The 144179-nt window shown below is 46.6% G+C and overlaps 1 protein-coding gene across 2 annotated transcripts; it reads left to right on the forward strand.

Moving 5' to 3' along the window:
- Positions 1-11082: 11082 nt before the first annotated feature.
- Positions 11083-90629, forward strand: Epas1 (endothelial PAS domain protein 1). 2 transcript variants are annotated; one of them, NM_010137.3, is made up of 16 exons: positions 11083-11527; positions 54335-54525; positions 62412-62563; positions 62976-63060; positions 66577-66695; positions 66803-67008; positions 75574-75680; positions 80899-81046; positions 81626-81840; positions 82799-82989; positions 83724-83834; positions 84711-85216; positions 85909-86035; positions 86205-86319; positions 86529-86702; positions 88170-90629. In NM_010137.3, exons 1-16 carry the CDS (start codon positions 11502-11504, stop codon positions 88319-88321), a joined length of 2625 nt encoding a protein of 874 aa, NP_034267.3. In that variant the 5' UTR covers positions 11083-11501; the 3' UTR covers positions 88322-90629. The 2 variants fall into 2 exon arrangements, with proteins under 2 accessions (NP_034267.3, XP_030105331.1); XM_030249471.1 differs by lacking the exon at positions 11083-11527 and adding an exon at positions 43403-43503 and having other exon boundaries at positions 88170-88828.
- The last annotated feature ends 53550 nt before the right edge of the window (positions 90630-144179 follow it).

Consider the following 144179-nt stretch of genomic DNA (forward strand, 5'->3'; position numbering starts at 1 on the left):
GCTGATTTGCCACTCTAGACCCATGAGGAGACAAAGGAGCTAGACCCATGAGGAGACAAAGGAGCAGTCGGTCAGCAAATATTGAAGGCCGATGTGAGATCCAGCAGGATGAGAGCGATTCAAGAGTGAGACCCAGGCTTGTCTGCCCAAATGGAAGGCAATGATGGCGTACTGGCTAGTTTTGTGTCAACTTGACACAGCTGGGGTTATCACAGAGCTTCAGTTGAGGAAATGCCTACATGAGATTCAGCTGTAAGGCATTTTCTCAATTAGTGATCAAGGGGGGGGGGTAGGTCCCCTTGTGGGTGGGACCATCCCTGGGCTGGTAGTCTTGGGTTCTATAAGAGAGCAGGCTGAGCAAGCCAGTAAGAACATCCCTCCATGGCCTCTGCATCAGCTCTTGCTTCCTAACCTGCTTGAGTTCCAGTCCTGACTTCCTTTGATAATGAACAGCAGTATGGAAGTGTAAGCCGAATAAACCCTTTCCTCCCCAACTTGCTTCTTGGTCATGATGTTTGTGCAGGAATAGAAACCCTGACTGAGACAGATGGTCACAGAGGAAAGGAAGGGCCAAAGACTGAGGGCGGCAGACCCCAGGGCTTCCAGGCACAGAGGGAAGATGGGCAGTACATTTGATTCAGCCACCACCTCCATCCAAAAGGTGGCCTGACCTCTTCCTCTCCTGGCTCCTGATCCCACTGGAGCTTGGCAGAAGTGGAGACCAGGGTCACTGGATATGCTCAACACAGCCAGCCTGTGGGTCAGATCTGTGCAGGTGATTCAGGCTCAAGCCACAAGCCCCCTGGTCCATTTCTTCTCTAGAGCTGGTGCTCAGAGAGTGACTGAGACCGGCTAGGGCCTGGGAGACGACATCTTAGCCAGCAGAAGGGGTTTCTTTCTAGGTGAGGAGAGGTCTTGGCAGCAAAGAGAAAACCACAGGAGGATAGAGTTCGATACTGCACAGCACCCTCTAATGGCGGGGCTGGGGTGACGCTTCCACTGGGGTGACAAAGTGACTAGGAGTCAGACCAGGAGGGAAGGAGAGAGAGATAGCAGAAAAACCAGCTGTTCCTGTCAGGTAAGTCACCGTGTCTGCATCTCTGTCAACCCTACCTTAAAAATATAACCAGAGGCTTACCATGACAGAGCAGAAAGAGGCCCTTCCCAATGCTTACAAAACCCTTAATAAAAAACTGATATTAAATTATCTTTTAAAAATACTAAGTTCGGGGTTTATTTTTCTGAGTCATGGTTTCTTGTATCCCAGGTTGGCCTTGAAACTGCCTAACAGTTTTATGGCTTTGTACTTGGGATCTTCCTGCCTCCACCTCCCTGTGTTGGGATCACAAGTGTGTGCCATCTCCCCAGGGATCACAGGGTGCTGGAGGCTGCACAGAGGCCTCAGGGATTCGAGGCCATCACTCTCCTAACTAACCACACGCTGAGCCCCCCAGCTAAGATTTTATTTTTGTTTATTTATTTGTCTTGGGTTGTTGGTTTGTTTGTTTTCAGGTAAGTCTTTAGCCTGTAGCCCTTGTTGGCCTGAAAAATCACTGTGTAGGCTAGGCTGGACTGGAACTCACACAAAACCATCTGCCACTACCTCCCAAGTGCTGTGATTAAAGGTGTTCACAGCCATGTCTGGTCCACCAGCTAAGTCTTTACATCTATTGAACTAGTGTAACTTTGGTATATGAGACTGACAGGGAGAGAGAGAGAGAGAGAGAGAGAAAGAGACTTCCTCGGTTCCTTCCCAGAGTCCTCTGTCTTCTTCAGACTCTGCCTTTGAAAACTTGTTATGGGAGTTTGATACATGATCCCACCGGGAGACGTGAGCGAAGAAGACCCAGGATTGTCATGAGTTTGAGACCAGCCTACAGGACAGGATAAAGAGTCTGTCTCAGAAAAGCAAATTATGGTGCGAGAAACCTGAGGACAGAGGAGCAACATGCTCACATTTGTGGTATAAAGTGCCGTGGGACTGGTGCTCCGAGTCTGTGATGTTTTCTTTTAGATGAGAAAGCTGGGACTTGGACATGGTTGTGAGAACTTGAGTCTGAAGTGGAGGCAGAGCGCGGGCTCCATGGACTTCTAGGCTAAAGGGGGAAGATGGGTGTGTACGGTGCTTCAGTCACTCAGTGCCTCGGCCTTTCCAGGCTTGAATCTGCCCAGCTGAATCTTGCACTTTCCAGTCTTTCCAGCCCTTACCATTTCCTCCACACTGTACAAGGCGGACTGACTTCCTTTCAGTTCAGCAGGAACAGCGATTTCAGAACAGCAGGGAGAGGGAACTCTTTCTCCCAGCTCTTTCTCTTACACATTTCTCTGGCCAGTCCCTGACTCCACGCCCACCCTAGTGCCACCAGGAGGCCCAGCATGGAGCCCTGTCAGCGGTACTAACCTGGGACTTAGACCACAAAAGCTGGCTGAGAACACAATACCTAGCTAGCTGTCTCTCCCGCCCCAGTTCTTTGTACACAGAAGCCTGATGAGCTCTGCTGTCTCCCATGGGGAAAAAGTCCTGGACAATGCTTCCTTATCTGTGTGATCGGCAAAGTTGTAAATGGTGTGCTTACTTACTGACACCTTTAAACTCAGTAGAAACTTCTGGAGATACAAAAGATATTCACTGGGAAGGAGGAAGAAGGAAAGAGCACAAAGAGGGGAAAGGAGGTGGGGGAAAGAAATTCATAGAGAGGGCAGATCAGGGTGTGTGTACCCCGGGTGTGACGCTTGATAAAAACTTAGCGCATTCCAGGATCCCCTGCTGTCTCTTCTCCCGGCCCTCGCCGTCCACCCCTGCACAGTCTCTTGAGGAGTTGAACTGTGGAGACACTTGGATTTGCCTTTGACCCACTTAACACCCCTAAGACGCCATAGCCAAGTGCCTGAGCTCAGGGCCAGGAGTGCACGCTCGGTGGCAGAAACTGGTGCTGTGCTCAGAGTGCTTGGCCTTCAGAGGGTCTAGAACTCACGAGACCTTCCCTCTGGTGTGAATGCCTAGTGTGTATAACGCCAGGGGAAAGAGAACAGAAATGGGTTTGTAAAACCTGTGCTGAACAAGAAGGATAGACTTTCCTCTTGAAGGTCATAGAGCTGAGTTCCTGGTTAGCTGAGAAAGGAGCCGCAGGCCCGAGGCCAGCCGTACTCTGGCTGCTACATGTCAATCAAAGGAATGCTCACTTAGGTGTCACCACAAAATTATCAGGAACAGATCCAAGTGGGGAAAGCTAAGAGTTTTGTCCAACTCACATTTAGCGTAAGTGTAACTACACATCACTGTCTTTGCTCTGGTAGCCACTGGCCTGAATGTCCTGATCAGCAAAAGCTGGAGATCGGGAAGGGCAATCAATATCAGACTGCCAAAGGTTTGTCTTGCTTCCGGAGGGCTGATCCTTAGCTTTGAATCTGAATGAAAAGACTCAGGGGTCATCCTCTGCCCAGGACGCTCTTCTTCAGCTTCTCTCACTGGGAAACTCCTTGTCACCTGTCAAGGTCCAGCCAACATGTCACCTTTCTGAAGGCTTTGCCTGGCTTCTTTCTCCCTCTCCTATGTCTGATCAGCATGTGCCATCCTGAGCTCTCAGAAAGCAGCCTTTTTAACTGTCTTTTTTTTTTGAGACAGGGTTTCTCTGTGTAGCCCTGGCTGTCCTGGAACTCACTCTGAGACCAGGATGGCCTCGAACTCAAAAATCCGCCTGCCTCTGCCTCCCGAGTGCTGGGATTAAAGGCATGCGCCACTACGCCCAGCTTTAACTCTGTCTTAACACATCTCCTACAACAAACTGTGAGGTTTAGCAGGTACAGTTAGAGGTTGTTCATCTCTCTTAGGTGAGTGTCAGCCTCAGTGATGAGCGTGGGCTGAACACTTAGGGGCGGAGATATAAAGAAGAAAAGAAGAGATAAATTAATTAAGCAAAGATTCACACAAATACAGTCAGCTAGAATAATGAATGCCTCAACAGAATTTGAAGGGAAGATTAGGAATACTGTGTTGTGTCCACACCATCGTTTGATTAGTTTTTAAATGAACTGTGAATTCTTAATAGGTAAAATTAGCTCAAATCATCAATGGATTTTTCCCCAGTGTTTTTATAATTGTGGCTCTCATTATTCTTTAAAGCCTTGATATATGAATGTCACTCTGTAATACATAGATATACAATGAACTCTGAACTGTCTGTCCTGGAGTTAAGTGCTTAGAGTATTGTCTCTAACGTGTTTTTAGGCCAGAAGGAATCTTACCTCCATCAATGACGATCTGAGAAGGAGCCACTTCAATTTGGCCAAAATAGAAATAATAAAGGAGATTCTATAGGATGGAACACAGGGCCCCCAATGGAGGAGCTAGAGAAAGTACCCAAGGAGCTGAAGGGGTCTGCAACCCTATAGGTGGAACAACAATATGAACTAACCAGTACCCCCAGAGCTCATGTCTCTAGCTGCATATGTAGCAGAAGATGGCCTAGTCCACCATCATTGGGAAGAGAGGCCCATTGGTATTGCAAACTTTATATGCCCCAGTACAGGGGAACGCCAGGGCCAAGAAGTGGGAGTGACTGGGTAGGGGAGGAGGGTGTGGGGAGGGTATAGGGGACTTTTGGGATAGCATTTGAAATGTAAATGAAGAAAATATCTAATAAAAAAAGAAATAATAAAGAAGCTAATCTTCTATGCTGTAAACTCAGCAGTTAAAAATCACAGAGCATGCCCTGTTATCTAAAGGCTTTGAGACATCCACGTCTCACTTTTCTCCTATTGGGACAGGACACTGGGCACGTTGGGCTTAGCTGGCCTGGGACACGCAGGGTTCAGATACCAGAACCAGATGGTGTTTCCAAGATGACGCACCTCAGAACCATCATCCTGTCTGCCCTGCCATGGGACAACTCTGTCGGAGCAACCCTGCTTCAGAGCAGCACCTCTCAGCCTTGTAGGGGGTTGAGGGACCCTTTCATAGGGGTCACATATCAGTTATTTACATTGTGATTTATAACAGTAGCAAGCTTGCAGTTATGCAGTAGCAGTGCAGATAACTAAGATTGGGGTTACAGGGACATGAGACACCGTACTGAAGAGCCACAATGTCAGGAAGGCTGAGAACCACTGCCCTAGAGACTTGGATGAGGCCTTTATTGAGGCTGCCTAAGAGCTACACTTCTCCCTCTGTCTGGTTTTATTCCTCTGTTATGTTACTGAAGTCTCACCTAGGGGCGTGTCTTAAGTAAGCCTCCCATGAACTCTCATTTTAGATCAGATTCCAGGTAATTCTACCTGTTCCATTGCTGAGATGCAAGCACCTGGCAGTCACTTTTGGATGTGGATAGAGCCATTTCTTCCTGCACTTTCTGCACCCCCTGCATCCTGGAGTTATAGGGATATCCCTGAGCATTCTATGTGATCTCCCAGAGTCCTAGAGACTGGCCTTAAAGAGAATGGTGAGTGTTCTCCCTTGGTTGGACCATGATGCTGACCACTGCATCCAGGTCACCTCACTGTGAGTTTCCCTTAAGGAAAATCTTGGGCTCCCCGAGGTGGACAGGGGCTAGGGAAAACACAAAACCACTCTCAAAAGCTTTCTTGTATTCTGCATTTTGGAAATGGGGCAGTGGGGACCCATCATTGTTTGAGACCTCTGTTTCAACAGAGATAGAAAGAGATCATTTTAACATCTTGGTATATAGGTCAAGGCTACTCCAGCTGGCTGGGGGGCTGGGGTCATTCTAATCCCTACCCTGCACCATTCTTGGTCATCAAGGCTCAGGGCTGGGATATAGTTGGGCCCAGTGTCATCATTTTTAGTGACAAGGCAGGGCTAGCACTTCTTCCCTAGTGGCCACCTCTGATGTCACACACACCAGGCTGGCCTTTTCTGGGTCCTAGCGGGGGTACGCGGCTGGGATTCCAGATTTGTCTGCTTTTCATTCTCTCTCCACCTACTCCCCACCACCAAATTCTTATATAGCTATTGTTCAAGGACTCGGAGCATGATTCTCAACTTTCATATTTAAGAAAATCTAAGGAGTACATTCATTATTGTTCTACTTTGCTCTCTATTGACACACACACACACACACACACACAAAGCACCATGATCAAAAGCAACTTGGGGAGGAAAGGGTTAATTTGGATTAGACATTAGGCAGCCCACAGACCTTCACTGTGGAAAGTCAAAGCAAGAGTTCAATCAGGGCAGGAACCTGGAGGCAGGCAGTGGAGCAGAGACCATGCTGGAGTGCTGTCTACATGCTTGCTCTCCATAGATTACTCATCTCACTGTTTTACACTAGGACCACTTGCTCAGGGATGACACTGCCCACAGTGGGCTGGGCCCTTCCATATTATTAATTAAGAAAATGCCCCTACAGACTTGCCTAAAGGGGACTCCAGTGGATTTTCTCAATAGAGCTTCCTTCTTCCCAAATGATTAGCTTGCATCAAGTTGGTTAAAAACAAATCAAAACTAAAGAAATACAATCATATACATTTACCAATTTAAAAACTATTTGGCGGTAACCAAAAGTATCATTATCACTTAAAAGCAGTCTGCTGGTTTCAAGGTTTTACCAGGTAAGCAAATGTGCACTCATAATCTAAGACAGGTACTGTTGTGCAAATGGGCTGGGTCCTCCAGGAGGGAGGGGACTTGACTGACGCATTATGTTTTCCCTGGAGTAGCACAACAAGTGGCTGTGGATCAATGACTCCTTCATTGGCTAAATGACACAGGGAGAAACCCAGCCTCTCCTTGCTACAACCTTATACCTAGATCTGGCAACAGAAGCCAGCAGCCTCTGAGTCACTGGCAATCCAGATGTGAAGGAGGAGGAGGAGGATTGGTTGTAACCAAATGGCTCTATCAGGAGTCAGACAATCCAATAGAAAAAAAAATTGTTTGAACCTTTTCTCAAAATCACAGACCCTCTTTAGAAAGATAACAAATCTTGAGTATATAAGCCAAAAGTCATAATGTTTAATGGCATCTATATAGCATGTGTTTATGAAATGACCTCAGGATGTTGGCCAGGAGCCACACACTGGAGTATGATTTTCTGGTACCAGAATTCAGGGTGAGAGAGTGAAGTTACAAGACAGGTTTTGTAAAGTTACAGAATGGGTTGGCTTCCGTTTGGAAGTGGTGTGTGTGTGTGTGTGTGTGTGTGTGTGTGTGTGTGTGTGTATGCCTTTTCTTGTTATTGTGACAAGATAAAGCAACTTAAGACAGGATGGGTTTACTTGGACATAGTTTGAGGGCACAAGCCACCTGCTGTGGGTAGTGTAATGGCGTGAATGGCTGTTGATACGCTGGGAGAACCAAGTAGCAGGTTGTTACATTGTGTTCATCTGCAGTGCGGTAGCAGAGAGATGAACACAGGTGTTTAGCTCACGTCCTCCTTTTCATTCAATCTGGGATCACTGTGTCTGGAAACCCCCTCAGAGTCAAGCCCAGAGCTGCGTTTCCAAAGTGATACTAAATCCAATCAAGTTGATAATGCAGATTAACTCTAGGGGGTGGGGGGGGGGGAGACTCAGAAAGGAGGAGCAATGGCTTTTCTCAAATAGCCTTTCCTCTCCGCTACCTCTCGTGTTCCTGACAGTCCCACACCAAATAACTGGTCGATGGAGACCAGAGTGGTGTTACATGAGACAGAATATCCCTAGAACAGTGGCAAGTACATGTTTTTAATGATTTAGAGTGTCTCCTTCAATTTCTGAGTTCTAAGGGCCCTCTCTTGCCTCTTCTTGATCCCATTGTGACAAAGAACTGAAGGCTTACCAAACACTAAACCAACAGCCCAGCCTTCCATGCTTACTCTGCTGAGCCCTACTCACTCTAGTCTGATTACAAACCATATCGGGGGCCATGCCTGTCACTCTGATGGGGACTACTGAGTCACCCTTCTCCCACCTTTCTGCTGCATCCCAAGTGCCAGCTTTCTGTAGCTCTGGAGGTTAACCCATTACCAATAGCACATCCTTCTAATGGGATACACTACAAAGATGGGAGGGGCACTAAAGTCTCGGGCTCACCTCCCCCTCCTCCTCCCCTTTTTTGAGACTAGGTATCACTGTGTAGCTCTGGCTGTTCTGAACCCCCCTCTGTAGACCAGGCTGGCCTAGAACTCACAGAGATCTGCCTGTCTCTGCCTCTCAGGTTCTGGGATTAAAGGTGTGGGCCAGCAGTGCCTGGCCAGTCTCATCTCTTAGTAAAATAGCTAGGCAAACATTCCTTTGATGTCACAGTCTTTGCAGTACCTCAGAGGGCTGAGACACGCGGGTGAGGAGACTTTCTAGGAGATGTGTGATCTGTGTACCCCCTTCCCCCGCTTTAAGCAGCATGAGAGTTTGACTTTAAGATGCCTTCTGCTGCTATGTGAGCCTAACACAGATGCTTCCAGAGACACTCATGTAAAGCTAAGGTCTTAGCCCCTCCCAAACCGTACCATCTTTATTCGGAGCTGCCCCCCTTTAGTTTTCCATGGAGGCCAAGACCTCAAAGAAGTCTATGTCTGGCTTACATGCTCAGCTCCTTACAAAGACTGCTGACACCATGTCTTCTCTGGAAGACATCTTAAGAGGTCTTTAGGCCACCTGGCTCTGCTCTATGCAAGTCTGTGTCTAGTCCTGGGAATCTTCGAGGCGCACTTAATTTGTAGGTTAGGAAGAGGGGATGCAACTAACATAGGGAAAGTTGAAGTATTCTTGAGTGACCTCTTACACCTCTCCCCTCCATCTCCCCCAAAGTGGGTTTCCCTGTATAACCCTGGCTGACTAGGAACTTTTTTTTTTTTTTTTTTTTTTTTTTTGTAACCCAGGCTGGCCCGTGTTGGGGGATGGTCTTGCGCTGTGTATTCTGATGCTGATTTCCACGCCAGGACAACTGGTTGCAGTCGGGACTTGGCGTGGTCAAGCATCTCCGGTCTTGATGTTATGCAAAAATTGTTTTCCCTCAGGACTGGAACTCTGCGGTCTGCCTGCCTCTGCCTCTTGAATGCTGGGATTAAGGGTGTGAGCCAGTATGTCCGACCAGAACCCCTACTTTAGAAGTAACTGTGAATTAGGGATTGAATCCAGGGCCCTTATCTTTCCTCTTAAAAATCAAAAACTTCTCAAACGAATTTCATAACCTCAAGGCTATTGAAATGTTCCCTGCGGGTTACAGGTATCGCCCAGTCACCTGTCAAGTACAGCTCAAATCCAGCAGAAGCTCTGGTGAAAAACAATGTCTGGGGCCTTGAAGCTGTCGAAGTGCTTAAGGTTTTTTATTGTCTGGTCTTTCCCTCCCTCCCTCCCTCCCTCCCTCCCTCCCTCCCTCCCTCCATTCCAATCTCAAGAGAATATATAAAATAAAGCAAACAAAATATGTTTATATTTTATTACTACTGTGTCTACCAATTTGAATTTCTTATTATTAAGACCCAGGGTGTCTGGATGTAGAAATGTCATAGGAAATCATCCACCAGCCTCCAAGAGTGAAAAGGGTCTGGTCTTTGAAATCACCCTCAGGTGTGTCAACTGATTTCCAAGTGCTCAAGCACTCATTCTTTCAGATACCTCCCCAAGACTTTCAAAAAGTATCCACCTTCTTCATGCTTAAACAAACTTAAAAATCGCCCCCACCCCAAGACACAGTCACACACACAGTCTCTGGTTATAATTTTACTAGGAAACTTGTGTTTAAGAATAGTTCGGGAAGCACAAACTTTAGATACCAGGGCAGCCCAATTTGAGGGACCGTGCTTTCTCCGCAATTCACAACTATGGAGCCCGTTGGCTCTTTCCCTAGCCTTCAAAAATCCATGGCTGCCCTTCTTCCTTCTGGAGATTTTCCTGCAGAAGTAGGAAATGGGAAAGTGTCTAAGATCAAAGCAGGAGTGGGCATCTCACAGGTGGAAAGGCCAAAGAACCCTCTGACTGCCTAGGGAAGAGGAGACTTCATAACACCACGTCCTGCAGTTGGCTGTATCCTTCGAACCCCGGAAGAGCACATCCAGTGATTTGGGAACACGCTATCAACACATCCCAACATCACACTCAGGAACTCTCTGGGGAGCCCACGGTGATACTGGGGTATTGAGAGCGGGCAGAGGCCTGAGGGAGCTCCAAGGCTCTCCTCTCAGGCATACACTTAAACCTAACAGTCTACCACGAGCACCTCAAAACCCACAAACCGGTTGAGGAAGACACAGGCAGGAGCAACCCTAGATCATTTTTGTCCCAGTTTCTCCCACAACTTTCTGCCACTCGGGACTCAGAAGTCAAGGTCAGTTTGGCCAAAGAGAGCGCACCTCCAAGGCAGACAAGAACAAGAGCCGACAGGGTCCTGGGGATCATTACCGCCGGCCGAAGGGAGCCAAGTGGATGGTTTAGGGGACTATAGCAGCACCCGGAAGCGGGGGGGGGGGGGGTTGGCTGGGCGCTCGCTGCACGCCCTAGCTGCGCTCGCGATCTCCGACCCAGCGCTCCTGCCCTAGCCTAGCTCTTAGGGGAAAAGTGAGGCTGAAAGGACACTGGCGCAAAGGCATACTCCGAACTTGGGTAGCAGATCCCCGCCATTACTCAGTCCTGCGCTAACTGCGCTTCCATTTGGAGTCCCATATAGTTACTCGCCACCAGCGACCTCAAAAACAAGTCGCAGTTCTGCGGAAGGAGGAGGAAGGGCAGGCGGGCGCCCGAGGAGCGCAGCTCCAGAGAAAGGGGAGGGACGGGGTCAGGGCAGAGGCTGTGGCCGCGCCTCCCTATTGGCCGGGACACGGTGGGAAGTCGGGGCAGGCAGCCAGCGTGCGGGGCGGGGCTTCTCTGGAGCCCCGCCCCCGGCCCGCCCCCAGCCCGATGTCCCACTCCCGCGCCCCTCGCGCCCTCCCGCGGGCGGGCCGTCCGAGTTTTTAAAGTGGGCTGACAGCCGAGGAGGCCGGACATTCGAGAGCGGCCGGTGTACAGCTCCGGAGTCCGCAGCGCTCCGCTCCAGCTCTCCTGAGGCGGCCGTACAATCCTCGGCAGTGTCCTGAGACTGTATGGTCATCTCAGCGGCCGCACTCGCTTGCCCCCGGATTTTTTTCCAACTTGCTCTCTTCGAGCCATTTTTTTTTCTTTTTTTCTTTTTCTTTTTTTCTTTTTCTTTTTTGGTTGGTTGGTTTTGATTTGTCAGATCCCAGAAAAGTGACTCCTGTTCGGGGCTAAACGGAACTCCAGGTCCCTTGTCGCTGCTCTCTCTCTCTTTTGGCGTCTTACAACCTCCTCCCACTCCTTTCCCCGGCCCCGCCTCCTCCTGCAGGTTCCTCCCCGTCACCCCCCTCCTCCCTCCTCCTCCTCCGCACCTAGCCAGCCCTCTGCAAACTTCCACCTGATTGAGCGGGACTCTCGGACCTGCGAGCACTAAAGACCTTTCACACCTGCCCGGGCGACAGAGAGCTGCGGAGGGCCACAGCAAAGAGAGCGGCTGCAGCCCCTACGGGGTTAAGGAACCCAGGTGCTCCGGGTCTCGGAGGGCCACGGCGACAATGACAGCTGACAAGGAGAAAAAAAGGTAAGCGGGAGTCAAAGCTGGCGACCGACTTGGTCCCAGGCATTGGCGGAACTGCGCGTGGCGGGCGCGACCCGGGGCAGTCGGGAGAGGGGTGCGAGAGTTCTCGGAGGCTGGAGGACCGCTGTTGAGGGGCTTTGAGTAAGCGAGTCGGTGATGCCTTTAGGGACAAGGAGCTGCGGTGTCGCAGTAGAGTTGCAAAGCGGATAGTTCCGAGACCTTGAGACACGGAGAGATGGCCCTGGAGGTCAGGGGTGCTTCCGCGGCGCCTTCCAAAGTCTGTCGTCCCTGGAGCACCAAGCTTCCCTAGCGAGTGTTTTGAAATGTTTCTGGGCTGATGCCCTCGACTCTTAGGGTTTCCATGCTGGAGCAGTAGACACGCCTTTCTTTTCCTAAGACCCTCTAGGTCTTTCCGAGAGCGTTCCTATGCGGGCTTTGCGCCCCAAACTAGCATGGAACAGAGGGCAAAGCGCAACTCTGGGGTGCGCCCTGACCGAGAAGCCGGAACACTGTCAAGGGTCCTGCTCCAGACGGCACCCAAGTTTGTTCAACCCCCTTAACCTTACCCTACACCTAGACTCCGGCAGAGAGTGGGGAGTGAGTGACCTGGATTGCCCTGCGGGGGCAGGTGCTCTAGTGTGCAGAGAGAAGACCGTGACACCCGGCGGCTCCGAGTGTCTGATTCTTAAGACGAAGGGCAGCCACGAAGGTTTGTCCTCGCGAACCTTTCGGCACTGGGTGAGAGGCAACTCGGGGCAACTCGCGCTGCCCTCGAGCCTCCTTCAATCCGCCCCGCATCTGGTGACTTGACACCCAGCTCTAGGAGCTGAGGTGGGAACACACTGTGACCCCGCCGCAGACCTGGGTACATTCTCGTCGCCTGCAAAAGTTTATAGCTGGCCGCCTGGCACTTTGCTCCTGTTTCGATCGGTGCGTGCCGTGGGTTAGAGCTTCCAGCACTGCGCTCCGTGGCGACTTAGCTGGGGTGTCCGGAATGGTACGCGTGACCGCAGAATGGCGCGAGCTGCCAGAGATCCGTGGCCAGACTGGAAAAGACTGGCGGTGAGGACCCAGCCCCGAGCAAACGGGCTTTTTGTTTGGGCTTCCACTTAGGGACATGAGCCAGGAACTGTGTATCCTCTGGTCGAAAGCTGCAGCTCCCACCTCAGGGCACCGATAAGGAGTTGATAAACTCCAGCGAATCGCACCCGTCCTGGCCCGGCGCCCGCGCCCTGCGCTGGCGGATCTCTAGAGGGGGAAGGTATTGAGTCCGGTTCTAGATTCCCCATTATCGCCCACCAAACAACTCTGAGGTTCTGTGTACTTTGAGGGTAGAGAAGGAGAAGCAAGAGAGAGAGAGAGAAAAAAAAAGACTAAGATTCTAGCTCAAACTGTAAAACCAGCCAGAGGGTAATCACAAACCATCAAAACCGCGAAGTTGGACAGCAGAGTAGCCAGGAGCACTTATTGAACACTTTATTACTGCCTTGTCTATGGGTGACTGTCGCGTTTGTCCGAGATGAGACCTGACAGTAATCAGTGTCAAGTGTCATCTTGCTCTTAGGTCTATCAATCCTTGGGAGAGTCAGGGATCAGTGGGGAAAGCTATTTCCATACCCAGCTTGCAGAGACTCTTTGCCGAGGGCTGGCAGGGAGTATAGTCAGAGCCTAGAAGAACGTTGCATAATGACACTACAAATTATCCACAACAGCGGCCACTTTAAGAACCAGTGTGACACAGACTGTGAACCTCCTAGGAATCTTCGGCCTGTAGTGCAGTGCCCCAGTGGTAGCCAGGCCCGCAGGGTGTGTGTGTGTGTGTGTGTCCAAAAAACAGGGCAAGCAGTGTAGGTTCAGTGTAGGTTCAGACTTCCAAAGCCTGTTAGGATAGTGGTTTTGAGATTCTGGTTAAATTGACTGACTTCTTGGGGGCATCAATATGTAGTTGAAAATTGTGAAGCAGGGCATCAAAAGTTAATGTCCCTTAAATGGCTGCCCAGAGCTTTCCAGAGCGCTTCAGGAAATCAATGTGAGCAGCAAGGGTTCCCGGATTGGTGATACCACCCACTAGTGGTTCAAGGGCCGGTTCTTCTCCAGGGCATAACTGAGCATTTGTATGGTTCCTTCTGGAAACAGCCCTTCCAGAGGCCAGAAGGCTTGTTTTAGTCCCAAACATCCTTGTGTGGGTGGATATATTCCTTCATGATAGTCAGGAGCCAGTCTTTTATTTGTTGGCTGGTTAGCAGACTGGGGGAGCCACAGCAAGCTCTCTTGGAGTTCTCATCAACCCAGCAGGATTCCTGATTCTAGGAAGAGCCAAGTGTGGATGCTCTCAAGTGGGGATTTGTAGAACAATTAAGATAAATGGAAGTGAGGTCTTTGGGTGGCCAGGAATCCAAGTCCAGGCACAAAGCTAGACTCTGGGTCCAAGTACCTTTCAGGAGTGCTTCTGGTATTTGGTGCCAGGGCAAAGATGGGCAAGGAATTGGAGATAGCTGGACCTTCAAGTTTTCTAACTGTGGCTGGCTTCTGATGGCAGCAGATTTAATTGTTCCTCTGTTAAAATAAACCCAAGGTCCATCAGTTTTCCCAGCCGAGGAGACAATGCTGGCTGGGCTTCTTGAGTGAAGCTTATCTCCTAACTAGTGTTCCTTCAACATTTGACAACAGTCTAACCTGGTAGAGCAGTGCTGTACGACACTATCAGCCTGGCATTTAAACTGTACTAAAGATGACTTTCTTAGAGTTTTGGTTTTTTTGTTTTGTTTTGTTTTTTGGGTTTTTTTTTTTTTTTTTGGTTTTTTGTTGTTGTTTTGGTTTTTTGTTGTTGTTGTTTTTTTCAGTTTTATTGTGAGGCTTGAAGATTATTTTATAAGCAAGTATGAAAGCCATAAACATATTTTCTCTTTCTGGATAAGGCTCAAGGAAGGTAAAATAATCCCTCTCGGTACAAGGAAAATTAGTGCTGATAAGAATCAGAAAGTTGGTTCATTACAATCAGTTAGCATGTGAACAGCAGAGCCTCCCACCCCATCCCCCCCACCCCCCCACCCCCCCCACCCCCGCCATGGCATGCCTCTTGCCACTGAGGATTTCCAAAGGATTAGTGCAGCTCACCATCACCATACCTCCACCACCACCACCACCAGACCCCTGAACCTTCAAGACAGAGGTTTACTTTCCTAGATAATTGCAAGAGCCTTGTTCTGAGCTGAGGCAGGAGAGATGTCAACCAGTCAGTGGCGCTGCTCTTGGTAGTTAAAAACTTTGGGGAATCGGAATCCATTGGTTGAGTACCTTTCCTTTATTTCAGTTAGGGGAAAACAAAAAACAAAAACCAAACAAACAACAACAACAACAAAAGACCCCAACAAACCCTACTACTCGAGGTATAAAATAAAACCAATGCAAGCACCCTCCTGGTTCCTGGATGTAGCAAGTTGCTTTGTGAAGTAGAGGACATTCCACAGCTACTAGATTGTTGCCTGGTGTGATTAGGCAATTTTGCAGGGATGAAAGCCTGAACTGAAAACAGGCTACTTTGTTTACGTTGTCAACAAAGCCTCTCTGCTGCTGTTTCTCTGCCTCTGTGCATGTGTGTGTTTACATGGCCCTGCCCAGGGTTCTAGGAATCTATGTTGTTTAGAGAGAGAAGGAACCAAGTAGTTAATTCCTAGTGCTGTAGGGCTTCAGCCCCCTGGGTTTGAAAGTGCCTCCTTCAAGGCTGAGCCTTTTCCATCTTTGAGGAAATCTTTTCTGTGCAGCATTTACTTGCTTTAAAAACTGCAACAACAAAGCAAAAACGGTCCTGTCCTATCTCAAGATAATAGGGTCCTCCTTCGTTTTATCTTGATGAATCTTTCCTTAGTCCTAAGGAAAGTTTTGTGGTACACAAACTACCGAGCTTTTTACCAAGTTACTGAGTAAGTTCTGTTTTCTCCCAGGGCCTTATTATTCAGCTTTGCACACTCCAGAAACATGCTGGTGAGTCTCACAATGACATCTATACCAAGATACTAACCAGTGGGTCTGGAAAAACAGTGCTGAAAACTAAGAAATGGGGCATCTGTTCATTACTCCCAATTGCTTGGTCTGATGGGGGTCAGGGTGGGGGGACAGGACCACCCAAGAAACCGTTGGGGTATCAGCCACTCATGGGTGTTTTCTTTGGTAGGGTTCAAATATTTGAAGCTAAAGAAAAGAAATTCTGAATGGTATTTCAGTTGGTAACCGTACACCATTATTGAAATGCATTCGTCATTGAGGAAGCTGGCTCTGTGTCCCTGAGATAATAAACGGTAGATGCTGGACACCAGCATAAACTGGATCTCAGAGAGAGTGTGGTGGTAGACGTTAGAACTTGGAGATGATGAACATAAAAATACGGATGCTCCACAGGCGTTCTGCACCATGAACTTTGACACATGGACAAAATGACTACCAGTTGGTTGGTTTTTTTTTTTTTTTAAAGATTTATTTATTATTATACCTAAGTTCACTGTAGCTGACTTCAGACACACCAGAAGAGGGTGTCAGATCTCATTATGGGTGGTTGTGAGCCACCATGTGGTTGCTGGGATTTGAACTCAGGACCTTCGGAAGAGCAGTCAGTGCCCTTTACCTGCCCAGCCATCTCACCAGCCCGGCTACCGAGTTTAACTGCTTGATGTACACACTTGTTTTGGGTGGAGAATTTGCAGGGAGGACACTTACTGGCCTCCACAGTGACAACCAAAGGTTTCTGTTTCCACTGAGGACAACGGTGGCCTTGACTGACTCCGTGAAGGCCGAGAAGGGAGGGGAGTACTTTTCCGGGAGCCTTGTAAATGAGCTTCCGGGGTAGTAATAGATCTCTAAAATTCTATAGAGTGTATGTTTTGTTCTCTGGGTTTTTTTTTTTTTAATGTTAATCTCAATCTCCCCTCTTCATGAAGAGTGAACCCAGAGCTTTGCACGGGCTGGGATAGCATTCTCTACCACTGAGCTGGATCGCCACCCTTTGTTCAGCTCCTAGTCGCCTTTCAAAGGTGGTGTGAAGAGAAAATACCTTCTTCCTGCTTGTCTGTCTAGCACCCAAGAGCTCCCCTCCCTGAGTTCTAGGCTACAGGCTGCCTGTTCCTACATTTCAATGCCAGCGTCTTGTCTTGTCCTAGGGAGTGTCTATAAGACATGTTTTCCACTATCCCCTGCTATCTGGAGATTCTTTTGAACCTTAGAAATGGATGTGCTCTTGGGAGAAATGAGCTACATAGGCAGAAGGACAAGATGGAAAGCTGAGCGCTCAATCTTCCCGTGCCAGCGCTGTCCTCAGAACTTTCCGGATTAACTTTGTTAATCCTTGTAACAACCCTGTGAGATAAGCCCTGTTATTATCTCCAGTTCACTGATGGGAACTCAGGTGCAGCAAGGTTGCTGCCCGTTGTCACAGGCAGTATATCTTGGAGCTGAGACTCTCCAGAGTCCACACTCTCACCCACCGTTCCTTGCCTCCTGGCCTTACCTAAAAGGCCTATAAAGCATTTAATACCATGTCTGAATGTGGTAAGCACTCTATAAATGATAACTTCTTTTGTTGCTGTGTTTATAATTATTATAATGACTTTTCTCGTGACTCATCCCTTGTATCAAACCTCACACACACAGGCAGGAACTGAAGACCCAAAGGCTATTCCTGAATTCCTGGAATTACTTATTTTTTTTAATATATATATAGATATTTCCTCAGCTAAAGCAGGGGACAGTTCTCCACTGCCCCTGGAAGTTCAAAGCTTTCTTCCCACCCTTTGCTGGTGGCAAGACTTCAAGAACCGTTCAGTCTTCAGACTCCATTGTGCGGAGGGACCTGTTAGGAGCTCTTCCTCTGTGGCTCCTTTGATCTTTTGAAATTGCAAGCATAGGAAGGAAAAGATGGATGGGGGGAGGGGATAAATAGTAGTTTATGATTGTCGTGATCATATTTTTATAGAGTCCTTTCTCTGGTGAGCACCCCAGGCCATATACCAAGAGCCTTGAGATCTTCTTGAGTTTCCTCGCCTCAAACCATGATTGCTTTGGAACAGTTGTGGGTTGTGGTATGGGTTTGGGGTGGGGCGGGGTGGGATGGGGTGGGGTAGGGTGGGGTGGGGTGGGGTGGGGTGGGGCATGTATGAATATATGCAGCTAGCAACACACAGTTTTTCAAGTAGAGTCTATGTGCAATTCACTGACATTTTTCTGGTCCTGTTACTCAAAGACACAGAACCAATCTGAACGTCCGAGACTGAGAGAAATGTGGAGGTTATTTGAGATCCCCAGAATCAGAGATAAGCGTGGCCGAGACCAGAGTGTTATGTGCGTCTGAGTGGCCTTTCTTTCCCTAATAGCTCAAGAAATACTGGTTTGCTTATGGCCTTGGGCTGTTTCCAGAGGCCACCAGTACATCCTCCAGGCTCCTGGGATAAAGAGTGTTGCCTGCCGAGAAGCACAGGATTCTTTAAAGTTAGGAGTGGTCTGTATGCCAGACCCTAGGAAGCAGATACTTTCTCATACAGAATGAGATTTCATGATGAATGGCTTGTTGGTAAGTAAAACAAACACATGAAAACGTGTGTGTGTGTGTGTGTGTGTGTGTGTGTGTGTGTGTGTGATGGCTCTGCACGTAAGAGCATTTGCTGATCTTATAGAAGCCCTGAGTTTGACTCCAGCACCCATGTGCTCATAACTACCCCTCAGTATAGTTCCTAGGGATCTGACACCCAGTTCCCACAGCCACGCAGTCACATGTCACACACTTAAAAATAACACACACACACACACACACACACACACACATGTATGTATGTATATCCGTGTATACATCTGACATGTTTTAATTCCACAACATCATGGAAATAGACCTTTAGAATTTTCCTATATCCCCCCCAGTGGCTCACTACATTCACCATTCTAGTGGCAACTTCCGATGTCATAGGTAAGAATCAGATGATTCATGTTTTTCATCTGGTTAGACTATGTACCCAAACATGTATACACATACACACACACACACACACACACACACACACACACACGGATCTACTGTGCTGCCCTATTGACCATGATAGTCTAGAGACTGACCCATGCTGTTATATTGGCTACCCCCCCCCCCTAAATGGCAGGCTACAGCCACTGGCAATTTTAGATGTTAATGAGTAGTGTTAGTGGCCTCTTTTGGTCTGCCCTTGGTTTGAAGTGCACAGTTAGTTGGCCTCTTAACTGGAAAGTCAGTAGTTTGCTAAGAATAAGAGGATACATAGGCTCCATCTAAGAAAGTTACGAATGCTTTATAAATCATTTAAAATACACCAGCTACAGTATATGGTTTGGAACTGGCAATAATTTAAAGCACTATGTTGTGTGTCTAGCCATGAAGGGTTCTGTGTCTTTGGATGGCATATCACTGTTAACAAACACACATGTTACTCATAATTGAAAGCGCTCAGCCTCTTGTCACCATGTAAGGTTTGTCCTGACCTGCCTGCCTCCTGGAGGGGCGGGAACTGGAGGGGCTAAAGAACCAAACCTCTTCATCTGAAGCCAAACCTAGGCGTGGAGAGGCTGGGCCCAGAACACCATCTTGGGCTCCTGGTCTTGTGTTGTGTTGTAGGAAGGGGCCATAGCCAGGAACCTAAAGGAGCAACTTAGCTGCAGCACTAACCCCGCTCATTACTAATGAGTAATTACAGCAAATATTTACAGGTCTCCTTCCTACCTTTATGACTTCCTGTTGCTGAAGCACTTTGGAGTGTTGAGAAAGATTGTTCTGGAACATACGTCATACATGGTTGTAGGAAAAGAGTGCCTCTAAGCGCACACACACACACACACACACACACACACACGCTTGGTTTTGTTTATGAATTCCATGTGGGAATAACAAAATTACACCTTCTAGAAGCTGAGAATTTTACTTTTCAAAACAAGGTTTAAAAATCAATTCTCAACTGCTGGTTTTAAAGCACCAATAAGGCTATTCATGTTCATAAAGTAAAACTTGAGGTTAAATCATAGGCATTGCCTAAATACTTTTTAAAGCACTACAATGTTTTATGAAACTGTGACCCCTCACAGTGCCTTCTGAGTGAAAACAGAAAAACCTAGTAGAATAAATCAAGGTCTATAAAACAAGCCATGTGGGCAATTCTCTGAGTTCCAGAAGCCCTGGTAATGTATTTAGGGTTTGTTGTTGTTGTTGTTGTTTGTTTGTTTGTTTGTTTGTTTTTTAAAATCGGTCCAGTGAGTGGCTTTCTCAGTCTGCTCCTGTGAGCCACTGTGCCCTGTGTTTCTCTCTGGTGTGTCCAGCAGTTCCCAGGTGCTATTTTAGAATGGCAGCCTTCGCTCCAGCGCTGGCTGAGGTTGATGGAGCTAATTTTGGTGTCTAGGGTAAAGGGAGCGAGAAAGCCTGTGCAGGAGTCAAAAAGGCTTTCTTGTCCCGGGCTGAGAGCAGCGTGGTGTTACCAGACACACTACATTTCACCTTTAGAACCTTTGTTTGTGTACTTGCACAACAAATGTTTACCTAGATATTAAGATAAAGGAAATATGAAGGTCCCATTTCACTGGTGACAAGGGAGCGTCTATAATTGTAACTGTATCACCGTGTAGCAAGCAGGAGTCCCTTTTACTCTATAGCCAGGTCTTAAGGGAATTAATGGTGGGTGTGGTGTACAAGCCAAGGCCCTTCTCAGTTTCTGTTTCTGGCTTTATTGCTGCTACTATGTTTTCTTGGCTCAGCCAATGTTTTGCCCCACCCATTTGGTGAAGGCCTTTGTGGTGGTCAAGGATTCAGAGGGAATTCTAAAGCACTCTGTGGCCCCACTCTGGAGTCATCCGCTGTTCTATGGAAACCAGTTAGCAGACCCTGGCACCATCACTCTTTTCCTAGGCTCTCAGAAAACGTTTACATGGTACCAATACGACCTTGTTTCAGGCCTTCACGTTGTCTTGGAAGCACAGCAAATTTTCCTTGTGGCAAGAGGGTTCCATGAGGACTTGGGGGTTTCTTTGAAGATCCCCCAAGGATTAGCTAAATACTCAGTCTGAAGATCTAAGAACCTCACTCAAGGGCCTTCCCATAGGGAAGCTACGAAGCAGGTGACTGCTGGAAATGAGGGTCCCCACACTCCAGCTCTCTCATCTGCCCCACTCAGTCACTTACGGCACCTCCTGAGCTCCCCACAAGCCTATTCCTCTGCCACACAGGTATTGTCACAGTACTCGTTCGTCTCTGGTTCTTAGTCCATGCTTGAATGCTTTTTCCCTCTTTCTGCCCAAATATCTCACACTTTGTCTTATCATGAATGAGCCTAAGCTCTCTGCCTTTAACAGAAACCCATAGCATTCCCACCCTGCCTTTCCCTCCATTTGCTGTTTTATACTTCTTTGTTGTCTAAAGACATTTTATTTGTTCTTGCCTTTCCACGTTCGTTCTTGCACATGGCACAAGAGCAGGGATGTCTGATTTTCTGATGTGGCCAATAAATGCTGATCCTTTTCATTTTTCTCTGAAATCATGGCCATTAGAAAAATAAATACAGAATGACTTTGGTTTTTTGTTTTGTTTTGTTTTTTCGAGACAGGGTTTCTCTGTATAGCCCCTGGCTGTCCTGGAACTCACTCTGTAGACCAGGCTGGCCTCGAACTCAGAAATCTGCCTGCCTCTGCCTCCCGAGTGCTGGGATTAAAGGCGTGTGCCACCACTGCCCGGCTTCGAATGACTTTGTTGATGTCCCACTTTCTCGGGCTCAGCTGTCTCCATCCACACGACTTCCCTTCACCTGTTTCTGTGAACAAGAAAATAATTGGGGTTGGGGGAGGGGCAAGGCACGGGCCAGGTGAGCATTATTTGCCATCAGATGCAAGGATCAGGCAGGTAGTATGCCAATGCTGTTGTGCATCAAGAATGCATGGTAGTCTAGGTAAACTCCCCAGCTTAACTCCGGAGTTAACAGCTTTCCAGGTGGGAAATTATGCAAATGCATCCGTATCAGCTGTCCCAAAGGGTCTCCCTGGAAAGCAGACCTCCTTCAGTCAGCAGGGCATTGTGTAGCCCTGTATCCATCTGATCTTCTGTCTGAATTTTTAAATTTGCATAATAAGTTTAAAGCTTGCTTTCTATTTCCATTTTAGGTGTTCTGTAGTTGTCTGTAGGTGGAATTCAGGAATATGGGGACCTTAGTTCAAAGGGATGGAAACCACAGGCAGAAACACTGCCTCAGATCAGCTTACCCATCCTTATTTGATAATCACCACGCAGGTCAGAAGAGGTTTGTGGTACTGCTGGCCTCGAGTATACATGCTTACAGGTTATTTGCTGATTTGGGGACTGTGCTGCACAGAGAGATCACACCAAGGCATTTGATGACTCTGGTCTCTTCAAATGACTCGTTTAAACCAGTATGTGGCAGTGTGTGGCACCAAGGCACCTGGCTGCATCTTTAGGATGTTGCCATCTTGGTGTGGAGTAAAAACTAGGCCAGATACAGCACAGAGCCAGGAGCAGAAAATGGATAGGAATCGAGAGCTCTGAGTTGTATAAAGTTAAAAAGGACTGGGCTGGAGAAGACCAGAGCTTTGAGAGAAGAGCATTAAATAAGACTTCGGTCTTGAAGATTAGAATTTGGGTTTGCACAGGCAGCAACTGCAGGCTACGCTGGGGATGGGCGAGGCAGTGCAGACCGCGAGACGGAAAGAAGCAGAGTGCGCAGGACAGGGCTTGGGGGGTGCTCCTTTCTTTCAACTCGGAATCAGTAGATCTTATATTAGCAGAGATGGAGCCTGGGCCTGGACTGGAGAATCTAGGGACAGGCCCTCTTCGAGCATGTTTGATGGAATTCTCAGCCTGCCTTTTTTGGAGACATTAGAAGCTATTTAGAGCAATTTTATTGTCCTTCTCCCACAAACTTAGCTAGAGTGTGCACACCTAGGAGTGATTGGCAGAAGCCATGATGGCCTCCAAAACAATGACCTCAAAGCGCTGAACCCATAGATCTTAGGAAACCCACTGTCATTCCGTCAGGTATGTATTTCTTTGTGGCTTGCATAGCTGCTTGGGAGTGATAAATACTAGAGTTCTATCAGAATGGGAACCTGAAGGGGGACGGCTTGCTGTTACCCTAAAATTGCCTTGCCCTTCATTCCCATGTTCTCACTAGGAGGCCAAAGCCTTTGTCCCCTTGGGGACTTGGTAAGGTCATTTGTCATATCCTTTCTTGCCATTTCTCCTTAGAGAAGGATAAGGCTTCTTTCGGCACCTAGCACGTGGAGGGAGTTACACAGCCAAGGCTGAGTCAAATCTTTAGTCTCTACTGGTAGCTCTTCATCCAAACCCAGCCCAGAGCACTCCGGCCAAGCCGTTCTGTGACCTTCTCTTTAAGACCCAGATCTGGTTGATGTTCTGAGTCTGACCATGCCAGAAGAGTGGGGGAAAAAAAGAATCCTCTTTCGGAGTCACCTGGGTAGGACAGTCAGAGCCCTTTCCTCTCCACAAGCAGGTGTGACCTTTTCCCTGGAGGAATTTAGAAGCACTAAGGTCACAGTTGGTCAAAGTGGGCCAGGAGTTGGTCAAAGATCCCAAATCCCTGGACAAGAGCCCACATCAGGGACAGCAGAGGCCAGCAACTGATCCTAGTTACATGAGTTTACCCTGCCCAGTGGTACTTCAAGGGAGGGAACGGCTCCTAGATGGTTTTGTGTTAAACTTTAACCTCACAATGACAACTGTCATGTCTCAACTGTTAGTTCTGTCCCCTGTGGTTGTAGGACGGAGGAACCACTGCTCAGTTCTGGCAGGCTGGTTAGGCCAGTGGTTTGCTCAGGTTAAAGCCTGAGCCCAGAGAAGAGTCTTCTGGAGCCAAGGAGCCGTAATCGCCTGCCAGAACCACATAGGGACAGGGGACAGTGGAGCTTTGCAGCACAGTACAGACTGGCCCTTATCCAGGAGCTAACTGAGACCTCGGGCCATCCCTTCTGGAAGCCTCAGGGAAGCTCTAAGAAAAGCCAGAAACCAAGACCAGACCTGACCACACATACTCAGATCTCTCCACATTATAAATGCGAGTGTAGCATCTACATTCCGATAGCTTCTTACAGGGGTCAGGAAGGGAAAAGGAAGATGTCTTAGCCAAGTTTGCCTGTGACTAAACACCAGATAGCTAGCTCCATGTCTATGTATCTGTGTTTTCTTTCCTAAGTGTGTTTCTTAAGGTTTAAAAAGATGCATGTGTATGCCCGGGTGTTTGTATGTGTAACACATGTCTCAGGTACCTGCAGAGACCAGAAGAGGGCGCTGGATCTCCTGAAGCTGGAATTACAAGTGGTTGTGAGCCATGGATCATGGGTACTTGGAACTGGGCCTGGGCCCTCTGTGCTCTTAGCTGCTAAGCTATCTACCCCACCAGCGTCTGTGTTCATGTTCTTTTCCAAAGTAAAAGGTCCTTAAAAAAACAACAAACGAGCAAACAAACAAACAAACAAGCAAGCCTTTGCTTCTCCTGAACTCATAGCAGGTTCTTCCTGGCCTTGGTCAGTGAGGGGCTAGGCCCGGGCATAGCTCAAGCCAGTGTGGTTCTCATGTTCTCTAGCTCATTCCAGGCTATGGGGAGATCCAGAGGACTAGCGCGCTCCTAGTGAGTGCACTCTCCATCCTGAGCCATCTCTCAAGCACATTAGATTCTTTTCTCTAAATCAGTGGGTGCATTTTAGTTCTGGCCACCTGTAGTTGCTTGTGTGGGGACAAGGGTGGTGACATCACCTTAATTTTCCTGGCCTTGGGTCCCCGGAGCCCTTGTTTATTTCGGGGAGTGACAAGCTTTCACCCACTTGAATTCCTTCGCCTCCAAATAGCGTCAGAATGACCACAAGCCTCCTGTGTTTCTTCGCTTTCTCGGGTTTTGCCAGATTCTAAATGCCGTCAGGGCCACTGGCTCTTGTTTTATGTCCCTGGCAAAGCTGGCCTTCCCATGAAGTTCAAAGCCGCTTTCAGGCATCTTGGGAGTCTGGGAGACTGCTTTCGCTTGCTCTCTGCTTTGTGCGGACCTAGGTTGGAGATGTCACCTCTGTCTGCTGCTCTCTGAATACGAACCAGGGAATGTTCTAGTAATACCACGTGCTTTAAATGTATATTTTAAAAGCACACTTTGTGAGTATTATCTTAATGGAAAGAACTTTGAAAAGTATAAAGTGCAAACCTTCTAGGCATTGTCATTAAGGAGCAGAGCAATATACTCATTAGGTGTGTTATTACCTCTTAAAAGTGAACCGCCTGCAGACAGGAGGAAGCCTTGAGAGAGGCTAACAGGAGACTCTGGTCTCCAGGCTCCTACCGGTGGGTCCCTCCGCCTGGGCTTTTGGGTCCTGTGGATTCTTGCCAATCGTGGCATTTAGTGGATACCCCAAGACTGAGGAAATCTGAAGAAAGTCCTGACAAGCACCAGATCCCAACACCCTTCTGCTTGCTTTGTTTCCCCTCACCTGTGAAGCAGGAGAGGGCACAGCCCAGCACTCACGTCAAGGACGACACATCCTTCCGTGTCGCACAGGAACCAGGGCTGCCCAGGCCATAGCTGCTCGCCTCTTCCTCGTTCCACTATTTTATGCCAAAGAGAGGCATTGACAACCTAGAAACAGGTGCTACTCTAAAGAGACCTTGGTCTCCTTGAATGCAGAGGCCTGGCTGTGCTTATACCCTAACCAGGAGACTTGACCGGTCACTCAGCTCTGGCCTCAGACCTATCATCAACTGTAACACATCTGGACTTCTTACCTCTGAGCTCTCTCTTCCCTCAGCCCCACCCGGGAGACTGGCCAGCTGACTTCAAGCGGTCCTTCTCAGCTTAAATATCACCTCCTCAGGGAAGCCTTTCTCGACGTCCTTCCATTGACCTCTAATCCTGTTCCATTTGTCTTCTAAACATTTTCCACGTGTAATTTACATGTTTACTTATGTCTACCATGCCCCTCCCCTGCCAGGGTGAAACTGAAGGTATGGACTCCACACGTGCCTTGTTTACCACTGAGGGCTCAGCCTTTAGAATGGAGCCTGCATGCACTGCTGCTTTTTACAGATGCGTTCAGCGAACTCGTTGCTCCGATATTGCTGGGCTCTACATTACCACGGTTTACAATTGTCCAGTGTTTTCCTAAAGCTGATTTTGTTTTTGTTTTCTGAGGTAGGGTCCCAGGGGCTAGGATTTACATGAATGCCCCCATACTTGTTCTTTCCAAAGCTCTTGGTGCTAACACCAAGGAATTGTCACTTTTTAGCATATGGATGAGGCAGTTGAGACACTAGAGTATAATGACCATGCCAGGGTCTGGCAGTACCTACCTGAACACGTTCCCAGCCCCAGACTATTTGCAAAGATCCACGCTGCCTCTCTTGGCCCCATAGTTTTCTGTTGTGGCGATGTTATTGTTTGTCATATTTGGCAATGTTTACCCCAGAGAAGTAGGGCCATTGTGTGCTGGTAGCGTCTGGGAATGCACAGCCAAGTCCCAGGGGAATGGCCACTGCTGTTCTTACCACAATTAGAAATTGTCAAGCCAGGAGCAGAAGCAGGGTGGGTGCTGCCATACACTGCTGGTTCTGCCTCTCCATGGGGCTGGGGTGAGGGTCCTAGCTCCGCAGCCCCGTGTGTCTCCTTGTCCTGGCTCTCCCACTCACATCGAAGTGTGGACCTTCTCCTGCAGGGCGATGTGCTATGCTTAGTGAATTTCCTGAGAAGAGGTAGGCATTAGCTGGCTAGATGACCACCTCTGGCCTCAATTATTCAATTATTCTACCCTCTCCAAAATGAACCAGTAGATGGGAACCAGACCAGGTAACCCCAAAACTCTCCAGGTTCTAGCTCCGCTCTGAAGGGAATTTCCAGGGGTCTGGCCTCCTGTTTGCAGATGCTGACTCTGGAAAGAGCAGGGGAAGTTGGAGGTTGTTGGCAGGGGCTGGCGGACCTCTTTCCATCTCTTTGTAACTCTTCCTCTCCAAAAAGATATTCCATCCCATCAGGAGTTGCTGTTGGGCCTGGTTCAGTGCAGCAGGATGAACAACCGCCCCCAAAAGTCAGCTGAGGTCTGATATGTGATATGGTAGAAAGCTCCCAAAAGGAGGCCATGCCTCCATCTCCCTGATGCAGGCTTCTGGGGTGTTCTGATGCCATTAACGGACAGGGGTCAGACACCAAGTGCCTCTGTCTAGGCCTTCGTTTTCATGTCTGGCAGGTGACTGTTCTGTGCCCTTCAATTGAACAAGGCTGCACAGATGTAAACTGCCACAGAGGAAGGGCACATTGCTGCTATGATTCCTGTGTACGAATGTTTCTGGCGTGCTCACACCTGGTAGTGACATGAACTGATTGACACTTGCAGCCTGCAAATACGGTCCTGCAACCTGAGGCACCAAGGGAGAAGTCAGCTAGGAAGCCCGTGAGGCCTTAAGTTGTTGAATGAAGTCATGCTGCACAGGGTGGGGGGTGGGGGTGACCGTGCTGCAGGATAGAGGTGAGTCACAGTGCAAGACTGTTGGGGAGTCACCTTGAATCTGAGCCAAAAAAGCAGAAATATTGGGACTCGTTTATCAGCCTTCTATCAGGTACATCAAGTTCTGGATGGCCACCCACTGGCCAGCGACATGATGTGGACGGCTCTGCTCTACCGCCCTGGGAAGGCTCTCTGCTGGCTCTTGCCCCGCTGAGCAAAGTCCGCTTGTTCGCTGGAGTTCACACAGACTCCTTGCCAGGCCTGCCCAGAATCCTGTCTCCTCTGACTTCCTGTGTTCTTGCATAATATTTCCTTGCCTCTTGAATGGCTGGCCCCAGTGCGGGGGCAGCTCACTGGCTCTGCTGGATTGAGAGTAGGATGTGGAGGGAGGATGGGTGATATTTGGATCTAATCCGTGGGTGCTCCGCGTCCTGGTGGCAGAGCCCCTCAAACTTTTTGATGGAAGCTTTCAGCCAGAAGGGAGTGAGAGAGCATTGCAGACTGTATACACACACTCGCTCGTGCACATGCTCCCTGGCTTCTTATATTCATGAATCATCTCCCTGGGAAAATTGTTGAAGTAGTTCAATTGTTTTCTTCTGGTCATAAAAATATGAATTATTCCCATATAGTCACTGTATAAGAAGCCTAAAAGTAAAATAAATATATATATATATATAAATAAAAAACAAAAAAATGTATTATTGAAAGATAAGTTCCATTAACAGTGAATATAGTTTCTCCTACGTCAGAAAGGCTGATCCCCATGGCTATGGGATACCAGCAATATTAGCTGTATTAAGTTCTGCTTACTGATGCATCTTCATGAGACTCCCATTCACTACCCGTCCAGGCTCAAAAAGCAAGTGGTAACTGGCCCAACAATTATTTCCAAACCTGAAAAGCAATGTCTCCCCTGAAGTTCTGACCAGTATGCTCTGGAGTCCCAGAAATAACTGCAAAATCAAAGGCTGGTGCCTGTGTGAGCCTTTCTGTAGGCTTAGAGTAATTCCCATGATTACACAGGAGAAGGCTGCTTCGATGACAGCTCTGAGGGCTGGGCCTGGTCTCACTTTGGGGAAAAAAAACTCCATCTATCCACAGGGCCGTGTGTGAGTTAAGCCAGGAGCCCACTGGCTGGCAGAGCAAGTTTAACTTTGGCTTTCCAGTGCTCAAGATTTCAGGGAGGCTCTATTTAAATTTTACTTGGCTGTCACCCTTCTGAAAATTTGTAGCACTATCCGTATCTTTAAGGAAGTGACCTTTCCCCGTCCTTGTCCTTGTTAGCATGACATGAGAACTTGGAAGCGTCCATGGTGACCTGCTTCCAGTTTGATTATTGAAAACAAAACAAAACCATGCATAGATCCGGGGTTTCTGACTTACCTCTGGAAACTGTACTTTCTACAGGGTGGCCATGAGAGTTTGCAGGCCACCTGCTAAAAGTTGACAACCTGAGAGTCTGCAGTAGACAACACACACAGCATGCTTCTGTGTTGGATCTGAGTGTCTCCTGCATCTGTCTGTTTTCTTTGCTTCTCCTTTAAACTGGGTTAACCATCCTCCATATTGGTACTGGGGATAGATAGCACCCAGGGCCTCACAGATTGCTAGAAAAGTGCTCTACCAATGAGCAACGTCCTCTGCTCAATGAGTGTGTGTGTGTGTGTGTGTGTGTGTGTGTGTGTGTGTGTGTGTGTAAATATCAGAAACTTGGTTAAATAAATATATGTAACATACAATATACTTATATAATATATGTGTATATATTATATATCTCCATCCCAAAGTTCTCTGTTTGAGACTGGACTTAATACTTCCCGTTGGGAATTGCTTATAAGGTTTTACTTTTTAGTAAAGAAAAGTTGTTTGTTTCCTAAACTCTCTGGCTTAAACTTTTTACTTAAGTCAAAAAGCAAGAGAATACCTCTCGGCTTGAATACCTTTATTTTTAAAGCTCAAGAGTCTTTTTTAAAACAAAAACTTGCTACAGAACTTGGCACCAGGGGACTGCAAGGATTTACCTTATTTTGATGATAGCTGCCTGCAAACGATCTATTAGAATAATCTGCATAATTGCAGTCTCCCCTTCAGTTTATTCAGCCTGCACTCCCTAGTCTAGATTTACTGGCCAGACTGTTATTACATCAAATTCCTTGATGCTGTATTCCTGAGGACTGATGGAACTAAGAGTTACAGAGAGGAATCAGCGACCTTTGTCTGCTTTTCAGAATTCTTCAGAACATACTGATTTAGCCAGGGGCTTTTGCGATTGCTCTCCTTACTGGGTCAGTACCTGATTTTGCTGGGTTTCTGGCCACACATGTGCGTTTGGGAAGCAGGATAGATAGGGCGAGAAACCTGAATTGGCAGTCAGAGTTATGAAACAGGACTTTGTTACAATTGATAGGTCTGTACAGTGGACGCACAGCAGCTGTTGGCATGGTAACTCCTACGTGGCAGAGTGCATGGAGCCCGCAGATGACTTTAGCAGCGCTCCGTGTTAATTTGATAAATGGCTTTTTTAATAGTAGTTTGTGGGCTAATGGAAAGATTGAAGCGAACCCTCGTTAATGGAAGGGAGGATGGAGATTTTGAAGCCACTGGGTGAAGTCGGAGAGTCCCAGCCAAGTCTCCATTTTCAGCTCAGTGTCTCTTTTCATGTGCCTGAAGTGTGGCAAACCAAAGTACAGTAGGGAGCCTGCCTTGAGAGTAGGCATCGGCCCTGGGCTCCGGCTTACGAGTGAAGAGGCTTCAGGGTCCTTATTCAATACAGTTGCTTTGTGCAGGGGCTTAGCTTAGGGCCACTGTAAGAAGTCTACATTGTGTTTTCTTTTTCCTTAGTGGTAATGGGGCAGGGGTTATGGTGGCCGACAGGTCTGGCATATTTAGCCGTTTGGTTGGTTGTATTGTGGTTATTTGGGTTCTCAGAGGGGTTGTTTATTTTTGTCTCTGGTTTGTTTGTTGACATAGGGTCTCGTAACCCAGGCTGGCCTCAGATGCCCTACATATATATATCTCTGAGGATGACCCTGGACCTCTGATCCTTCTACTGCCAGCTCCAGGGTGCTGGGGTCATAGGCGTGAACCACCTTGCCTAGCTAATGTGGTATCGGGGATTGAACACAGAGCTTCTGCCTGCTAGATGACACTCTATCAATTAACGGCATCTCCTCCTGGTTTCGGCCATCTTTCATTGTGTGAGAATACATAATCACACCACACTGCTGGCCCACTCAAGGAGCCTCTCTGCAACCCACACTGAAGCTCTGCGTTCCTTATATAGCGCTCGACAAACACCTCTGGGGGATGGATCTCCTCACTGTGTTGCCAAAGCAAAACCTGGGGTTTTTTGCCTTTCTGGCAAGTTCCCAGGAGACGCGGACATTACCGGTTCTCAGTCCACATGCTGAGAACTTGGTGCTTTACACTAATGCGGAGAAAATTGGGAACAAGACATAAAGAGGCCAAATGACTTGCACCTTAATGGCTAAGGATGATGGAGCTTGAACTTGAACGTGGCTAGGGCCTCTAAGGCACCTGCTGTCTCTGTCTTATCAGCAATGGCAGAAGTGCAGTGGCTGGAGCATCCCAAGGGTACCTTCTGCCATCCCAAGGGTACACGGTGTATTAATCTGTCACAGTCAAGTTCAGAGGTGGCCTCGGAAGCCTGCTGCTCACAGCCTTCTCTGCGTGCGCATTGGAGTTGGTTTTCCCCTGGGCTAACCTACAATGGAGACAGTACCAACAAACCCACCAATGCAGCTGAAACAAAACAAGACTTTATCCGGGCATTAGTCTAGGCCGCCTAGGAGAGAAGTGGTTTGTGGCTTAGATTTGTAAGGGACGTGGCATCTCCAGTTGTTCTAGGCCAGAACAGATCATCACAGCTGGAGTCTTTGTTCAGATCTCAGGCAACCCAGGGTACTTGAGAAGTTTAAGACAGATAGCATTACTAGAGAGGTTTGTTTGGTTGGCTTGCTTTTTACATTTTCATACTTTTTCTCCTTAACTCATACTCCAAACATTCCATTACATGGCGCTAGGTGTAGTGACGGATATTAAGATGGTGGCCAGTGAATACTTGCTAAGAAAAGTAGGCCAAAGGCATCTGTGTCCAAATATGCTGAACCGCTCAGCCCAAGAGCGGGAGGGATGATCAAGACAGAAGGACAGGTAACACCTGGGATTCACACAACACATTGGCTCTTAAAGTCACATTTTCAATGTCCTTAAAAAACAAAATGCACAGACACAGACACAATTAAAATAAGTCTTAAAAGAAAAAATTTAAAAATGCAAAAATTATAGTGGCTACTGCTACTGTTCTGTCCCCAGGATGTCTTCCACAAAGAGGGAATGGAAGCCAAAGCAGGGTTTTGTGTGCGTCCGGAGCCTCCTGACCAATAGCTGTGATTCTTCTGGCTTTAGAAATAACCCAATGCCATCTCTCCAGTGGCTTTGCCAACCCACATGATACCTATTTCTCATTACCCCCAATAACGAATATTTAGTCTGTGACTGTTGTGTATACAGGGTGATCTCGTCTCAATAACTATTTATAAGCAACTTAAAAGCAAGGGTGGGATTAGGAGGTATATATAGCTCGATGGTAAAGTGTTCTTTAGCATACCCAAGGCCCTGAGTTTGATCCTTAGCATAGGATCAGAGTGAAAGGGGCAAGGGCAAGCAAGATGTTTGTGGTGGTGGAGGTGGTGGTGGTGGTAGTGTGTGTTACTGTGTGTTACTGTGTGTGTGTGTTTCTCTCTCTCCATCATGTGTATAATATGGCATGTGTATAGTAAATATTACATGTAAATATTCACCATATTAAAAGCTATCTGTAAATGCAAATTTAATTTGTGAAGAGATAAAGCTTCCAGGTCCATTGAAGAGGAGAGGTGGCTCTAAATAGGCTGTTGCAGACAAAACAGACACCGTCAGGAGCACAGATGCTCTACTTTGGCTGTGACACACCCTGTGGCAGAGAAGACTGGGGTGAGAATGAAAAATGGACATCCTTGGGCAACTCCCAGATGCCATGGGTTTTCCACATCACATTTGATCTTATAGGTAAAATTGTCTTTAATGCTGGGGATCCAGTGCAAGGCCTCACATATAGTAAGCAAGGCTTCTTCCACTGACCACATCCATGACACTCGCTTTTTTTGTTTGTTTGTTTTGTTTTGTTTTTCAAGACAGGGTTTCTCTGTGTAGCCCTGGCTGTCCTGGAACACACTTTGTAGACCAGCCTGGCCTCGAACTCAGAAATCCGCCTGCCTCTGCCTCCTGAGTGCTGGGATTAAAGGTGTGCGCCACCACAACTGGCGACACTAGCTTTTAAAGTCATATTCTAAAAACTACTACATAAGTGGGTATCTGCGCACAGCTTGTAACAGACTTCACAAGAGGGGCAGAGTCCGTGATTCGGAGTTGTTTTGTTAAATGTCAAGAATACAGAAACATAGAACTGGTTAATATTTCTGCTTTCGATGCAAATGGGTTAGGTTAGAGCCAGGCTCATGGCCTTCCCCGGTCTTACTCTGCCTCATGTAGCTTGGCTACAGGCCTTGGGCATAGTGTTGGATTAAGCAGAGAGGGTCCCTAATAGGTATGTTCAGGAAATAGGTATGTTAAATAAAGGAAATGGGGTTTGGGGTGGGCTGAACTTTCCTGAAGGAGCAGGAAGATTTTCTCTAGTCAGATCTTTGTAAGAGCCTCCTTCTTACTTACAATTAACCCCCCCCCCACACACACACACCATGGAAGATGTCCTGACACCCTATGGACTCAGGGTTCACTGCTTAGGGCTCTCTGTTCTATATGCTTAAGTCAGGATCTTAGAGATAAGGGTTGTGGAAACCAATTCCTGAGTTACATCACAATACTAATATCCTTTGGAAGTTTTTAGGTCATTACCTTAGGAAGGGAAGCTATTTTGCTATTCATTGGAGATGGGAGGAGGAACATAAAGCAAAAATTTCTGCTGATGTGGGTGTTTGCTTGGGGCCAAGGTACTGGGAGGGGCACCAAGGGTGTGCTTCCTTTATGTTTGTAAAAGCCCTACTAGCCTCTGTTTAAGACGGTCCTGTAGGTAGGTGCAGGAGGGCATGAATCATTTTGTGCTGCCTTCCTCTTGGTTCAGCAGAGCCCAGCAAGTCAGATGGGTAGAGGTGACCTATCTGGCCTGGTCAGGCTTTCCATTGGTCAGCAGCAAAACTGTGCTCTGGGCACTGATGATGCCAGGCCCGTGCTGGGGCCCATGCTGGAGGATGAGGTCCACAAGCCAGTTCCTCTGTACCTCCAAGGCTTACAAAACCCCAGCCACTGGGCTGTGCAATCTCACTTCAAATGAGTGTTATGTCCACCCATGGCCGTCACACATGAGCATTTCAGTGGAAAGAGACTGAAATTCTATTGCCATGGACTTTCAGAACTCATGCTCGATGGAGATAGAACCCACCAGTGTATTAGGTTCTTGAAAGCTACCTCCTGCGCATCATTTAAATCCTAAAAAGATAATTTCCAATGAAGAGAAACTGATTATTTTTTGCTAGGGACAGGTTGGCTTAAGGTGGGTGCTATTCGAGATGTCTGAGACCTGAGGGATGACCAGGATGAGAAGGAAATGGTCCTACACTGGGCTAGGTCCTCCAGGCAACCCCCCTACAGAGAGCAGTCTCCTGCCCGGGGTGGATTTGGGACCTTCTGAAATCTTTGTGGTCCACCAGTAGGGAATCAACTTCTTACTACGGAGAGCAGCTGGAGACGTAAGCATAACGCCTTTCCATTGTCCCGGCGTGTATTCTCAAGTGGGTCCCGGCTTCCTGGAACGGCTTCCCTTGAGTGTGAGGGCTGAGATGAGTCTGCCGGGTGATGAATGGGTTCAGGAAGGAGTGGCTGCATCACCTGCCTGGGGGATGAGCACCCACGTGACTTCATGGTTGTGCAAGAATTGGGCAACGTTTGGCCAGGGTGGAGAGGTCTTGGCAAAGGCAGTTTCACTCCTAACAGATTCCTATCTCCTCCATGGGGGAAAAACAACTATCAGGAGATCCATCTGTACAGCATTGGAGGACGTTGATCGCTTCTTCAGCTGTCTGTGGCCTTTTATTTGCTAAGAACTCATGGATTGAAGACCTCAGAAGATTAAGGAAGATAGGCATCCCTTTCCTTCCTGTGGCAGCTCTGGAGAAGGGGAGGGTGGGTAAAAGGAAGACAAGGTGGGAGGCCATCAATGGCAGGACGGGGAGAAATGGTTTTAGAGCGTCTGCAGAGTAGTCGCAGAGCAGAGTGGTAGGCTTGCAGGTTCAAGTTGTGGATCTACCTCTTAGCTGAGGTATCTTGATAAAGTACTTTAAACCCTCTGTACCTATGTGTTTAAAGTACAAGATGGAAATCATTGTAGTATTGAATCAGAGGGTAGGGCTTAGTCATCATGAAGGTTGGTCCTAGTTCCAAGACACTAGACACAAGTGGAAGGGCTGAACTAAACTTGGGTTTTTGACTTACCACTCTTCAGGTCTCAATTTCTTCATCTGTACAGTAAAGAGACTAGAGCAGATTAATGCTAAGGTTTTGTGTATTCTAAATGATATGATTCCATGGTTGAATAACTATTAAGTGTCTGCTGTATGTTCCAGCACTGTACGGGGCATGCGTGAATAGGGATCTCTTTGTCCTTAAGATCTTGTCTTACTGGGGAATGTTCACTAATACACAGGAGAACATTTAATTCACAAATCAACTCACAAATTAAAAAACATTAGAAGCCAGACATGGTGACGCACGCCTTTAATCCCAGCACTTGGGAGGCAGAGGCAGGTGGATTTCTGAGTTTGAGGCCAGCGTGGTCTACAGAGTGAGTTCCAGGACAGCTAGGGCTACACAGAGAAACCCTGTCTGGAAAAACAAAAACAAAAACAAAGCAAAACAAAAAAAAAACAAAACAAAAAAATTAGAAATTGAAAACTTGGAGCATTTTGGCTGGATAGATGGTTCATCTGTCAAAGGCACTTGGCTGCTCTTTCGGAGGACAGGCATTTAATTCCCAGCACCCACATGGCTGGTCACAGTTGCCTGTAACTCCAATTTCAAGGAATCTGGTGCCCTTTTATGGCCTCCATGAGCACCAGTTAGGCATGTGATGCATATATATGCAGACAAAAGATCTATACAGAAGTCAAAAGTAAATAAATTAAAAACCCAAATGCCGAGTAATGGATCTGAAGAACATTGGAATAAGAAATTTCACTGTGGACCAGAGTAGGGAGACTTGACAGCAGCTATGCACCTTGTCACATCCCAGGAACACTAGCATTAATACTGAAGCTGGAGAAAACAGCCTCCTATTTGAGGCTTAGACCAAATTTTATAAGAAGAGTATAGACTGAAAGTATGATGTGGTCCAAACTGGTTTCTCATATATTCTTGGATGTTCATCCTATCAGAACAACGTATCTGGCACACGTGAGAATTCACTTTCCAAAGGCTGGGAAGATCTAGGGCTCTGCATTGTTAGCTTCAGCAGCACGTAGTGTTCTCAGCCCTGCCTCTAGAGGGTAGCGCACAGGCAATACCCATCACACAATACCCATCTTACCTATAGCTTGGAGAAGAGCTTTGAGTGGCCTTATGCTTCCTGAGCCAGATTCTTCTAAGATAAATTCTTCCAGTGCCTAAACTTTGACGACATTGTGGGAGGGGAATATCGATACACACCCCTGAAGTCTCTGCATCTACATTTGGAGGAAACTTAGCAACCCCTTCAAAGGTGTTTCATAATAACCAAACCATAGTTCCTCATGCAAATTGGCTGATCCAGGCAACAAGGGAATATTCCTAATGGCCAAAGTAGTGGAGTTCAGGTCATCTCAGTGATAGAGCTGGGAAGAGGCTTACGCAGGTCTTGAAAAGTAAGAAGAGGCCATTTTGGGAGATAAGATGGGTAAGGCCTCAGCTACCTACCAGTTTCCAGGCCACCTCTCCCAATGCACACATGCGCGCGCACACACACACACACACACACACACACACACACACGCACTCTTTCTCACACACTCTTTTACACATACATTCTTTCACACACACACTCTTACACACACATTCTTTCACATACACACACACTCTTTCTCACACTCTCTTTTACACACACATTCTTTCACACACACACTCTTTCTCACACACTCTTTTACACACATTCTTTCACACACACACTCTCTTTCTCAAACACACTCTTTTACACACATATTCTTTCACACACACACTCTTTTACACACACATTCTTTCACACACACACTTTCTCACACACACTCTTTTGCACACACATTCTTTCACACACACACTCTCTTTTACACACACATTCTTTCACACACACACACAGACACACACACAGACACACAGACACACACACACACACACACACACACACACACCACATTGCAGGTAGTCAGTGCATTTGGATGTGGTTCTTTATTTCCAGACAGGAAGTGAGATGTAAATGACAGATGAGGTGCATGAACTCTCTGGCCTCACCCAGACACTGATAATTTCCCATCATCTCTTGAGCAGTCAGTGATGGCCTGGCTCGATAGGGCGGTTCATGACACCCTAGCTTCAGATCAGCAGATTGCAGCTTGTTGCTGAGACTCCTTCCTGTTACAGACCACAGAAATCCTGGTGACATGCGGCCCATTTTACCTTGTGTAAAGGCACAAGGACATGTCACGCTTGCCATGAGAACACCCGTTCACACAGGCACCAAAGCAGTAGGCAGGCCAGATGGAGTCACAGGGTTCAGAGAAGGACTGTGACATAATGCTGAAGCCCCGTGTTGGGGACAGATGTCTCTCTGCCTTCCAGGAGGCGGCAGTAAGCGCTTCTTTTCCAAACCCTCCTCTCATCCCGGTCCCCTCCCCTTTTCGTTCATAAAAAAGTTATTTTCTTCCAAATAAGCAATTCCAAAATATATGAAATAAACGTTAGTTCTAATGAGCCTCTGGGAAAGTGCTCACCTTTGAACTCGGCCAAGGATTATGGGGAAAAGAAAAAGTCGTAGGAACTTGATAGAGCGTTAGAGCTTCCTGGGTTTTTAAGCTGGGTTATGTATTGCATTTCTTTGCCTTAATAAGGACGGTTCCAGAACTCTGCCCTGGATAATTGGGCCATGTCTGATAGTAGAGACCCAGGATTGGTTACTGGATTAGGGATTATTATCTGGGTGCTAGGCAACAATTGGGTAGGAGGCCCTGTTTCTAGAATGTTCTTTCTTTCCAAGGACTCAGAACCTTTTTTTTTTTTTGATGGTCCCTGTGGGGAGTCTGAGACCTAGGAAGAAACAAGAGGATGTTTATAGGAGGCCGACTGCTAAAGGGGAGTAACACTCAGGAACTGTCCTGCTGAGACAAGCTTACCCCCCCCACTTCCCCGAGACATTGCTGCTTCAAATAACAGAAATCATTTTCTGAAAGACAGGCTTTCAGTCTGGGTCGCCTCTGGCTGCTTGTATGGACTCTTCACATCTGAATTTCCCCACCCTCCTCCCCCAGATAAGAAGTTTACTTCCAGCCATTGGCACAAATCATCCCTAGGGTGACTTGAACCTGACTAAGGACAGCTCTCGAAAATCCTGATAAGGTCTCCAAACTTCTATGCCCTGTAGCAGTAACTAACCATTCCCCTTTCTTTAAACTCGTCCATCTTGCTTTCATTGTAGTGTTTTTCCTCATGCCTAAGTCAAATGAGCTCTGTGTCTCATCCCTACCACTCTCGAGGGCTGAGCATCACCAGTGGGCTCCTCCTAGGGACCAGAGATCTAGAAACACAGAGGACCTTAGCTGAGCTGGAGGTACCACTTCACGGCATGAGCTGTTTTTCCTCAATTTTCCTTCCTAGGCCTGCACAGATTTCTTTACTGGATGGATAGGCCCCCATGCATACCCAGCCTACCTCCAGCCCAGCACCTGCTCAGTACACTTAGCCTGTAAATACAGTCATCCCACAAAGGACATTTTCTCTGGTGGCTTTAAGGTTTGACGGAGAGTTCTCTAGACTTGGCAGCTTAGCTGTGACCTCAGGAATCTCGGTGCTGGCAAGGCTAGGTCTTTGCACTAACGTGGCTCAGTGCCCATGGAGATAATCTCCTCTTGTAATGGGTGCACAATCATTTTATTGTTGAAGCAATAGGAACGCAAAAACAGAAGGAATCCCACAACAGAGCTTGCCCGTGGCTCAGTGAGCCTCTCTGCTCCTGGCTGAGGGCACCTTGGGACACCTCAAGTTCAATCCCAACCGCCACCCTGAAGGTCAGCTGATTCATAAGGTGTGGGCTTATGGAGGAGCCTACACCCACAGCCTGAGCCTCCCCAGGCCTGGCACTGCCCTGTGTTCTGGCTAACACCTCCTGTTTATTGTTTGAAACTCAAAAGACAAAACCCTCCAGCAACCTCCTCCCTTTCTACTCTGAGATAGGTACCCCCTTTTGTCCCTATTACCACTGACTTCTGCAGTAGCAGCATTTGGCTCCAACACTTGAGTGCTCGGTAGGCATCAGACACAGTTCTGAGCACGTTACAAGCGTTTCTTCCTTCCAAGTGCTCCATGGAACAGAGACCTGTAATGAAAACTAAAGTAGGTTGTCCTAGATCAGAGCATGCAAGTGCCCAGGCCCTCAGGCCCAGGCTGCCTGCTTGTCTGGCTCCCACACTGGCTTCCTCACAGAGGCAGTGTTCCCACCTAGTAGGTCTGCACTTGTAGTAAGTACCTATTCAGTAAGTGAAGGCTTATGGCTCACAAATACCTGATGGGATTTAAATTCCAAAGAGCTGTGCAGCTTACAAAGTTACATAAATGCACAGGACCACTGACTTTTTATTTTAGCAAAGTAAGGGTGATGCTTATCTGTTGTTGTTGATTTTTTTTTAACTCTGTGGAGAGAGATGGAGAGAGAGTACACCACAGTGCACGCATGGGAGCCAGAAGATAAGCCAAGGGAGCCAGTTTTCTCCTTCCATCCTCTGGGTCCCTGGGATCAAACGCCTCACGGCTTCAGATTGGCAGCAGGTGCCTTCACCTGCCCAGGGATGCTCTATGACTCCAGTTGCTTTGGAACGGTTTTTTTCTAGGTAGCATAGTCAGAGCTGTGAGATTTGGCAGACTGCCACAGGGGAAAGGACAGTGTGTTTGTCAGAATACTGGCGGCCTTTAGAAGCGATTTCCATGAAGCTGAAGTTGCAACTGACATTTTAAAAATAATTAAGGAAAGAGAGCAACCGAAGTCTGTCCCGGGCGGTTCCAAAGAGGTTGTGTGTCTGCTCTCCAGCCATCAGCAGGGCTGGGATATCCGAGACTAAGTGACAACTCAGGCAAGCCTCCAGGGTCACACAACACAGCCCCTCCACTCAGGTCTCCCCATGCTGGTAGAATGTAGCATGCAAGCCTCTGGGGCTGTAGGGTCTGAGTGGGCCTTTGGCAGCCTTTCTCTGTGGCTCTCCACACAGTAGAACGAGAGATCCGGCCTGAAGGCTACACAGCTGTGTCTGAGGCAGAGCTGAGTTGCTAATATCTCTTCCTGATGGCCAAGGCAGGGATTTTTACAGGCCTAGAAATCTAGCCCTGCTTCGGTAGCTCTGGGAGGAGGTCCTGGGTGCTCCAACTGCTTGGCCAGGGGACAGATGGAGCATTGAGCCTTTCACCAGGATCTCATGGAAAGCCAGTGTCCTGTCACCTGTCACCTGTCACCTGTCACCTGTCACCATTAATAGGCACAAAGAGTGTTGCACAGAAAAAAAGTACCAACTTGTTTTCTTTTCAACTGCTGGGCTGGGTAATGATGTAAAAACGACATTATCCCTAATAAACGTGATTTGCAGAGATCGTTGACAACCCCAGTAGCAGAGACTTGCATTAGCAGGTAAACAGATAAGAGAAACAGCCGGCTTCACCAGCTCCTGGCGTGGCACGTGTGTCTAGGTCTGGTATGAACTGAAGGTTGGGGGTGGAGTGTGGAGTTTTAAAGGCGAATCGGGTGATGGAGAGAGTTTGTCTTAAGGTTGGCCATCCCATAAATCTACTTCTCGATTTTTAGGTTGTGGTTTCAGTTGTATACATGTTTGTTTTGGTGGTATTTTTTTTTCTTAAGGGATGGGGGCGTGCTTATGGGGTGTGTGGCTTGTCCTAGTTTCTCACCTCCATATTACCTCACCAAAGGAGGTGGGAGCCCTGGTCAGGCCCTAGCACCGTCCCTGCCAAGTGACTAAAGAGGGCAGCCACATCTGTGGCATACAGTCTATGGGCCTGCAGCGAGTGGTAGATTGCTCGATTATGTCAAGGAGTTGGGATCAAGACAGGAACTTCCGCAGGTGGGGAGAGAGTGGCTTCTGTCTGGACCTGTTCCCCTAGTGAGGGCTGACTGGCAGCTGGCTCCCTAAAACACCTGAATGTAGGTAGCAGGCACAGGTACCCATGTCTGTGTGAGAATAGCTTCAGGATATGTGGGTAAGTTAGTTGAACCCTTGGGTGTTAAATAACCTGGATACAGTCACCGTTATTTCTCTTTACCATTTTTTTTTCTTTGCCAGAAAGCACTAAAGCATTAGGACTCTGGCTTCCTGCTCCTGAGGCTGGAGGAGTGTGGCTTGTCTAACCTTCTCAGCAGCTGGCCACGTCACATCTGAAAGAGCTACCTGATGCTGTTGTTGCCTCTGTGCGTGTGTGTGTGCGTGTGTGTGTGTGTGTGTGTGTGTAATTCATAAGCTTGCCTTCCACCTGTCCCTCAGAGGAGACCCCCCCAAGATAAGGAATAACTGAAAGGCCAGAACCTCACAGCTGAGGATCAATCAAGTCTCAGTGCTCAGGCCTGGGCCGGGGAGGAGGCATCCACATGGACTGCGGAGAGTGGCTGAGGGAGCCTCTGCAGGGTGGCAGGTTATGCTGGACCTTAAAGCTTGGAAGGTCAGAAGGAAGAAGACCCTCTACTAAGGCACAACTACTAGGACCTCGCTGGATGGCCGGCAGGATGTGGCATGTGGATCTACATGTATGGGGGGGGGGCGCAAAGGGACACAGCTGGAAGACAGGGGCAAACATCTGGAAATAAATGAAATACCCATGCAGTCTGCCAAGGGGTATAGCCTGGTTAAGGAATTGTTTTCATCCTGTGGGTAACGTGTGACCTGTGCTTCAGCAAGAAGACCTTGACAAGGTCTCTGAGGACCCAGCCGGAATACGGCCCACAGCAGCCCAGCCGACACGGCTGTACTTGGAGCTTTTAACAAAGACATTCATTTCTCTTGCCTATGGTGTCAAAAGAGAGATTCTCATATGTACTGTCCAGTGTGGCCAAAGCTTGGCCAACAGAATGGGCCGAATCTAACTGGCTGCTGTGCTGCCTCCGATCACTTGTGGGGCAGTGTGCACACTTAGTCACCCCACTCTGCCTTGCCACCTTTCTCCTGCGCTTTGCTGTCTCCTGATCACTGGCCCCTGTCCTTCCCTCAGAGGTATTTGTGTCCTGGCTTCCTGGCTTCCTTCCCTCCACCCACTCTCCCTTCCAATTACCTCTCCAAGTCTTTCTGACTTTCTCCTCTCACACTCTGGTGTTGACTGGGGAGTAAACCAGTCCTCCAGAACAGAACTTCTCTGCAGGCTCCCTGAGGTCAGGGGAGCCATCTCCACTTGTCACTCTTGCTGGAAGACCACACATGGAAGAAGGGAATCATGTCTGTGCAATGAGTGCAGCGAGTAAGCCCCTGCTGGGGAAGACAGCCTGATGTCCTAGGTTGCTCAGGGTTACCATCTGAGAGGAAGCCTTTGGCATTTCCCGTGGCTTCGGATGACTTCTTTGCAAAGGAATGGAGTAAAGCTTCCTAAATATGCACAGATACTCAATTCTCACAGGGACGAAGAAGGGACAAATTTGGGAGAAAACAAGAGCCTGCCCTGTGGCCGTGAATCAGACCCAGAAAGCCAGACATGTGACCATGTAAACGGGGCACATATCGGTGTTCTTGCAGTAGAACCAGCAAGATTCTCTCAGTTGGTTCCTTTTCTAAAAACAGGGTCTCATGCTGCCCAGGCTAGACTTGGATTTGCTATATAACGGCGGGTGGCCTTGGGCTCCTGGTCATCCTTCTGGGTGCAGAGATTACTGTCCTGCGTCCCCATGCATGGCTGCTGCAGGACACTCATCTCGGGCTTGAACATTAGGCGAGCACTCTACCAAGGCGAGCTAACTCCTCCCAGAGATCCTGCAGGGTTTCCCCCTTGTCTGTACGTGTTCCCAAACCCGTGCCACAGCTCTGACCCTGAATTGGATTAGAAGAGCACATCCTGAGGTTCTTCATCTTAACTTGTGACCAAGCGCCAGTCCTGACGAAAAGACCAAAACACTTTCTGTTCTTCTTAAAATTAAAGTGTCTGAAGTAGAGAGAGGCTCAGCCCTTATAATTATGAGAAGTTTCCCTCGCCCAACACCCATCTGCTTAGGATGGCTCCCCACACCTTTCCTCCTTGTCCTCTTCCTCCTCTTCCTTTTCTACATCCTAATGTGTAACCCTTGTAGGGGACTTTCTGCCCCCTTCTTCCTGCGTATACCCAGTGCTGGCCGCAGAGGCAGCCCAGCTCTGTTTTCTCATGATGCAGTGATTATTTTTGGCACTGCGCATATTTTCTCTAATGTTATTATTGCCTCCTCCACCCTTCTGGGTGCCTTCTGAGGAGCACTCAGTTTTTGGCAATTCCACACAAAATCAGAGGGTTAATTTTAGTTCAGTGGTGAAGACGAGGCAAGGAGAGAGGGGGATGCCTTCTCCTTTCGCCCCACTGCAGCATCCTATGCCCACCCCAAAAGGGATGCGTTTCCCCATGCCTACTCATAAAAGAGCTTGCTTGCTTCCCTGGCTCTGTGTTAGCCATTCATCCACTGCTGGGCCTGGGGTTGAGGGTACCGCTCTCCAGAGGTGACGTCCTTCGGGGGCTGCACCTCAGGGCTGGCATCTTAATGACTTGACTTGGCGGGCTTAGAACAGCCTCATTCAGACCGAGTTCACTCCCTGCGCAGTTGGCCCACTCAGCTTCTGTCCATAGAGTTCTCTTGTTCAAGCTGCAGGAGGAAATGGAGATTTCCAAGTGGGAAGCAGCCTTCCCAATGCCTTAACTCTTCCCTGCAGGGAAGAGGAGCTACAGAGAGAGAGCAAAAGAAAACCCAAGAGGCACAGCTGCAGTTCCCTGGGAGAGGGGGACAGGGGCGGGGTGGGGAGCAGTGTGGCTGGGGGCTGAGGCTGGAGCCAGCACAGCTGGGATCACTTTCCTTCCTGGGGAGGTGGGAAGGAAGAAAGTGGAGGGCGCATTTGAATTGCCCTACATCAATTAGCAGATATTTTTCAGTTTGTCCAGAGCTGAGGCCCTGAGAAGAACATGCAAAAGTAGAGAATGCAGTGTCTCTGCTGCCACAGTCCTTAAAGCAGTAGGAACATCACACAGGAAAGCCGGTAAGATGGGGACATTCTCTAATAATGAATGGCGTTAGTAATGTGGGCAGAAGTGCCAGAGGGAGCCGGGACCAGGCATGGCAAGAAATATACAAGTGAAGCTGATTCTTCCTGACAGAGGAAGTGGTCTGATCCGTTACGTAGTAAGTACCCTTGACCAAACATGGCGTTGGGTAGTGGACACACTGCACACTGTCTTTGGCTTCAAGATCTTAAAGGTCCTGGAATTCTTTCTGTTGAAAGTGTGAGGTCATAGACCAGCAGCATCAGCATCAGCATCTAGGATGGTGCTAGAAATGTAGACCCTCATGCCCCGGCCCAGCCCCGAACTTAAAAGTACAGTGGATCAAGTTCCCTAATGCTCTGTGCACTCGGAACAGTGTAGGTGATGTCATAGACTAGATGATAGCCCAGTGTTTATTCAGAGGGATGGATCACATGCTTGTGTGCACGTGGGAGCAAACACACACACACACTTTTACCTATGAGTGTCACTGTATTAAGAACTGTTCCCGGGTAGAAACTTCTTGGTCTAATCACGTGCTGGGTTAGAATTCTTAGGGAAGATTCAAACAGTGAGCAGCATTGAGGAATTTACGCCCCAGAAGTCACTGAGGTGGTTTTTAATGCCTTCCTCTGGTACTGCTTGTGCCTCAGAGGAAGGACTCTGAGGGAACCAAGGGTGGGGGCCTTCCCAGAAGAACATGTCTGCATGGGGTGAAATGAAAGGGAGAACAGCATGAGGCTGACTCTGCAGCGTGGAATCTCTGGAGCAATGTGAAGAGGTCAGAACAGGCAGGGCCTTCCCGGGGAAAATGGACACCTCTGGAGGTGAACAGAGGAGCTGTGGAACAGAGATAGACTAAGATGGTCAAGAGGAACATTCTGGAAGGCCGTGGGGAGTGTCAGTGCCTAGAGCTAAATCTTCCAGGCTACGTGGGACTGGTCAGCTGTTCTCCACACCTCGGAGCCTTGCTTCATGCTAGGGAGTTCATGTCACACACCGATCAGCCTCTTCTTCCTTTTTTCTGCTGTGCGATTTTGCTAGCTCTCTCTGCTGAAAAAGAAGTGCTGTAGGGACGGCTTGCACATGTGCTGTGGCTTGAGCCAAATCACAGATTTGTGTTGTTGGGTGCTTGTGGGGTCCAAAAGAAGGTGTCTGAGAGGACACAGGAGCCCTAAGGAGAAACCCCAGAGGCCTTCAGGCAACAGCTTAGGCATGGGGCTTACGCCCAGACCCAGGGGAAAGGCCCGAAAGAAACGGACCAGGGAGAAAGACGCGCTCACCGGAGACATCCATTACACCTGCCCACCACAGTAAGCATGCTGTCCCCAAGTCACTCTATCTCTGCTCAACCCCTGTGATTCTCTCCACCAGCCCTTTCTCCATCCCTCCCTCCCTCCTTTCTTTTTTTCTCCCTTTAACTTCTTGTCTTTAGATCTCCAAACAAAGATGATCTCCCCCTTCCCTCTGGCAAGTTTGCCCCTTGAAGCAATGGCCTAGAGTAGAAGGTGATCCTGCTGTCCCCTCTCTTGCCACTTCCTTGATCAAGAGAGTGTTTTCAATGGCTTCAAATTCAGTATTCTTAGAGGGCTATACCCTCCGTGTGCCCAGTTCAGCGAAGCCTTCTGAGCTGCAAGAGGGGCCTGTTTATTGGCATTTGGAGAAAATTGCCCAATTACAACCCAATGTGGCATGTGGGCTGCGTTGACACAGATGTGAGAGCTAAGCATGCCAACTTCCTCCATCTCTGGGGGCTGCTTCCTCAGGGCACGTGACCTGTCGCCATACTCTTTCCATGAGATTTGAGGATTAAGTCAGGCAGTAGGAATGGATAAGTGATCCTTGTTAAGTGCAAAGCACTGCCCGTGGTTATTTGCTAGTTTCAGCAGCGGCAGCAGCAGCATTTCAATTTGCTGATACTAATTAACCCCTTAGCTAGAGTCTGCACATTGGCAGAGGTCAGGCAGTAAAGAACATCGGAGGCCAGCAAAGAACAACACTTAGACAGACAAATGGCCACTGCTGCTTGTTGGCCCTTCATTACACGTAAACGTCTACAAGTCTTCTCTAGACCTCCATGTGTGAGGAGAGGGACAACGGAGAGAGAGCTAGCTTAGAGTGAGGGAAGAGGAATTGTTGACCTGCAAGATGGCCATCATCCCGGCACTGGCTTAGAGCCAAAGGCAGCCTCTTCAGATGCTTCAAAAAGATCTAAGGAAAAGAGGAAGGCTGAGAGGAAGGAAGCCTGGGGGCGGGGCATGTAGAGCCCAGGACCAGGCAGAACATGAGTGGTTGGTTTTCCTTCCTTCTGCAGACTCCCCTGCCTCAGGAGTGAGGCTACGGATGTTGCCACTCAGGTGAGGGGATGTAAGATGGCAGGGAGTTAGATACATGTTACAAAGCAGTATGCAGTGCAGAGGCCTACATCATGGCACTGTTCACAACAGCTAAGCGTTGGGGACCCCAACTGAGCAACATATGGGGATCGCCAAATGCATTGGGGTCTCTGTTCACACAATACGCTGTGACTGGCTTTTAGGAATATTAAGAAAGAAATCTGAGCATTATACGTAATGTTAAGTAAGAAAGTCAAGGGGAAAAGCCGTACGTTCCGTGAGAGTCCTTTCTGTAAGCATCTGTGTATTTCCCAGGTTACCCTTGCCGAGTAGGATTTGGGCTGATTCTCGGTTGCATGATGAAAGGCCTCCTTCCAAGCCTAGAGCTGCTTGCCAGCACACTCCTCACGAGTCCTTGAAAATACATCCGAGGAGTTCCATCTACTTCCACCTATCCCTATTTTCTAAGCCTCAGTTTTCCTCATCTCTAAAATGGACAACTGGCAGCAGCTGTTCCTTCGTGCTGTGAAGTGAGATTTACTTACTCTTAAAGTGCCTTATAAGGTGTTGTGTGTGACTCAAATGTAAAGTAGTATTCACTAATATGCTAGTGTTTACCTATTGCCACGGGCCATTCAGAATGCTGAAGCAAAAGCCATAGGCCGGGAAACTTTCAAACAGCAGGGAGTCATTGCTTGTGTGTTTGAAGTCTGGGCAGCAAAGATCAAGGTTTGAGCCTGATCTGTTTTGTTTATTGAGGATCCACATTCTGCTTCACACAGTGGGGCTGGTGGAAGGTGCCAGGGATCCAACTGGGCCTTATCTTACCCAGAGAGAGGGCTCCACCCTCACTTTGGAGGCAAGGATTTCAACATTAACTTTGGAGACATAAAACTCAGACCTGGGCCCTTGCTAGAATAAGGCTAGGCCAAGGACAGTTTGTCACAGCTACTCCTGTGCGTGGCCAGCTTTCCTAGCAGGCTGGGGACTCCACATGTCCTAAGGTGATAGAAGGGTCTGGGTTCCCAGATGGACTGCTTGGTAATTAAATCTGTTACTGTCTTCTGGGAGGCTGCCTGGGGCAGGAGGCTCGTCCGATAAGCATCTCCAGTCGGCCCCTGTGCAGAATTGACCATTAAAGGGGCAAGTGGAGTGAGCCCCAGACATTACTTACTGTCAGCTCTGAACGTAGTCCAGGCCTGCTGCTCTGGGGATACTGACCCTCAGAGAGGGTCAGCAGCTGGGGGCTAAACTCCCCATGAAGGACGGCTGGGCTGAAAGGCCATTATAAGGACTTCTCATTGAGACGGGGCATGAGAGCCTAGCCCTCATTTCAGCCACTCCTCCCTCTGCTACTCTGTTGCTGGCCTCCCCTTCCAGGACAGAGACCACACTCTTCATAAACTGTCTGTTTGTCTGAGTGCACTGCTGCCTCTCTGCCTCGTCCAGGTCTCAGTTCTTCCTGAGTTCTTAACTCCGGGTCTTCCATTTTGACTGACAGCTTTTCCTTCCCTTTGTTTTGCATGCCCTGACTGACCACTACTGCCTTGGGTCAGAATGCTTCCAGAAAGTGGCTCATCAGAACATTGTCTCCATAGACCACGTTCTCGCTAGCCTTTAGAAATTACCCTCTGAGAAATTCTTGTGAGTTGTCTTGTTCTTTTGAGTGCCTCCAGTTGTGGCAAAAAAAAAAAATATATCAGTTGAGAGCACATTTTATTCTTTCCAAGAACTATGAGCTGTCCATAGCCTGGCCTAGTGACTAAAAGGGTGGGTAAGTTGGGGAACATACATAGTCAGTTGGAATGATGTCATTGCCATTAAATGTTGTAACTGGTATTCTTTTGTGGTTCCAACATTAATTCCTAAATCACCTACCAAAATGTTAGAGTAGCAGCCGCCTCAGCAGGATAAGCCTCAGCCTTCTCCTGAAGTGACTCTTGTAATGGCCATCACCTTTTTGTGATACTCGGTATAAATCTCTATGCCATTGTTTGGGTCCCTTCCTGTAGCTATAGCATCTGTAGAGCAATGGCCCCACCAGCCCTAACAGTATCTGTTCAGCCTATGATAGTGACTTTAAATCTGCTTGACATGATGGCCATGACACCGTGTGAGGGAGAGGGGGAGTGCATGGTCAGATCTCAGAGGTATCCGAGGACTTCCTGCTTTTTGTGATGTATAATAATGGGTCCTGATGTCTGTATCAATAAGAACGCAAGTGATTTTGATATGAGCCAACATTGAAAATGGCTGTTTTGCTAAAATGACATCAGTAACAATAATTCCAATGTAAACATGGGCCAAAAACCAAAAACACTCACTGAGGAAAAGCCCTGCGCCCCAAGCTCCATAAACGCAGGTTTTCTTTATTCCTGAGTGTTTGAGAAAAGGGGTAATTGTATTTCCAACACATCCTTAATTCCAGATTACATACATAGTACACCCCCAAAATCAACAAAAGGGCCCTTTAAAATCAGACAGCTTTGTCCAGGTGTGGTGGCACACAGACCTTTAATTCCAGCTCGGAGGCAAAGCCAGGTGGATCTCTGATTTTGAGGCTAGCCTGGTCTACGAAGCAAGTTCCAGGATGGCCAGGACTATATTACAGAGAAACTCTGTCTCAGAAAGAAAAAAAAATTGACAGCTGTGTAACAATGGTTAGCCCTGGGCACATAAGAACAGAATTGGGCAGGAGTCATGGTGTCCTCAGATAAATCAAATCTAAGGTCAGTCCGAGCTGGGACCCCAGGATCCATTTTTTGGGGGGGTCGAGACAGGGTTTCTCTGTGTAGCCCTGGCTGTCCTGGAACTCACTCTCTAGACCAGGCTGGCTGGCCTTGAACTCAGAAATCCACCTGCCTCTGCGTCCCAAGTGCTGGGATTAAAGGCATGTGCCACCACTGCCCGGCCCCAGGATCTACTTTTAAGGCTTTTCCAGTGAGCAATCAAGATCAAGAACTCTGCAGAGGCATGGGTTCTGCTGTGATTTCATCAGTTGCGCAAACAACTGCTAAGCTTGGGGTCCAGGGACTCTTGATTTTCTCCGGGACCCTGAGTAATTTTTCTTTTTAAAATATTTATGTATTTTTATGTTGGATTTTGTGTTGGCTGTTTCGCTGGCCTCTGTGACCATGTACCATGTCCACGCAGCACCCACAAAGGAAGAAGATATCAGAATCCTTAGGACTGGAGTTACAGACAGTTGTGAGCCACCATGTGGGTGCTGGGAATTGAACCCCAGGTATGGAAGAACAGTGTGTGCTCTTAACCACTGAGCCATTTCTAGCCTGAAGCTGCTATTTCTTTCACCAGGCAGCTGTTGTCTGGCAGCTCCACAAGCTCACTGAAGAGCCCACCTCCTTCCTGCTTGCCTTCACAGTGCCCTGTGATTTAGCGTACGTTTAGATCCAACCAACAGGTTGGCCCAAGCTGGTTTAGTGAGCCTCGCTTGACCTCTCAGCCACTTAACCTTATACGGTAGCAGACATCTGACTTAGATACCTGATGACTGCAGTCACAGTAAAAGTTGAGTCTGCTGGAGACAGCTAGGCTTGGACACTCGCAGATGAGAAACAAGGATTGGGCCGAGAGTAGGTCACTGTGAATGAGAGCATCGGGACCCACTGCCACACTTACAGTATCACGTGCTCTGGCCAAGCTTTGCCTGGGTGAGTTTTACCTCATAGTCTAGGCTTCTGGATCCTTTGATTCTACTAATTAGATCTAAAATATTTGGAAAGAAATTATGAATGTGGTGAATATATACAGTCTTTTTTTCTTATTATCGGCCCCTAAATAATACAGCATAATAGCTACTTATAGTGCTCACATTCTAGGACGCATTGTAAGTAATCAAGTGGTTTAAAGTATAGATGCAGATGTGTGCAGGTTCCACACAAACACTACCCCTTAAGGACTGGAGCATCTTTGACTTTGTCTTTGAGGGGTAGCCAGTCGTAGCTGAGCGAGGAACGGTTACCCCTGGATTGATGCTTCTGGACAGTCAGTTCTGTTTTACCTTTAGCATGCTGCTTAGAAGAGCTTACCTCCTTTACCTGGGATTAAATCTTTCAGAATCATGTTTGTTTCCCCTCAGGGAGAGCTACTGTAAATGAATGTGGAAAAGAAAATGCTCCCACCCCTAGCTGCAGTGTGGTAGGAAGGACTGTGCAGTGTGGTAGGGAGGACTGTGCAGTTTGGTAGGAAGGACTGTGCAGTGTGGTAGGGAGGACTGTGCAGTGTGGTAGGGAGGACTGTGCAGTGTGGTAGGGAGCGTGCAAGGCTACTTGATGTTGGACTTGATCAAACAACACCTCACTGTAAGTCAGCTCTACAGCAACGGGGGCTGTGTGCGTCCTGCCTTCCTGCTCCTCCCAGTCTGAACTCCAATACTGGCCTTACTCCTTGGGTCCTAGGATGTCCCTAAGGTTATTGGGTGCTTTTCCAAAGACAGAGCTGTCCAAGCCCCAAGGACTGCTTTGCACTGTGTCTTTCTAAGTCTCAAGCCTCCTCCCTTTCCCATGGTGTGGATGGGGATCTGAGTTGTAGGAAGGTCTGTAACAACACTGGACATGTCAGAACGATCCAAGAGTTTCCTTGCTGCATGGGGAGAAATTGGGGTGTTGGGACCCAGAGAAGCTAGGATTGAGACAAGTGATTTAGTCTCTGTAGCTCCTGTCTTAAAGAGTTATTATGAAACTCAACTGCAGTAAAATATGTAAAATATGTACCTAAGCCGTTATAAGGGCAACATTGTTATCACTCGCAGTTAGCAGAATCCTGCCTCACTGCCTTTGCTATTAGCAGGTTTGTCTCTGATCCTCTAGCTAAGGACTGCAGGTGTAGGTGACCCCCTAACTGACTGCTTACTTCTAGAGAAGGAGGCTTGTGCTGTGACCACAGGGGCCAGCATGGTCCCCGCAGGCCAACTTTGGTGTGTGTAAGGACAGGCAGCCAGAACCACATTTAGGTGGTGTGTTTGGAACACCACATATGATACAGGCCATCTCGTGGGAACAGGAGAGGGATGGGAACCAAGGATGGGAAAGGAACTTAGGAAAGAAAACCAACGTGGAGTAAGGAAGTACCAAGTCTCTCCGAATCAAGTATTTAGGGTAGGATATCTTTTTAAGAGAAGCCAATGGATTCTAATATGTAAATTGTGGGACACATTCAATAAGGATAAGCAAAATGTGGTCATTGTAGGACCCATCTTGGAAGAAAAGTGTTCCAGGAAATGAAGCACATTGTCGGCTTAGGAAGATGCCCAGATATAATATGCAGAGCCAGTCAAGATCAGCCCGTGTGCCATAGCCTGGTCCCCTCAGACAGCCTGCTTAGCGAGGACGGACAGGTGCCATGCCAGAGTCCAGATGCAGCTGATTCTCAGGGCATCGATGCCCAGGGTAGCCAGACAATGGATCTTCAATCTGCCCCAATAGTTTTGATTGCCAGAGAACCTTCTAGGGATTCTGCACCCATTTTATCCTGATAAGACATGGAGTTTTCTTCCTACTTTACAGATGCAGGAACCAGAGCCCAGAGAACGTGTTTTCTTCCCCAGATTGAGATGGGTAGATAGCACTGTGGCTTCGTACAAGCTCGGGCTTCTGTTATCTGTGCCTTCATGATAATTATTCTTTTTCTTCAGGGTTGCTAATTAAATGATTTCAGTGTTACAGATTTTTGTCTATTTTTCCAAGAGTCAACATTAGACATCTCTGGACTATGTCAAGATTAACTAGGCAATCTAATTAAAATCAAGCTAGTTCTACAGTGGAACTGGAAAAAAAAGGTAGCTAAAGGGAGTGTACAACATTTTAAACCAGGGACCTGCCTCAGGGTCTCGGCCATCTAAATGTTAAAATGTTGAAGTTGCCTCTTTCCAGCTAAGGAAAGGTACTGCCTCTTATGCGAGTGGGAGGAGGTAATGTTTTATCACTAGCTCTGCCACTAATTAGGTAATTGCTCTAAGCACAGAACTTAACCAAATTGGGTCTCAGTTTCCAAGTCTCTGAAATGGAGACAATGGTTGCAAGGATAAAATTAGTCAGCCTGTCTGCTCCCTGACTGGAAGGGCCTATGTAGCTCCTGGTTGTAAGACCTTGGGAAAACGGCATGGTATGTTCTGGGCCTCAGTGTTCCTATCTGTAAATTGCACAATGTCTACCGAGCCGTGTCAGTAAGAAGAGTATAACGGGGTGATATGTAGTTGTCGGCGCAGTGACTGAACGTGTCTGTATCAGTAAGTGTTTATGTAGCTGAAGGAGCTTAGCCAAACCCAGAGCTCTTATGCCAAAGAGAACCCAGACTTTAGCTAGCCTGTTCCCCACAACTCAGCCACGGGGGTAGGGGGCGCGGACGGGAGAGCTTGTTCTTGGTATCGTTGCTGATACACGGCCTGTGGTGACTGCTTCACGGCATAGCTGCTCTGGATGTTAACAACGACGGGATCAGGCGCTGACCCTGCTGCTGTCCGGAAGCGTGAGGGCTGGTGCTGAGGAGGGGAATTCAGGATCTCCTACTTGGACCTCAGGAGCCAGAGCTGTGGTACTCCAGTGCAGCCATTCCTCCTGTGAGCCCTTAAGGTATCCCACCCTAAGGAGCTCAGGATTGAGATATAAAATCCAGGGACCAATAATGGCCCTTAAAGTCTGGTAGAAGATGCAAATTCTCCCAGGGGTCAGGTTCTGAGGGGTGAGAAGGGTGGGATAGAAATAGAGAGGTGTGGGGTTTCTGAGAGCTGAAAGGCAGGGAAGGGGGAGAAAGGGAGACAAGGAAAGCCAAGGGGAGAGGGGACAAGAAAACCCATTTCCCTCTTTCACAACTTCTCACAAGGTTCTGCCTGACCATCCATGTTATGTGGCTCTTCCTGCAGTCTGGTATCCAATGGCTAATCCATCTGGGGGCCTAGATGGCCTGCAAATGAAGTGAGCTCTGACGTCGAAAACGTCGAAACAGGGCCTCTGCCTCAAATCCGCACGGGGATGAGAGGCATGCCAGCATTCCAGGAATCCCCAAGTAGTGATGTTCTGTCCAGATAACGACATGCTCAAAGACAGGCAGAAAGGAGAGCAACCCCTAGGACTGGCAACCTCAGAGGGTAAGGTGGCATGAGCCAGCCTGGAGCTAATTGGAAGAAGGCCTTGAAAGCCACAAAGCACACTGGACATCTACAGAAGCAAATACCAAGTTAGTTTCTTTATTAAACAAGCAATATATGTTATTTATAGAAAACACAGGAAAATATCGATAACCACTTGGTAGGCCAGGGAGGGCGAGCTCCCTAACTAACCCCATTACTCTGCAACTCTTACTAATGGCTAAGTGCCTAGACTCTGGGGTTGCCCTGCCAGGGGCAGAGTTCACCTACCAGCTGGCAGTCACGGGTGAATTACTTAGCCTCCGTGGGCCTGTTTTCTTATCTGTATATTGGAGATGCTAACAGCAGCTACTCTCACAACAATTTGTGAAATTTAAAGATGCTAACACTGTACTGTCTGAAAGAGTAGCTGAACTGTATCAAAAAACCTGTCACCATGACGCTGTGACCATCGTAAAAATGTTTGCTACTTAACTGCACTCCCTGTGTAGCACACAGGAAGTGCTGTGTGGGACCTGCACAGTGTTTTGAGGACATGATTGCCCTCTGTTGCGGATAGGTTGTCTTTTCATGGACAGATTGTTGCTAATGTTTCTTTATAGTGGAATGTGCCCAGGACTAAAAGTTTCACATAAATAAATGGTCACAGTATGTCCTCACAGTTACTGGTTACTGATGCGACACTTAGGCAGCTTCATGGTAGAATCTGACGAGTTAGCAGGCAGATACTCTGACTTTTAAACTTACCCGTGTTAGTACGTGATATGGACTTTGTACGAAGACCGTGTTTCTTTAGGATCTCTGGAAAGAGGCAGGTTTGGGTGTCAGTTTGTCCTTTCCTTCCCATTCTGCAACAAAGAAGAGTCAGTCTGGCACCTCAGGCTGGCAAGGATGGCACCCACTGCAGCTACCACCCTTGGAGGTCTTTGCTTCTGGATTGCAAATGGAGGCGTGTTGTCCGCCTCATGTTCTCTTGGCCTTTACTGATGTCTCCAGACTCTAACCTGTCGTCTCTCAGATCAGAAACAGGGTCTTAGGTAAGCCAGGGCTGGTCTGACCGTAGCTTCTTCGCCCTTCTCTTTCCATTGGTGCCCTTTGACCCTGTCCTCAAACTTTGTTCATTAGTTTAATTAAATCTTTGCTAACGCTACCCACGTGAAGCCCAGTTCTGGCTCCTGCAAGAATACAGAAGAAAGCAATTTGAGAAGACACCAATGCGCAAAAGCAGAGTCAATACCAAAAGGTGGCTTGCTCATAGCTCCCCTGGGCTGAGCCAGATGGGTTCAGTGGGAGAATTGACTCACTGTGGGGGTGAGTGGGTCACTACCGAGAGTGTGAATGGATGACGTCCACATTCCAGGACTAACCCCTCGTTTCTTCATGTAGGAGCAGCTCAGAGCTGAGGAAGGAGAAATCCCGTGATGCCGCGAGGTGCCGGCGCAGCAAGGAGACGGAGGTCTTCTATGAGTTGGCTCATGAGTTGCCCCTGCCTCACAGTGTGAGCTCCCACCTGGACAAAGCCTCCATCATGCGCCTGGCCATCAGCTTCCTTCGGACACATAAGCTCCTGTCCTCAGGTAAGGCTTGACAGGTCCTGCCCCAAGCTGGCATCTACCTAGGCCTCGCTCCAAGACACATCTACAAATATCCACTCACAGAAGCTGGCACATGGCCTTTAGTGTTACATTTATTTAGTTGCGTGTGAGGGTATGCATGTGGGTCAGAGGACAGCCTTTGGGAGTCCATTCTGTTCTCTTCTTCCATCATCTGGGATCTGGGACTTGAACTTGGGTCCTCAGGCTTAGCAGCAAATGCCTCTAGCCACTGGACCTTCTTGCTGGCCCTGTTCCTTCATTTTAGCATCTCCCCTCTGGCAATGATCTTCTCATGAGTTCACCCAGGGAAGAGACCAAGGACAGACTCAAGTGAGAGTGTGAGGTGCTCCCAGAGAGTGTGAGGTGCTCCCAGAGAGTGTGAGGTGCTCCAAGGGGTTGGAGAGCCGAGAGCAGCTTCTCCTGGAAGCCCATCCAGTACCTCTGGACCTCTGGCGAGAGTCCCGCTCCACACTGTGTTGACTCTGCAGGAAGCCTTTTATCCTTGTCTTCCAGCTACATCTCTAGGACATCAGAAATGGTGATGTCCCTTGTGATCTATCTCTCAGAACCTTGGTTTCCTTGCCTACAAACTGGAATTAGCCAGGCATACTGCCTGGGAGGATAGGGGTAGGAAATGGGGGGGGGGGATTATTAGGGCACTATAGGAATGAGTGGAGACAGCGGCTCAGCTGTATTCGTTCTTGCTGGGCTAGCCCCCGCCATAGAGGACAGCCTCGGGCACCTCTCCCTGCTCAGCCGATGCGTTCTTCTTTCCCGCATATCTCTTCACCAACAAACAGTTCATAACGAATGCTTTCTTTCCTTTGTCAGAGTTACATCCCTCAAAAATCATTTCCTGTTAGGCCTCACCAGGAAGAGGCAGCCTGGGGTTTCCACTTTCACATCCTATGTGCAGTCTTGTCAGACTTATCAGTTCTGTAAGGAAACTGGGCAGCATATAGCTGCCAGGCTGGCACTACAGCAGGGCAGTGTCCGAGGCATGAGCAAGGGAGGCAGGCAGGCAAGGGGGAAAGAGATCCCGTGGCTCATTTTGAGTTTTCCTGAGTGAGTGTGTCACTCTGGAGATGACTCCTTACATGGCTATTCTGGGAAAGAGCCCCCTGCACAGAGGGGTCCAGAATGAGGCGGGGAAGCCAGACTAGCCTGTGCTATTCTGGGCCCCTGTGCACAGGAAGGATATATGGGAAAGACCTTCGGAGGTTAGAATGGCTGCTCATCCCATCGTCCTCCTCTAACCCCCAGGCTGGAGGCTAAGCCTGGGCTGCAAGGCTGAGGTGACCGTGCTGTTACAGAAATGAGCAGAGAGTGGAGAAAGCAAGGGCGGAGCCGCTGCACACACAGCAGGGCAACAGCAATTACTCAGATTTAGACGGTGAAAATGGTTGAGGGAAGCTCAGGCTAAGGACTTGTAAAGCCTGGACTGCTAAATAAAAAGGCAGACTCGGAGGTGTCTCACCCATGCCCCATGCATGCCTTCATTTTACAGAGGATTGTCCTCTTGGAGAAATGAGGACGACAGTTCGGTGATTTGTAGGATTTTGCAAAGCCTGTCAGGCAAAAAAAAAAAAAAAAAAAAAAAAAAAAAAAAAGAAATGTAGATAAGGGGCAGGGAGCCAATGTCCAAGTGAAGCAGCTAGAGCCTGACCAGGACTAGCCAGGAGCAGTGGGTGGCCAGGAGGTTCTGAGAGCTGTGTCTTGCTGCCGTAGCAGGGACACATTGTCTGTGCTCGCCCACACAGAAGCCTGTGTGTCTTCCTCGATGGGTCGAGGTTGATTTGCAGAGGGCTTGGCTAGGGTTGGATCTTCCGAGCTTATCTGCCCTCATGTGTCCTGGTGCAACCCCTCCCGCACTCCACGTACTACACAAAGCCACAGATACAAGAGCAGACACCACACGGAGCAGACATCTCAGGAGCTCTGAGCCTTGAGAACAAGGACTGCCTACTCTCTAGACAGCATAAGCACGGACAGACCAGAACCCTTGGCGCGTCAGCTATGGGGCTCCCAGGCCTGAAGAAAGAAAAGTTAGAGATTGATAAACAAGTTTTGGTCATCTGGTCCTGGTGACCTTAAAGAAGTGCTCCTGAGTCCAGCCACGGAAGGAGATGTGGCTTAGTTCTCCTTCTCTGCCATTTCTCCAGGCTCCTACCAGGCACTCTCGGGACTGGTTATTTCCAGAAATGGAATGTAAAATGAGCCTTTTCCTCCCCACCCACCCTTTGTTTTAGTGTGTGCATGCGTGCTCTGGAGAGGTTAGGGAAGAGCGTCGAAGTCTTGCTTAAAGACTTCAACCTCCCTTCTTTTAGACAGGACCTCTCGCTCGACTCGAAGCTCACGATTTTAGCTAGGTTGGCTGGCTGGCAAACTCACAGGATCCTGACTGTGCAGGTCAACATTGGGGTTCCGGGCACACACAGCCAACCTGTCAATGCCGAGGACTCGAACTCACATCTTCATGCCTGGGCAGCCAGTGCTCTTATGCACTTAGCCACCCAAGTGGCTCATTGTTTTAAATTTTCACCTATTATATGCATGTGTTTGTGGAGGGGAGGAAAGGACAACTTTTGGGAGTTGATTCTCCCTCCCCACCATGGATAGGGTTCCAACCAAGTTGTCAGGTCTGAATAGAAGGCCTTTTTACCTGCTAAGCCATCGTTTCAACCCTGAACCATAGGTCTTTATGTTTTGTTTTTGTTGGTTAGTTGGTTTGGGGGTTGTGTTTGTTTGTTTGTTTGTTTGTTGTTTGTTTTTTGAGACAGGGTTTCTCTGTATAGCCCTGGCTGTCCTGGAACTCACTCTGTAGACCAGGCTGGCCTCGAACTCAGAAATCTGCCTGTCTCTGCCTCGCAAGTGCTGTGGGTTTTTTGTTTGTTTGTTTGTTTGTTTGTTTTATGTGACAAAAAGTTTAGAGGATCTTTGAGCAGATATCCTCCTGCACTTTGCTTATTGGTGTTGCTGCCATCTCTCTCAGAAACATTGTACACAGCTCTATCTCATTGGACCGCAGAGTCCATGAAACATTGTTGGATGATATGAAAGTCTAGCCTGTTGTACAAGTTATAGCTTTGAAGTAAGTCTAACAAAAGAAACGATGTAAGAGAAAAATCAGAGCGAACTCTAATGTCTTTGGACCCACCTTTTAGCAGTTACGTGTTACAGTGTTACAACATATACTTTCCCAACTCAAAACAAACTACAGACTCATTACTTAGGCAAGTGGAGTTTTGTATACCTCAGAGTTCAAACGCCTAAAAAATACCAGGCTTAGCGTTAGGGCCAGTTTCTTCTTTACTTAGCAGCACACTTCCTTTGATTTTCACAGTAGGCTGCAGTGTGTGGGAATGTTGGGGAGGAAGCCTCCGCGCTGAGAACTCCAGGCTGAGTCGGGCCACAGTTGAGATTCATATCACAGGAAACAAACCGAAACAATAGCTTTACGATACTTGCTTCCACACTGGCCCAGGAGGACAGAACACACTGTGGCGGGAACATGGGTGGAAATATCACTTGATTGTCTTAAATCCAGATGAACCCTGCGCTCTGGGGCTGAAGTGGAGTCGCTTCTGCGTCCCAAGAGCTTTAGACCGCAGTAAATGTATAGAATGTGCATTCGCCCCAATTCTGATTTGAGGCTTCCCAGACTCATATGTAAAAAAATCAAATTCTCATTACTGCAGAGTTGGAGATCAGCACAAAGCCAGGTTTCTAGACATAAATGTCAAGTTTATTTTTGATTATTTTGATTTGAATTTGTTTATGTTTTATTCCTGGCATTTGCCTAGTGAAGTCACACAGTCTGCTCAGGATATGATTCTCCGATCCCTGAGACATTAAAATCCAGGACATGGTTTTAAAGCTTTCACCATGACTTCTCAGGAAAAGTGGGACAAAGGGGACAGAATTACAGCAGCAGATGTGATTTCTGTGCCCTCCTATGCCTTGTGGTAAGACCTGTTTTCCCTGGTTTTCAGCCCAATTGTTTTACTGTCCCACCTCCCCCGGCCCCACCTATACTCAAAATCAAGGCCTTTTCTGTCCTGTTTGGAAGGAGGCCAGTAAGATGATTCATGCCAGGATGTTACTGGCTGAGAGCAGCCAGCGGTCCCTTCAAGAAAGTCTAACCTTGCTTATAGCATTCTCTTAAAGCAAAGAGTCTGGCCAGTCAGCGACAGTCACTGACTGTAGCGCCCCATAGCATTTTATGAAGGCTAGCGCAGCAAGCAAGGGTGGGGGAGCAGGTGTGAAAAGAACAAAATAAAAATCTCCAATGCTGGACTTGTGGGGCACACCAGGAGAGCAGCAGCAAGGCCAGCTGAGATCTATCACTCTGCAGAAAGTGTGAGATAGCCCCAGCCTGCTCACAGTGCGGCATAAGGCACAGTAAGTGGCCCACACTCTTTATGTTTGCCGTCAGTATGCCCGGAAGACGCGTGCACAGCCTTTGAAAGGAAAGACCCTGCGGAGATAACTAAGTAGCAAGCACCAGGGAAGTAGGAAACCTGTATCGGAGCTTGTTAGGAACAAGGAGTTTCTTGAAGATGGAAACATCTAGAAGGATCATCCGGGTGAAGTAAGAAAGCAGCAGCCTTACGGCTGGCACAGCCAGGCCTCAAAGACCCAGTTAGAAGCCACCTGCTCTGCCACCTGCTAGTTCACACAAGGCAAGTGGCTCTACCATACTGGTGTGCCACCCAACATGGGCGGTGCTGCCTAAAGGAAATGAGCAGTGCTCCGGAAAAGGCCCTCCACAGCCTTCTCAGCGGCACATATCCTGGCGGTGGGAGCCATCAAAGCCTGTTTACTGGGGCTATTTTTAGCATTAAAGAATTTCGTGGTCCTTCTCAAAGGAGACAGTTCGTCTATACCAGTTCTTTGAGATTCGAACCCTGACAGATTCTGGGAAGCAAATGGCCAGGATGTAGAACCTGAGCTATTTAGACCACCCAGCCCAGTTCCTTAGCAAGCACCTACTTTATTTTGTACCAATGGTTTGCTCTCCGTTGTTATCAGCATCCCCAGGAGGGGCTTAGGCTCTTCGACAGATGTCTTCCTGGCAGTTTGTTGGTTCCTGAATTGCACCCTTCCTTGCAGTATCCCCAGCTCTCCCTGAGACAGGACTGAGTGTGTAATGAGTGCTGTGAGCCAGGGAAGCCATGGAGGAAAAGCCTTAGTAACTGCAGGGAGGGAGGGAGGTCTGGTGTGCGCAGCCGCCAGGCATAGCAGTTTTTAGCAGAATTGTGACAGGAGGCTCAGGGCTCTGGGTGCAGCAGGGGGATGTCTGCCTCCCTCTTGGCTGGGAGTGACCTAGCCAAGTTCCTTCAGAGACTCCCAGGAGGACAAGCAGGTGCTAAAAGAGCAAATAGTTCCACTGAAGGAAGGGGCCACACCCAAGCTGGGCTGCTCTAGGGTCGCAGGGAAGGGGTGGGGGAGGGTGCTATTGGCCATTGTGACTTCAGTCTCAAGATGTTCCATGTCTGTGGCCCCAGACACCCTTCTCCCTCCTCTCTAAAGGGCAGTCCACCTGCCACTGTAGCCAATTTCGCCACCTCCTGGAAGTAAGCGTGCTGGACAGTTCGGAAAGGCCGCTTGGCTGTGCCGGGCCTGTTAAAAACAGGAAACTTTAAGCAGAACTATTTTCTCTGGGTCTAGTTAACCCCGATAGGTTGTCTTGGGATTACTCCAGATTTTGAAGTCAGTGTTGCCACTGAGATCAAAGAAGCTGAAGTGAAAATAAATTCTCAGTAGGCCTCAGCACTAGCCTCTGTCTGTCTGGAGAAAGTAGCCACCTCGCCCTATAACCCAAATGCAGCTGAAACCTTCTCCGGGCATGTTTCCGGGGTCAGGCACCCTTTGCCCAGACTGGCTGGTTTTCCTGACGTGGGGGATAGTCTTCAGCACGTGGTCTCTGGAGCGACAGCTTTGACACCCTCTGAACACTTTTTGTTGATGTTGTTGTTGTTGTTAAAGGAAGAAAAGGCACTTTTTCAGCTTCCCTGAATTAGGAAGGAAGCCTGGGAGGAGGTAGAACCTTCCAGCACCACCCTGGGTGGGGTGCGGCCTCCTCGTACTAGCCAGGTCTTGGGCTCTGAGCTCAGCTTAAATTTTCAGCAGAGGGTTCCACGTTTTTATTTTACTTTGCACAAATCCCGCAAGTTGCATAGCAGTCCTGGGCCCGCCAGAGGTCCTGGCCCACCCACTCAGCCTTGGCTAGACTTGAACTCACTATGTAGACCAAGATGGCCTGGAATTCACAGAGATCTACCTGCCTCTGCCTCCTGATAGCTGGGATTAAAGACCTGCTCTAACACACCTGGTTAAATCCAGATTTCTAAAGCACACACATATTTGACATTAAATAATGAACAAGAAGAGGGCATAGCCTGTGGTCTGAGGATAACAGCCAGGAGCCGGAACAAGAGCTGAGCTTAGATTGCAGAGGTGGACTTGGTAGTCCAGGACACACAGAGTGCATGGTTGGGGGTAGAGTTCCCCCACAACGCCCCCTAGTGTCTGCCTCTTGTCCCTCACGGCTTTGTGCCTCTAAGTTCCATTCTCTTTCGACTATTCTATGTGCTATCTATCCCCGGACTTATGTCCCCAAAGTGGTGCTCTGAGAAGCCACCTCTCTGCCCCTTGACTGGAAGAGAAGCTTTGGGACACTGGGCTCCCTTATTGTCCCAGTCTCTGATATTGGGCCATGGATCTTCTGCCTCTAGCTGGCCTCTTGTCTGTCCTGGGAGGAAGGCTGTCTGTGTGTCCTGCAGTGGTGGCCCAATCCTGTCCAGTTGCCTGACAGACCTCTCTTTCCATACTCATGTGAACTCACATTCCAGGTGAATTAGCAAATTGCTCTTTCTAACTCTATGAAGAATGGAGCTGGAATTTTGCTGGGGATTGTGTTGAATCTGTAGAATGCTTTCGGCAAGATGGCCATTCTCACTATCTTAATCCTGCCAATCCATGAGTGTGGGAGATATTTCATGTTTCCTCTCCATCCTATGTCTTCTTTTTTAGAGTCATCTCTCCTCTGACTGCTGGAGCTTGTGCTCTCTGTACCCCTTCTTTGGTACCCCATGGTAATGTGCGTGAGGGCTTATTTAGCTTTGTGAGGTTGTGAGCCACGAACTCGCCACCTTGGCTCTGATTTGAGATAGTAATGGTGTCTTAGAGGAGGGAGCAGATGAGGTAGAGCTTGTAGTCGTTGATATCACTTTAAGCAGTTAATTTACTTAACCTTACAATTCATGAAGATGGGAATCGCTATCCTGGTTTGCTGGTGGAGGACTCCAGCGTTCAATCGTTACCCAAAGTCATAAGCAAGTGGGAAGCAGATGTAGGAATAGATACAACATTTGACTCCGAAGCTTGTGAGGTGGTTGAACGTGGCCCTGCACTTAGCTCCTGGGGCTTCCTAACATTCTAGACATCATAGCCTTTGGAAAAATGGCTTGACTCAGAAGTCTTGCACTATAAAATGAGACTGCAAATGGTACATGCCTTGTGCGTTATTGAAAAGCCAATGTAGAGTGTTTAATGCTGGGTCTGTCTGTGGTTGATGTTCCACTTACGTTAGCAGCTAAAATAACTGCTGCTGCTGCTGCGAGGTCTAGCATTCTATCTGTAGCCTCTACCCCCAGCCTTCCTATTGGTACAGCAAATTCTGCTACCACAGAAACCACGCTGTCCCACAGTCATTGTCAATGTGGCCTGGGTGTTCCACCAGGCATGTGGCAAATGTTAGATGGTTGGTAGTGTGCCTTTCCCTGTGCCCTGGAGCCATGCCTGTCCCCTCGGTCATGTCTGTTTTAACACTCGTGCCCCTGTTGTTCATTCCCCTCTCTCTCCAGTCTGCTCTGAAAATGAATCTGAAGCTGAGGCCGACCAGCAAATGGATAACTTGTACCTGAAAGCCTTGGAGGGTTTCATTGCTGTGGTGACCCAAGACGGTGACATGATCTTTCTGTCGGAAAACATCAGCAAGTTCATGGGACTTACTCAGGTGACACCCTCTGCCTCGTTCAGTAGGAAAAACATGTCTTTATTTGGGGATAGACACTAACGGGGGGTCCTAGGCATAGTCTTACTTGACTTTTCCTTATGCATTCCCATATGATGATGACAGTCCTTAGGACTTCCCAATGTCATGGGGCTTGACATTCCTTGTGGCTGCCCTGACAGGTCTCTTCTAGCTAGATTAACTTGGCAAAAGTATAAATCAAGCCCTTGTTGCCATCAACATTGCTCTGATACGTCTGTAAGTCCATAGACCCAATATTGACTGGAGACTATTGATAACCACTCAGTTCATCCCCCTGCCTGTCTCTGAATGCAGACATTATCCTAGCTTCCTCTTGGAGTCCGAATGACTTCATCACTAGGAGTAACAGCATCTGGCCTTGCTTTTGAAACAGGTAGAACTAACAGGACACAGCATCTTTGACTTCACTCATCCTTGCGACCATGAGGAGATCCGTGAGAACCTGACTCTCAAAAACGGTAAAGTGTTCTTCTTTGTTTGCATTCTTCTCATGACCCCCAAAGCCTGCACAAATAGCCCAAATGGATTATGTTCCATAGATACAGTTGGACTAGCTTCTGGGTGAGTATGCAGCTGTTGAGATGAGGCCCAGCACATAGAATAGCTCCTAATGGCCCATCCATGATGCCTGATGTCACACTACGAGGTCAGGGTGCCATCTCTAGGACATTTCATCATCACCTGAGATCAATCATCTCCGCCAAGCGACACCACCCAAACCAATAGCTTCATCTATGCCTGATTATTTATGGGAGCTACAGGTGCCTTTTGTCGTGTATCAAGCCACCCAACACACAGGCTTAAGCAATCTCCCACATTTCTGGGGATTCTGTGGGCAGGTCTCTAGCTCAATGTGACATCAGCTGGATTGCAGCCATCAGGGGCTAAACTAGGTTGAAGTGATTAAGATGGCTCACCTGGTGTGCTGCTGGGACAGTGACCACAGCTCTCAGTCTATGGAGCCTCCCGGTAGCCTTCTTCATATGAAGACTCCAGAGCAACCATCTTGTATGACAGCTCAGGCCATGCATCTTCCTTCTCCCCTGTAAAGTGCAGCTGCAGAAGCCTACAGACCATCCTAGGCCCTAGCCCTGAAATAGGCATGTCACCACTTCTAACCCTATTCGGCTGGCGAGGGAAAGGTTCAGGCTTGCCCTGTGTCTCAGGTCCGTGTCAAGAGGCATGGCCCTTAGGATTACCACTGAAGAGCAGCTATGACGGGAATGTGGAGATTTTCAGAAGAACTAAAACTTTGGTGCTGGAGAGCTGGCTCTGTGGTTAAGAATACTGGCTATTCTTCTGAGGACCTAAGTTGACCTCCCAGGTTCTTTGACTGGTGGTAGGTCACAACTCCAGCTTCAGGGAGATCCAGGGTCCTCCCCTAACCTCTGCAGGTATCTGCACAAATATGCCCATAAACACAAAGGTACAAACTTCAGCAAATCTTTCCAAACCACACGAAAGGAGCCATCGCTGTAGGCAGCAGTGGCTTCCAATGACTGGTGAGATCCTCTTGAACTTGAGAATCTATCACCAGTCTGGACAGACTGCCCACATCAACATCTTGTAAATCTGTCACCTGTCACTACTATGGGGTGTGTGCTCATCCAACCTGAATAGCAAAGGCAGTGATGCCACGCCTGCGAGGCGTGTTCTCGTTGCCTTGTGTGCTGCAAAAGGGGAGGCTTTGTTGGCTCACCTCTCCTGTTGGTACAGAGTACTGTAATCCACACTCAGACTTACAAAGCTTTGTAAAATTATAACCACCTCCCTTTCCAATGCTGCCCCAGCCTCTCATCTGCATTGCTGCTTCCTATCCAAAGACCTTGGTCAACTGGCTTCCAGAGTACATAGGCTGGGGACCACCATGAGTTTATTTGTCTTGCCTGTGGTGCCAAGAAACCCTAGGCTAAGCCACCCAACACATAGAATGATTGGTTCTTGATGGTGAAGGGGCTATTGATCACAGACCTGCGCCACCATACTTGGCTTTCAGAAGCACTTCCTAAATCGGTGTCTCTCGTTGCTTCTCTTCTAGAGAACACTGCTCCCTGGGTTCTTTGTCTCAACTCAACTGCTGACCAAAACCTTTGTTTGAGCATCTGTGAGCTGAACTAAGAATCTCACTCCTGTGCTGTTCAAAGTCTTTCTTTTCAAATCGATGGCAAAAGATGAGGCCAAATCTAGGATCTTTTTGCTTTTAGGTTTCTCTGACTCATAGCTGAGTGTCCTCCACTTATCTGAGGAAAACTCAGGTCTTTAGATTCATGAATGGGGATTTGAGATCAAGCAGACTCAGCCAATCAGCAAGTCCTTGCTGAAGGTTTCAGGCTGCATAGACTCATGGTCTAAAAGCAAGGGGTCCGTGTGGATTCCTGGAAGAAGAAAAGGTTGGGAGACGGGCTGTGGAATGCTTTGATGGTGAGTGGAAAGCCTCAAACTGGGTCCTGCAAACAGTCAAAGGCTGTTGAAGATGTTTAAGCTGAGGTGATACTATCAGATGTCAGAATGGGGAGACTCCAGTGATTAGCAAGTTAGGAGCCCACAATTACAACCCAGACTATTAATCACAAATGAATATTGAGCTCCCTCATTCCTAAATCCTGGGGGGGGCTCTCTCAGTACAGTTATAACTCATCATATACAAACTCCACCTAATAACTAAAATTATAAGAAGCCTAATTATGGGAGAGACAGTTTATAAGAACAACATTCAAGCTGTCACTTAATGGGTTCTGCAGAAGATGTTTAAATCCAGTTCAAGGATGCCAGTTCTTTTGATACACAGCTGTTTTAGACTGTGTCGGTCAAATCAATGTTCCTTAGAGGTGTGGGTGCAGAGGTTGGCAGCTTCTCTTAGAGCAGTGTGACTACTTGTTGGAAAGTTCTGAATTGCTCTGTGATGCTGGGCCTGTGGAGGCCAAGGATGAAGATGGCGGTGTAGCCACAGTTTAGACACCGTTGGACTCATGTTTTCTGTTCTGCATAACAAGAAGCAGAAAACCTGGACAGGCTTTGGAGATTTGTACTAAAGGAAAGAAGCCGTATGTTCCTTGTCTCGGTGATTTATTTAATCCTAAATGAAAGGTCATCTAATTGATCTTTATCAAGAACATCGTTAAGATAGACTTGTCTACCCAGTTCCAGTTAAAAACAAGGGGTGTGTGTGTGTGTGTGTGTGTGTGTGTGTGTGTGAGTGTGTATGTGTGAGTGTGTGAGTGTGTGTGTGTGTTCATTCCCCTCCCCTCCCCTCCTTGACATGTGTCACCTTAGGAGGAAACTGATGAATGGTACATTATCCAAAGCATAGTCATTCGAGGATTCAGGTAGGATATTGGTTGCTCACATTCCTGAGAGACAGGCTAGCGAGAGCAGAGAGGAGTGTCCAAGGATAATTCTAACTAGACAGACTTATGTCCTTGGAGCAACCATGGTCACTCTCAGGTTTCCTGCTAGAGACCCAAGGCCTGACTGGGGAGAGACATCTAAAACTGTGGTGTAGCCTCACAGCTCTCAGGTGACAAACAGGTACAGTGTGTAGCAAACATGGCACAGCTCCTGCCTTCCAGGCCTTCCTGCTCCTGGGAATGCAGTCACACAGGAGCTTCTACTCAGCCATCCTCCAAGAAATCTAACTTCTGCAGGGGAGCAGCTTTCTCCCAGGAGTCCCTCCACTGTGAGTCTCCACCAACCTGGTGTTAGCTCATAGTCCCTGGGTGGGACTGGCCATCACTAGAAGTTTTGTAAAAAACCTTCCTTGACATATTTCTGTCCTCTAGTTCTGACCACAATTGAGCCAGGACTCAAGGCACAGCAACAAAGGGACACCATTAGTATTTAAGCCATGAGGGCCTCTCTGCCCATGGCAGGCTACACGCACTCTACTACAAACCACAGGAGACACAAATACAAGTTGCCCAGAAACATTGTAATTTGGATTAATTTAACTGGCTCCCACGCCCTTCCCCACTCAGGCTCTGGTTTTGGGAAGAAGAGCAAAGACGTGTCCACCGAGCGTGACTTCTTCATGAGGATGAAGTGCACGGTCACCAACAGAGGCCGGACTGTCAACCTCAAGTCGGCCACCTGGAAGGTAGGATTCGTGGAGTCTCAAGAAAGAGCCAGGAGCAGGAGGTGCCTGAGGCCTCTCCCTCTTCTCGGCCGTCTCGGCCTTGTCTTACTTCTGTGCTTTGACCCCAGGTCCTGCACTGCACCGGGCAAGTGAGAGTCTACAACAACTGCCCCCCTCACAGTAGCCTCTGTGGCTCCAAGGAGCCCCTGCTGTCCTGCCTTATCATCATGTGTGAGCCAATCCAGCACCCATCCCACATGGACATCCCCCTGGACAGCAAGACTTTCCTGAGCCGCCACAGCATGGACATGAAGTTCACCTACTGTGACGACAGGTGGGGTGTTGGGACAGGGTGGGTCTTACCAGTGTGCATCTGTGAGAGTGTGACAGCGCAGGGACGGGACTAGGACATGGTGTGGGACTGCTGGCTGCAAGTTTGTAGAAGGTAGCCTCCTTCCATGTGAAGACTTTAAAATGAAGAGAGCTAGGTTAGACTCTAACCCTCAGTTCCAAAGCAACTGGACGTTCTCTTGGGAGTGGGGGGCACAGAAACAATAAAGACTGTGGACTTGGACTAGAGAACCTAGCAGAGTCATCTGTGGTCAGTGTAGGCTGCTGTTCTTACCTTCATTAAAGGGGAGACCACAGAGGGTGCACAGGAAGGCATGCTGTGTGGTTGTCAGTACATGCAAGGTTTGTATAGACTACACCACAGTTCCTATCCACTTGTGCTGCTGCTGTTGGGATGGAGATGTGGAGGACAACGGTGAGAACGAGTTGTGATGTGCAGTGGCTTGCACCAGGGTGAGGGAAGCCAGGTGAGAGGCTGCACTGGGCGTGCATGCCTAGCCTGAGTGAAAGGCATCACTCACTGTGCCTGACTACTTCACCCATCGTAAGCTCAGCTCTGCCGTGTCTCTCTGAGCAGAAGATAGATCGGAGGTACGCCCTCTGCAGTTTTCAGAGAGACCCCGAAAGTCCCGGTGCCAGATCCATGACACCGGCTTTGAGGTGCAGTGGCACTTGGGATGCTTGTGCAGAAACCCAGGAGTGGTCAGGGATGTGGGTGACAGGAGGGAGTTGCTCTGAAGCAGGAAAACCAAACCCTCACCTGCCATCTCCTGAAAGCAGAAAAGAGACTGTAAAAAGGAGCTGGCAGGTGAGGGAACTATCTCCCAGAAAGGTTCATTTGCTGTTAATTTCCATTCATTATTGTGGTTTGAGTGGGTTTCAGGTAAAAGGGCTAGCCTTGGGTTAAGGGCAGAAGGGGACAGTCACAAGAAATGGGCAGCCTAAAGGGACAAAGATGCCATGTGCACGCACACAGAGGTACCATGGTGACGTCCTTAGGTTGGCTCAGTACGGCGGGTGGGGTGGGGTTCATACTCACAGGAAGGATCCTGGGATTTAGAGATGTGGCTCGTCGTGCACAGGGAGATGCCGCTTAGGGTGGCTTAGGACACACAGTATTTTCAGCATACTCTTGCCTTCCAAGGAAGCTGATTGCATGGCCGGCCCAACGTGAATTCTGTTCTGCTAGGGAGCCGACTGCAGAGGGATGCAAACACAGAGTGCCCCACGGAGCGTTTAACCGATTAGCAGATTAGTTAACCAGGGTACAGATAGGACAGTTAGTGAAGGGGCTATTTTAAGTGTTTAATCCCTTGGTGTTATTTCTCGATTGCTTTGGGTTGGGGGAGAGGCTTGTTCTGTTTGCATGTGTTGAGATGTGGAGCAGTGTGTGTGTGTGTGTGTGTGTGTGTGTGTGTGTGTAAGAGGGGAAGGGAGAGAGAGAGAGAGAGAGAGAGAGAGAGAGAGAGAGAATACATACACTAACATGACCTTCTGAGAGATGTGCTCTAAATCCAGAGCCTACATGTGAGAGCCAGTGTAGAGCAGGGCTCCCCCATTTTACTCAGTGAATTATTTGGTTTGGTGACATCTGACACAAAGGGGATTGTGTCCCCTAACAGAAGCAGGGAAAGAATCTGAAGAGAGGAATTTTGAGTCCACAATCAGATTTGAGCGAGTTTGATACTTTCCTCTGATTATGCTTGTATGTGTGTGATATGTTTCTATATATGAATATATGTATATATGTATATGTATTTGATTATTAATTATGAGTCAGTGAATACTTTAAACCCTCCAATAGTGTCTGTCATTTTCATATATGTATAGGGCACAGTTATGGCTTAGACAGTATTGCTTATCTGAAAATCTTGGAACTAAACTCGTTTCTCATTTTCGAGTTTGGGGGAAATTTTGCGTAAACTGTCCTCAAGTGAATCTAGAAATTCAACATCCAAACTGCTCTAGAATCTGAAGTTTTTAAGTGTAATGTAGGCACACTTTGGGCATCAGATTTTCAGATGAAGAGTGCCCGCCTGTGGACTGCTGTGGCTCTGGCAACAGGAGTCTTCACTTGCTTGGCCAGGCAAAAGAAAAATCTCGTCTTCCTCTAGCCCCCACCCTCTCAAGGCTGGCCCATGATTTGCAGCAATCCTCCTGCCCCAGCATCCTGAGTGCTGAGGATGTCTTTATTGTCCGAGTAATTAATGTCCTCCTCTGCTGTGCACTCAAACATAAAAGTTGCAGTCTGTCTGTTTCCTAACATTCTTAGGGACTAATCCATGAGCTGTCACTGGGGAACAGCTGCCATAAACTGTTGTGTCACGGGGGAAAGAAACAAGTCCTGGTGCCTGAGGGTTTGGGCTTGAGATCCGAGCAGCTTAGTGAAACCACAGGGAATTTGTAGGACAGAACAGAACGTGCCATTCATCCTGGAGGAAGACCCAAGCCATTCTGAAATCCTTTAAAAGGGTTGGGTTTTTAAATTCACGTGAGATGCCATCTAGTGGCCAAATAGAATAACTGTGAAGGAAGCCAACTCATCAAGATGAGGTTTTCTTAGAAAAATCACATGTAATCTCAGTGTGATTTTGTGAGTCTTCTGTAACTTTGAAAGATGTATGAAAATTATAGTAAGCATTTAAAACTCATAAGTAAAACCATTTAAAGAATAAACCACACAAAAAGAATTTGAGAGCACCATGTTCCATCAAAACAATACAGGACATAGCCAAGAGTTAGGTTTGTAAGTTAGGAAGACTTGTGTATAATGCTCCTGCAGAGACCCCACCCCATACACATAATTACAGCTACCTGTAGCTCTACTTACAGGGACTTGGGCCTCTGGCCTCTGAGGGCACACGTACACGGGCACAAACACGTGCGCCTATATGCATACATGCACACACGTGTTATCACGCACACGTACTTAAATCTTTGGGGAAAAAGATGTATGGTGGATTCATTCAAAGAACTTAGGAACAGTAAGACAGCTTGAGTGAGAGAAGGCTTGAGGGCCATGGAAAGAATGTCCGTGAAGTCCTGGGCTGCTGAGATGGCTCAGCAAATAGAGGAACTTGCCGCCAAGCCTGGGAAACCGAGTTTGACCCCCAGAACCAGTATGGACAGAGCTGATTTGCTGACTTCACAAGTAGTCCTCTGACCACACACACACACACACACACACACACACTATGGCATGTACACTCACACAAATAAATGCATTTTTAAAGAGGAAATTATAAAGAACCATAAAGTGTGAGGCCAGGCGTGTGTGAAGACAGCTAGAAGGTGTGTCAAGTCCAAGAGTAAAGCAGACTGGTTTAAGCAAATTCGTTGTAAAATAATATGTTCCCTTTTGCACATTGGAGATGATTAATAAACTTTGCTGCTTTTTGTAATGGGTGGTATCGCCTTAATTTCAGGGTGATCTTTTGCAAGCACCGTGAATGTATTTTGGTCTCATATATAATTGATTCCAAGTGCTTTAGCAGGCCTGTACATTGCCTTTCTCCAGACATCTCAGTTAGGGGTTATCCAATGCTTCTTTAGATCCTGAAGTTAGACTCTAACGTGCTCTGCGTGTCCTTATGTCCGCTCAGCTGACAGTATTCTGGAATCAGCCCTAGCCATGTTTGAATGTGTAATAACAACTACTCACATGTTGTCCTGAAACACCTGGTCTGTTGGAAATGCTCTGCAGACTCCCTGTAGTTTATATCAGAGTTTATTGCATGATGGGGTTCCTACCACGGATTAGTCACTTCTCACATTCCTTCTCACTGTTGGGGGTTTTGTCGACGGAGCTGGTGGCATGCAGGATAGCACTGGTCCAGGCTACCTTCTGGTGTATAACTTCACCCTACCAACAACACATCTCACAGAGACCATAGATCCCATAGAGAACTGTTAACCATAGAGCTGGGGTATAGACTTCATATAACTGGGCAGTATTCGGGGTGTGTGTGCAAGACTTAAGGGCTGTTGCTTGAAGCAAGTCTGGCCCAGATAAAAATATATTAAAATGATTAGGTCTTGAAATCTGAGTAGTGAATAATCTAGATATCATTAAAGAAATGCACTGCCAGTGCTTATAAATATACAGAAAATAAAAACCAAGTGTCTGGGGGTCGTTAAAGCACACAAGGAAAGAGCCAGTGAGAATACACATTGATTAATGATAGCGTTCTTGGGAAGGCAAGTACGTGGCTAAAAAGTGCTCAGTACTTTCATCTTCACGCAGAGTTCAGATACTCCCTAGACACTGTGTTTACATGATTAACTCAGCAAACCCTGGGCCTCTGAAGGGAGGGAGCAGCGATAGAATTGGCACTAGGGGGCTGCAGCCTGGGAGGGATGGCATGTGGCTGATTCTGCTGTCTCTAGAGGGGACAGCATGCAGAAGACCATTTCCTTCCTGACCATTCCATATAACACACCTACACGTGTCTTTAACATGCCACACTTCATTCTGTGTGTGTTTGTATATACATGCGTATATGGGCTCCCTTGGTCTGCCTGCATGCTTCTGAAGGTCAGATATCAGCACTGGGTGTCTTCCTCTTCCATTCTCTACTTTGTTTTTTTGAGACAGGCTCTTGCAATGAGCTCAGAACTTACTGTTTTGGCTAAAGTAACTGATCAGCAAGCTCTTGGGATCTGCCTGCTATGCCACTGCCATCCACTGGCCCCACCCACTGGCTCCACCCACTGGCCCCACCCACTGGCCCCCAGCATTTGCCCCACCCACTGGCCCAGCACTGGGCTTGCAGACATCTTCTGCCATGCAGCAGGCTGAGGCTGGGGATCTGAACTCAGATCTTTATGCTTGGATAGTGAGCACTTTGAGCCATTTCCTCACTCGTGCTTGTAGACTATCTCCAGAACAAAGAGCAGTTGTGGACAGTGAATAAATCACCTCAGATTTTACCTTCACGCCTCACTCTGAAGGCCAAAGCCAGAGTCTGGTCTGACTTCAGAACAAAGATACCCTTCTTCCATTCATTGTCTGTTTCCTCTCTTTCTTCCTCTCCTGCCTCCTCATAGGCTTGCTCCGTCCTCTTTGGAGTCTCACTTCTTTATCTGCTTGTTATTAAAGCATGCACTCGGTCCCCAGCTTTGAAATCCGACAGATCTTTTTACGTTTCCCCCTCCTCTCGTGCAGTCTCGAGTTGACTTTTAAGTTTACGGGTGACCCCAAATGATTCTTCTTCCAGCGAGTCAAGGATCTCTAATTATGAAGAGCAAAGTGGTCCCTCTCCCCTGATGGAGAGCACGGATGGCACTCTTATCTGCCGCAGCCAGGGAAATGAGCAGGGAAGGCCCCGGGGGCCATAACAGCGAGTCTATAAACAAGTTCGGTTCCTTAACCTCCCTATGGCGTCGGTGTGCCTGCGGATGGGGGCAAACGGTCATTAGCTGTAACTTGGGGCTTCCTGGCTTTGTGAAGTCTTGAGAACCCGCATGGTCTGCGATTGTGTTCGGGCCGTGCGCATTTCCCAGTTTTTTACTGTAGTCTGTTTAAAGGAATGAAGAGGGAAACATTAAATATTTATTTTGGCTGACAAGATAACTGAAAGCTGCTAGCGGGAAGATAACTGGCAAGTCTGAAATCTGGGTTTGTTTGTCTTCTAGAACATGCCCATTGTGTGTCTTTGAAAGGATGATACGGTCATTAGGCAAAAACATCTTATTATGAGGTTGATTATAATATTTACTCGAAGCCTTTTGATGGCAAGATCCTAATCGTGAAAGGAAATGGGATTTCTTCAGGAAAGATGATCACATCCTTCCTAGAAGGCCAGTGGTAAAAGTTTGTAGAAAATTTTGCATCGGCTCAGTCCGGCTGGCAAGTGAGCAACCCTGTGAGTGGCTCTGCTGTCCCTGGTTCTGGTTCTGATTCCCAGGGAGTTTGAGGTGCAGTTGGCTTCTCGGGAATGCTGTATGGCTAGGTACAGGCATTGCTCCACTCCTCATTCCCCCCAGCTTTATATCAGCGGGAGTGTCTGTGGGTACCAGCTCCAGGGTCCGAAATCAAGTGGGGACAAATCCTCTTGTGGTAAGGATGGCCAGCTGGCACTAGTGCTCTGCCAGCCTCACAGGACTGAATTAGCCATACTTAGAGGTTATGTCAGTGGGCCTAACCTTTGCTCTGCAAAGACTTGGGCCTCCAGCATCGCGTCTGGTCAGAAAACTTGCCTTTTCTCTGCTAACATAAGAGCAGGTAGTATACAGAATGGAAGGGCAGACTGAAGACTGTGATGAGCTGCTAGAGGTGCTCCTGTGGGTACACACATGTGCACGTACGTGTAAACACATGTGAACACGTGTGCACTGAGATGGTTAATCATGCTTAAGGAAAGTAGATCGTGACCCGGGTTCCTAAGTGGGGCTGGATTGTCAGCATGACTTCCCTCACTGTGGGGAGGCAGGAGGAGAAGGCCCACGGTGTAAGAGTCCAGTACATCCTTCCTAGGGCCCGGGCACATGGCCTTTAGGCCTCTGCAAGAGAAGAAGGAATTGGAGGGGGTTCGGTGGAGAAGGAGAGGCCTGCGGTGACTCTGGGAGAGAAACTGGTTGCAGATGGCTGGTGGGGAGAGTACATGACACCCTGCAAGTTAGCTGAAAATCAGATTTCTTACAAGCAAAGACTGGATTCTGGGGAGATCTAGAACCAGGGCAGTTTGCCCCAGCCAAGAGAGTAGCTGGCCTAAGACGAGTAGCTGGCTTGAGAAGGACTGGGTCTAACAGCCACATGCCATTACGATTGGATGGAATGAATACAGAGACAGTCACTCGAGCAAGCAGAGCTTTTTATTTTCCTTGTCCTTAGCCTCTGTCCAGAGGGCACAGAACACAGCTGTGCCCCAAGGCAGTGTGCTCCAAGGAGGATGGTCATACCGAGCTGCTCCCGTCAGCTCTGGCTTGTGATGAGCAAAGTGTGAGGCATCTACGATAGAGGACTCGTGGGACTCACAGCAGAATGACATGCGACTCACAAGGTGGCCGGTGCAGTGATTCTAGGGCAGGCTTTTGTTCACTTAAATGTCTCCACACAGAAAGCTTCCATGCGTCTTCGTGGCTCTCTCCATATTGGCTTTTTCCTGTCCAGTTCTCAACCAAAACTAGACCATCCAGAGGGAACACATCTACACGCGGCGCACTCATGCCATTTTCTGGCTTCGCTGCTTGTTTACCTGCCAGGACTGATTTTTATGTTGCTTCCCCTTAGCAGCCTCTGTCCTTCTCCCTCATGGAGATGGGAAGAGACAAGCTGCTGGAGACACATCTAGGGTCATAGATGGCAGCTGAGCAGCATCCAGGGGTGACACCGGAGAGAAAACTTCCTCCCTGGCTCTTCCTCGCCTTCCCTTCTGGGACACAGGATTTCCATCTAAACATTCCTCAGCTTCAACTAGAATGAGCTTGAGATGCTAGCTAGGAGGCCTCAGCGCTTGTTCCTGTCTGAACTGGGCACTTGTGTGGCCATCAAGCCAATTCTGTCCTCTCTCAGATCTCCACTTACACAGATGAACTGGGAGGTGGAGCCATGTGACCCCTCCTGACCCCAGGACCTCTTAGATACTAGGCAGTAGAGTCCTCTGAGATAGAACTTCAGGAAGGGCAGGAGAGTGGGGGACGGGGGCAGATCCACAGTTGCAGCTGAGTCTGATGGGTTTTTTTTAAATTAGGTATTTATTTCATTTACATTTCCAATGTTATCCCAAAAGTCCCCCACACGCTCCCACTTCTTGGCCCTGGCATTCCCCTGTACTGAGGCATATAAAGTTTGCACAATCAATGGGCCTCTCTTTCCAGTGATGGCCGACTAGGCCATCTTCTGATTCATATGCAGCTAGAGACATGAGCTCCGGGGTTACTGGTTAGTTCATATTGTTGTTCCACCTATAGGGTTGCAGATCCCTTTAGCTCCTTGGGTACTTTCTCTAGCTCCTCCATTGGGGGGGCCCTGTGATCCATCCAATAGCTGACTGTGAGCATCCACTTCTGTGTTTGTTAGGCCCCAGCATAGTCTCACAAGAGACAGCTATATCTGGGTCCTTTCAGCAAAATCTTGCTAGTGTATGCAATGGTGTCAGCGTTTGGAAGCTTATTATGGGATGGATCCCTGGCTATGGCAGTCTCTAGATGGCCCATCCTTTCGTCTCAGCTCCAAACTTTGTCTCTGTAACTCCTTCCTTGGGTGTTTTGTTCCCAATTCTAAGAAGGGGCAAAGTGTCCACACTTTGGTCTTTATTCTTCTTGAGTTTCATGTGTTTAGCAAATTGTATCTTATATCTTGGGTATTCTAAGTTCCTGGGCTAATATCCACTTATCAGTGAGTACATATTGTGTGAGTTCGTTTGTGATTGGGTTACCTCACTCAGGATGATGCCCTCCTGATGGGGTTTTGCTTGAGTAAAGAAATGGTGTGATGAGGTGTGACGATACTTGATACATTCACCTTAGATCCTGAAGTCTCTGATCGCATGCTGTGCCAAGGCTGTTTGGTCTTTTGTCCTCACCTGCTGCTTCCTTTTTAATTCAGAATCTTGGAACTGATTGGTTACCACCCCGAGGAGCTACTTGGACGCTCTGCCTATGAGTTCTACCATGCCCTGGATTCGGAGAACATGACCAAAAGTCACCAGAACTGTGAGTTCCTAGATACCCTGTGTCCTCGACGTCTGCCCTTGAGGGTATGATTGACAAGACACGGCCTTGGTTACTTCCTCCCAGAGTTACCATCTTGGGTGGCAGATAAGGTAGATACCTTCAAGATGGTCAGAGACTCACCGATGCCACCAGCCCCTAAATGGCGTTTATGCAAATTAAGAAAAAGACTCTTGAGTCCTCGCAGATGGTTAACATTCTATGCAACCCTCAGGGGCAGTCTTGAAGAGCAGCTAAAAGTGGGTGTGTAACCAGCTTGGGGCTGCACTAGATCGGCAAGCACCTCGGCATAGAAGAGGGCCTGGGAAGGTTCCAACGAGAGTTGGCTTGCACTGAATCAGTTTCCATGGTAGAGAGGATGGGGCTAACCAGAGGAAGAGGTAAGAGAGGGGGCTGCCTGTGCAGCAGCACACTGTGTGCATGCGGGAGAGCCTGCACAGCGAAGGAGTTCAGGAACAGAGCTGTCCAGTAGTAGAGCCTCTATCACAGAAACATCCTGTGCCTTCATAGGCCACACAAGACCTAGGTAGTACTTGCAGTGTGTCTGGTGCATTGAGAAATGTCTTTAAACTTAAGTTTTAAATGATTTAAGTAGCTTTTCTTGGCACTTGGCTACCTTATTGGACTGAGTGGTTCTGTGGTGTTCCCTTGGCCACGTTTCCAATTCGGTCTTTCCATTTATGGATGCTCCAGGGTAATTTTGAATACGTAAAACCCATCAACATGTAAGAAACTGGACTTGGTCCTCTGAGGACTAGGGATTGGTAGACTTGATCTCTACCCTAAGGAGTCTTTGTTTTGGAAGAAAAGGGAGCCTGGCTCCCAGAAACTGGGTGACCTTTAACCTTAGCATCTCTCATAGCATCGTGGTAATACAAACAGCAGGTGAATGATAATCTCATAAACAGACTATATTTAGGAAAGAGATCATCCAAGCAGGACACTGGTACAGACAGGGCTGCCGAGGGGATAGGCTAGGAGTCTTCAAATAGGAAACCCTGAGAAGCCACCTAGCAGCCATACTGGCAATGTAGGAAACAGAAGTGTAGCTTTCTGTTCCAAGTCTGATTCTGCCCGACACTCCTCTGTTTACAGTCGGGAGAGCTCGAGCTCAGCTTCACTAACTGTGCAGCAACTCCACAAGCTGTGCACAGCATGGGGGGGGGGGAGGGAGAGAGAGAGAGAGAGAGAGAGGGAGGGAGGGAGGGAGGGAGGGAGGGAGGGAATATGAGAATTCAAACTCACCCCTCTGTTTCCTCCCTGGGAGCTTTGGGTTTCATCTGATCTAATAATACAGCAGGGGCCATTATGGCATCTCAGACAAGTCTCTTACTGTCTCTCTGGCATAAAAACAAAAATATCCAAATAGACTACCCCAGGGGTGGCAGGACACTCCCTGATGCTCTCAGGGAGATGACCCAGCCAGAGACTCCAAGGTATGGTGTCAGCCTTCTCTTGGAGGGCCCCCAATGCTTTTGTGCTCCCTAGGGGTTCCCCACCCCCAAGGCCGATTGGTAGAGACACACAACTGTATTCTGCTCAGCTCTGGCCTAGCTCACCAGCTAGTGTCTCTGGGTCTGGCTTCCTTTTTTTTCTTGGCCTTCTAAGCCAATGGGGTCTGTCAACACAGCCGGGAAAATATCTTCATTTTAAGTACCTGGGAATTCTTGGAGGGTAGTGTTATACTTTGTCTCCTGGGGAGGGCCGTTAGAGAGCTCAGTGGCCATGTGGAAAGAAGACGGCTCCCTGTTTAGAGCTCCCTCATCTATAAAGAGGGATAGCAAGGAAGCTGGTCCTACCGGTTTGCAGCTGACTCCTGGGGGAAATACGTTGGAAAAACGTTTTGGTTGGATATTGTTTTTACTTAATCCATATATTTAACCCCCCAGCACACCTAAGGATAACTCACAGTCCAAATAGAAAGTACAGACTCTTGATTTTCTGGGTTTTGTTTATTTTTTTCCCCCAGTGGAGTTAGGAAAAGCTGCCCTGAGCACAGAGGCCTGTATTTAACCAAGAGGCCTGCATCAAGCAAAGTCTTTCCGCCCTATCCCCCTACAAGTACAGTTCCATTCTAGATCCCCTGCCAGTGTGTGGGGTCTCTGATTCACCATGTGTGTCACAGCTTGTGTGTGTTTCCCATCCAAACGCCTGGAGAAGCTCCGTCCTCAGCCAGATTTAGATAATTGAAAGTCATCATTTCCAAATGGGCTAATAATCTATACACTGTCACTCTCAGAGGGGAAGAGTTGGGCTGGTTTCTCTTTGTTGTGCTCTTAGGAAAACAAGATTAAAGGCCATAAAAAGCCTCCCTCTCTCTCCTGGAGTGGCAGGCCCTTCACCAAGGCTGGCATTAATGAGAGGAATGGGAGTGGTGTGACTTAGAGGTGACTGATACAGCAGGCCCGCGCCTGCACTTAACAGAAGTGCAGCTCAAACCTCCGCTCAGCGAACTTCTTCGTGAAAAAGACTAAGAACACTGAATGTGGCAAGCAATAAGAACTATGTAAATGAGCTAATTCCAGGCTTGATGTCATGCAAGAATTGCGTCACTGCAGCCAGGTGGCCTCCATGTCACCCAGAAAGCGACAGCAGAAAAGATAAAGGTTCCTTCTCTGGCCAAGGAGTCCATGATGGTTAACAACATGGCCTTAGCCCGTTTTTTTTTTTTTTTTTCTTCTCACTTCTTTCTGGCTCAACATAATGTAGTCAGAGAGGATCCATGGCCCCTGGAATCAAAAGACCGATGATCTAAACACTATGACTGTTATTCTGTGCAAAGTGAAGCAAACACAGCCTTCCTAGGCTGCGTTTCCTTGTGTTAGAGGGTGCTGTCTCTCCTCCCTCCTGCACAGGAGTCCATTTAAAAGATTAGATGAAGATAAGACAATCAAAGTGGCAAAACAATCTGACTACTTCTGATAATAAAAACATGGTCTTCAGCAGATAATCTAGAAGTTTCTTACCTTGTTACACCCCCATGAAAAAGAAAGCCACGTTCTTTTGGATGTGGATTTGGATACAGATGTCTATTGCACTTTTATTCACAACGGGAAACTCAAACATCCAGGTCAAAGGAATAAACTGGCCATGGTACACCCAGGGAGACACTTCTCTCCCACGAATCACAGAAACACCCACAACCTCAGGAACACGATGCTCAAGGATAATGAAGCCAAACTCAAGAAAGTCTACTCCCATAGACGTCTAGAAAGGACAGGAGACGGTGCCGGGGAAAGATCGGTGATCGTCTGGAATCAGAAGTCAGAACTAGGAGGAGGAGTTAGGCACGTGGGCCATGGGGCAGGTTCAGATGAAGTTTTTGGTCCCTCTGCTGTGGTGATGGCTACTTAGGTGTTTACGTTTGTCAAAACTCACTGTACTATATGCGTGAAATAGTTACCTCTCCATGGGATTAATTAAAATTAATTAATTAAAATTAAAATTAATTAAAATACAATAAAGCTTGTTGTAGAGAGGAAAATGTGTCTAATCTAGACTCTCAAGCCTGAGACTGTGCAAGCTGGCAATCATGTTTAGCCAAAGGACTCTTTCAAGGGCTGCAGTCGCTGTCGATGGGAAGCAGGAGTTTCACACACTGGTAACCCACACCAAGCAAGGCAGCCATGACACTGAACTCCACAGGTGCACTATGTAATGACTGTCACAGGGACTTGAATTTACCTCTCAAGGCAGCGGTGGCTCTGCTGAGCAATGCGCACATGTAATTCTCCATCATTCCTGCTCCTCGCTGCTGTGTGTTAAGATATCCAAGAGGGTAAGATGTGCCAAGGCAGAAGGACTGTGACTGGTGTGACTATGAACAAGGCCATCCCTCATCAGACCATGCAGGACTGATGAGGTGGCCCACGAGCTGACTGGTAGATCCAAGGAGACTGCCTACAGGGAACATAGCTGTTCTCTCCTAGAACCCCAGGACAATTGCCGTAAACAATTCCTAGTAACATAACTGGCACAGTACCTAAGCACTAGGCATTGATAGCTTGTGGAAGAGGAAATTCCTAAACAGTGTTTGTGTAGCCGATGAGGCAGGCAAGTCCATTTGATCTGCAAACAGCAGTAGCCTTCTGGACAGTTAGAAATGACAGTGATGGACATGAGAGGAAACCACACCAGGATTGTTACTTACCCAAAGTCCCCAAGCCAGCAAGACTTCCTGAGCCTCCCATCATTCCTCTTCAGTTCTCTGTGACCTGGGCACTTCTGGGCTGGAGCTCTGAACAATCATTTGGAGGGGGGGGGGGGTGAAAGTCAGTGGACAGTTTAAGAAGCTAACAGACATTTCTAAAATCAGCAGACATGACTGAAAAGGAGCCCTTGAGAGCTCTTTCACAAAAATAAAAATGCATTTGGAAATGGGGAAGAAGACAAACTAGTGTGTGGGACACCCCTTGGTGTTTTTAGACTGTGAAATTGACTACTTAGAATGGCCTAGGAGAGGAAAGAAACTCTAAGCTGGCAGTCTCACGGGGCAGTTGGCAAGTTTAAAGACCTTCCAGTGGCTGAGGCCCTGAATTAACAGTACAGGCCTTTCCCTACTCCAGATAAATAGAGCAGTAGTTTCTCTCAAATTGTATCTGGCTCCTAAGGTAGCAGAAAGTTCAAGGGACACAAAGTTTAAAAAACAAACTTCAGCTGGGTCTTGTGACACAGCTCTTGAGTTGAGTCCCAGTTATTCAGGGGGCTAAGGCAGAAGAATGGTTTAAGGCCCGCCTAGACTTCAGAGGGAGTTCAAGGACAACCTGACTAATGCATCAAAATAACAGAAAGGACTGGGGCTGGAGCTCCGTGGACGAGCACTTGCCCAGCCCTGTTCTGTCCTCCACAGTCAGGGAATGGGACGGGGCTGCAGCCCTGCGGTCCACCTTCCAGATGTGGTCTGCTACCTTCAGGAGGTGAAGTCAGTAGGGTGCTGCTCCCTGGTTGACTGGGAGTCACTCCTGCACTGGGCAGGCAAACATCTGCTTTCCTTCAGAACTCCTATTCCCATTTTTTGAAACGAAGAGTTGGCTGAAATGATCTCCCCCTCCCCCAACCCTCTCACTGTTCCTGGCCTTGGCATCCATCTGGCAGCTCTGTCCATCCCCCTCCCCGGGCAGGTGACACTTCCTGTGGGGTTAGAGTGTGTGCTGCACACCACTCCTGCACCTCTCTTACCTCTGGCTCCTTTCTTCACTAGTGTGCACCAAGGGGCAGGTGGTATCTGGCCAGTACCGGATGCTAGCCAAACACGGAGGATATGTGTGGCTGGAGACCCAGGGGACGGTCATCTACAACCCCCGCAACCTGCAGCCTCAGTGTATCATGTGTGTCAACTATGTGCTGAGGTGAGTCGAGGAGGGAGCAGCCAGCCTCTCGGGACCCTGGGCAGTACCTCCACATGCTGGCTGTGGTGTGGATCCTTCTAACTGGGAGGGCTCTATATTGAGGTCTTAGGAACAGAGCTCTAGCGTGTTTCTTTTTCATTTGTCAGCTATGGTATCATGTCTCTGACTTGTGCTGAGGGGGGAGAAGATGGCATAGAGTAATGCTTGATGTTGTGTGAATGGGAGACAGTGCTCTCCTGGGTAAGCTGTTTTGGGAAGATGTGGATGTTATACCCTCTCCCCTCCACCCCTGGAAAGACTATGAGCGGCTGCCATTGATAATATGAAGGAAACTAACATAGGAATCCAGGACTTTTGTGTGCCTACAGCTTGAGCACAGGGAGCGAGCGAACAGCCCACAGGTTGAGGCTAACCTCACCGTCTCTGCTTCTGTGGCTCACAGAATTGGATTGTTTGTGTTTCTGCCTAACACTTCTCTGAGAGGTTTATCTACCAGGCTTCTGACATGTCTGGGGCGGGAGAGCCAAAGGCTTTTGCTAAAAGATGCAGATACTCTGAGCCGCTCTCTCTTCCCATCAGTGAGATCGAGAAGAACGACGTGGTGTTCTCCATGGACCAGACCGAATCCCTGTTCAAGCCACACCTGATGGCCATGAACAGCATCTTTGACAGCAGTGACGATGTGGCTGTAACTGAGAAGAGCAACTACCTGTTCACCAAACTGAAGGAGGAGCCCGAGGAACTGGCCCAGTTGGCCCCCACCCCAGGAGATGCCATTATTTCTCTCGATTTCGGTGCGTACTTCCTAGCCCTGGTTGAACCCACAGAACCCTCATGGACTGGCGGACAGTTCTTGTTATGACAAGCCTCCCTGGCCACAGCTTCCCTAAACCACAGATGCACTCGGGCCTTGCTGATCACTGTGCGTGGTCAGGTTCTGCTAGGTAGAGAAGAAGCACAGACTCATGGCCACTGAGTTATAAGTCCTCATGAAGGGTAAAGAGGTAGGCAAGGAGAGGGCTCCCTCTCGAGGGGCCCATCCTCTACCTGGCTTGAGAGTCTGAGTTGAGGCGTGTGTCTCAGGGAGTGTCCTCTAACTTAAGCGAAAGGCTGAGTCAGAACAGCGCCAGAACCAGTAGCCGAGAGGAGACTGAGGGCGAGGATGAAGCCCTCGGTGGCTGCCTGCGTTAGAATGTCTGCCCATCTTCCTGGAAGAGAAGTCCTTTTGGTCCTGAGCTCTCCTCTGACACCCGGAACTGTCCAGGGAGAGGCCTCTTCCGGTCTGCACCCTCTCCAGCCCAGCTCTGACTGCTCCCCTTTGCAATCAAATCCCCCTTTGATAATGTGCATCTGAGAGGCCACAGGAAAATGGACACCTCAGAGAACCAGAAAGGGCAATGAGCCCTCTTGCACGAGATAACCTTGTAACCCCCCAGCTCCATGTTGGTACTGAGGCAAATGGCCCAATTCTCCTCTGATAACTTCCTCAGCTCTGTTCTGGAAGGCTCTGCAGGAAACAACTGCTTCTATCTAGTAAGCTCGGTCTCTGAATGCCAAATGCTGCTGGAGATTGCTCTCTTTATAGGAAGTCCCCAGATTGAATCATAGTTCTGGTCCTATCTAGGCTCCACAGTACTGAGGGTGTCAACTTCAGGCCCTCTTTTAGGACCTTTTGTGAACTTTCTGGGCTTATCCACCCTGGGGTGAGCCCAGATCTCACGAATGCTCCTCAAGCAAGCCTTGTCTTTACAGGAAGCCAGAACTTCGATGAACCCTCAGCCTATGGCAAGGCCATCCTTCCCCCGGGCCAGCCATGGGTCTCGGGGCTGAGGAGCCACAGTGCCCAGAGCGAGTCCGGGAGCCTGCCAGCCTTCACTGTGCCCCAGGCAGACACCCCAGGGAACACTACACCCAGTGCTTCAAGCAGCAGTAGCTGCTCCACGGTGAGCCCCCACCCTCCAGGAGAGCACACAGGGCTCATGGGCCCCTCAAGCTCTGCTGCCAGATGACTGGACAGACCCCCTGAGAAGTACTGCCTCCCTTGGGTGTTACAGTGCCCCTAAGGATGGCTCAGATACTCCGAGAGACACTAGAGCTGACTACCGGCTCTTAGCATCTGTCTTCCACCCTTATCCACGTCGTGACTCTTGAAATCACAGCAAGAACCTAGGCAGGTCTCTGCAAACCAAAGGCTTCAACCACAGAGCCCTGCTGGCCACAGCCTCTATCCAGTTTGCACATCAAGACACACAGGACAAGTAGCTCACAACCCGTGGTACACAAATCCCTCTATTTGACGGGAGAAATCGAACAAGCCTTTCACAGGGTCACCTAGATCATCAGAAAACACAGAAATTCACTTTATAATTCATAACTGTAGCCAAATTACTGTTTTGAGGTTGGGGGTCAGCACAGCATGAGGAACTGGAGGGCTGCAGCATCAGGAAAGTTAAGGACCACTGATCTAGGAAGTGATCCAAGCCTCTCCTTAGAGGGAGACGAAGGTTCAGAGAGGTTGATGAGCTGAGCTGCTTCACACAGCTTGTAAATAGTAGTCCCCTTCACAGATGCTTGGTAGAACGGGGCAGAGTGCAGAACCATGCTTGTCTGTTCTCAATGGACTCCTGGCGAGACAGGCCCCGTGTTCTTACTTGGTCTCGTCCTTCCTGGTCTCCAGCCCAGCAGCCCTGAGGACTACTATTCATCCTTGGAGAATCCCTTGAAGATCGAAGTGATTGAGAAGCTTTTCGCCATGGACACGGAGCCGAGGGACCCGGGCAGTACCCAGGTGGGCCCCGCGCGTGGGTGACAGAGGGCTCCTTTGCAGAGACCCCCGGTGTGCTGCGCAAAGCTTCGGGGTCAGGAAGCTTGTGAGTGGCGCGCTCCCTTCCTACTGTGTCCCTGCTCAGCCCCACACTCCTGTCTAACTGTTGACCCCATCTCTGTCTTGCACAAATGGTGTAAGTGGTGGTGGTGGAGGTGGGCGAGGGTGGTGATGAGAATCTCCAGGGGCGATCCTCACACCTCCCTTTGATTGTCTCAGCCTGAGTTCTCCACCCCAGCTTCCACATTGTTCTTTAGTGTGTGGCCTTATCCTATCCTGCAGAACCTCTTGTTGTTTCTGTGCATGTCTTTTTCCTCTGTGTGTGTGTGTGTGTACGCGCGCGCGTGTGCCTGTGACACTTCTTAGCACAAGCAGGCACACTTCCTTCAGTACCAGTCTTGGGTACAAAGATCTATCTGTAGTGAGGGGTCATTGGCTGACCGACCGCGGCTGAAGCTTGTGTCTTTGCTTATGAGTATTCTGTTGTGACCATGGGTGTCCCTGAGTATCTACTGGTGAGTGAGAACAGCAGTCCCTGTGGGGGAGATGAAGATTAGCTGGTACAAATAGGATAAAGGAGCAGTGCAACAGAGGCCAGAAGTTGGCCTGGCTAAAAGAGAAAGAGAAGGCTGCAGGTCAAAAGTGGAGAAAGCTCACTGAACCTGTACAGGATGAAGGGACAGATGCAGGTTATATCCCAACAGCAATCCTTGTACCCTCAATGGCAAATCTGAGCAGTTCCAGCAGAGGTATTTGAATGGAGGACTGACAGTTTCAAAAGGCCTAGGCAGGGCAGGGCTGGGCCAGCCACTATGTACCCTTTGCTCTGTGTCTCCTCAGACGGACTTCAGTGAACTGGATTTGGAGACCTTGGCACCCTACATCCCTATGGACGGCGAGGACTTCCAGCTGAGCCCCATCTGCCCAGAGGAGCCGCTCATGCCAGAGAGCCCCCAGCCCACCCCCCAGCACTGCTTCAGTACCATGACCAGCATCTTCCAGCCGCTCACCCCGGGGGCCACCCACGGCCCCTTCTTCCTCGATAAGTACCCGCAGCAGTTGGAAAGCAGGAAGACAGAGTCTGAGCACTGGCCCATGTCTTCCATCTTCTTTGATGCTGGGAGCAAAGGGTCCCTGTCTCCATGCTGTGGCCAGGCCAGCACCCCTCTCTCTTCTATGGGAGGCAGATCCAACACGCAGTGGCCCCCGGATCCACCATTACATTTCGGCCCTACTAAGTGGCCTGTGGGTGATCAGAGTGCTGAATCCCTGGGAGCCCTGCCGGTGGGGTCATCGCAGTTGGAACCTCCGAGCGCCCCGCCTCATGTCTCCATGTTCAAGATGAGGTTAGTGACAGATGTCTGGCTGGAGGGGACATACTGGGCAGGGCGAGTACATGTACACACCTGCTTATGAAGGCTCTAGAGGGTCACATCAGCTTCCCGCTGACCATATCCCCTCACTGTATGTGTAGGCAGCTGGCACTTTTCCTAGTCCTCCTCTGATATGTGAGAGCCAGACCCCAGCAGATAGAAGAAGGGGCTTTTTTAAGTGATGTCTGTCTACCTTTGGACACAGATAGGTATTATGGTATTTCCTCCATAGTCCTGTACTTTCCATCTGCCTGGAGCCTCTGTGGGGTGCACACAGGCACCAGCATTTTCCTGTCTTCCCAGTAGGCTGCAGTCCCATAAGCTGATGTGTCTTGTCTATAGTACGTACCCTTTATAGAGCACCCCAGATGGTCCTCTGGAAGGAAGGCATTCAGCAGAAATCCTTCTAGAGACTGTTGTCATCTAGCTGGGCAGGACCCCTGAGGGCAGGACTGAGGTGGACAGGTGTGCGGAGAGAGGCGCAGGTGACAGAACTCTTGAGCATCTTACAGAAGGAAGAGCTGAGCTGCCGCCGCTCAAGCCCTTTAGCATTCTGCCCTCCATAGATCGCCTGAGTCATAAGTGTTAGATTCTGATGAAGACACCAGGCAGCGGGAGGCTGTAGATGCCTCACACCCACCACTGTCTTCTCTTGGCATTGGCAGGTCTGCAAAGGACTTCGGGGCCCGAGGTCCATACATGATGAGCCCAGCCATGATCGCCCTGTCCAACAAGCTGAAGCTAAAGCGGCAGCTGGAGTATGAGGAGCAAGCCTTCCAAGACACAAGCGGGGTAAGCCATGTCTGTGAACGAACAGCCTACTGGACAGGAAGGAGATGAGGCTAGGGTAGAGATGCAGACAGCTAGATCTGGTAGTGAGCACCTGCCCCTGCTGGGTCTGTGTGCTACCCACCCTACTCCACCCTGGCCCACTTCCTCCAACTACACATCACCTCTGCAGGGGGACCCTCCAGGCACCAGCAGTTCACACTTGATGTGGAAACGTATGAAGAGCCTCATGGGCGGGACCTGTCCTTTGATGCCTGACAAGACCATCAGTGCGAACATGGCCCCCGGTAAGCAGGCCTGGCCCAGGGGTCTGGTGGAGGGTTGAAGGCTCAGAGCACATTCCCTGAGCCTTGTTAGAATGGGTTATATCCATGCCATGAGCAGGATCCCGGTTCAGAGGTCTCTACATGACTTCTGAAAAAGAAAGCAGGCTGAGAGCGCTATTGTCTGCCCTAATGACAGCACCACAGTTCACTCTCTGGCTTGGATCCTCCAGATGAATTCACCCAAAAATCTATGAGAGGCCTGGGCCAGCCACTGAGACACCTGCCACCTCCCCAGCCACCATCTACCAGGAGCTCAGGGGAGAACGCCAAGACTGGGTTCCCGCCACAGTGCTATGCCTCCCAGTTCCAGGACTACGGTCCTCCAGGAGCTCAAAAGGTGTCAGGTGAGTGCTTTGGAACTCCCACCATAGCCAGGGTCTGATGCAAACAGGTGGCCTGGCTGGCCAGAGAGCTGAGAGGCAGCCACTTGCAGGAAGCAACTCTGCGTTTGGACAAGACTGCCTTCAGAGCCCCTGCTCAGGTCTGATGCGACTGCTTACAGTCCATAGGGCTCTTCATCAGCCAAGCTGCATGAGATGGTTTAGGCAGGACCAAGTCTCCTCTTTATTCCAGAGCCTGCATGGTACCAGGCCCAGAAAGGATTTGACAATGACTTGTTCAAAGTACAAGGAAGGCCCAGGAGGGTGCAGGCTCCTCATTGATGAGCTGAGATTGTGTGAGAAAGTAAGAAAGGCCTCTTTGGCTGTTGTCCCTGAGAAAGGGCAGAGCCACGGTTACTTCTGGCCAAGCAGGCTCCCCAGAAGGTGGGTCTCAGGCTGGGGAAGCTTTGGTAGAAGGAAGCGGCTGGTATGGCAAGGGCCCCAGGGCTGTGGTGGACTTCTGAGCAAGACAAGCTCGCTGCCCTGGAAAGGCAGGCTGGAAGATTGTGCACGGCTCTGGAAGGGATCGTCCAGTAATCAGTCAGATCACATCCGGGCTCTTGGCCCCGCAAGACCAAGAGTCTACATCTTTCCTCAGCTGCTCATTGCCTGAAGTGTATACACATACCGTAACAAGCTTTCTCTGAAAGGTTGCACAGGGGACTCACTGATGGGAGGGTAGCCTGGTGATCCAGTAAGTTCAGCTATTGCCACTGAAACACACAAGTGTTCCCATAGACGCCTTTGCTCGGCACAAACAATCTGTGGTTTGAGAAAGAAAATTCCAGAGCCTTGTCTACAGTAGCAGAGTTGGGGAAAATTTATAGTTGTGTTCTTAGAATTCCATCTGAAGAACCCAAAAGCCCTGGGCTGATATTTCAGTTCTGTTGTTTACCAGCAGGTGGGCTTGCAAGCCAGAAGTCTTAAAAGAGAAAGTTTAAAGTTTAAAGAGAGGACCACACATCACTCACCCCCGGTATACACATCTGGGCAGCTGTAGTCAGCAAATGACAGGTTTCCCCAGCTGTTGAATGCGAAGCAAAACTAATTTCAACATAGATCGTTTCTGCCCATAGACCGAAAGGAGGTGAATTTAAGAAGGGCAGGGCATCTGTTGGTAGGAGTGCAGGCAACGGGAAGTGTGGACCCCAGAAGGGAGAGCACACTGGGACCCAGCTCTGTCTCTAAACTGAGAGAGCTCTGCTCTCGCTCCAGCCATCTTTGGATCTCACCACTGCTGTGGCATGTCCTCTTCTGGCTCCGTCCTCTGAACAGGGGATGGAGCCCCAGGGCCAGAGTGCTGCTGCATCGGAAGTTGCTGGAAGCTGGAGACACAGTTGTTTGCATGCATGCCCTTTCCTCTGGTCATCTACAGCCAGCGGAGCAGGTGTGTGCCAGTCCTCTAAAACACCCTCCTCTCCCTCCTCTCAGGCGTGGCCAGTCGACTGCTGGGGCCATCGTTCGAGCCTTACCTGTTGCCGGAACTGACCAGATATGACTGTGAGGTGAACGTGCCCGTGCCTGGAAGCTCCACACTCCTGCAGGGGAGAGACCTTCTCAGAGCTCTGGACCAGGCCACCTGAGCCAGGGCCTCTGGCCGGGCATGCCCCTGCCTGCCCCGCCGTCTTGACCTGCCAGCTTCACTTCCATCTGTGTTGCTATTAGGTATCTCTAACACCAGCACACTTCTTACGAGATGTACTCAACCTGGCCTACTGGCCAGGTCACCAAGCAGTGGCCTTTATCTGACATGCTCACTTTATTATCCATGTTTTAAAAATACATAGTTGTTGTACCTGCTATGTTTTACCGTTGATGAAAGTGTTCTGAAATTTTATAAGATTTCCCCCTCCCTCCCTCCCTTGAATTACTTCTAATTTATATTCCCCAAAGGTTTTTCTCTCTCTCATTCATATCCATACTAACAAGCATGGTGGCTGGTGCCTCTCCCTAGGAAAGCTTTGGCGTCATTCAACTCAAGTGTTCTTGTTCTTGTTGCCAAAGAGAAAAGGATTTTCCTCCACTGTGGATTCTCCCTCTCCCCCACCCCCACATACACACACACACACACACACCCCTACACACATATACACACATGCACGTATGCGTGCACACACACACACACACACACACACACACACACACACCCCTACACACACACACACACACACACATATACACACACACACACACACACACACACACCCCTACACACATATACACACATGCACGTATGCGTGCACACACACACACACACACACACACACCCCTACACACATATACACACATGCACGTATGCGTGCACACACACACACACACACACACATCTAATCACCATATTGTAAAATTTTGTGTTTTTAAAGCCAACTCTTTGCTCCGGTTTTTTCATACGACTTAGTATGGGGCAAAAAAGCAATGTGAAGAATCAACTCTAGGGTTACCTGTGAAGCCACGCGGTGGTGTTCGAAGCTGTCTGGTAATGCCCCCATCTCTCCCCGGGTCCAGTGGATTTTTTTAACTATTATTCAAAAGCAAAACTGAGTTTTGTTTTGTTTGGTTTTTTAAGAAGAATTTATATCCGGGTTTAGTGTTTATCATATATATGGGTACTCTGTAATATCTAAAAGCTTAGAAATGGGATCTTGCTCACAAGAATCACTTTTAAGATCTTTTAGGGCTGTTAATTTTATTTTTCTCAGTGTTCTGGACACTGTAGACCTGTGCAGTACTCCCACAGGCCTGACTAACCGCCACAGATCTCTCTTTCTTTCTCTCTGGTGACTTTTTGCTTTTGTGATATGGCAGCGGTGTGACAGTCCCAGGAGAGAAGTCATTAAGGGGGAACATTGCAAGCTATCTTTTCGTGTTCTCAGTGTATTATGTACGTGTGTGCTGTTGCCGCTATGAGGGCTCGGGGCTTGCAGGCTCTGAGGGCATGTCGCAGGCGAGCTGGAAGGAAGCGCTCTCACTTTTTTTCAGGCAATGTTGCTAGCCCTTCTAGCACACTGAGCTACGAGACTGCCAATCTCTCTCCTGCGGCACGTTTGGGTTGGCACAGCTACCATGAAATGTTTTTAATGGGAATTCATAAAGCAAGTTAGGATTCACAAATGTAGTGACCTAGTCCTTGGAGCTAAACTGGGAGTGGGTGCCAGGTGGAGGGTAGCAGGTCTGACCAGCCCTACACCCTGCCACAGATCACAGCTTGCCGGGCAAATGACCCTGCGAAGCCACGGTGCAGCGCCCCCTGCTGGCGAGCAGCGGGCAGACCTCCAAGGACAGCCTCTAGCTGAGGTCTCAGTCACATGAAGTGTGACACTGAACAGGTAGAAAGCACTGAAAATCGTGTTCCAAGAGCACTTTGTAACTCACTGAGGGGGAGGGGAAGCACCTTTTGGGTTTGCGATACCAATCAACATAAGGTGTTGTTGACTCGGGTACAATAAAACTCTCAACACACACAAAGCCCATCAGGCAAGAGTACAGTAAGCCTAAGGGGACTTGCTGCTCAAACCAAAAATTAACTCTGAAGGTCAGTCTACCTGACATTACCTAGGCATGGTGTTGTCCAAGCTGCGCATCGGTGCACAGTGTGGCCTGGCACACACGCAGGCGGGCGACGGAACTTGAAGGGTTATTGACATGCAAATGCTGGTGTTTGATTTCCTGTGTTGTTGCCTCAGCGTTAAGGGCATTTCCGTTTGCAGTTCTACTAAAGACACTCTGAGAAATATTCCGAGTTTCGTATTAACCTTTCCTGTCCATGTAACAACTTCATGACCATTACTGCATTGTCAAATTCCTACTGACGACATTATAACTGTACGGGAGCTTAACTTTATAAGGAAATGTATTTTGACACTGATATCTTATTAAAGTATTCTGATCCTATCCTGCTCGTGCCTCTTGTTTTCTGTGCATTTACCGTGGACTGTGCCGTTGGAAAAATAGGGTTCTTACTCAAGAGCACACAGAAATGGACTTTGGAGCTAAACTAGACCAGCCTGAGACCACCCCACAGGAAGTCCAATGAAGGAAGGCGTTTGTGCCTGACAGTTGCCTGAGCCCAGGAGCTGGTCGCTATCTTCTGCATTTCTGTAGCTACTATGTGTCTAGCCAAGGCCCTTTCCTTGCATGCTGGGAAAGAAGGGAAGAAACCATGGGCTCTCACTTCAGAGACCCACACGAGGCACTGAGGTCCAAGGAGAAGGGCACCCTGGGCCAAGGGCATCACTGTAGAGTCAAGGCCTTCCTAGGTAGTATAGTAGGTAGGAAAGAAAAAGTCTTCAGGCAGAGACCGAGCACAGCAGAAGCTTACTGCTAGGCATGGACCTGATGGGTCCCTATTCCAGATGTGGCTTCTGTGAAAGCCACTCTTCTGGTGATCAAGGGGGAGGGATAAGGCCAGCAGCATCTCTTACAGTCAGCCCTACATATAATCAGCTGTCCCAGTATCCCTTGTGCTCCTGATGTCTTGGGTTCACAATGATCTCCTTAGCTCCATCGGCCTAAGCAATGCCATGCGTATAATTTCGTAGATGAGACTAGGACCCACAGTGACTTACTTCCACATGTCACACAGTCACAAGGCTCAAGACCCAGAGCTGGCTGTGAGCTATGGCTTATGCTAGGGCCTGTTTACATTTTCAAATAGAAAACTCCTGTCTGAGCACGGAGCCGCCGGCTCGGCGAGTAAGAGCACTTGCCCTGGTACAAGACCAGGGTTTCATTTCTAACGCCCACATGACGGCTCACAACTATCTATAACCCAGTCCCAGCAGCTCTGATGTCTACTTTTGGTGCCTTCATGGGCACCAGGTAGGCACATTGTACACATATATGCACGTGAGCAAAACATACCACATAAAATAACAAATCTAAAAAGAACACTCCAGTCAGTCTTAGTTTAACTCTAGGCATTGTGGGGATTTTGCTTCTATTCTTTTCCTCCTGACTTGATCTCTGGATCTTGAGTTGGAGTTTCTGGGCCCGGCCAAACTCCCCCTCACCTTCATCCACCATCTTGGGCTCTCCTCTTCCTCGGCTCCCCTGGGAATGGCAGACTTCTCCTGGAGGAGCACTCTCCTTGTCCCCAGTGACTTCAGAGGGGCCTATAATGCTGTTCTTTGGCTTTAACCCCATACCTAAAGCTCTGGTTGACCCTCCAGGCCCTGGTGGAGTGGGCACAGTATTCAATGCCTCTGACTTCAAAGTTCAGCAAGCAAGCAAAGGGGAAAAATAAGATGCCACTGTTCCTGATGGGTTGGTAGGAATTTGCTCTTCTTTGGGGTATGTGAGCCTAAGACGCAGTGCCCACGTCAGCCACTGCTGCTTCACATATTGTATCAAGGTGTTCAGGAAAGACTGGCTTGTCTCCTCCCGATTTTACGTTGTGGTTTAGGAGCAGGTATGTTCCGGCATGTGGCGCACACAGCAGCAGGATCAGGTCCCTGCGTGAAAGTGAGAGCCGTTGAGCCTCTTGAGCTCCTCCTGGCTGTAGGAGTCTCCTCTCAGTGGGGCTATCTCAGCCTCAGTGTTAACACAGTAGCCTCCAAATCAGAACACTTTCTGGGAGGGGAACTCAGACCCCAAGGTTGGAGCACCAGGGGCTCCTCCTCACCCCATGGAGCTTGGCCAACCCCATCCCCTCAAAGCAGGACAGATTGGTCAAATGCTGAGCTGTGGTTTACCTGAAGATATGATGCAGACCCGTATCCTCTATGACATCTAAGCTTCAACCACCTCCTGCCTTTTTTCCCTTTGCCTGCTCCTCCTCTGCTTTTGTGAAAAAGAATGTATAAAAGAATGTATACGCTATAATGGAGTGGTCAGATTAACCTGTTCTTTTTTCTCCTGAAGCGGGGATATTCCCAGGTCAGCAAAGTCAACTCTGGAGATACTGAGAGAGAGTTGAACCCTACTCCACTCTAAGTTTTCAACTTCTAGATATTTTCGAAAAGGAGACCAAATCCCAGGGGAACAAAGCCTTTAAGTGACCTGCCTATCACAAATCCCAGGGAAACAAAGCCTTTAAGTGACCTGCTTATCATATAGAGATGGAGAGGCGTGTCTAGGAGCAGAACCCAGGCCAGCATCGTAGTGACAGGGGCCAATTTCTTGGCCAGGAGACAGGACCTCCCACACATTGACTGTTCCCCAGCACGGCCTTATAGGTCTCCAGCCTCTTCCTGTTCTTTATAAAGGGTACTTTCCAATTCTCAGCCAATCCCTACAGCTTCTTCACCTCCGCACAGGAAAGTTTAAGACAGGCTCAAGAACACAGTCCTGCTCAATGGAATGATGTACTTTGGATAGATTTAAAAAAAAAAAAGTGAAGGGCAAGAAACAATCAGGTTCCACTATAGAGAAGTCAAGAGTGATAGTTTCTCGAGCCTCTCTCCCTCTTTGTTAACATTACTATGGTATAGATGGCAGGATGGATGAGTCAACATGAGTACAGTATTTAAAGTTTGTACTGTAGGAGTAAGCATGAGATGACTAAGTAGTTATAAGCACTGACTGCCCTTCCAGCGGGTTTAGGTTCAATTCCCAGCATCCACATGGGCTCATAACTCTATAACTCCAGACACAGATGGTCTGATGTCCTCTTCTGGCCTCCATGGGGACCAGGCTTGCATATGGTACATCTACATACATGTAGGCAAAACACCATATACATAAAGTAAGTAAATACAATTTTTAAAATATTGGCTGTAAAAATCTGTACAGTTTTTAACCTGCTTTTTTTCTTGCCGTTCACTTTTTTAAAAAATTTATCCAATCTATCCAAAGCACATTCCATTGAGCCAGACTGTGCCCTTAAGCCTGTCTTAAACTTTAGTGTGTGTGTGTGTGTGTGTGTGTGTGTGTGTGTGTGTGTGTGTGTGTGTGGCTTTTGGGGGGTTGGGGTGGGGGGTTTTGCTTTTTTGGTTTTTTGAGACAGGGTTTCTCTGGGTAGCTCTGGCTGTCCTGGAACTCACTCTGTAGAACAGGTTGGCCTTGAACTCAAAGAGATCCTCCTGCCCCTGAGTCCCAAGTGCACATCATTTGCTTTTCCTTGCTCACCTTGAGTTTTGGGACACATGCTCTGAGGACATCCTTTAGTTCAGACCTCTCACTTGGTCTTCTGGCTAGGCAGAGGTGATGGGAGCAGGCAGGAGACCTTGAAGGCCAGCTGCCATTTTTACCACCTTATATCAAGAGTACACGTGATCACAACTTATCGTGGCTGGCGAGAACCTTGGTCCCTTGGCTGAGCTTGTGTTTGTCAGCTCTCCTGACTGTAAACGTGCTGGTTTTTCAGGGGGGTGTCACGTATTAGGAAGTGTTTACATGGTGGTGATGGAGGGAGCCCATGATAAAGGCGTAAGAGAGAAGAAATATTTAGCCTGGCAGTGGTGGCGCACGCCTTTAATTCCAGCACTTGGGAGGCAGAGGCAGGTGGATTTCTGAGTTCAAGGCCAGCCTGGTCTACAGAGTGAGTTCCAGGACAGCCAGGACTGCACAGAGAAACCCTGTCTCGAAAAACCAAAAAAAGAAGAAGAAGAGGAAGAAATATTTGCAAGAGCAAAGATGAAGGAAAGGTGGGTGGGTCCTGAGAGACGCCATGGGATTGGGCAGGGAGCTCTGGATAGAGGTTAGGGCGGCTGGACATTCTGACAGAGGGACAGCAGAGGATGGAACAGGGACATAGTCAGGGAGAATGAGTGATGGGAAGGTGATGAGCTAGCTCCAATTGGACTGCTTCTATCCCCAGGGAGCAAACCCTGGCCTGAGAGTAGGGCTGTGGGAAGTTAAGGGCATACTGGAAGTGTGGGTCAAGGACCAGTGTCAGGAGTGATGAAGAGGTACAGTCCTATATGGGCCGTTATCACAGTCATTGTATTTTTAGTGAATGCTGCAAACAGGGCCTGTGGGAGGCCTCAGCAGGTGAAGGCACATTTTGCCAAGCCTGACAACCTGAGTCCTATCCTAGAGATCCAGTCCGGTCCTTGGGACCCATGTGGTAAAGGGAGAAAAATAGGTCCTGCAAGTTGTCCTCTGACCTCCATAAGTGTACCACAGCATGCACGTCCCTGCCATCCCAACACCCAGCAAATAAATAACCTTTAGCAAGGCGGTGGTGGCGCACGCCTTTAATCCCAGCACTTGGGAGGCAGAGGCAAGCGGATTTCTGAGTTCGAGGCCAGCCTGGTCTACAGAGTGAGTTCCAGGACAGTCAGGGCTACACAGAGAAACCCTATCTAGAAAAACAAAAACAAAAACAAAACAACAATAACAATTAAAAAAAACAAAATAAATAACCCTTAAAGTGAATGTTCCAATAAAAAAAATGTCCATTATGCCAGGCGTGGTGGCGCATGCCTTTAATCCCAGCACTTGGGAGGCAGAGGCAGGTAGATTACTCTGAGCTTGAGGCCAGGCTGGCCTATGGAGTGAATTCCAGGACAGCCAGGGCTACATAAATAAACTCTGTCTCAAAACCAAAGGAAACCAAACCAAATCAAAAGCCCTCAAACAAAACAGAAAGAGCGTCCATTACAATGGACTGTGAAATCTAAGTTGTATAATGAGCAAAGAAAAATAATGAAGACATGATCATCAATGAAAGCAAAGGGTGGGGTAGGAAGTTGTATGATTCTTGAGTCACTTAATGATCAGAGAGAGGGGACCAAGAAGAGAAAGAGAGAGAGGGGGAGGGGGAGGAGGAGGGAGAGGGAGAGAGAGAGAGAGGTTGTCAGAGGAAAGGAGACCTCACAGGTTAGCCACGGGGCCAGTGATAAGATGCCTAGGTATTCTAAAGAAGTATAAGTACTACATTCACATGAGCTCTACACATAAGTGTCTAAGCACCATTTTTCATAGTAACCAAGACATGAAAACAACCTGGCTTTCACAGAAGCACAGGTCACTGTGGCTCTGGTATAGCTGTCCAATGGAATGGACACACTGAGCACCCAGAGGAGCACACTGAACCCAAGCAACAGGATGGGGATCACAGAAGTCAGGCTCAGAAGAGCCCATCCTCCCTCGCTCTATGTTTATCACACTCTGAAAAGGCAAAAACGTAAGTGGAGGACAGATCTTTGTCAGAGCATGAGGGTAAGGGACACTTTGGATAGGAAGGGACGCTATGCGCGAGTTCTTTGAAAAACTGAAATTATTCTATATACTCTGTGAGGATTGTGAGAATTTACATGCGTACACACAACAACACCACCACGATAGGAGGGGGATTTTTACAATGTGTAAACTTTAAAATAGAGCAAGATCTGAAGTTTCAGAAGTGATTGAAATAAACGAAGAAGGTCCGGAGGAAGCTTATTCAGAGAGAGAAGAACCAGGGAAGATACAGATCATGACGGGGAGGCCAGGGCTGGCAGCTCTGGCCGTCAGCGGGGAGGAGGAGGAGACCTGATTCAGAACCAGTGAAGATCCCTGAGGATGCTCTGCAAAGATCTGGAGAGTGGGGAGGAGTGGGAGGGGATAGCAGATGTGCAGGTCATGGGTACAAGGGCCGAGTGCTGATTGGTGGCCTGGCAGGCTTGGTCTATCCTAACTTCGGAGATAAAAAGACTTGAGGAGCATCATGGATCATTTTTTGGTAGTTTCTTAGAAGCTCAAGTCTGGGGCAGACCTCTCCTGGAGCATGGCAGAGAGAGAGAGAGAGAGAGAGAGAGAGAGAGAGAGAGAGAGAGAGAGAGAGAGAGAGAGTGCTTCTGACAGTTCCTCAGTATCTATGAGAACTCCCCACAAGCCACCCACATACACTCTGAACACATGGGTTTGTATGTGTTTAACTTTGCTTTCCAGAAGCAAGTATAAGAGTTGCCAGGGCAGCTCCCTCCCATTTGGTCCAATCTGGGTTTTTAACCCATACGAGGGGGCCCAGTAGTGGACAAAGAGAAGAAGGAGACAGTTGCAGCTAGGAGACCCAGTTGGCTCTAAACAAAGGACGCTTCCCAACCCTCATTAGCCTGGGTGAGGCGAGGGAAGCTGAGCGTGAACACTGACAATAGTTGAGGAGCCTCATGAAGGGCCAAGGCATGGCTCCAACATTCAACTCTGGGTGGTAGGGATGCCTCAGATTGGGGTAAGCTGGCAGGAGGGGGGTTGGGAATGCAAAAATATGTGTGTTCATTCCTGATACTTAAATCCCAGAATGCTGACTGCATCCGTCAGGTTGGCTTCCGTCTGAGGGTCAGTCATTCTGAAGGAAGCCACTTCGGACAGGGATCGGGTATTGGGGTAGTTATGGGCTCTTTCTATCTAACGAGGGGGAAGTCCAACACTATCAAGAGAGTGGGGCTCATTTATTTAATAAGATAACAATAGCGTGCCACTGCACTCCACAAAAAAATAGGCTGAGTGAAAGGAATTGGTAACCCTACAGTATTATGGATAGCTGGGTAGCTACTTCTACATATTATGTCCCTCCCTGGGCACCATACTTTAACAGAGATATAAAACAACAAAAATCGATTCAAAGAAAGATGACCAAAATGGCAAAGGGACTCTCAACTATGTCACCAAATTGAATTAAAGTACATGAGGAAGTGTTTCCAGTGAAATTAAGATCCAGAGCTGCCTCTCTCCTCAGCTTGCTGTTTGTGTTTTCTCAGTATGACAAAGAAAGCATAGGAGAGATGGAAGAACATGATGTCCTGCAGGGCTGTGAGGAGGTTAAAAATGGCTTTTTCAAATCCATAGGAGGCTCTTTGTGCAGGCCATTCGGGGCCTCAGAGATGGCTGGACCTGGGGACTGGAAATGAAGAGAAGAGAGTAGTCTTGCCTCTGAAGTGGAGGCAGAAGAAACTGTGAAAATTATGTTCACTAGAGAGTTCTAAACCGTTTCCTTTGTTGCTATTGATTTGGACTGTGTGATTCTTGGAGATACTGTGGAATTCCACCAAAAGCCAGAGACTAAGGCAACAAGTCCCACGAGTCGAAATGACCCTGAGAGAGAGCCCTGAGGAGATCCACCTCACACCTAGTCGGTCTCTCCTCTGGGGGCAGCATACTCGTTCCCTGGGACAGGCACTTGATGCAACGTTTCTCTTACATCAAGAGCTAACGTGCAGAGAAATACACCTTTAGGACAGCCCCACGAGGCACAGCCAGATGCCAACTGAAGATGGACAGGTGACGGAGTCCCTGGGAGAAGTCTGATTCGTCACATCTCTCCCTTACCATCACCCTCAGGGCATGTGGTCTAAATTCAGGGGTGGATCTGTGACACAAATGACAACATACCTCAATGGCTTCTCTGTCAAAGGTCTCTACTGGATCGAATTATGGGAGGGACCTCAAGAAAATTTCAAAGGAGGAAAATTCTTCAGACGAAGCTCACCCCTGTCCTTCAAAGTGCCAGCCTCTCCCAGAACAGATATGGTGAACATGGTCTCTATTAAGGACAACCAGAGGACAATTAAATATAGTGTCACCCTTTAGGATGCAACACCAGAAATGAAGATACTTGCAAAAACCAAGAAAATCTGAACAAAGTAAGGGCTTTCATTCCCAAAAATGTGCCATTTCCTTCCAAATAATTGGAACAAAATATGTTGATTTGCTGGGATTGAATCTGACAATTCATCTTGATCTTTGTAAAGTACTACTCCGAAAATAAAGTGTATTTAAAATTGATCCCTGTAAAGCAGATATGCAAAAATATGCAAAAACTATAAGAAGGCATGCAATGCAAATGATATGCAAATGAGATGAAAAAATGCCCAAAACCTATAGGGCGTCATGCAATGCAAACAGTATGCAAATGAGCAAATTCAAGGGAATGTTAACTGTTACAACAGCAATATTAGTTCAAGGGAAGGGAATGTCCTAGAGCACACTGACAAAGAACCATGAGGAGAGGCAGCTCCATAGTCGACAGCACCAGCTGCTCTGGCAAAGAACCAGGCTCAGGACCAGACACCCACAGGGCAGCTTATAATCATTTGTAACTCCAGGTGCTGGGGATTTGATTCCTTTTGATTTCTGCAGGCACTAGTTATACAGGTAGTGCCTGTACATACATGTAGGGTACAATGCACACATTAGAATTAAATAAAGAAATCTAAAACTCAACAACCATATAGTTTAAAGTAAAGTAGGACTGATATAAACTTAATAGTAGCATGAAGTTAGAAAATGGAAATGGAATTAAGCAGAATATAGTCTTTGAATTATCTAGAAAGTAGTAGATATACCAATTGTGTTTGGCCTTAATAAGTGATAGGTGTATATTACAATCACTTTGGTGATCACAAAAGAATTTTAAAGTAATATATGATAAGACAAATAGGGAAATTTAAATTTTATTTTTTGAAAGTATGTGCAAAAAGAGTAGCGGAGCGAATGGAAGCCAACCGGTGAGATACTCGGTTAAATCCACCTTAGCAGTTGTATAAAATAGAAGCAGGCTAAAGATTTCTATTAAGTGGCAACATCACACCAAATTAAGAAAATAAAAAGAGACCACACCAGAGACACACTTTATAAGTAAAGATGCAAATGATAGAAAAGGGCACAAAGGATACAGTGCAGATGCTGACCGAAGAAAGGACCAGAGCCCACCCCAATGCCTGACAGAAAGGACTGGAGCCCACCCCAGTGCCTGACAGAAAGGACCAGAGCCCAACCCAGTGCCTGACAGAAAGGACTGGAGCCCACACCAGTGCCTATTACTAGAACCCTCCTCAGTGTCTAACACTGGAACCCACCCTAGAGCCTAACAGAAAGGCTTTTAATAAGAAACCAAAAACCAAAAAACCTTTTCTTTAAATAAAAAACAAAGCAGGAGCAACAGTTCACAGCGACGGCAGGGTCCTCAATAGTAAGGAGCACTTGTGCTGTGTCTGCCTGTTGACTTTTCTTCTATTTGCAGTGGTGTGGGATCAAACTCAAGGCCTCGCACATGCTACACCTGCCTTCTCTTAGTAATACTGTATTTATAAATGCCTGGTAAACATATTACGAAAAGTAGAAAACCTACAGTCTTAGTAGGAGATTTTATCGAATGTCACTCCATGGCTGATAGAACAAGTAGGAAAGACAGGAGAGTCAAGGCAGTGAAGATGCCCATGCAGGTGGATGTACTATTTTCAAACCAGTATCCCGGTGAGGGACTGATCCAGAATATATAAAGAACGCCTATACACCATCAACTAGAAAGAAAATAACCCAGTTTAAACACAGTCAAAAGGCTTGAATAGACATTTTCTAAAGAAGGTAGACAAATGGCCAATAAACTTAGTCACTATACATTGTTGCTACCAGGAAATGCAAAGCAAACCCACAATGAGGTCCCACTTCACAGTCTGCTGGAGTGAGTGAATCCTAAGTGGACATCAGTGTTGGTGGGGTACGAATTGTCTGTGCATCTAGAACTTTCTAGAAACTTTTCTCAACAGAGCTACCATACAATCCAGAAGCTCTACTCCAAGGCACACATCTGAGAGAATTAAAACACATTTGTATGAAGAAACTTTGGGTTCAAATGTTTCTTTGTAGCTGCCTTATTCATACATCTCCGAAGGGGAAATGGCCCAAATAGCCAACAGCTGGAGGATAGATACGCTTCACGAGTTATACCCATACTAGGGAATATTACCAACCATAGAAAAGTGGTGAAGAGTTGAAGAATTTCAAAAGATGTTGTGTGGAAGGTGCTGGGCAGAAGACCACACACTGCATGACTGCACTTAGGTGAAATGTTCAGAACAAGTAAACCCAGAGACAGAACTCAACCTGCAGTTTCCCAGGCCTGAGAAAGGGGAAATGGTGATGGTTCTCCTTGGGATTGTGAAAACGTGGAGGTAGGCATGGTTTCATAATTCTGTTAACACACTGAAAACCACTGAGCTGTACACTTTAAAGGGTCTTGACATGTAGATTTTTATCCCCATGAAAATGAAATAACGATATAGTAAGTTAAAGTTCACTGTGCCACAGCCCCCAGATCCTGTGCCACAGTCCTACATACCCAATTACCACCAGAAACGAGCTCGTCTCCCAGGAGTGCTGACACACTTGTGAGCACTGGTAAGACTACCACTCTGTTCAAATTGCTGGCACAAAAGGGACCCTTCCAGAGCCATCAGGACACAGGAACCAAGGAACTGTCAAGGACAGGATCCTTCCAGTTTCCATCTGCACCTCAGAGCTGACTCTATACCACAGCTCTCCATACCCAAATTCCTCCCAGAGAGAACTAGTCTCCCAGGAGTACTGACACACAGGCTTGCAGAAGGGACAAGTCACAGTCAGAGACAGCAAGACCAGCCACCAGAGATAACCAGATGGCAAGAAGCAAGGGCAAGAACATAAGCAACAGAAATGAAGGCTACTTGGCATCATCAGAACTCATTTCTCCCACCACAGCAAGTCCTGGATACCTCAACACACCAGAAAAGCAAGACTCTGGTTTAAAATCACATCTCATGATAATGATAGAGGACTTTAAGAAGGACATAAATAACTCCCTTAAAGAAATACAGGAGAACACAGGTGAACAGCAAGAAGCCCTTAAAGAGGAAACACAAGCTCTCTCTTGACTTCTTGCTCTAGCTCTGTCCTCTCCCTCTTGCTCTCCCCTTATCCCCATTCTTCTTCCCCCACTCTCTGAGTGCTCATGGACAGCCTCTACTTCACTGCTCTCTCTCTCTCTCTCTCTCTCTCTCTCTCTCTCTCTCTCTCTCTCTCCCTTTCTCTGTCTCTACTACCCTTTCAACTCCCCTCTCCATGAATAGAGAATAAACTGTTCTATACTATTTTAAAAAAACACAAAAATCCCTTAAAGAATTACAGGAAAACACAACCAAACAGGTGAAGGAATTGAACAAAACCATCCAGGATCTAAAAAGGGAAATAGAAACAATAAAGAAATCACAAAGGAAGATAACCTTGGAGATAGAAAATGTAGGAAAGAGATCAGGAGTCATAGATGCAAGCATCACCAACAGAATACAAGAGATAGAAGAGAGAATCTCAGGTGCAGAAGATACCATAGAAAACATTGACACAACAGTCAAAGAAAATACAAAATGCAAAAATCTCCTAACCCAAAACATCCAGGAAATCCAGGACACAATAAGAAGACCAAACCTAAGGATAATAGGTATAGAAGAGAGAAGATTCCCAACTTAAAGGGCCAGTAAATATCCTCAGCAAAATTATAGAAGAAAACTTCCCTAACCTAAAGAAAGAGATGCCCATGAACATAGAAGAAGCCTACAGAATTCCAAATTGGTTGGACCAGATAAGAAATTCCTCCCATCACATAATAATCACAACAACAAATGCACAAAATAAAGAAAAGATATTAAAAGTAGTAAGGGGAAAAGGTCAAGTAACATATAAAGCAGACCTATCAGAATTACACCAGATTTCTCATCAGAGACTATGAAAGCTAGAAGATCCTGGGCAGATGTTATACAGATCCTAAGAAAACACAAATGCCAGCCCAGACTGCTATACCCAGCAAAACTCTCAGTTACTATAGATGGAGAAATCAAGATATTCCATGACAAAACCAAATTTACACAATATCTTTCCACAAACCCAGTCATACAAAGAATAATAGATGGAAAACACCAATGCAAGGAGGGAAACTATACCCTAGAAAAAGCAAGAAAGTAATTTTCTTTCAATAAACCCAAAAGAAGATAGCCACACAAACATAAAAATAACATCAAAAGTAACAGGAAGCAACAATCATTATTCCCTAATGTCTCTTAACATCAAGGGACTCAATTCCTCAATAAAAAGACATAGACTAAGACTGGGTATGTAAATAGGACCCAGCTTTTTGCTGCATACTGGAAACACATCTCAGTGTCAAAGACAAACACTACCTCAGAGTAAAAGGCTGCAAAACAATTTTCCAAGCAAATGGTCTCAAGAAACAAGCTGGAGTAGCCATTCTAATATCAGACAAAATCGACTTTCAACCAAAAGTTATCAAAAATGATAAGGAAAGACACATCATGCTCATCAAAGAAAAAAAATCTACCAAGAAGAACTCTCAATTATGAACATCTATGCTCCAGATGTCAGGGCACCCACATTCATAAAATAAACTTTACTAAAGTTCAAAACACACATTGCACTTTACACAATAATAGTGGGAGAATTCAACACCCCATTCTCATCAATGGAGAGATCATGGAGACAGAAACTAAACAGATACACCGTGAAACTAATAGAAGTTATGAACCAACCTGTGAAGGTTCTATGCCCCAGTATAGGGGAATGCCAGGGCCAGGAAGCAGGAGTGGGTAGGTTGGTGAGCAGGGGGAGAGGAGAGAGGATAGGGGATTTCAGAGGGGAAACTAGAAAAGGGAATAACATTTGAAATGTACATAAAGAAAATATCTAATAAAAAATAAATAAAAAAATTCAAGTGGAAAAACAAAAAATGCCCCCCATTGATCTCTGCCCCTCATCTGTCTGGCTTCCTGTCTACCCTAGCATAAATTAGTTTGGTTAAGAATTTCATCTTAACAGAGCCATGTAATATATGCTATTATGTAAAGCATTTTTGGTTTGTTTTTAAGACCTATGTTTTTTCGTGTATGGGTTCCATAGTTTTTAGTCACTGTATTCTTTTGGGTGAATACATGGTAGTTTGTTTATCTGTTGTCTTATTGGTGGACACTGAACTATATTTGTTCTTGGACTATTATAAATAAACCTGCTGTGAATATTCGAAGAAGAAGAAGAAGAAGAAGAAGAAGAAGAAGAAGAAGAAGAAGAAGAAGAAGAAGAAGAAGAAGAAGAAGGAGAGGGAGAGGGAGGGGGAGGGGGGGGGAAGAAGTAGTTATGGACCAAATAGATTTAACAGATATCTATAGAACATTTCATCCTAAATAAAAAGGATATACTTTCTTCTCAGCACCTCATAGTATCTTCTCCAAAACTGACCATATAATTGGTCACAAAACAGACCTCAACAGATATAAGAAGAATGAAATAATCCCATGCATCCTATCAGATCATTACGGATTAAGGCTGGTCTTCAATAGCAACAAAAACAACAGAAAGCCCACATACACATGGAAGCTAAACAATCCTCTACTCAGTGATAACTTGGTCAAGAAAGAAATAAAGAAAAAAACTAAAGACTTTTTAGAAGTTAATGAAAATGGAGGTACAACATACCCAAACTTATGGAACACAATGCAAGCAGTGCTAAGAGGAAAACTCATAGCTCTGAGTGCCTCCAAAAAGAAACTAGAAAGAACATACACTAGCAGTTTAACAGCACACCTGAAAGCGCTAGAACAAAAAGACACAAACACATCCAAGATGAGTAGACAGCAGGAAATAAACTCAGGGCTGATATCAACCAAGTAGAAACAAAAAGAACTATACAAAGACTCAACAAAACCAGGAGCTGGTTCTTCTAGAAAATCAACAAGATAGAGAAACCCTTAGCCAGGCTAACCAGAGGGCACAGAGACAGTATCCAAATTAACAAAATCAGAAATGAAAAGGGAGATATAACAACAGAAACTGAGGAAATTTAAAAATATCAGCTCCTACTACAAAAGCCTATATTTAATACAACTGGAAAATCTGGACGAAATGGACAATTTTCTAGACAGATACCAAATATCAAAGTTAAATCAGCATCAGATAAACCATCTAAAGAAATAGAAGCAGTCATTAAAAGTCTCCCAACCAAACAAAGCCCAGGACCAGGTGGTTTTAGTGCAGAATTCTATCAGACCTTCAAATAAGACCCAATACCAATACTCTTCAAACTATTCCACAAAATAGAAACAGAAGAAACACTTCCCAATTCATTCTATGAAGCCACAGTTAAACTGATACCAAAACCTCACAAAGACCTAACAAAGAAAGAGAACTTGAGACCAATTTTCCTTAAAATTTTTGATGCAAAAAAAAAAACCTCAATAAAATACTTGAAAACTGAATTCAAGAACCCATCACAATGATCATTCACCATGATCAAGTAGGCTTCATCCTAGGGATGCAGGGATGGTTCGATATATGGAAATCCGAACTACTACATAACTGAACTCAAATTAAAAACAAAAACAAAGCCGGGCGTGATGGCGCAGGCCTTTAATCCCAGCACTCAGGAGGCAGAGGCAGGTGGATTTCTGAGTTCGAGGCCAGCCTGGTCTACAAAGTGAGTTCCAGGACAGCCAGGGCTATACAGAGAAACCCTGTCTCGAAAAACCAAAACCAAAACCAAAACCAAAACCAAAACAAAAACAAAAACAAAAAAACACACACATGATCATTTCATTAGATGCTGAAAAAGCATTTGACAAAATTCAACATCCCTTCATGTTAAAAGTCTTGAAAAGATCAGGAATTCAAGGCCCATACCTAAACATAGTAAAAGCAATATACAGCAAACCAGTAGCCAACATCAAACAAAATGGAAAGAACCTTGAAACAATCTTATTAAAATCAGGGACTAGACAAGGCTGCCCACTCTCTCCCTATCTATTCAATATAGTATATCAAGTTCTAGCTAAAGCCATTAGACAACAAAAGGAGGGCAAAGGGATACAAATTGGAAAGGAAAAATTCAAAATATCGTTATTTGCAAATGATATGATAGTATACATAAGTGACCCCAAAATTTCACCAGAGAACTCCTAAACCTAATAAACAACTTCAGTGAATTAGCTGGATCTAAAATTAACTCAAAAAAAAAAAAATCAATGGCCTTTCTCTACACAAAGGATAAATGGGCTGAGAAAGAAATTAGGGAAACAACACCCTTCACAATAGTCACAAATAATATAAAATACCTTGGTGTGACTCTAAACAAACAAGTAAAAGATCTATATGACAAGAACTTCAAGTCTCTGAAGAAAGAAATAGAAGAAGACCTGAGAAGACAGAAAGATCTCCCATGCTCATGGATTGGCAAGAATAATATAGTAAAAGTGGCCATCTTGCCAAAAGCAATCTACAGATTCAATGCAATTGCCATCAAAATTCCAACTCAATTCTTCATAGACTTAGAAAGAGCAATTCTCAGATTCATTTGGAATAACAAAAACCCCAGGATAATGAAAACTATTTTCAACAATAAAAGAACTTCTGGGGGAATAACCATCCCTGACCTCAAGCTGTACTACAGAGCAGTAGGGATAAAAACTGCATGGTATTGGTACAGAGACAGGCAGGTCAATCAATAGAATAGAATTGAAGACCCAGAAATGAACCCACACACCTATGGTCACTTGATCTTTGACAAAGGAGCTAAAACCATCCAGTGGAAAAAAAGACAGCACTTTCAACAAATGGTGCTGGTTCAACTGGTGATCAACATGTAGAAGAATGCAAATTGATCCATTTTATCTCCCTGTACAAAGCTCAAGTCCAAGTGGATCAAGGACCTCCACATAAAATTAGATACACTGAATCCAATAGAAGAGAAAGTGGGGGAAAAGTCTCAAACACATGGGCACAGGAAAAAAGTTCCTGAACAGAACACTAATGGCTTATGCTCTAAGATCAAGAATCAACAAGTGGGACCTCAAAACTGCAAAGCTTCTCTAAGGCAAAGAACACTGTCAATAGGACGAAACAGCAACCAACAGATTGGGAAAAGATCTTTACCAATCTCACATCTGATAGAGGGCTAATATCCAATATATACAAAGAACTCAAGAAGTTAGACTCCAGAGAACCAAATAACCCTATTAAAAATGGGGAACAGATCTAAACAGAGAATTCTCAACTGAGGAAACTTGAATGACTGAGAAGCACCTAAAGAAACATTCAACATCCTTAGTCATCAGGGAAATGCAAATCAAAACCACGATGAGATTCCACCTCACACCAGTCAGAATGGTTAAGATCAAAAACTCAGGTGACAACAGATGCTGGTGAGGATGTGGAGAAAGAGGAACACTCCTCCATTACTGGTGGGATTGCAAGCTGATACAATCCTCTGGAAATCAGTCTGGTGGTTCCTCAGAAAATTGGACATAGTACTACCTGAGGACCCAACTGTATCACTCCTGGGTGTATACCCAGAAGATGCTCCAACATGTAATAAGGACACATGCTCCACTATGTTCATAGCAGCCATATTTATAGTAGCCAGTATCTGGATACAACCCAAATCTCCCTAAACAGAGGAATGGATTCAGAAAATGTGGTACATTTACACAATGGAGTACTACTCAGCTATTAAAAACAATGACTTCATGAGACTTGCAGGCAAATGGATGAAACATGAAAATATCATTCTGAATGAGGTAACTCAGTCATAAAAGAACACACATAGTATGTATTAACTTTATAAGTGGACATTATCCCAAAAGTTCAGAAAACCCAAGATTCAATTCACAGACCATATGAAGCCCAAGAAGAAGGAAGACCAAAATTTGGATGCTTCAGGGCCTCTTAGAAGGGGAAACAAAATACTCACAGGAGGAAATATGGAGACAAAAAAAAAAAAAAAAGTGGAGCAGAGACTGTAGGAAAGGCCATCCAGAGACTGCCCCACCTGGGGATCCATCCCATATACAGTCACCAAACCAGGACGATATTGTGGATGCTGGGTAGTGCTTGCTGATGGAAGCCTGATATGGCTGTCTCCTGAGAGGCTCTGCCAGAACCTGACAAATACAGAGGTGGATGCTTGCAGCCAACCATTGGACTGAGCGCAGGGGTCCCCAATGGAGGAAGGAGTTGGAGAAGGGATTGAAGGAGCTGAGGGGGTTTGCAGCCCCATGGAGGGAGCAACAATGTGAACATGCCAGACCCCCCCCCCCGCCCCAAGCCCCCAAGAGCTCCCAGGAACTGCACCACCAACCAAAGAATCCTCATGGAGCAACCCATAGCACTGGCCACATATGTGGCAGAGTATGGCCTTGTTGGACGTCAGTTGGAGGAGAGGCCTTTGGGCCTGAGGGTGCTTGATGCCCCAGGGTAGGGGAATGCCAGAGCAGGAAGATGGGAGTGCGTGGGAGAGCACCCTCATAGAGGCAGGGGGAGGAGGGATGGGATAGAGGGTTTCCAAAGGGGAGACCTAGAAAGGGGAAAACATTTCAAATATAAATAAAGAAAATATCCAATAAAAAATAAAAATAAAAGAAAAAAGAAAGAAAAAAAATCTTGAGTCAGGGTCTCCTGTAGCCCATGCTGGTCTTGAACTTGGTTGTTTATCTAAATATGACCTTGAAAAAAATAGGTTAAAAAGTTCTTAACTAAGAAACAAGAGTGCATTGAAATATACTTTACCCAATAACTACAAACTAGGCATTTTGAGAGGCATAAGGTAATTTCCTAAGGCCACAATACCAGCTCTAAGCAAGCCGTAACACATTTCAAAGGTTTAAAATGACTCAGAATATACTTCCCGGCCACAGAGAAACGATGACACAAATCAATAACCACATGTAAGTTTATGAATCACTAAGTACGGAATTGAAATAACTCATGGATTGTAAGAAAGAAGACAGGGAGGAGAGAGAGAAGCAGGGGGTGGGGAGCCAGGGAGAGCAGGAGAAAGAGCTAAATGGTGGGGTGCCTCCTCAATATGCCTAGTTTCAGCCCTCAGCACCACCAGAGAATAACTAAGTAAGCAAACAGGGACATTCCTAACCAGGCAGAGAGAGTGGCTCACATCTGTAATGTCAGCAGGGAGGGGGAGGGGGAAAGGGGGGGAGGAAGAGGAGGAGGAGGACGAGGAGGGGGAGGAGGACGAGGAGGAGGAGGAGGCAGAAAGATTGCCAGGAGTACCAGGCCAGCCTGGGTTGTGGAGTAAGAGTATCTCAAGAAACGCAAACACAGAGCCTGGCGTGGTGGCACACGCCTTTAATCCCAGCACTCGGGAGATAGAGGCAGGCGGATTTCTGAGTTCGAGGCCAAGAGGTCTACAGAGTGAGTGCCAAGACAGCCAAGGCTATACAGAGAAACCCTGTCTCGAACTCCATCACCCCCCCCCAAAAAAAAAGAAAAAAGGAAGAAAAGCAAACACAACAAACAAAATAGAAATATCTCTGAAGTATTAATGTGAACAATAATTCAAAGCTGGTAGAATTCAGTTGCAGCTGTAACACAGAAACAAGAAAATCGTCAAAGCCATAGTCAGTCCTTTAAATATAACAATAAGATTGGTAAGCAGCTAGCAAGATTTTTTTTTATCAAGAACCAGCACTAGTTAATAACAGAAATTAAAATTAAAGTTAATATAATCAATACGGTGCTGCTACATTAAGTAAAATAGTCTCTTTGAAAATAATCAGGAGAAGAAGAATTATATGAATTGTTATTTACTTATTTATATGTGTGTGTGTGTGTGTGTGTATGGAGAGAGAGATGGGGAGAAGGAGAGGGGGATGGGGAGGAGGAGGGAGAGGGAGAGAGAGGGGGGAGGGGGAGGAAGAGGGGGAGAGAGAGAGAGAGGGAGAGAGAGAAAGGGAGAGAGAGGGAGGGAGGGAGAGAGAGAGAGGGAGGGGGAGGGGGAGAGGGAGAGAGATTAAATGTACAGCATGCACACAGTGCCCACTGAGGCCACAGAGAGTGTCACATCTCCTGAGACTAGACTTTGCAGATGGTTGAGTGACCTGCTGTGGCTCTGGGAGCTGACTTCTGGCCCCCTGCAAGAACACCACAGGATCTTAGCCACCGAGCCATCGATCCAGTCCCAGCAAATTTAATTTAAATAAAAGTTTTACCACTAGGAAAACTTCAGTCCTAGATATCTTTAGCATTAAATTCTCCAAAATATTTGAGAAATATCACTCTACCTCAAATATGCCTAGAGAATAAAAAGGAAGAAATTCTCTGACGTTTAAGAGCCAAACCTTAACACACAGAGATCGAGAAAGACTGCTTATAGACTCAGTCTCACTCAGCAGCTCACATACCATCAACAAGCTATCATCAAAAGCAGTCATAGTCGAAGGACCGTGTGCTGTAAACAAACTGGGGTTATCAAATGGATGCAGGGTTATTTTAACACAGACCAGTGGACCAGTGTGACTTACTGAATTAAGAGGACAAAGGAAAAAATTCTATAGCAACAGACACGGAAAACTTAGTGGAACTGAGACCATTATTTTGTAATTAGAGATGAACTTTTTCAATGTCAAAGCTCATATTTAACAGTGAGAGAAATGGACCGTTTTCCCAAGAGAAACAGGACAAGGACACTAACCCACATCACGTCAGCTCTAAATGAGACAGAGAAACCAAAGTCATTTTCTACCCTGCGCTCACACTGAATGCCACCGTTCTGATGCCGCTGCGAAGGGTTTTCCCCACAGACCAACCAAACAGTTCCCCAGAAGACACCGACTCAATTCATTTCTGACACTATCTGCTGGAGATAGCATCATACCCCACCTGCTGAGAACTCCGTCCCACAAGAATGCCTCCACTTCCGACTCCGGCGGCAAGTCATAGATACTCACCTCTATTTGGCTAACACATCAAAGAGGCTATGGGCGAGCTGCTGACAGCACAGTGAGCTTCCACACACCTTCAGGGACCTCCCTGTATTCCCGGAACATGTTCAGCTGTCTGGAAGCTCCTTGAACCCTTTCCTTCCGGAGTTTTACCGAAGGTTCATTGCTCTGTCATTGTTAGAACACTGACAATGGTGGTCAACCTTCTGTGCCTCCCCTTCATTAGAGTTTACGGGCTGAAGGTCTTTCCTGTCTAACCCTGCCTTAGCCTTTCTGATGGTCAAGCCCAGTCTTGAAGCTTTCTAGGGTCCCCCAGGTGCCAACCACCTTAGCATGCAATAGCCTCCAGGCACTCAGAAAATTCCAAGGATTTTAGAAGTTGTTAGAAAAGAGGACAAAGATTGAATACACATTTGGTAATGTTTTAGACATTATAATAAGTGATATAAGCAATGCTGTAAAATATGAAAAATGTGTACGATTATAAATGGGAAAAATATCATCATATACATACAAAATGCAAAAGGACTTGCAGATAAATCACTGTGGTTAATTAGTGAATTTAGCTAAATCAGTGATTTAAATATGTTACGCAAAATTAACTACATTTTATATAAAGCAATGAATAATTGAAAAGTTCCATTTTAAATGAGTTGCTTTTTTTTCCCCAAGACAGGGTTTCTCTGTGTAGCCCTGGCTGTCCTGGAACTCACTCTGTAACCAGGCTGACATCGAACTCAGAAATCCACCTACCTCTACCTCCCAAGTGCTGGGATTAAAGGCGTGCGTCACCACTGCCCGGCTTTTAAGTGAGTTTTAATACACTAAATCAATAAAAATAATAAGGCAATTAAAGACTATATAAGAAAACTAAGGAAAGAGCTTCAAAAATATTAAGAAAAACAGAATACCAAAATAAAGAGCTACACCATATTCATTTGCTATTATAGCTTAAAATGTCAGTTATCCTCAAATCCAGGCATTAAGTACAGTTTTATTCGTGTGTGTGTGTGTGTGTGTGTGTGTGTGTGTGTGTGTGTACTCTGAAAAATCTGATCTGAAGTTTTTGTGGAACTCCAGCAGCAAGTGTCCAAGAGATCAGTGAGGAAGAGCAAGGTTGAATGTATGCTGCGGAGTGTTAACGCCTCATGGCTGAGGAGATGGCTCAGTGGGTAAACTGCTCGATGTGGAAGCCCAGGACCCAAGTTTGAATTCCCAAAACCCATATAAACCCAGATACAACAGCAGATGTCTCCCACCCCCATGCTGTACCATGGAACACTAAACAAAGACACCATCTCAAACAAGGTGGAAGGCAAGAGCTGACTCCCAAAGTTATCCTCTGACCTCCTCACACATGGGTGCATACTTACATATATGCACTCACTGTAAACACATACACACTTAAAATTACAGTAACTTGGACAGTATGGTATTGTGTAAGGAAAAAAGTGAGCCAATAGAACAGACCAGAACAGTCTAAAAATTGACCTATTCCTGGGTGGGCATGCTATATGACCAGAGCAGCATGGCAGGGCTATGTGTGCAAAGAACAGTTTCAATAGAGCTCGATAGAATAGCCTTTCAGGAAACCAGCCTTGGCTCCTCACTGTACACATAAAACCTTCATATTCACAGCGGTGAAAATGTACAGATACCATTTCTAAAAGATAAGCATGCTCTGTTTATGCACAAGAAGCAAATGATGACTCCTTGAGCTTGAAGAGCGTTCACAGAGTAAGTGATGACATAGCCGTCCCATACAGCAAAGGTTTCATCCAGGATATGTAAAGAACTCCTCAAATCAATCCATCAAAAATGCCCCCACAGGAAAATAACACAAGACTTAAATGTGTTGCAAAGTTTATATAGCTATCAGGCCTAGACGTGCAATACCTTTAATCCCAGCCCTTGGGAGGCAGAGCCATGCAGATCTCTGTGGGTTCAAAGCCAGTCTGATTTACATAGTGAGTTCTAGAACACCCAGAACTGCATAGCAAGACACTGACTTGAAGAAAAACAATGACAAAAGTTTTATGGACAGTGGAAGCAGGACAGTGATGCTCAAACTCAGGGTTAAACTCGGCAGTCACTGATGGAGTGAGAAACCACTTGCCAGAATGACAAGCTGGAGACAGTCACCACACCATGCATTCAGCAGATGTGACCAACTGATGCTTCCCTTCGTCACTGGGAAAAGGACCGCCGTGTGTGTGTGTGTGTGTGTGTGTGTGTGTGTGTGTGTGTGTGTGTGTCTGGATATCAGAGGTCAGTGTTAGGTATTTTCTTTATCATCTTGTTTATTTTTTGGAAAAGGATTCTCACTGAGCCTGAAGCTTACTCATTGGATAAGCTGGCTGGCCAGTGAGCCCCTGGGATTCTCCTGTCTCTTCCTTCCAACACTAGGATTCCAGGCACATGCTACCATACCCAGTCTTTTGTGTGGATGCTTGGGGTCTGAATGTTGGCATATTTTGTAGCTATTTCATTGAGTTCTTATATATACCACCCTCCCAATGCTTACCCCAACCTAACCGCTTCCAACCCCACCTTCACACACATACACACACACGCACACACACACACACACACACATACACACACACTGCCAACACTAGTTAAGAGAGAAAGAAGGCTAGAGGGAAAGTGGGGCATAGACCTTTTAGACTACTTCCTGCTGATATGGGGAATGGGCTTCCCAGGGGCAAGTGTAATCTTAGTCATCAGAATACCCAGAAATCTAGCGATCTAGCAATAACAAGCCAGTACTTCAGCAAACACAGCAGCAGGAAGCAGCAGGAAGCAACAGCAGCAGGGACTGGCAACAGTGGGGGCAGCAGCAACCACCCCAAGCCCTCCAGGGCTCCCCCATTAGACCCTCTCCAGAGTCCACAGAATTAAACTCTCTGCAGTTAGCAGAAATCATTGCCCCGCCCTGCTAGAGCCCAAGGCAACTCATAATCACCTGCTGTGGAGCAGCCTCCGATCGCACACCTGGGATTAAAACAAAACCATGTCCATATAGCATAACTGGGTTTGTTAAGAAACTAACATTGCCACTACCTTCCCTCCTTTTAGTCCACAAGTGGCTTTTCCTCTAATATTGATAAGCTACATACACTAAGAACAATTATGAGAACTATCAAATAAGAACTATATTTACAATGTCCAGTCCGTGTGTACTTGGCAACCATGGAGAGAGTGCTTCACTCTCTTATCCTGGTGAGTTTTAAAGTTCTGTATCCAAATCACTTGCAGTGATCCACCTCAAAACATCTTTTTTTTTTATCCTAAAGCACTTTCTCACATCCTATACAACTTACGCTTTTATGTTTTTGATCTTTAATAAGGAAAACTGTAAAACTACAACTATCTAGTCTTCAGCCCCACCAGAGACCCGAGAAGGATAACTATCACTCATGTAAACAGGCAGTGCAGAACAAGCAGGTTCCTCAACTATAAAGATGACGGAGACGGCCGGCTGCCTGGTCAGTCATCCAAGGCGTCTCTGAATCATTGAGGCATACAGCTTTGTGCTATAGCCCCATAAGATCTGACAGGCTTTTCTGAGAGGTAGGAATTTTGAGGACTGGACTACTTTACCTCTGCAAAGTTGGGAAGTTGACTTTCCAGTGTCCTGCTTGTGCACAGTTTGGACAGCCTGATCTTAGCTGTTACGGGCAGGTTTTGCCCAATAGCTGGCTTTGCCACATTTGAAGCAAACTCCATGAGAAGGTTCTTCTTTGAGGTAGATGGAGGGTGCTGCAAGGAGCCAATGTGTCTCTCTGTCAGAAAAAAAAAAAAACCCTCTTATTATTATAATACCCTAAATGCCATATTCTGTAACTCTCTGAAGGGTTTGAAGACCACTTATCTATCTCAGTGTATCTACATGGACAAATGTTGCTTCTTTCTAGCTATTCACTTTCTGCTTAACTTTGAAAACATATACAAGAGGCTAAATAAAGCTTATTTCCACAATTAACTAAAACTACAAGTAGGATTATTTACAGGTGACTAACTACTAACTTGCATTTCTAACTATCCTAAACTGTTACATTTCAAGGACTCTAACTTTACATCAAATATTTAAATGAGTCAAAGATGAACAATACCTTAAACAAGAGTTGAAAATATATACCTTAGATTGGAACAAAATATTTACCTTAAATTTCTATCAATATGCAATAATCCATACCAATGTAAAATTCTTGAGATTTGTTGTTTTCTTAGCCTAAAGGGAGACACAATAATTTACCTATAATCCTATCATCCTATATTCCCTGTCCTCACAAGAGCTGCCTTGTGACTCTTAGGTGCTCTGGTCTGATATGGCTCCTACTTGAAGCAAGGGCCCCAAAGTTGCTTCCTAATGGCAAGAGATCTCGTTGTATGTTCCCCCTGGGTCTACACTCATTTGTCCAATGCCCCTTACCACAGCATCTGCAAACCCCATGTAGTCTAGGCATTCTAACCAAGAATCCATTGCTACCAGAAATGGCTCGTTCAGTTTTGTGGTGCAAAATGCATTGTTGGTGGACATGTACACTGTGAATACTTTCAAAACACAATTTAGTCACATCTGGACTAATTGAAATGACAGACAGTCAGACAAATAATAAATAGCTAGATCTATAGAACTCAGGGATGAATAGCTCAGTAGGAAGGGATTATGGGACAAATGGTCTTGCGCGCGCTCGACTGGCCAGGAAGAACGACGCTGCAACAGGATCCTTCTGCACACGTTTATTGGGAGAGCTTGATTGCAGAGGCGAAAAGACCCCGACCCCAGAACTAGTGCTGCTTTTATAGGCCTAGGAGGGGCGTGTCTCACACCCGGATTGGTTATGCACTAAGCCTCATTTGCATGTTCCTCATCTGATTGGCTACTCTCTCTCAGTACCTTACAGAACCTCATTATCATACCTCATTTGCATGTCTCACATCTGATTGGTTATACTCTCAGTACCTTACAGAACCTCATTATCATGCCTGGGCCAGGCAGTGTCTTTGCAAAAAACTTTACTGCATATGTACACATTGGTTGCTTGTCCAATCTTATGCGTGGTGGCCAGCAGTAGTCAGTGCCACTCAGCAACGGCACATGTGGCTTCCCACAAAATGGCATGTAGAAAGATGTCTTACAGAGGCCCATAGCCCATGCACCTTAGCCTGAAAAGATAAAAACCAATTTGTATCAATTTGTATTGGGTTGCTCTGACATATCCATACCAGACCTGGGTATCTAAGAGAATCCTCCAGAGTCCATTCTGAGCTTCATCTCCCACAGAAATGTAGACAAAAGACTGCAGGGAGCCTCTGAGAAGAAGACACATCACAGGTCTTGTTGCTGGGCCCAAGTCACTCTGGACTCTACATGGCCCCCCTCGCCCTTGAGATGAGAGGCACCAAGTGTTGTGTAGAAGAGGGGCAGAATTGTTAGTGAAATGAGATCACTCCCAAAATGAGCAAAGGAAGCACTGCAGAGGAAAGTACTCTCCTAGGGTCTTATAGACAGTGGCCAGAGAGACCAGTGTGCAGCTCACACCCAGAGAGTGAGAGGGATCAATGGACAATGGGACCCTTGCGCCAAGCTACACTCTTTAGCAAGCTTTACACTATTTCTTAAACTCTCTGGAAGAGTTTTCTGGAGGCATTCTTCTCTCCGGGTGGTTGACTGGTCTCTTTGGATTAATTCCGAAGGAAGGAACACTGGTATGCAACCTTACAGTCTCCCTGGCCACTTGGAAAACCACGTCTCCACCCAGGATCAGAGAGACAACTCAGATCCCATTCTTTTGACCAAATGCAGCAAATCAGATCAGTGAAAAGATCAGAAAAGTGAAACCAAGTTTGTGAAAACAGCCATGCTTCGCCAGTGGTAAATAGCCTTCCCTTGTGATACCTACCCACTAGTATGGTGCTTTTACATTTTAAATGGGGACAAATGTCACATTTCTTCTCCTCTTCATATGGCATCTCAAATTATGAGCAGAAGCAGAAGACCTTGCCATACCATTTGGCACTGGCAAAACCAGTGTGTTACAAGGAACACAGTGGATGGGTCTTGGATCTGGTTATGAGGAGGGGTCACCCTCAGAGAGCTTCATGCCATTAACTTCCAACTAACTTCCTTCAGGGAGCTAGGAGGCAGATGCTGGGCACCACATTGAAATGAAGAGCTGCACCCCAATCTTGGGTGGTTATTAGAATCCCTGGATAAGGAGGCCAAAGTAGTTCCTGGTTTGTGTTCCTCCTCTGCACTACAGACATGGCAATCTAGCTCTGAGTCAGGGCACTGCTGAGAGCTTAGCCACATATCTGACACAAAGAAGGGGCTCAAAAAGTGGTGGCCCTCTTGTCCCATTGTCACTCCTACCAACACTCCAAAGCCTGTCTGCTGGACCAACAGGTGCCTTCTTCAAGGTTTGGAAACATTCTTGTCTTCAGAATGCCTTGCATGGGTGGGCTTCCTTTATTGTATATATAGAATTCTTGATTACTCTCCTGGTGGACACAACAGCCATGTGCCCTGAGTATGAATTCTCCATTATTCTTTATGTGTTTTTAAGCCCCTGGGGTATGGGCAACAGACAGCCCATATGACCCCTGGGGGTGATGACAGAATCTACATTTGCTAGAGGTGAGAAGTGGGTAGAGCCTATGTATAAGACGTGTTTTGAGTAGCTTTTCAATATTGCGCCTTAGTTCCAGGAATGGGCTGTGCTACCAGCCCTGACCTGGCTTCCCTTGAATCCATGGATAAAAGATACACAAACAGTTGTTCAATTTCACCTTGCCTTCTTGGCCACAATTGTTGGGCACTCCTATCTCCCACCTGGTGAAGTGTGCCTTTATCAATATTCTTAGCTCCATACCTTCCACCTGTCCTAAACTTTAATTTCTCAGTTACATCTAGTTTCTGCTAAACTCCCCTGACCACAAGCCTGTGTGGCCCCTCCATTTTGAGATCTCACATGGCTGGTCAACTTTTCTCCATCAGGATCCTGGTGAACTCTGTCTTTCCTTCTTTGCATCTTTCTCTTTTCCTCCAGTGACCTGGAAGTCTTGCCTATTCCTTCTGCCCAGCAATTGACCCATGGCATCCACACTGACATATCAAGAACCAATTGGGGAATAGGACCTTAGCATCAGAACCACTCCTACAAAGGCCTGCTTCCTCAGTTTCTTTCCCCCCACATCCACTGTTCTATCAAGGAACAGAAAGAGAAGGAAGAGTCATGAACCTAATTGAGAACTTTTCTCTGTCTGGTAAATTTTCTCTTAATTGGCACTTACTTTCTCACCTCATTTACATATAAACAAACCCGTGAGATCCATTTCCTATGAGACACAGTCTCTTCATCCGGAAAGCTATCTCCAGGTCCCCTCTAGGTCGCCAGCACCTTTGTTTTGCTCTCTCTTTGTTGTCTATGTGTTTCATAACAACCCAAGGATCCAACAGAGAAAGAAAATCTGTAACACGTCTAAGGGAATGGAATGCAGTTCAGTTGGGTGAGGGCTTGCCTAGCATGCATGAAGCCCTGGGCTCAGTCCCTAACACCACATAAGCCAGGCACAGTGGTGCACACTTGTAATCTCTGAACTTGGAAGATGGGGCCAGGAGGACCAGAAGCTCGTTGTCATTCTCAGTGGCACAGTGAGTCTGAAGTCATTAGGATACACAAAACTCTGCAAAGAAAAAACATCCAGACATCTGAAAGAAAACCAGAAGATGCCAAAGAAGACTCAAGACTCATAGTCATCTTCAGTAAACGCACTCAACCCTGACAAGCCTCTAATTCACATACTGGCTTTGATTCCTCTGGCAGTGCGGCAACTGAAGCATAGGTTTTCAACCTGTGGGTTGCAATCCCTTTGGCAATTCTCTGTCTTCAAAAAACATTTCCATTACGATTCATAACAGTAGCAAATTACAGTTATGAAGTAGCAAAAAATAAATAATTGTATGACTGGGGGTCATCACAACATGAGGAACTGTATTAAAGGGTCACAGCATTAGGGAAGTTGAGAACCACTGATCTTGAAGCAAGGTAGCAAGAAATCTTGTGATGTTGTTCTGCATAGCTTGGAGGGCAAAGGCTAGTGACAGTGAATTTGTTATTTAAAACCGAGCTATCCCAGGGACCTAAGAACAGGATGCAATTAGGAGTTAAGGAGTCTGGATTTAACCTGCCACAGCCTCAAGGTGAAGCACAGCCTGAGAGGCAGTTATGGCGAGCAGAAGCACCTGATGCCAGCCAACCAAAATGTGCTGGTAACAGAGACTCTGTTCAGATGGTGAAGTGTGCAGGGAAGGTGGCTGCCTTCAATGGCTGGGAGCTGATCTCGTTGGACAAATTAAACAGCAGTTTGATAGCCTCGAGTCCTACGTGTTGCCAAGTGTCAGCATCTAACTGAGAAGGATGAAGACACTTGGGGTAGCACAAAGGTTTGGTGTTGGTAGACAGTAGGAAATGAGCCCCATGTTCCATCAGGGTGAGCAGTTTTTGCTTCCTCATAGTATATGTACCCTGGAGAGCCCACTAATATCCCAAGAGCACCTGCTCTGTGCCTAACCTCAGAGGACTAAGAAATTTGGGCAGTGAATTTCTCCAAATTTACTTTTCTGCCAGGATTAACAGCCCTAAGACACCAGAGGAAATAAATCCAGGAGCTCTCATAGTCCCAATTTAAAACAAACAAATGAGAGAAATAAGTCCTTGGTATAATTCACAAATACACAGCCCTTACTCTCTAGCCAAATATTGGTTTTTCCTTTTAAACTTCAGCTAAAATACTCTTGGGTGAGAAAGACTGTGGCTATTATCCAAAGGCTGTTCTAGGTCATATACAACATTGATATTATGAATTTTCAAACAAAAGGTACAAATTTGGAATGGCTTTCTGAGACCAAAGTTATTCTGACATTTCATAAAATGAATTAATTAGAATAACACTTCATTCCATTGTGGTGGAGGAGGGCTTATCACGTTATTTCCATAGACATAACTATGTAATGATAATTAGCAGAAGTTATTTATGCTTAGGATTTATAAAAGCTGGCATGTCTTTTTTTTTAACAGAAACTTACTGTATGACTCTGAATGATCTAGAATTCAGTTTATAGACCATGCTGGCCTTGAATTCACAGAGATCCACCTACCCGTGACTTCTAGTGCTGGGCTTAAGGGTGCATCCCACCACACCTGGACCTCAAATAAATAGTTTACATAGCTTTATTCTTCCTTTTCTGTGACCATCCTGCCCTCTTTCTGGCTCATCACTGATTCCTGCTCAGAACCCAGTGTTGAGGACCTTGTTTGTAGTAATCCTGCCCAGGCTTCTCCTCGGGTGTGGTTGAGATCTCAGTTGGAAAAAACTCTGTCTCAAACCTGCCTGGTGCTCCTATGAGAAGTTCTCAGCCAGGAAGGGCTGACTTGCATAAAAATGGAGTCCTGTTTTAGATGTGGCATTCAAAGAGCTGAATTTGTTGAGGGCACAAGAGGCTTTCAAAAGGGGACAAGGCTGGTAGGTTGGACCCTTCCTATAGAGAGGATAAGTATAAGAAGAGACTAGTAGCCAGATGTGTTGGCTCACACCTTTAATCCCACTGCTCAGGAGAGGCAAGGGGATCCCTGTGAGTTTGAGGCCAGCCTGGTCTGCAGAGCAAGTTCCAGGAGAGTCAGAGCTACACAGAGAAACCCTGTCTTGAAAAACAAAGTGTGCAGCGCCTAAAAAGACAAAGCTCGTAATCATGTCTGGATTTTGAAGTTTTTAAAAATTACGTACAAAGAAAGAGGAAAATACAAAATCAGGAATAAACTAAAACGAAACATACATCAAATGCCACAAATGATAAAGTTAGCAAGCAAAACTATCAAGTAATTACCATAGCCATGTAGAGCCACGAAGGTTCAAGAACGGCTAGGTACGTTAGTTAGTTAGGTAGAGATAGTAAAGTGTAGAAAAGACTTGAGTCAAACTCTAAAAATAAAAAAACGCAATGTCCAAAAAGAAACATTAGTCAGGACAAACAGATGCTGTGTGACTTCTCATGGGGGGACTGCGTCCATGTATCCCAGATAGCACATTGACAGACTAAACAACTCCATCTGCATCCAGCTTGGTGAAGGACCAGAGAGAGATTCTTTGCAGGCGAGCGGGTGAGGGGTTACTCTGATGAGGACAATGACTCATGGATGCTTTATCACTGCAGATCCTAGTGTGGCTTGGCTTGCAGGCAGCTGTACCATGCGAGTCTCCTTTGCTCATCCCTGTTTGTTGCTCACAGCCTCAAGGAAGGGCTTGGTGAGTTTTGTTACCCTGGTCACCCTCCGTCCAAGAGGGGAAACAGCTTTACAAACAAATGATGCCATAGCAACAGAAAGTTTTGGAAATGAACCGGAAATGAACTGGTAAGGAGGGAGGCCAGGGAAGCACAGGGTACACGGTGGTTGTTAGATAGACTGAAGAATCAGATTTAGTACAGTCTGGTGAACACAGCTGTTGATCATGTGTTGGGTATCTCAGTTCTGTTAAAACTGATTTTTTGAAATAATCTCACTGCACATACATAAGGCAAACCATGTAGGTAATAGATGCACTAACTAGCATGACTAATTTTTCTACAATGTATTCATAGATTAGGTAAAAATATCATGCTGTAAATACACATACACAAAACAACTATCTGCTTTAGGCTGTCTTGTTAGGTTTGTATTACTAGCTGGGCAATGGTGGCGCATGTCTTTAATCCCAGCACTTGGGAGGCAGGGGCAAGAGGATCTCTGAGTTCCAGGACAGCCAGGGCTACACAGTGAAACCCTGTCTCAAAACCACCCACAAGAAGAAGAAGAAGAAGAAGAAGAAGAAGAAGAAGAAGAAGAAGAAGAAGAGGAGGAAGGAGGAGGAGGAGGAGGAGGAGGAGGAGGAGGAGGAAGAAGAAGAAGAAGAAGAAGAAGAAGAAGAAGAAGAAGAAGAAGAAGAAGAAGAAGAAGAAGAAGAAGAAGAAGAAGAAGAAGAAGAGAAGGTGGTTTATATTACTGTGATAAAACACCATGAACAAAAGCAATTTGGGAAGAAAAAGATATATTTCATCTTAAAGCTTACTTACAGTCCACCAGGAAGAGAAGCTATGGCAAGTATGATGGTTTGTATACGCTTGGCCCAGAAAGTGCCACTATTAGAAGGTATGGCCTTGTTGGAGTAGGTGTGTCACTGTGGGCATGGGCTTTAAGACCCTCAGCTTAGCTGCCTGGGAACTAGTCTTCTAGTGGCCATCAGATGAAAATACTCTTCCTGCACCATGCCTGCCTGGACACTACCATTCTCCTACCTTGATGATAATGGACTGAACCTCTGCACCTGTAAGCCAGCCCCAATTAAATGTTGTCCTTGTAAAAGTTGCCCTGGTCATGGTGTCTGTTCACAGCAGGAGCTCAAGGCAGGAACTTAGAGGCAGGTCCTAAAGCATAGACCATGGAGGATCCTGATTATTGCTTGCTCTCATGGTTTGCCCAGACTTTCTTATACAGCCCAGGAGTAGCTCCACCAACAATATACTGAGCCCTCACATGTCAATCATGAATCAAGAAAATGCTTTAGAGACTTGCCTACAGGCAATGTGATAGAGACTTCTTCTCAGTTGGAATTCTTCTTCCCAGATGACTCCAGTCCACGTTAGGTAGAAAAACAAAACAAAACAAAAAATAGTGCATAAGCTTATAAAAGACTTTTAAGGCCATGGGAGAAAAGAATGTCAGCAAAGAAAACAAACAAAGCAAATTTATTTGGAGAAAAAAAGAGAACAAAAATACTGTTTGAAAAACATTCCCAAAATGATACAAATGGTAGGTCTACAGACACCAAAGTTTCAACAAACCCCAAGCAAAATAAACTTCATGCAAACAAGGAAAGGAGGGGCTGGCCAGAGAACTAGCCACGCCCAAGCATGGGGACCAGCGTTCAGATCCCTAACAGACACAGAAATATCTGTGGTGACAGTTAGCCGGTGATCCAAGGGCTTGGGGAGAGGAGAGAGAATCTCTAGAGCAAGTTGGCTGGCTGAACTAGCCAACACAGTGAGCTCTGAGTTCAAGGGAAGGGCCTTGCCTCAGCTTGTTAGATAAAAAGTAATGGAGGAAGATAGCTGACATCAACTTCTGACCATCAAACACACACATGCACACACACACATACAGATACATACACACACACAGGCCACACACACACAGCACATACGCACCATACACACACATACATACCACACACATGCACACACCACACACACACACACACACACACACCCATACTATACACATACACATGCATACACACACATACACACACACCCCATACACAGCACATACACAAACATACACATCCCACACATATTCACACACACACGCTACATACCACATACACATGCACACACATACCATACACATACACATACCATGGGCATACACACAGACAAACACATAAGACATAAAAATTACTTATTTTGTAATTTTTTAATGTCTTTTTTAGTTCCTTTCTGTTAAAAATCCTTTCTCATTCTTGAATTGATATTACTGAATGCTTGGACATTTTTCTAGACATTTTTGTTACTACAGTTTAATATAATTTGATTATTGCCAGAGAACATATTTTATGTGGCATAAAACCTCCACAAAACGTTATCTAACCAAATTCAACTGCTTATGTAAAATATTATTCATCAGAATCATGTATCATTTACCCCTGGATGGATGTAAAGGTGATTCATGATAAATGAACAAATGCAATACACTACATTAACAAAGTCAAAGCTAAAAATGAACAGTCATCTCCATGGGTGGAGAAAAAGACTTTGACAATATTCCACATCCCCTGAGGACGGCAGTACTCAACAAATCAGGCACACAAGGGATGCTTCTCACAGGTACAAGCCCCAGCTAGCCTCACACTGAAGGGGTGGGGTGGGGGAGTTTAAAGTCAAGGCAAGCTGTGTGGAGAGATGCGGGGCTGACACTGCAGCAGACCACACCAGGCTGAGTAAGCATGAGTGTGAACACACTCGCATGATTCTGAAGGAGGATTCACAAGCAAAGAAGCCAGAAGTTATACACTTATACAGTCTGTTGGCCAGACCATGGCCTCATCTAATCGTAGTGTCTAAGCATCGTGAAAAGAATCTAACTTAGCAGCTAGGGGAGGGATCTAGATCCCGCCGTAAGCTGATAAGGATGCTGTGTGAAACTCTGGTGCATCTCCTCAGAAGCAGTCCGTGTTGTGTGACTAAATCAGCCCATGTTTGTGAAATTTGTTACCAGCTCACAGCAGCATCTTGATGATTTCAACTGCCATTACCTCAGTGGATGGCTTTTCCAATAAAAAAAAAAAAAAACTGAGAACTACAAAGACTTGGGGAAAAGACATCTAAATTGTCATCGCTATCAAATGCAAACCTTGTGAAATATTGGCTTTTATAAACATAGCAGCTTTATTTAAAAGACAAATAAAATAAAATTTTCATTTTTAGTTTTTTTTTTAATTCTTCTCTCATACATTAGATCTCAACTACATTTGCCCTCCCTCCCTCCCTCCCTCCCTCCCTCCCTCCTTCCTTCAATCCCCCCCTCCCTCCCTCCCTCCTTCACCTCCCTCCCCATCCCTCCTCTCCCTGAGGTCCACTCCTCCTCCATTTTCCCACAAGCATCCCAGGGCTATCAAACAAACATGGCATACCAAGTCACAGTAAGACCAGACATAGAGCCTCCTATCAAGGCTGGCCAAGGCAACCCAGCAGGAGGAAAAGGGTCAAAGAGAGGGGGTGGGGGTGGGGTGGGGGGAAAGGGTCAAAGACAACACCACTCCCACTCAACACCAAGCCACACAACCATCATATATATGCAAAGAATCCAGTGCAGACTCATACAGGGTTCAGGATTGTTGGTTCAGTCTCTGTGAGCACATATGAGCCCGGCTTAATTGATTCTGTTGGTTGTGTTCTCATGGTGTCCTACAGTCCTTCCTCTTCCTCCTCCTCCTCGTCCTCCTCCTCCTCCTTCTCTTCTTCCTCTTCTTCAGGATTCCCAGAGTTCCACCTAGTGTTTGACTGAGGGTCTCTGCATCTGTTCCCGTCATTTACTGGATAACACCACTCTGATGACAACCGGGGTAGGCACTGATCTTTAAGTATAGCAGAATATAACTAGAAATCATTTCACTGACTTTGTGCCAGTTGTATTTGGTTCTGTTCTAGTCTCTGGGCTGTCCAGACTCTGGTTCTTGGGCATCTAAGCGATGTCAGGCGTGGGTTCCCTCTTACGGAATGAGCCTCAGGTTAGATCAGTCATTGGTTGGCCACTCCCACAAGTTCTATACCACTATTGCCCCAGCACATCTCTCAGGCAAGACAGATTGTAGGTTAAAGGTTTTGTGGTTGGGCTCATGGCCCAGTCCCACTGCTGGAAGCCTTGCCTGGGTATTGAAGATGTCTGCTGGTTCTGTATCCCCCATTACTAGAAGTCTTCACTGGGTTCACCCTCATAGATTCCAGGGAGTTTTCACTGCACTTAGTTTCCACATTGCGCCCCCAAGTGTCCCCCAGTTCCAGCTGTCATCCCCAGTACTTTTTCCCCCATCCATCCCTGGGCCCCCACTCTATCCTTCCTGTTCCCATCTGCACCCGCCCCCAGTCCACCCTCAGGATCTATTCTATTTCTCCTTCCCTGGGAGATCCATGCCCCCGCTCTCTCCTTAAATCCTCCTTGTTGTTACTTAGCTTCTCTGGGTCTGTAGATTGTAGCATGGATATCCTGTACTTAGCAGCTAATGTCCACTTGTAAGTAAGTCCATGCCATGTTCGCCTTTCTGGGTCTGGGTTACCTCACTCGGGATGACCCCCCCCACCCCCATTGTGTAGATATACCATGCTTTCTTTATCCATTCTTCAGTTGAGGGATAGCTAGGCTGTTTCCAGTTTCTGGCTACTATGAATAAAGCTGCTATGAACATAGTTGAGCAAGAGTCATTATGGTAGGATTCATTTTACGAGGTCACAGTCACTCTGATACCCAAACCATACAAAGCTTCAATAAAGAAAGAGAATTACAGACTAATTCTTCTCAAAAACATAGATGCAAAAATAGTTAACAAAGCACTCATAGACCAGGATAAGGTTTTCATTAAGATACTATTGGTTGTTTACAGCAGCCCACTCCTCCCTCAGGAGATTATTGATCCATATGCAGAACACTCAGATATGCCCAGTAAAAATTATCTAAATTGTTGTAACAATTTTATGTATTTTTATCTTCTTGTTTTATATATACATATATATACATACATATATATATTATGAAGATAAAATAGATCATATAGATCATATTAACAGTTTCATATTTTGACTTATGACTGTATATGCACATATGCAATCAATTTATATTTTGTCATAGAATTTGGGGTATACCTCTATAGAAGGAATAAATATAACAAAAATGTTTTTAAAATACAAATGAAATTAATAAATCATGGTGGATTGTTCAAGTCAACGAGAAAGTTCAACTGTCCAATATGATGAATGGAAGGAGAGGCATCACGACAGATCCTGCAGAGATAATGTGCTCATCACATCTCAGAAGAAACAGTTTAAATAGAAAACAGTAATTTTGAAATTGTAAAAGAAATGGAAAAATTCCTAGATAAAATAAAATGTGCTAGAGTGATGACTCAATACCCAAGCAGAGGCAGAGGCAAGAGCATCTTTTTGAGTTCCAGACCAGCCTAGTCCACAAAACAGATCCAGGACAGTCAGGACTACACAGAGAAAACTTGACTCAAAAAACCAAACACACACACACACACGCACACGTGCGCACACACACACAAACACACACACACACGCACGCACACTTGCTATCTTTACAAAGGACCACAGCCTAATTCCCAGCACCTATATCAGGATGCTTACAGCTGCTTGTGACTCCAGGAATCCAACACTTTCTGATCTCCATGGGCCCCCACACATGTGCACATGCTCACATGAAGATGTACATGTAAATAAATATTAAAATATGTTAAAACTGATAGAAAAACATTGAAACTTAAAAGCTCTTCAAGAAACTTAATTTATAAATCTTCTAACAAAAATTTTAGGTTCAGATTCTTGCAAGTGACTCATTTCTCACATTTAATTAGGATGATTTGGGAATCTCTCACAAATTTTCATAGTATCAAAAGAAAAACAAGCTTTGAAATAATTTCTAAGATCAACACGTCCTTAATATCAAACTGTAACTAGAGTGCTTTAAGAAAGGAAAATTACAAGTCTCTCTCTGTTACTCATACATGTAGATAGAAATATCCTAAACAAGTGAATTGGTTTATTCATGCACCTAGAAGTCCACTGACAAACACAGGAAGGTTTTTCAGTGTTGGGACTGATCTCATGCATGCTAGACCAAAGGCTCTGTAACTGAGCCATGTCTGCTGCCTCAAAATAAGGATTTAAATACTTGTGTCTCATAACCACAGGAATCTCTTGGCTACTAAAATAATGCCTTCTGAGGACTAAGTCTGGAAAAGCCAATGTTTCTGTGGCCCCAGGTCACCCCGGGGCTCAAGGAAGTCTGTGCCTGAAAGTCCCCATCTCTAAACTCAAGCGCCCATCATAGAGTACGTGCCCTGCCAGCTCCGGCACAGGCCTCCAGTGTCCTCCTCCCATAACCCGAGCAGTGTGTGTTGCCTGTCACATTCGGCTGGTGCTTTGCTACCTGACCATACCACAGACTACTTGAGTTTTTGGACTGTAGCTTAAATATCACATATCATATACCCAATTAATATCTGCATTATTTAAAGAGTAACCTCAAAATGTTCATAATCCCAGCTCCTGATAATAATCCTCATTTTTCTGGGATGATTTTTGTGTTTCCTAGGAAAGATACAAGAAAAAAAATGAAAAGCAAGATTTCCAAACAGTGTACATTCATTGCTTCAGAATCTGTAGAGGGATGTTTCAAGACTCACAGTGGCTGTCTAACCCCGAGAGTCCCAAATGCTTCATATGCACTGAGAACTTTCTTCTTTCAAAAGAACTATTTATGCCCTTTGTTTGCCATATCCAAATAGCCAACATCATTACTTATTCTTCAGGACCACTGTGAAATAAAATAAGGATTCATTATAAGCACTGTGATACAGTAATGGCCAAGCTGTTAACTGACAGGTACCAAGTGTCTAAGGGGCAGATAGCCCATGTAGTGTGGATAGTCTGGATAAAGAAACAAGTGTTTCAAATAGGAGAAAACAGGACAAGCGGTTTCATCATGCTCCCTGAAATAGCATTCAACGTAAGGTTTATGAATTGTTTGTTTCTGGAATTTTCCTCTTAATATTTTCAGACCAAGTTTATTATGAATAGCTGGAACCTTCGAAAGGAAAGCCTTGACGAGGAGGGACTGCTGCAGGGCAGCCATTAGTTGAGGGGGAAGATGAGTTACTAGTTGGTTTAGAACAAAAACTCAAGAAGAGAATGAGGGAGAGAAGACTGATAGAGAGGAGCCCCAGGCAAAGCCAATGGAGCCTCTTAGCTAGGCAACCCGTGATCAGTTGATATAGCAATAGGAACTCTGTGAAGACACCAGTTTTCCTGGAGTGAAACTCACAGTGTAGGCACTGTGCAACTGTGGGGCTCTGCATTCAGCAGAGCACAGCTAACAGAAGCTGAAGGGCAGTCATGTGTGTGGTTTTAAATTTCCTAGTAACCACATAACAAGATAGCCAGGAAAGAAATAAAGGCTGATCTTAATAACATACTTTGGCTAACCGAACATGTAAAAGGATGATCGCCTTAACACACAGTTTAACGTCTAAACGATTATTAACGAGTGCAGCGGTTACTTTTAATGGGCAGCGTGACTGGGTTTCTTAATAAACAGTCCTGGGCATCAGTGGAGGCTTCTCCAGAGGTGATTAGGGACTTCAGCATCATTAGCAGACGACTTCATTAATGGATTCATGATGTGACAGCACTGTTGGGGGACAATGATGGCAGGAGGATGCATGTCCCCGGGGATTATATTTTATCTTAGCCATTTTTTCCTCTACATTCTGTCCCACTTTGTCATCAGCCGATTTCTCCACCATGTCTTTCCTGCCGTGATGGGCACTTCTGAAAACATGAGCTCCATAATAATTCCTTCTGGAGTTGTGTCTGTTGAAGATCTTCATCACAATAATAAGAAAAAAATCACTAAGGGAAAAAATGCGGCAGCGACTTTAGATCAGATGCTCAGACGCAGAAGGCAAAATGTAAGCACCATCGCAAAGTGGAAGGCGGGTCTCTGAGCTCGAAGCCAGCCTGGCCTACAGATCGAGTTCTAGAGTAACGGGTCTAGATGAAGCAGTTTGGGCTTGAACTACAGGATGTTTATAGGCACTAGGATGGCCATGAGAAGGGGAGTTGGCCTCCCTGCCACTGCGATCACAGTGGTCAATGCTAATGGCCACACAGAATCGGTCCCACAATCTCACCCACCCAAGGCTCTGGTTTAGTTGATCTACGGAAAGCTACGGCATCAGTGTTTCTAAAAAGCATTTTAGGTGTCTTTAAGACTGAAGCAACCATCCATTTCCCTGCATCTTAGAGCTACCGAGAGAGGCCCCAGTAAGTAATTCGCACTTGTTCTAATTACAATGGGAATATACTGAAGGCTTCAGGAGAGTGGAGAACAGACCCAGTCTACCAATACGTATTCTCTGAGGCTTTGTAAAGAGCAGTTGCTAATTCAGGGCCTATTGGAGAGCAAGGGGACTCGGGATCTGTGTTGAGCATAGAGCTAACAAGACTCACTAATGGAGGAAGTACTGAATGAGGAAGAAGATAACTCCTCAGAATCCTGGCATCTTCAGTAATTCCGAGCCTGTTCTGTCTAGTAAAGGACCTTCTGCGTGCAAGGCTGGCCCTGAGAACCCCACAAGCAGTGGGCAGGAGCCTCTCCTGGGGTAGAATCTTTTACGACACCTTGGGGGGTGGGGAGACACAGGAGGTAGATTTTACTTTGTTATAAGAATTGCTGGGGGTAGTTACTGTGCAGAGGGACCCTTATATTTCCTTGGAAATCTAATCCACAAGAGGCAGACAGATCTCTCTGAGTTCGAGGCCAGGCTGGTCTACAGAGTGAGCTCCAGGACAGCCAAGGCTACACAGAGAAACCCCCGTCTCTAGCCCTCTCCCAAAAGAAATCTAATCCGCAGATAATTGAGGGTTAGGACAATACAGACACACTTTAATGAAGACTGATGCAGCCCTGTGCTGCTTACCCGGAAGTTGCCGTCTGTCCCAGAGTCTGTGAAAGTCAGGGAGCAGGGTGTAACAGGAGAAAAGCAGAAAGAATCAGCTTGCCTCTGAGACACCTTCAAACCCTTGCTTCCAGCTATTCCTGAGAAAGCAGTGATATCCCTGTCTTCCTCTGAGGTTGTAAGACTGTCCCTGGATGAAGTAGAAATCACGCAGCATAAAAATCAGCCGCTTGAAAGCGTGGAACTTGATGGTATGTAGTACATTTATGTGACGTGTAACTACCAGTCTATTTAGTTACAAAATCTCTCACTGCCCCTAAAGAAAACTCATATCTACTAAACAGCCATTCCCCACTCTCTCTCTTCCTGCCCTTGGCGCCCATGATTCCCCCTCAAAGTCTCCACCCTCCTATCACCCCCTCCCCCAGTGCTGCAAACTCCCTACCAGGTCCAGTCTTGGTGCTTGCTTTTGTTTGTTGTTGGTTTTGAGCTAACTCTCACCTTGTAGTTCAGCTGACCCTTGAACTCTGTCTTCCTGCCTCTAAGTCTGTCCCCAGCCTACACCGGGTTATCATTTCCTTTTCTGTTCAAAAGAACGTTATCATTTGATGCAACCCCAGTCACTTGTTCGTGCTACCTTGCCCTGAGCCACAAGTCCTTTCAGACGGTCTTTCTGTGTTTTTCCTATGCCTACCTCTAGCCGTTTCAAAGTTTCAGGCCTTACGTTAATGTCTTTGATCTAGTTTGAAATGAGTATTGTACAGGATGAAAGACAGGGGCCAAGTTTCATTATTCTTGTGGATTTCCACTTTCCCCAGCAGTGTTTGTTAACCAGACTGTCTTTTCTCTAGTGTATATTTTTGTTATATTTGTCAACGGTATGGTGACCATTTGTGTGGATTTTTGTTTTTTTCTATTCTACTACATTGCCGTGCATGTCTGTTCTCGTTCCAGACACCACGATGTCTGTGTTCCTATGCTAATGTCACCATGCAGCATAGTTTACTCTGGGTCCTGTGCATTTCAAACACATCTCTAGTGCAGTCCTGCATGCACACTGCGTGTACACATACAAGATCCAGGCTTGGTAGAACAACCTTTAACTATCACATGTGCAGTTTGATACTCTGATTCCCTCCACTCTATTCCACTTCATTGAGAAAAATATTTTCATGTCCCATTGAACTGATTTCAAGACAAGACTCAGTCATGATTTGGACCAGAGGCTTGGAACATGCAGTAAGAGTATGTCTAGGCCTCTCTTAGTACCCCCTGTGGGTGTCCCTGTCATCAGAGACACCATCAGCAATGAAGGCAACTCCAGGAGGACTTTTGTCCCTGGGGTGCCAGGACCAGAACCTGGAGAGGCAAGTGGTCTGCCCCTGAGCCCATGCCCAGTCCCAGAAGCCCTGTGACATGTAAATCCTGTAGTCAGAGATGATTTTCTAAGATTTCTATAGGATCTTGAAGAAAATAGAGTAGCGTTGTTTGCAAAGGGAGGGAAAAAAACAGTGCAGGTTTTAGCAGGAGGCAGGGGAGCTAAGATACATATGTGTAACCACCGATGACATCGCCTAAGCTTTTCTTGTGCCGAGGTAGGACTCAAATAGGTAGATTTCATAGACTCCAGCGTCTGAACCTCAACATCCAACATCTAATGCACCAGGCAGAGCAAGGTGCCTAGGGAAGCAAAATGATGCACTCTCCCAAGCTCTCGGCTCTCTTCCTAAGTCCCACTCTTTGAATCAAATGCTCTCCTATGGGTGTGGTACCCTCCCCAAGTGCCTGTCAGGTTCAGTGTGTGGCTAAATGGAAGAGACAATGAAAAGGGTTTCAGAGACGATGTAAGTGTATTCACGGCTGTTTGTACGTCCCCTTGGCTGTGGCACACCTACAGTCACAACTCTTCCTTATCCCGAGTCTCTGTTAAGAAGACATATAGAACAGGCCCACAACGCAGAACATTGACGAAGTAGAAGTGAGTCTATGCTTTCTAATCTGCTCGTTGTCAGGGGTTGACGTGTTACCCCAGCAAGTAGAGAAACTGAGTCTCACCTACCGCTAATGACAACACACCAGAGATGGGAAGAGACAATGCAGAATGGTGGGAGAAGAGGAAGAGAGGTCTTGCTCTCCTAGTGATATGTAGAATGAAGATCATGTCTACAGAAATTACAAGGTGACAGTTGAGATGTGGGTGTTTTCCTCTAGAAGTTTAATAGCTAACTGTAGTCCCAGTGCTATGAACAGATGGTGTCTGGACACAGGGACAATAACACAAGGCACGTTCCAGACTACAGGCTGCAGCAAGCCCACGTGTGGAGGGACAACTGTCAGGGGTGTGGAGGGAATTATGAAGCATCTATGTGGGGCCTTGAAGTGGGCCCAAGAAAGGGAGGCACTGTAGATGGAGAAAGAACACCGAGCTTGGAGAGATCATGAGGAAAGAGGCCGTGGCCGAGAACACATTTCTCACCTTGAAGATTGACATCTCATGGTGGAACTGTCCTCGCAGAAATGTAGGCATTCTAAGGAGACACATCTCACAATCTGAATGTCAAGCTACTAAGACGATGGACTCCAAGTAGAATTTCCTAATGACTCTCATGCTTGGAGAAGGGGAGGGCCCCGGCTAAACGGAGACGTATTTCTCAAAGACTGGACACAGTTCTAACCAGAGTACCTTATAGAATGAGACTAAGCTCAGATGGTGATGGGTCAGTGGTGGGCGAGACCATACACTGACCAGGACTGTGACATGTACAAATATCTGGCCCTCTCTTTAAACTTTAATCTCTTTTCAGGACCCTGAAAACAGTTTGGGGGATTAGAGAGTCGTTAGATCCCTTTGCCCTCCCTTTCCCACGTGGCTACATTGAATAAACATCCCCTTTCTGCTTTTCACTATTATTTTGGCTGTTTTAATTGCCTTCTCAAGGATAGGTTGCCAAATTTGGCTTCTTGGGGGTACAGACTGTGACCCTGAGTTCAGTAACAGGGAGACACACCCCCAAAATACCTAGTTCTTTTTAAGCCACACACCAGACTCTCCTATCTCTCAGGTGCTGAAATAAAATGAACTTATTACCTACTGAGAGTGATAACCTGGTGACAGATACACCTGGTACTCTGCAGACTGTGCCACGTGAAAAGAAGTTGTGCCCAGAGGAGCTGCTGCTGCTTCCAGATGTGAGACTGACTGTGGTCATGGGGTCTTAGACAGGGTGGGTTTGGTGGTTGACCTTGACTGTTGACAAAGTCTGACTTGGTTCCTGGTGAAACGAGTCCCAGAGGTTCCCTTCTGGAACACTTCCATGGTGCACTATGAAAGCACTGCCTCCAGGGTAGGGTGTTCTGTGTAACCTTAAGAGGTTCAGTGGGGTTTTGCAGGAGAGGCAGGCAGGTGCACCTGTGTTCTCTGACATTTTCCCATTGCTCTCTCTTCTGGAATGTCCACACACTGTACGGACCTTCACTCCAGGATGGTCAGCTCTTAACAAACGTAGACTTGCCCCAACTCTCTCCCAAAGAAATCTGTGGCAGTTATAGACATCTAAACCATACAATTAAAGGTGTGTTTCAGTGAGAAGCACAGGCTGAAGGAAAAACAAGCAAAAGAGACAAATGAAGAAATAAGACAGGATGTGACTGAAAGAGACCTCCCTCATGATGTACACTTCCCTATGGTAAGCTCGCAGATAGGAATACCATTTACAAGTTTTCCAGTTTCTAAAGATTAAAACATATGCCTTTATGAAGTGCTGGAGCTGGGAAGAAATTTTCTCCTGCCCCTGCTCTTGTGGACTGGAATGAGCTCCACCTCCAATAAAGGTCCATGGTGGATAGGACAATATGCTTAGATTCCTTGATGGTGAGTTTTGGTACAAGCCAAAGTTCAGCTTGTCCAGAGGAAGTTTGTGAAAGCTCAAGCCTTTGCAGGCATCTGATTGTCTATATCCTGTTATTCCTGGATCAGAGACTCACACTCTTTAAAATGATCTGACGTTGGCATGAGCACATTTGCTGCACAAGAGTGGTGACCTGAGTTAGATCCCTGGAGCCCACATCCAAAGCAAGATATGATGATAGACATCTGTAACTATGCAGGGAGGTGGTTGGCAGGGACAGGAGAATCGCCCAGAAACCTGAGGGCAAGGTAGTCTGGCATATGCAGCCCAGCAGAAACAGTGAGGAAGGTCCTGTCTCAATAGAGCAGAAGACAGAATCAATTCCTACAACCTTTTCTTTGGTCTCCACAAAGGCACATACCTGGACTCCTCTCTCTCTCTCTCCTCTCTCTCCCTCTCCCCCCCCTCTCTCTCTCTCACACACACACACACACACACATTTTAATTTAAATATTTTTCAATGTCCTTCTGAAAATAATAGTAGCCCTGAGTTTTAAGCTATACTATGAGAGAAAATGTCTATGTCTGTATAATCCGTTGTTCAAGGAAAGGGGCCAGGCATCATCAGCAGAGAGCAGAGTGGGACCACTGTTCTCATTGCCAAGTTAAAGAATCTAATCAGGCTTGGGGACAGCACAAAACTCAGAAGGGAGCTAACGAGGGCAGCACTTGCCCAAAGGTGTTAGTTCTACAACCCTTTAAAAACTTGTGGCAGAACTTTGCAAATCCCATGCTCTAGAGATCAGATACTAGCACTGTAGCTTAGGAAACTGTTCTAAGCAGTCGTTATCAATTGTTCACTAAGCCCCCAAGAAATAACATGGTACCCAGAATACTGGGATCCTGATACTAGTTCCTAGCTTAAAACAAACAAAAAAACAAAAAACACATGGCCTCATCAAAAAGAGCCAGATACAGTTATCTTCTTTCTTCTTAAGTTATAAAATGAAAGTGTTGGCACGGGTGCAGGGGGGGAGGGTAAGAACACAGCGGTGTCTTAAAGGGCTTGGCTAGCCGCGCCCTGAATTATCTTTGATAATAGTTACTTGTGCCCACAAGTCTTTTGATAACATGAAAGGAAAGTCCTGAGGAATTGTCACGTGTTTTCCCTTCCACTTCACTGTCTAAGACAGTCCACGTAGCTCACCCCACGAACCCCGAAGGTCAGCTTCACTTTCCTACCTGTACAAGTACCGGCAGTGAATTTGGCCAACGCAAACCATCACTAGAAAAGTCAACTTAACTGACCATAGATCAGTTAATTCTAGCAGGCCACAGCTGACCCCAAGAAATTTTAATATTATCCCCATGGGAGTCACAACACATGCTTTTCCAGCTGGACGCATTCATGGGCAAGTGAGAGAGTAAACCTACCATCCTGATCAATGGACTTGGGGAGCAACTCAAAATAGTCTTCAGGGTGGTAAGAAGGCAGGGAGGGTCTGAGGAAGCACCTTCCGTCCTCCTGCATGGAGGAGAGCATTATGAGGAGTGGGACGTTGCAGGTAGCAACATAGGGGCTCAATCATAATGGCTGTTACTTACTTAAGCTTTAATTCATTCAAGGAGTTGCATTTGATGTTGCACATAAATTATTCCACGCGTGCATTTGTCATTTATTCTAGTGATTCTCCCAGAAAGATGTCCTGTCTACCCCTAGTCTTAAGACGGAGAAACAGAAGCTCTGGGAAATGTATACACTCACTCAAATGATACAGCTTGCCAGTAGCAGCCTTAGCGTTGGTACAGCACTGCCAGTTGCTAAAGCCCAAACTTCCAGTTCCCCAGACTTCCTCACCATTTTTTCAAGAAAACTGTAAGTCCCTCCCCCCCTGAATGCCATACCAATGAGGAAAGACACAGGCATGCAAACTTTGATTTGTAAACTAATGATTACAAAGCATAGCAGCATAACTATGAGGTAATGAATTCTTCAGGACAGAAATAAGTCTGTCTGAGTCAGTATAGAGGAGCCACTACTCTGGATATCAAGTTAAATGAGATTATCTCAATACATAAAATTTAAAAAATAAATACATTGAGTCTAAGAAATGAGATAAAAGTTGAATTGAAGTTTCCTTAAAAAAAAAAAAAAACCTACATTAAGTGTCTTCTCTGTGATGCGTCTTGTTTCAGGAGAACAGGAAAGAAGATAGGATTAGTTATGTGGAAGGAATCTCTATTTGCGTTCAGCACCAAGGGAAAGTCAGATATCAGAAAATGGGAGTAAAACGAGCTTGTTGTTTTGCCTTGTTATCAATGGAGGAAGCAGGATATTCAACAGGTCCAGAGAATGCTTAGTGAGACCAGGGCACACACCTAACGTAGGAAGAGGGATCAGGATGCTCCCTAACGTAGGGGGGAAACTCAGAAACGCGCACTAAGGCCAGTTTTTAAGTATTTGAACAACTAAGAGATTTGCACTTTAGTGTACTATTGGGAAGCTATGGCATCCTTTATTTGTCTCTACACTGGATGGATCTGTCTAAATCCAATATTAGCAAGTAGAACCCAACTATGTATAAAACACCATAACTAAGTGAGATTTATCCAAGGCTCAACATTTGAAAAAGCAAATGATGTAAACCAACTACAAACACATCAAGAAGCTAATGAAGGGGAGAGAGACACGGCACAACAGTTAAGAACACGCACTGCTTCTCCAGAAGACCCGGGTTTGGTTCACAGCATTCACACTGGGCATCTCACATCCACCCGCTCCCTACACACACACACACACACACACACACACACACACACACACACACAATTTTAAAAGGAAGTTAAAAAGAAGTCTTAAGTTCACATTAATTGATACAGAAAAAAATCAACCCACAACCTACTCAACCAAAAAACAAAGCAAAACAAAACAAAACAAAACAAAGCCAACACCAATTCACTGCAAAAACTCTTAGTAAACTAAAAATGGAAGGGAACTTCATCAACTTTATTGAGAACATCAACAAAAAACCCTGAAGATAATGTCATATTTAATGATGCTACACAGAGAAAGAAATTAGGAACAACATTAAAATATTTAATTTGCTCTTGTCAGTCTACTTTACTATCATGCTGGAAGTACTTGCCACTACAGTAAGACAAGAAATGAAAACATGAAACCATTTTTCTCCATAGACAATATGATTATCTATGCAGTTAGATAAAACCGACACCCACTGTCAGAGGGAGACTCTTAAGTTAATGGTATAATTCTGAACCGAAAGAGTAAAAATAATTTATTAGATTCATGGTACAGACCACCAGAGGTCACATGATAAAAATTTTAAAAAATATGGCCAGCATATAAAACTAAATTCCATAAAGAGCAACTTGGAGCCAGGTTGGAGCCAGGGGAGGTACTCAATTTACCAAGCTGACCTGTCTACTTAGGCTGTTTGGATCATAGTCTCCTCTACCCAAGCCTAGCCCAGACATTGGCTTCTCTATTGTAGGGCAGGAGAGACATGATGTGGTAGCTGAACACTAGTGAGCTGCTTTAGGGTGATGATGTCTATTCCGTCTTCTTTCTCAAACTTCTCCTGCGCTCAGCCCAAAAAATAGGTGCTTTTTCAAATGTCCATAATTGAACCCAATGAGTTCCTATTCTCTTGATGGTTTCTAGATGTTTTTATGGAGCCATGAACAATTCAATAGCAGAGGCTGCAGTAACTAGTCAACAGTATGAGATCCAACAAAGAAAGAGAATAAAAGGAATAAGCAGGAATGGCGTGCAGAAAGAGAAAAGGCAGGTGTAGAGGCAGATAGACAAGCCTAAGCCCTACACGGTCACACACACGCTGCTAACAAGCAGGTTTCTTAATCTCTCTGAGCCTTGTTTTCTCGATTTTGCAATGAGGATAACGGTGAGACGATGCACAGGAACTTAGCTGGCTGAAAATTACTGAACATGTGTCTTGTTTGCTTACCCAGTCAGTAAGGTCAGCTGCCAATGCCTGCTGCCTTACGTGCCCAAAGCAGACAGGGGCAGAAGGGTTCTACAGGGTGTAATAGACAGCAACGGCACTCTCACCGGACACGGATCTCAGGAGGCTCTTACAGAATCTAGAGTAGGATTCGGAAAGGAAAGAGAACATTTTGAACACAAAGAGGGCACTCAGAGTTAATCGGATGAGTTTCTGAATGGATGCATAAAATAAATGGGTGAATGCTTAGGGGGAAATGAATAAATTAGCATGTCTAAGAAATGATTTAGAAGCAGTGCGCGGATCAGAGAATAAAATTAAAGTAGTTAGCCCTTGATTGCTGCAGAGACGTGTGCTTCCGTGCATGAACCATTCTATAGGTGCCCATGGGACTACTCAGGCATTTTCCAGAGATGGACATTTATATTCCCCTAACCTGTGACAAACTATCTGTCTACAGAAACCACACCCTGTCTGCTTTGACCCCCTGATACTATGCTATCTCTGTGACCTATCTATGACTTGCACTATTAAGTGAATACATTTCCTGTACCCCTTGTAGGACAAGACAACATTTGCACCTGCTGACATATTTAGACTCATGTGTTATCTTAACGGCCGCTGTTCTCTGTTGATAGCAACCACGTCACCTAGATTGCTAGTCAGCTTCCTCCACAAACCACAGGGCAGAAGATTCTCATGAGAAAGAAAAAAAAAGTGCCAAGGATTGTTAAAGTTGGATGTTTGTGTTCTCAAAATGAAGCTCTCAGGTAAGAGTCATGCTTAGATACACCAAGGCCTGGATCCGCAGGGGCTGAGACCAAAGAGGAAGAGAAAGGGAGAGAATGCTAAAGCTCTGAGTTCTAGCTCAGGACACTCATTTTTGTTTGACCCTGGGCATATCATGTGACCTGTTTGGGTACCAGATTTTCTAGAGGACAGTAGAAGTGACTTCTAGGAACTGTGGAGCTCCAACATCTGGAACAGCAGATATGGAGGGCTTATTTTCTATGCTGGAGAAAACAAATTTAGCCCACCTTTCTCTCTGGTCCTGTTTATGGAGTCCCTACTTTTGTCTCCTAGTGAACCAGGCAAGTAAGTGGCTCTGTCATCAGAAAACCAGTGGGTGACCATAGTTGTGTTGATTTGGTGTGTCAATTTCTTGGCTTTTTATTTATTCTTTACTTTCATAAAGAATAAAGGAGACCAGGAGGAGGCCCCCTCTGCCCGCTGAGCCCGTAAATGGGATTTCTCGGCAGTTTGATCTTAGAAATGTCACCACGGGATATTAACAAATTGGATCATGCATGGAGAGTACTAACCAGTATGGCAGGCCTGTCTGGTGAGGAGTAAAAAACAAAAAAAAAAAAAAACAAAAGTGTGGTGTGGCGGGTCAGGCAAAGTCAGCACAGCAGCTGCCTGATGGACAGCAGCAGGATGCACAGGGACACGCATGGGCTTGCTTGATATTACTCTACAGGCCTCCCAGAGTAAGCACCTAGAAAGGAAGAGGATTGCCACATCAGAGCCTTCAAACGCAGCAGCTCACGGGAGCAGTGGCCCTCCTAACTCAGAAACGGTGCTAGGCCATCAGGCCCCATGCTGTCTACCAGGAGTCCCCAAAGAATGGAAGCAGTAAGACAAGGGGCCCACAGACATTTTGCCACGTTGGCTCTAAATTCAGCAAATGCTATTCACCATACCTTACTGAGGCTGTGAGTTTGTCAGCTGGATCCTGTGACGATGTGACTTTTGCCTCCACTTTCCCACAGATCTTCAGGGACAGGGAGGCCCACACTTTGGCTTAAAGTCACCTTTTATGTGCCTCCTTGCCCAGTCATAAGTCACCCCACTGTGATCAGGCAGGAGACACTTGGTCGATGTAACATCTTTTAGATATACTAGAGGTCATTTTCTTTTCAAGTTGGGATAAGCCAATTATCTCTCTGAAAAATGAGCAAGCCACTGTGTCTTTCTAATTGGAGTGTGCTTGGTAAGCACTCTTTTCTCCTGTGTACAAAGAATGAAATTTTCTTCAGAGGCTCTGGATGGGCCTTTCCCAAACTAGGGACAAACAAACCTCAAGGGATCCAGGAGTCCATCAACTCATCTCAAAGTCCATTGAGAGCCACAGGGTAGTGGAAGTTTCAAGTCTTACCCTCCCATGTTGGAGGTTTCAAGTCTCACCCTCCCATGTTAGAGTCCGTTGCTTGGTTTTCATTTCCCGTACTTCTTTCTAATTCCTACTCAAATACCTCCTCTCATAAAAGCAGTGGATTTAAGATGGCAATCCTGTTTCTAGTAGAAAATAAGAATCAGCTTCCCCTGTGTATGAGGGATGAGTCCTTCTGCTCCAAACAGCTGATGCATGACATCACAGCCTCCAACAAGAAGCATATAAACCCGTAAGATGCCTATGTAAAAAGGCCAAGACAAAGTGAAGGAAATGGATGTGCTAGGGTCACAACTCTCCAAAAGATGCACTCAAATGCACATTGATGTAGGAAGGAAAAAACCCTGAGAGTTGAAATGGTGTCCACGAGAGGCTAAAGGTCCCTCTCCCCTCTCCCCCCACAGATCTATATTTAAAATTTCCATTAATGTCTTAAAATTGCTTGCATGGCAAGCTAAAACTTATACAAATATTTGATCATTTCAGGATTAACCTTGTAGAGGCCATTTTCCTTCCCATAAAAAGAGTCATATGTCAACAAGGGCTAGTGTGGTTGTCCTGACTTCTATGTGAGGTAGCCACAAATAGTTCCCTCTGAGGATTCTGTGCATGAGGCGAGACCATAAGAATGGTAGCCAAGAAAGGTTCTAAAGTCCTTACAACAAGGAAGCACAAGTTTCCAGAGGCAGACTGACCTCATGCCCCAAACACGTTCCGTCCAGCTGTCACTACTAAATATTTAAATATTTATTTTCTTATTATATGTAGGTACACTGTAGCTGTCTTCAGACACTCCAGAAGAAGGCATCAGATTTCGTTACGGATGGTTGTGAGCCATCATGTGGTTGTTGGGATTGGAACTCAGGACTTTTGGAAGAGCAGTCAGTGTTCTTAACCACTGAGCCATCTCACCAGCCCATAAATATTTAAATTATTACTTGCCACACAAACAGTTTTCAGTAATTAATAGGATTTTTAAATACAGATGCCATCAAATACAGCTCTGGGTGTCTGAGCTTAGCCTTTCGTGGGGAAGTTATATGTTCCTTGGTTTTTGTTCAGTTTAACCCTTAACAAGGCTTGTAGCGATAATACTAAGCTCTGTTCAGTCCCTGGAACAGACTCCTGTGTGTTTGGCCAAGTTCTCCACGTTGAAATCCCATTCCCTAGATCTCTCCTTGTCTCCCAGTGTTCACGACTCTTATAAAAAGCAACCAGCAGAGTCCCTTCCCTCAGCATTCCTGAGTAGTTGTCACTCTAATATGTCCTGCAGCTTCAGGGACAACCCCCTCCTTGAAGATATGAAGGACAGTGATCAGAAACAAGATTGCTGATCGAGACCCACTTGCCTTGAGCACTCTCTGATGAGAAAACTGTGCCTAGGAATCCATGGGCAGGATCCTCGGACTGCACATATCCCCAAGGCCCAGTGGTGCCTATGCATGGTGTTCCGTCCCAAAGGCTCTTTTCGGATAGAGTCTCACAAGATTCTCTAGTGTTTTAACTACTATTTCTTCAGAGAGGCTCACGAGTCATGTCCATTTTATTGGCGTCAATGAGAATTTGATGACAGAGCGCTGGCCTAACAGATCATTCTTCCCAATTCCACTCAGTTCAAGATAACTGTTTTCCTCAAATTCCAAACCTCCCTGGCTCTGTCTGTGCACTTCCTGCGTGAGTCCCAGAACAAGGGCTAATTTTATCTGTCTTTAATTCTTCTTAAAATAATTTTGATTAAATTATGTATTTATTGAGGGGGGCATGCACGCCATGGTGAACTGTGGCTGGTTAGAGGTGAGATCTGGTTCTCTTCTTCCACCATGAGGGTCTCAGGGGTCAAACTCGGGTCATCAGGTTTGATAGCAAGTGCCTTAACCCCTGAACCATTTATTCTTCTCACCCATCAGATCAACCATCATTTCTGGGTCCAAGCCAAGAAAGACAACCCTAGATGGGAGCAATATATATATGCTGCACTGGTAGAGTTTGGCTGGAGCAGAGACATTACCATATACCTTGAGTACCCCTTAGTAATCTAATGAGAATGTCACTCAAGCTTACCTGTAGCACAGATTCAAATGACTTGTCATAATATCGTCCCAAGCAGTAGTGCCTGGACTGTGGCTGACAGGCATGGTCCCTCTGTCAGATCTATGATTATCTAAAATAAAGGCTATATGTTTTCACCACAGTGGAATCGTTTACGTTCAGAGAAATTCTATGTTCATGTCCCAGGATCCACAAAGGTACTGTTGGTTCAGCACATTGCTTCCATGGAGCAGCCGACAAGCCTCTGGGATCTATGAGTCTGTCTCTGCGTCCAGCACTGAGAGTGCAGGCCTGCACTGTTGTGCCCAGCTTCTCTGTGGGTGCTGCAGATTCAAACACAGGTCTTGGTTTTCACTTTTCCCAGGGAGTGCCAGTCCCCACAGACACCTTCCCTTTTTTTACATCTTTTTTTCTACTGCTTACATTCTATTTCTGTCTCTTACTCTGTTATTCTTTATCACCGAGGACTGGAACTAACAGCCTCACGCAAGCCAAGTAAATAGTCTACTACCTAGTTGCACCTCACCTCTAATTCCACTCTCTTGTGGTAAAAATTGAGCTCTGGGCTGGCGAGATGGCTCAGCGGGTAAGAGCACTGACTGCTCTTCTGAAGGTCCTGAGTTCAAATCCCAGCAGACATATGGTGGCTCACAACCACCCATAATGAAATCTGATGCTCTCTTCTGGTGTGTCTGAAGACAGCTACAGTGTACTCATCTATAATCATTTGGGCCGGAGTGGGGCCAACTAGAGCGAGCGGGGTTGGCCAGAGAGAGTCAATTCCCAACAACCACATGAAGCTCATGGCCATCTGTACAGCTGCAGTGTTCTCACATACACAAAATAAATAAATCTTGAAAAAAATTAGCTCATGAATTGGAAATCTTTCCTAACATGAGCACTTTAGGTGTGTAAATTTTCTCTTAGGTCCTGCTTTAGCTGCACCCCCACAACTTTGGAAGTCTTTGTAGCAATACCATCTAATTTAAAACACTTTAATATTCTTAGGGTTTTTTTTTATTCAATTCATGTGCTACTTATGAGGGTATTATTACATAGTTTCCAAACATTGAGTATATTCCAGATATCTTTCCTTTACTGATCCCTAACTTAATTCTACTGGGGTCAGAAAGTATAATCTATGTGTTTCCTTAGCCAGAATATTATCACTGGGTAAGCGGCTCTAAGCCGACTTTTTTAAAGTTTCGGTGGTTAGGGGTAAGGCTGCACCCACTCTTCTCTCATGTCTAAAAACTGTTGTCGTTCTTGGCTTCTTTTTATTTCTTGTACTCTTTTAACTGTTTGTCTTCAGTACAAATCTTAAACGAATCTTTATGCCTTTGTATCATCTCTCCCTATTCCTGGCACTTGGGGGTTATTGAGCTTCTATCGACGGGTGAGTCTTGTCAACTTCGGAAAATCTTGGTCTAACAAAATCCACAAGTTCTAGACCCATGAAATTATCTCAATAATCAAGGTGGGTGGCTCTTGAGGAGCAATTCTCAGACCTTTGGTCTTACGCTGGTTGGGTTTTGTTTTGTTTTTGTTTGTTTTTCTCAATTTGATTCAGTTTAGAGTCAGTTTGAAAGAAAACTTCAACTGGAAAAAAAAAGGCCTCTGTAAGATTGCCTATAGATAAGTCCATAGGACGTTTTCTTGATTAATAATTGATATGGGAGAGTCTAGCCCACTATGAGCAGTCCTAGTCCTGGGTTGTGTAAGAAAACAAGCTGAACCAGCCATGAAGAATAAACCAGTGAGCAGTGCTCCTCCGTGGTCTCTGTTGAGTTTCTGCACAGCCTCCTGTAACAGTGGAAATGGAAATAAACTATTTCAAGCTCTATGCTGCTTTTCATCAGTGTTTTGTAACAGGAATCCAGACCTTGGTAGGCCCTGAGACCTTAGCACAACTGACTCCATGATGGAAATGCCATTCAGGCTGTAAATCTCAGCACTTAGACAACACCACCTGCCCTAACTAAAACCGAGGCCTAAGCCATCAAAGTCCTTACACTTCGGGGAAAATCTCTATATGTACTAACATTGCTTTTTGACTTCTGTAGTTCCACTTCTGGCGAACTGTTCTTGTTAACTGAAGTATTTCAACCCAGGACATGGTTTTTGTACTTAAAAGTTCACCTTGAAAAAGACTCAGGGTTACACTGGGACACCAAACATTCAGTGTGGTCCCCCAGCTGGCTAATATGAATTTCTATTGGCTTAACCTAAGTTCAAGCAGTTCTCTCTGCTGAATATCCCACGATAGTTTTTATCACAGCAACCGAAAGGAATCTAGGAGACAGACAGACAGACAGACAGACACGCACACACACTCAATTTTTTTAAAAAAATCCTAAGCCATAATTTTCTCTCCCCTGCGATATTAACACATGTGATTGAACACTTCACTAATATTTATTCTTTCCGTCTTTTTTTTTTAGCTTCATTCCAAATTGTTTATTATGTTTCAAGTTTACTAATCTTTTGTTGCATTTTGTTTTTCATCTCACATAGTTTAATTTCTGGAAATTCAGTTTAGGTCTTTAAAAACTACCTTCCAAGTCTCTATAATATATCTGACCTTTTCTTCTCTGCCTTTGGACATATAGAATAGATATAGTCTCTTTACTTCTGCTTCCAAATCCTATCATCTATATCAGCTTTGATCAGTTTCAATGGACTGACCCTTC

The sequence above is a fragment of the Mus musculus genome, chromosome 17, assembly GCF_000001635.26.
Source record: "Mus musculus strain C57BL/6J chromosome 17, GRCm38.p6 C57BL/6J".
NCBI lineage: Eukaryota > Metazoa > Chordata > Mammalia > Rodentia > Muridae > Mus > Mus musculus.

What these genes read in the sequence shown, in the direction of transcription:
- Epas1 (NM_010137.3), top strand. Translation starts at nt 11,502, where the DNA reads ATGACAGCTGACAAGGAGAAAAAAAG. An exon ending in AGTTCATGGGACTTACTCAG is followed by an intron (nt 62,564 to 62,975) that starts GTGACACCCTCT and finishes CTTTTGAAACAG; the next exon opens with GTAGAACTAACAGGACACAG. An exon ending in GTCTCCATGTTCAAGATGAG is followed by an intron (nt 85,217 to 85,908) that starts GTTAGTGACAGA and finishes TGGCATTGGCAG; the next exon opens with GTCTGCAAAGGACTTCGGGG.